We start from the raw sequence: 122779 nt of genomic DNA, 5'->3' as shown, positions 1-122779 counted from the left end.
TCTATAATTTGCTCTGTGAAGAGCCCTAGCTGGTACGCTAGGAAATTGACGATATTTTTTAATAGATCCTACAATTCTCTTACAGTGTATTCATCTGAGAAAAGGTGTGAGGGGGGGGAAGTAATTAGAATTCTCAGTTTATAAACATTTCCTAAAATGTGAATTCAAGAGAGAAATTAGCAGCTATTTTAATTGTCTACTCCATTTCCACATCCTCACACTTGATCTACCTACTCTCTAAATATATTAATTAACATTTTTATAAACACTTTTCCAGTTTACAATACATCTTCACACATCTTGACTCATTTGGTTCCCACAACAAACAGGAAAGATGGCTGAGCGATGCCTCAATTTGTGTAGCTCCACGTAGTTGGCGAGGCCCTTTCTCTTACGTTATTTTCTGTGGTACTGGTACCTCTGGCTCTCATAAGTCCCAAACTCCAGGAAAACTGATGTACTTGCAAGTGGTTCTCTTGCAAGTCCCCAGAGACTAGCTGGACATTTCTCTCTATTCACTGGTGTCAGTCCACACTGTCCCTACCTTGTTCACCAGGTGAACTCCTATTCATACTTCAAAGCCCATTTCAGATAAGCCCTATCATGTCTTTCTCCCCAGAAAGAGGGGCGGGTTGGTGTGGTCCTCAAAAACTATTGTCTTTGCCAGATTTCTCAAGGTGAGCCAACTGGGTGTTGGGATGGAATAGAGGGCTCTGGCCAACTGTTTTGCGGTTTGGGGTACACTTCATCCATCGCCAAAAGAAAGACACCGGCCACTCTCCCAGCCCCCTGGCCATAAGAACCTGCTTCCAGCTTAGCCAGATTTTCTCTCTTTGTTGTATGGAGGGAGAATTGTCAATGTCAGCCTTGGCCTCAGGCCATTTTTATTGGTTTTATGCTACCGGCCCTCAGGCCAATCCAGACCATCATTGGGCCTTTAAGTGGGCCTCAAAGAGACTTACAAATAAACCTCAGACATGTTCTCAAATTGGTCTCAAAGAGACCCTCCCCTGGATCCTCAGATAGACCCTGGATGGACCCTTCAATAGGCCTGGATCAGAGCACAGACCTGCATCAGGAAACCTGGTCCTCTGATCTCGGATTCCCTCAAGGACACCCTCCCCCAAAGAGCCAGAACCTGGCACCCACTCTCCACGCCCCTGTGGAATGTCTGTCCGGGGCCTACAGGATTCTGGGGTGTTTTATTGGGTCCAAAGGCCTGGCTGGGGAGGACTGAGGATACTGGTGGTTTTCAGCTCAATTTCCAGACTCAGAGCAGGTGTGGCACTTGGCCTCCCCCATCTTATCACTGCTTGGGGGATTCTAGTAACCAGTGTCCTCTCCTATAGAATCAGGTCTCAGAGGGCAGAAGAAATGGGGAAAAAACTGTCCCAGTGGTGTTCAGAGAGAGTCTGGGGGCAAGGAGGGAGGTGAAGGGATCAGAAGGGGTAGTCCAGGTCCTTTCTCTGGGGACTGCCTGGGGCTGCAGCACCAACTTTTTACAGAGTATTTACAGGGTCTGGTCGGGACTGTCTGTGTGAAGTCCACTTCCGGGCGCCTGGGTGGCTCAGTTGGTTAAGCAACTGCCTTCAGCTCAGGTCATGATCCTGAGTCCCGGGATCAGAGTCCCGCCTCAGGCTCCCAGCTCCACGGGAGCTGCTTCTCCCTCTCGACCTTCTCGCTCATGCTCTCTCTCACTGTCTCTCTTTCTCTCAATATAAATAAATAAATGTTAAAAAAAAAAAAGAAATCAACTTCCTGTGTCCGCAACACAATCGCATCTATACCTGGAGTTGCTGCTATTGCCTTACGAGAATTCCTCACCTTCCCTCATGCTCCTCCTCCAGGGCTCCCCAGCTCAGAGAAGGGCGCTCCAATGCCCGAGGCTCCTTCCCGTCCCCCAGCAGTCCGAGTGAGGCCAGCTGGACCTCCAGTCCTGAGGCCTCAGCCGTCTCAGTCTGGATGAAAGCCACCATACCTAGCTGACTCCTCCTTTCCTCCCACCAGCCTCCAGAATCAGTTTTCCAGAAACCACCTCTGATCATATCAATCTGCTTTGGAATTTCCAAGGATCCCTCCACACCAGGAGATACAGTGGAAGAAAGCCCCACCTCCTGTGAGTCACAGTCTGGTCCCCAGGGACCTTTCCAGAATCACCTCTTCCACACGCGCGCGCGCGCGCACACACATACACACACATTTCCTCCAGACCAGATTCAGCCCCTCCTCTTCCCACCACCACACCTTTCTCCCACCAGCCCCCTGGCCCTGGGCTACCTTTTCCTCTGGCAGCGGGTCACTCTGCCCTTGCGGGGTTCACAGAGCCATGCTCCTGTGGGGGCCTCCCACCAGCGCTGCCCCTCCCTCCTCAGATCTTGTGTGTCATTTGCCCCTTTTCTACAAAAAAACCCCAACAAATTCCTGCACTGGCTGAGATGCACCGTGAGTGATTCACTGCGGGGTTCCCTATTACTGTTGCTTGCTCACATGAAGTCATTGCTCAGTCACTGGGTATTTGGGGAGCCCCTACCACACTTCTGGTGCTGTCTGGGACCTGGGGCACAGCCATGATCAAGCCCAGGCCTGCACCTTCATGGATGGGACTCAGACCGTCCCTGAAGAGAATTATCCAGTGAATTCTGGCCCTCGTAGTGGTCTTAGCTATTCCAGCTACCTCTCCCAAACTCTGGTGCCCGGGGCCCCAGGAATCAGAAGCAGCCACCCGTTTGTTCGCCTCCACAACCACCCGCCTTTTGGCTGTGCACTGGGTGCTGGGTGCTGAGTGCTGGGTGACAGGCGGCCCGACAGCCCCGCACCAGCAGCTCCCTGCACATCCGCGCTGCTGATGTTTATTTTGCTGAACACCGAGTCCCAACCCCCGTGTTAATTGGTTTTACTCCAGCCTTGTGTGCTCCCATTAAATGAGGAAATGCCACCATAAAATTTAATTTTAAAAGCCAACTTGTTTGTTTATATTGGAAATTCCCGGGCAGCTCCAACAGAGGAAACAGACACATTTTCGTTTCATTAAAGCAACTTGAGTGAAGATAAAAAAGAAGCTGAAAAATTAGATTTAAAAAGAGAGAGCGAGAAGCGTTTAAAGACAATGGAGGAAAATGAGCTGCCGCAGAGGGCTGCAGGGAGCACAGCCCACCTCCACAGACTGCAATCCCGCATGGAGACAGGAGCTGGAGGGGGCATCGGTGGACAGCGGCGGCCAGCGCTACCAGAAGGCTGAGGCATGGACTCTCTCCTCCCTGAAAATCTGTGGCCTGGTATCCTAGAGGAAGTAGGCTAAAGGGACTCAGTCCCCTGCCCCAATCCCAGGGCCAGCGGCATCCTCTTCCTTAGGTACAAACTGCATGATGGGTATGCCAACTGTGTGACCTTGGCTCTACCGCTTACTAGCTGTGTAATAAAGACCAATGACCTCAGTTTTCTCATCTGTAAGATGGGAATAATAATATTACTTAGTGTACAGGGTTAATATGAGGCTAATGTAGGTTAACACCTTGAAAACACAACAGAACCTGGAATACAATAAGTGCTTAATAAATGTTACCTTTTATTATTCTCATCCTGCCGCTACCCTTCTACTCTCCATGCTCCTAACACGTTTCCCTCTGCTGAGTGTACCTGTCTGCCTCCCTCATCTATATATACATCCCCTCACCACTCAATGTTGTCCTTTTAATGATGTCCCTGAGCTAAAGACAGCTAAGAGAGATTGGGGGAAGGTCTGAGTAGAGGCTCAGGGAGACCCCATTCCACAGTCTGATCCCTGTGGCCCAGACTAACTCATTAAAATTTTATTATAACCCAGGGCGCCTGTATGGCTCAGCCGTTAAGCATCTGCCTTCGGCTTAGGTCATGATTCCAGGGTCCTGAGATCGAGCCCCACATCAGGCTCCCTGCTCCATGGGAAGCCTGCTTCTCCCTTTCCCTCTTCCACTGCTTGTGTTCCCTCTCTCGCTGTCTCTCTCTCTATCAAGTAAATAAAATCTTTAAAAAAATTTTTTTTAATTATAATCCTTCTGGGGAAAGCCAGTCTCCCTGCATTCAAATCCCACTCCAATGACCAGCTATGTTCTTGGGCAAGAGCTTTTGGGCCTCAGTCTCTCCAACAATAAAATGGGAACAAAAACCGGATCAGCCACACATTGCCGTGAAGGGTCAACGAAACGAGCTGTGCAGAGTGTCTAGTGAGTAGCTGCTCTTCTCATCCCATCTGGGGGTCTGAGGCTGTGGGGGTGGAGAAGGAGGGGGTGGCTAGTTCCATAATAGGGTGACCTTACCTCCCATTTCTCGGCTGTTGCCACAGGGTCATTAGTAACGGTGCTCCCTTTCATTCTCAAAAGTGTCCCAATCTGGCTGAATCATTATCTGGTCACCCTATTTCCAATCCCCCACCCCAGTGAGGGGCCTCAGAGCTTGCCCTTGGGAACTGGGAAAGGGTTCTGACCCTTGACCTGTCTTCTGCCTGACTACTGAGTCCGCACCCTAAGCCCTAACCTCACATTTGGCTCACACAGTTGGGGAGAAGCCCAGGGAAAGACCTCAGGTTTGGCGAAGGTGCTGGGATTGGAGTCCGTTGGGGTTCCAGGCCTCTGCATGCCAGAGGGCCCTTTCTGCAACCTCTGACCCTGACTTCCTCTTCTCTCCTGGGCGGATGGGGGCGTGGATTAGTAAATGGAGTATTTCACCAGTGGCTGCAAAGCTGAAACCAAATCTGCACAGAGATGTGAAAGGCTTGGAAACCGCGAAGGGCTGCTCCCTGTCCGAGCGCAACCTGCTCCAACCTGCAGAGCAGAACTCCTAGGCTCTGTTCCGGCCGTAAGCCGAGATGGGGACACAGACCTTCACAGAAGGGGTGGTCTGCCCCACACCTCAGCACAGGCAAGCCCCATCACTCACAGCCTAGGTCCTGCAGACCCTGACCCTCGTCCCACAGGCCCCCCATAACTGTCCAGGGCCCCTCAGAGACACCTCCTCCAGGCGGGAGCTGCTGCAGGCCCCCCTGGCTCCATCCTGTGAGAGCTACCCCAGGGTGGACAAGAAGCCAGCAGCCTCGAGGGCTGATTCTCTGAAAAGCCTTGAGAGAACACCTTAGTGGCAACAGAGCGGCATCCATTTCTTCTGGGCAGGTTCCTTCTCCAGGGTTCCCAAAGTGTACACCAAAGCACCCCTAGGACTTGGTGACAGTTCTGAGAGAGCTGGACCAAGTGGGCAGGGTTCCAGATGTACTCATAAGCTTCCTCTCCCTCCCCCTCTCTCTCCTCTCTCTGCCTTCAGCCAGAGCATCTCTATTTTATATGATCCAAGATACCGCTTGCACAAAAGTTTCCACTGTTAGAATATTCTTTTCAAAAACACTGCTCTGTTCCTTCTCTTCCCTCCCCCCACCCTCCCTTCCTCCCTTTTCTCCTCCCTCCTTCCCTTCCTTCCTTCCTGACCCATCTGTCCTAAAACCCTAAGGTTCAGCAGAGCAAGGGAGACACCTGCTTGGGAAGGTGGTACAGAAAGCACCAGAACAGAGTATCGAGCCGGGTAGGGAGGGCTCCATGTGGGAGGCAGCCCGGCACAGGTGTCAAAGTCCCAACCGGGGAGGAGAGCATCTGTCACAAAGGGGCAGCGTGGCCTGGGGGTTTGGAGTACAAATGGGCTGAGGGGGCACATACACACACACACACACACACACACACACAAGCAGCCTGGAGCGGGTGTCAGAGCTGGGTTGGGGTAAGGAGGGTAGCCATGATGGGCCTAGGATGGGAAATCAGAGGCTGACTTGCATGAGGAGGGGTCCATACGTGGGCCAACCCACAGTGAGGGGCTGTCTGAATGGAGGGGAGGGGAGCCCCGCCTGGGAGGTCAGAGCCTGAGGGGTCGGGGATGCAGAGGGAGGAGGGACTGCCCTAACCCTAACCCTTGGGGCTGGCCTCCTTCTCTGCCTGCCCAAACCCTTCTAAAGCCAGGGAAGACCTGGGACCCCTTGCCAAGTCAACCGAAGTGGCCACCCGTTCCCTGAGCACCACTGATGGGCCCGGCAGTGTGCCTGGTGCTGGGGAGAGACCCAGGCTAAAGCTTACCTCCCAGCAGGGAGGCCAGACGTGGAGCCAGCATTCATAAGGGAAGGGGTGGGAGCGTGGAAGAGGATGGCGTGACCTCTCATGGGGGATCAGGAGCTGTCCAGAGAGGAGGTGAGCTGAGAGGCAGTATGGGAAGACGAGTTTGCAGGACGAGGGTGGCAACTACCCTGGACCTGGCTTCTTCCCCTCCCCATCCTCATCTGCCCAGTTCATCCCCACCACAGTGGCCAAGCACCTCACAAAAGGCCTTTCAATCCTGGGACCCCAAGGACTACACCCTAATGACAGGCCCCTCAGGACAGACAGGGCGCTTCATCTGCCTGTCTGTCCAGACCTCACTTGCCCTGGGGCTCTTCCAGATGGGAAGGTCCCAGCTCGGCCTTCCTCTCTGAGGTCCTACATCCCTCATAATTGAGAAGTCCTGCCTGGTGTTCTGCTCAAAACTTTCCTGCGCCCTCTGTTCTGAAGACAAGTGGCTTGCGGAAGGCCCTTTGCCACTACCAGCACAGAAGTGCTGATAATCTGTGCCGCCAAGCCGTGGGGGGGATATCCATTGGGTGGGTGAGCTGGGGTCTGTACCAAAACCCTCCTTCAGGCAGAGGCTCCGTAACCATCTTTATTTCTCCCTTAAAAGCCCTAACATACAACCTTCCCTTGGGGGCCACTCTGCCCTTCCCACACCCCGGTGAGAGCCCCACTCACCGAGGACACCCTAACTCCCCAGATGGCCCTTTTAGTACCGAAATCCTGCAGAGGACCACCCCAGGTGGTCCCTTCCATTTGGGTCTCAAGATTGTCCAGCCAGCCCAGGGAAATAACTGCTTGGACTCCATGCGACCTGATTTTGTAAAGCAGAGGCGGGGAGAGCAAGCTACCCTCCGTTGCCCCATCGGACTTCTGAAGGTCGCAGGGGAGATCCAGGTTAGATACTAGTAAGGACTTCCTCCGGTTCAGCGAGGAGGCACGGCGCCCGGGTGGCCGGCCTCCCCGCGGTCACCTGGAGGGGGCGCCCCAGGCCAGGCCACGCCAGCAGAAAACCCGGCCGGGTGGCGGAGAGCCAGTGGGGTTCGGGCGGGCCCTGGGAGCGCTGGGGGCGGGGCAGCTGGCCAGCGGCTGGAGAAGCCAGGCCACCTGGGGAGCGTGGGGGGGGGCAGTGGGGAGGCAGAACGACACACCCGCGCCCGCCGGGACACGGGAAAGGGAGTGGCATCGCGTTCTGCCTAGTCATCGCCTGCGAGGTCGCGTCATCCCTGATGTCAGGCCTTCGAGGGGCTTCGTTCCAGCTCCGGGCTCCAGGAAAGGACGTCGCGGGGCCCAGAGGTTACACAACCTCCCCAAGGTCGCGCCGGAAGGGCCCGGCACGCCAGGGAATCCGGACCCGGCCCGGTGTGTCCGCGGGCACGGTCCGCAGGTGGTCCGGCTCCGCGCAGTGCTCTTGACCAACCCGCGGCCTTGTCCTAGCGTCCTTCTTCCTGGCTCAAAAATGGTCTTTCATGCTAAGCTGTCCTTGGCGGCTGTATCATTAAAAAAGAGCCTCTTGAAACCACACGTGTTTTGAAATGAACCCGAGAGGGGTGTGAGTGGAGGCGGGTGTACTCCTTCCGTTCCAGCCGCAGAGCGCTGCCCTCCTGCCCGGCCCTGCTCGGACCCCGCGAGCGCGCGGGTGGCACACGAGGGCCTTCCGACAGCTCCGTGAGGCTCTCCTGAAAGCTCGCGAGTCCTTGGGCTCTGAGTGGTTGGAGTTCGGTCCATTATGAGAAATCTCCTTTTGAGCATGGATATATTCAAATCCAGATGTTGTCCCCGTAGAACAAAAAGCTCTCCTAATTCTCTTTATGAAGAAGGAAGTTCTCTTTGAAGGAATAACATCTCTTGAGAAGTGCTTTTTTTTTTTTTTTTTTTTTTCCTCCCAGCCAAGGACCTGCTGCTCTGGAATGTTTTAAAGCCGATTTAATAGCCTCTCTCCATTCCACTTCAGATGCCAGGACGCCAGCGACAAGGTGAATGTCACCCGCTGATGGATTCAATAGATTGGGTATGGCTTCACTAAGAAGAGAATGCTGGGGTTTTTGTTTTTTGTTTTTTGTTTTAATTGGTTTTTTTTTAATGTGTTATTTATTTAGATAGATTTAACTCAAGATATGCATTCTAATGGGACAAGGGACACAAGAAATACAGATTGTCCAAAAGCTCCCAACTGCACACTTTGCTGATTCAAAAATGCTTAAGTAACGACTTTTCAGAAAAGAAAGATGCATTAAATATACATATGGATTGTAAGACAGTCCCAGTTTCAGTAATATTCACTTTTAAGTATACCTTAGAATAGGAGAAATATGGATTACATATTTGTTCACTGTAAGATGTGTATATAGAGCCAAGGAGGATTTTTTTTTTTTTTTAATCAGTAGGGCCCAGTGTTTTTGAGACTCTCTGAGGGCTCAAAGCAGGATCCTCTCCTGACCTGACTTGCACCTGCTCTTGACAATCACGGAGTGGGCTCTCAGTTCTTCTCTGGAGCGGGGCAGGAGGATACTTCGCTCCTTCCTCAGTACCTGGGTCTTCTCTCCAAGGTCAGTGTCCCCAGTTCTTCATGGTCCTTTGTCCTCCTCCACAGCCTGTACTCCAGCCTCTCCCTGTCCCCTCAAAAGCAGGACAACCAGAATTGAACCCAACCCTCTCCAGCGATCACCTCCCTTATCCTCAACCTTATACCTCTACAGATAAAACCTGACATCACATTAGTTCAGGGCAGCCATTTAACGTGGGATTATACTGAACCTTTAGCCGAAACCTTTTCATGAAAAATCTTTGCACTTTACGCCCATCCCTGTTCCATTTTATTTCAGGGGAGTTAGTCCATCCTGTCATCTGTTTTAGATTTCTTTGAACCCTGGTTTGATCACTTAAAATACCAGCTACTGCATCTAGTCTTAGGTCTTCTGCAAAACGAATAAGCATGCCTCTTGTTTATTTACTCCAGCTAGGGACAGACATGTTGCATGGGGTTCTTGACCCAGCCAGCCAGTATCCTGGGACCCGAGTTTCCCCATCAATAACAGACAAGAGTGAAGAGATGAGCTCTGTTACAGAGCTTGTGCACTGTGAGTCAGACACCATGTTAACATCCTGACATTTAATTCCTCACATCAATTCTCTGATGGAGGAATTCTCCTCCTCCTCATTCTGCAGGTGAGGAAAACCAAGACTTGCAGGATTCAAACCCAGTTCTGTCTGGCACCCAATCCGTGCTTTTCGGCACGACTTTAGCCACTGGCCAGCATCAGTATGGCCTAGAATTGGGCCCACTAGGAGTCATCTTCTTGCAAGCTGCTAAATGGCGTTCCTTGGGCACTCCTCAAAGACCCCCAAGTCCTACGCCTGGATCAGAAGCTGTGGAGAGCGGAGGACTTCCAGGGGCTTCGGAAAGAACACCAGATGCCTCAACCATGACAGGTGTGTGTGTGTGCATGCGTGTGCACGTGTGAACAGATGATCAGAGACAAATAATGACCACAGAAAAATGGAAACCTTTCTCTCACCCCATGCCTGATTCTTCTTCAGAGCAAGGCAGATTAAAAACTTCAAGGGCAACAGAAAGGAAGGCGTTAGCCCCCTCCGGGGAGCCGCAGACTTGGCGTCAGAACTTCAGGCTGGTTTCAGTGCAGAAAGAAAGCCCAGGCTTCTTACACGCCTGAGTGTGCAGTCCCAGAGTCAGACCCAGCCCACCCCTGCCTGGGGGCAGATGATGTATGCTCACTCAGAACTCCCAACAGCCCCGTGAAGAAGCTACCATTTTCAGAGATCAGTCTGGGGGGAAGGCAATAAAGTTAATCTAGGGGAGAGAGGCCCTTCCCAGATCCTGCGGGGGGGGGGGGGGGGGTGCTTAGCTTTCCATTTGTAAGGGGTTTGTTTGTTTTTTAAAGACTTATTTATTTGGCAGAAAGAGATCATAAGCAGGGCGAGCAGCAGGGGAGCAGCCGGCAGAAGAAGAGGGAGAAGCAGGCTCCCGGCTGAGCAGGGAGCCCAATATGGGACTGGGATCTTGGGATCATGACCTGAGCCAAAGGCAGAACTTAAACGACTGAGCCACCCAGGCACCCCACATTTGTAAATTTTAAGAGGGCTCCCCAAATTGCAGAAGCTTCAGGCCCCACCAAACCTACCCTTATTTCTGTCCCTATTTTCTAGATGGTGGAAATATGGCACAGAGAGCTCAAGCAAGTTCGCGGGGGAGGCAGGGCCTACAGGTGGTAAAGTCCAGATTTGACTCTTAGCTCCCTCTGGTTCTGAGGGAACTCTTAGCTCCCAAGCATTCTGAGGGGTTCTCCCAGGGGATTCACGTCTTTAAATGCACTACTAGCATCTGCTACTTCTATATTATGATCAATTAATAAATATTCACTAATTTTTAAAAGGGAACCGTTTGAGAAACTTATGAGTGCTTACAATGGGCATTCACAGTTACTCAGTCCTTTTCTCATGGCTGAATACTGCCAGGTGTGCCTATGAAACTGTTTTTGAATAACTTTTATTACAATAACAAATTCATAGTCTATACCCATAATGGATCTATGGGTTAAAGGAAAGAATTATTTTTAAAGATGTATTTATTTCAGAGAGAAAAAGAGAGAGCAGGCAAAGGGGCAGAGGGAGAGAGAGAATGCTCAAGCAGACACCCCACTGAGCACCGAGCCCAACACAGGGCGTGGCTCCATCTCATGACCCTGAGATCATGACCTGAGCCGAAATCAAGAACCAGCTGCCTAACCAACTGAGCTACTAAGGCGCCCGTTTTCTTTTAAAAAAAAAAAAAAAAGATGGTGAACCCCAAATGCCGAGACCAAGAGTATACACTCTACTGACTGAGCCAGCCTGGTGCCCCAGTCAGGATAACTTTTTAGTGAAAATATTCTGCAAATTCCACATATCGACACACTGCTTACATCTGATCATGGCTTTCACACATTATTTGATAAATGCTTGTTTGGTACCATCAGGTATCCACCCAGGATGGCTAATTGGGTCCTTACCTTTACCTATGCCAAAATTATGTTCCAGTAGATTTTTTTTAAACTATATACACGGGGCACCTGGGTGGCTCCATCATTAAGCATCTGTCTTCGGCTCAGGTCATGATCCCAGGGTCCTAGATCGAGCCCCATGGCAGGCTCCCCACTTGGCAGGAAGCCTGCTTCTCCCTCTCCTACTTCCCCTGCTTATGTTCCTTCTCTTGCTGTGTCTCTCTCTGTCAAATAAATAAATAAAATCTTTAAAAATAAATAAATAAATAAACTATATGCATTAAAAAATGAAACCATAGGGGCGCCTGGGTGGCTCAGTCAGTTAAGCATCTGACTTCAGCTCAGGTCATGATCTCTGGATCCTGAGATCAAGCCCATCACGGCTGCCTGCTCAGCAGGGAGTCTGTTTGTCTCTCTCCCTCTGCTCCTCCCCCCCACTCATGTTCTTTCCCTAATAAATAAGTAAAATCTTTAAAAAAAAAAAAAAATGGAGCCATAAGTGTGTCAGGGGGAAAAAAAAATGGGAGAATTTGCGTCATCATCTTAGAGTGGAGAAAGCCTTCCTAAGTATCACAGAAATCCCCCAAACCATAACAGAAAATAATCTGTCCATATACATTAAACTGAAAGATCCCCCCTCATAAAGGAAAAAGAAAAGAAAAAAGAAACTCACATACAAAGTCAATTAACAATCAACTCATAGGAAAAGAAAACAGGTGAAATAAAAAAGAGTTAATTTTCCTACAAATCAGTAAGGGATGAGAGACCACCAACCCAAAAGAAAAACAGGCCAACTGGCCACCAAAGAAAACGCGAATTGGGGGCAACTGGGTGGCACCGTGGTTTAAGCATCTGACTCTTGATTTCGGTTCGCGTCATCTCGGAGTGGCGTGAACCCCTAGTCCAATAGGACTGATGTCCTTATTAAAGAGGAAATTTGGACACAGACACACAGGAGAATGCCTTGTGAACATCGAGGTGGAGATAGGGTGACCCGTTTACAAGCCAAACCACCAGAAGGCATATTTACCTTCGCATCTCTCAGAATGAACCAACCCCGCCCGGAACCTTGACCTTGGACTTCCCAGCCTCCAGAAGTGTGAAATAATACACTTCTGTTGTTTAACCACCCAGTGTACAGGACTTGGTTATGGCAGCCCTTGCAAACCGACAGCCTCAAAAAGACGAATTTATCCTGCTCCGTATTTGCTTGGTTGCCAAGTGCTGGGTGACTAGGGTCTACACTGTAGTATTGCTTGCCAATATAGCTACGATTAGAAAGGCCCAAATGTCTATCAGGCAAAAAGGCCTAAACAAATTATGATGCGTCCTTACAATGAAATATTTTTCGGCCGAATATTTTCAGTAATGAGGCAGCACAACACACAGTGGTAGAGATTATCACAAGGTTTATTAGGAAGTGAGCAAAGCAAGGTGTGAGGGACTTGTTTGAATAGAAATAAGGAGAAACCTAGCAGATTGCACAGTATATATGTAAATATTCCCTTGTAGATGCACAGATTCTGTCTAGAAAGATACACAAGAAACTGCTAACTTGGGTTGATCTCGGTGAACAGGACCCCTTTAAGAACCAAGGAGAGGAGGCTTTGTTTCTACTAGAAACACACCTATACCTTTTGAACTTTTGACGTTGTTTATGTATCACCTGCTCAAAAAAAAAAAAAAAAAATCTTATGTGAACGTCAAAATGGCTCTAGGACTTCAAAAACCCACACTAAAAAGAGAAAATATAGCCATTTTGGCTTTTCATCTTTTGGAAATAACAGCTATTCGTCCCCGAAATGGGTTATTTGAGGAGATCGTATCTCCTCTCTTATCTCTTCTTTTAGAATCAAAGCACAAAATTTGTTTTTAAAATAACTAAATAAGTCACAGAAATGAAGCACAGAATGCAAGAATTCCGAACTCACATGTAGTGAGAGCAAAGTCTATTTTTTTAAATTCACAGCATGTACATTTCAATCTATTATGATAATTTCAGCATACATTCAGTCCTCAAACCAAGCCTGACAAAATGTTTAATTCATTCGTCTATAAATCGTACTCTTCCTCATAAAGTTAATTTAAATTCTGCTAAACAGTGGGCCTTACTTACTAAATAGGAAAGGGTCAAAAGTCACCTGTAAAAATAAGGAATCTTAATGGATAGAAACTTCTTCGTACAATCTCTGGGATCAGACTGATGTAAAATAAAATAAATTTTCTTCAAATATTTTCTTTACCTTGCAAAAAAAGTTGGAATTATTTTTTTTATTGAGAAAGGTTTGCAAGGTTATTTATGGCTGTGAAACCAGTCTGAGTGTTCAAACATGTTGAGAAATGAAACCTAGGCTCACTGTGTATGGTTATACAAGCTGTGAACTACATGACTCCAGGGGGTGCCATTCAGATCATAATCCAAATTGGGCAGTGCACCACCTATGCATCTGTGCCTCTATCCATCCCATGACTACTGAAAATGTTGGGGAGCCGTGGAAGACTTTTGGGGAGGGAGGTGTCAGAGCTGGGGCCACATGGACTATGAAGCCAGACTCTCAAGCACACAGCTTCCTACCTCTCTAGATTGACCTCCCTTTTGGAGTCTCTGGTCTAAGTTTTCTCTGAGCCTCATAACTTGGTGCTGGCCTACAATCACTTCCTTAGACCATACAACTCAAAGCCCTCTGTATTCACTTGGCCAGAAGAAGGGACCCCACCATGCCCCAAATCTTTACTCCTACCCTCATGGAGGCAGAAGTGGTAAGCACAAGGGACAAGGTAGAGGGGGTTGAACTTTAAGTGACATTCAGGACATGCGGACTCCAGGACCAGCTCTGCTACCACCTTTCTGTGTGATGTTAGCAAATCTTTTAAGCCTCTCTGGGCCTCTGTCTCCTTGTTCTGCAATATGAAGAGGATTACTGCCATTCTTGTCTCTGCCTTGTGGGAAAACAGACAAGGGGGGAAAAGACAGGTAGGGATGATTTCACAGGAAATGCATACAAATTCAAGCATTCCAATCATTATCATGAAACATCAAGAATTAGTGGACTGAGAGCCAGAGGGCCTACTGAGCAGCTATAAAATCTCAAACAAGTCTTGTGACTTCTCTGGGCCTTACCATGTGCCAAACAACAGATGGTGAACCAGATCAGCAGTTTGCTAGCCTTTTCACCACTAAGAGTCAGTTCTATTATTTCCAAACATCCCCACAGAGCTCCTATTTTGTAAGATTTTATCCCCGATGCTGTATTTAGGTAATTATTACATACTTAATAAGTATCAAGTCGTTGTTGAGACCAATATAAAGGATATTTTCCGTTGTGAGTGATAGAAGTTAAGGCTTAGAGCTAGGAATAGCTTCAGGCAAGGCTTGATCTGGCAGCTGTTACCAAGGATCTATGTTCTTTCAGTCTCTTGGCTCTGCCTCCTGTGATGGTCACAAGGTGGCTTCCAGGAGCTCCTGGCACTGCTTGCTTTACTCATTTGTGATTGGCAAAAATCAGAGAGCTTGCTTCACAGTTAGCGCAAAGAAAAGACCTAGAATTGAGACTTGTTAACCCTGATTGGCCTGATTTGGGTCAAGTGCCTTTTCCTGACCAATTACTAGAGCCTGGAGGCTGAGCTACTCTGACTTGCAATGGGGTCATTTCTGGCCAGATCAACGGGTCTGGGAAATTCCCAGTACTGTCAGGAGGGAGAATGGGGCAAGGGCGCTGTGGAGACCACCAGCAAGCTTCCTGCCCTGTGTTTATCAGCCAGTGGTATCTCAAACAGCCCATTACCCCTTCTGACCCGCAAGTGAGCTACACACTGATGACCTCTGGGATCTTGTGAGCTGGTGGAGATGACAACCCGGTCTGTGGGCGGGCATGTGAACCACGTGAGCTGACGTCAGCACGGCTAGCAGCAGGCTCCTGACTCTGGGGTTAGATCTGGCCTAGATGCAGCTTCATCCATGTCCAGCTTCCAGTTTTCCACTCCCTCCTGAACCTTCACAGGTGGCTCAGTTGGAAAGGCCCAGGACTGCCATTTTCAGAAGGGACATGTATGAGCTGCACTTGGCAAAGAGGGTACAACGTAGAAGCCTAATGCCAAACACAGCTGGCATCCCTCGAGCTCACTCACATATTAACTCAACATGCATCTATCGACATCGGTGCATGCCAGATCCCGTCCTAGGGAGCCACAGTCATGTGGGGAGCCAGGGGGAGTCCCAGACCATCACAGTTAAGTGTGGGAACATAGTATAGGGGACAGTGGGCATCCAGGGTAGAAGGCATGACTGGCCAGCCCAGCACACTCTGCAGCAAGGCCACCTTGGCCCAGCCCTTACTCTCCAGGCCCTATGGAAGCCCAGGGGCCTGTCTGGCAGCCCCCAGGATATCACCAAGGTTGTGTTCCCTTTTGTGTAGATGAGGGAGCATTCAACCCAAAACTGGGGACCCGACCCCTGTGCACACCCTTAAGGTTTTACAGAATTCTCTTGGGCCCCTTCAGTGCAGTAGCTCTGGGGCAGGAGCCAGAGGACTGACCCTTCTGCCCCACCCCCGCTTCAGCCTCCATGTCTTCCTGGATCTCCAAAACCAGGTGGGGTTCACCCAGCAAGGGGGTACACAGTGGGGCCAAAGGGCAAACCGCGGCTGCACCCACCCCCTTTAACGGACACTTGAGATACGACCATTCCTTTGGGTTAGGCACTGCCCTGATCTAGTCCCTGAGTGAGTCACCAAGCCTTCCAAGCACTTGCGTGGGTCTGAACCTCAGGGCTGCCGCAAATGGGGCCACGGAGGCCAGCGATGGAGAAAGCCCGGCCAGTCCCGTTCTCAGCTGTGCCTGAATTAACTTGCTGTGTGGCCGGGGGCAAGTCCCTTTCCCCATCCATCTCCCCATCTATAAAACAAAGACTCCAGGCTAGTGAAGTCTCTCCGGAGCTTTCCAGCTCTAACCATGCATAATGTGAGCAGAATTCAAGGTTCAGAAGAGAGGAAGCAGGGGTACCTGGGTAGAGGGAGAGTGGGAGTAGGTGGGATCTAGGAAGGGGAGGCAGGAGGGCCATCTGGCCAGGGCCCCAGGGACAAAAAGGCCCCAAGTGTAGACTTGGGACACTGTCTCCAATGGAAATACACTCGGTCACAGTGTACACACACACCCATGGAAATGAACAAAGACATCGGCCCCCTTGCCAAAACACACCGCCTTAAGGCCCATGATGTTTTATATACATACACAGATTTTTTTTTACATCAACTTTTTTTACTTTTGGAGTTGACGTTGGATTTATAGAAGAGCTGGAAAGATATACAGAGTTCCCATACACCCCTCACCCCATTTCAGTTTCTCTGATGTTGTCATCTGTCATCTCACACCACAGTGGCCCATTTGTGAACGCGACAACCACACAACATTGCTACATCTTTGTTGCTGAAGTCCAATCTTTTGTGGACTTAACTGGCTTTTCTATCAACCCTCGCTCTGATCCGGGAACCAACCCAGGGAACCACATTGCTTCCACTTGGCTTGTTTACAGGCGTCCTCTAGGCTGTGACTGTTTCTCTCTTTCCATACTTTTCATTTTTGGTGGTGGGGGGGGCAGATTTATGTATTTATTTGGGGAGAAGGAGGAGAGAATCTCGAGCAGGCTCTTCATTGAGTGCAGAGCCCAACACAGGGCTTGAGCTCACGATCCTGGGATCGTGACCTGAACCAAAATCAAGAATGGCATGCTTCCCAGACTAAACCAGCCACGCGCCCCTCTGTGCTCTTTAGTCTTAAGGAGCCCCTGTCAAGTGTTTTGTAAAATGTCCTTAAGTTGGTGTTCGTCTGAGGCTTTCTCTGGGGTCATGGGTTTGGGGAAGAAGAATCACAGAAGGGATGTGCCCTTCTCATCACGTGATATCAGGCTCGCACAACAGCCACAATGCTCACTCCTGGCAAAGTAACCTTGAGCACTTGGTCAAGGTAGTGACTGCCAGGCTTCTCCACCCTAAGATTACTGTTTTCCCATTTCCTTCTCTATTGTCAGAAGTCCACTGCGAGGTGGGGGGGTGGGGGTGGAAGGGGCGGGGCTCATGAACTCCAGATCCCGGAAGGGAGCATCTACATAGATTACTTGGAATTCTCCAGTAAGGAAGATTTATTTCTTCTTTCCGGGTTAACTATCTATGCAATAAGTTATTTCTACTAGCATGGACTCATGGATATACATTTTATACTTTGGGTTATAATCTAATACTCTGTTATTTCTTTTATTGCTCTAATGGTTGCTGCTGTGGCCACCGGAGCAATTTAGCTCCTGGGTCCTTGGGACACACTCTATCCTTTTGCGTTTTGAGCGCTTTCCAACTCTGGTGTCTCCTGGTGCTCCCAACTCACCTTTTCCTTGACCCTACCCTACAGTCAGCCATTACTCCAAGGAAATGATATATTTTTAAGACCAATCCCCCAATTACTATCTTGTCAGTAGTCCACTGCATTTGAATACATGATGAAAAAAGTTATTTTGTTCAATTACTGTTTCAAACCTACCTCAATTTTTTTGTTTGTTTGGTTTCTTTTTGTAGCTCCACTGTGATGTCTTTTTAAAATATACTAGAAAAATAAAATAAAATAAAATATACTAGGAGACGGGGCGCCTGCCTGGCTCAGTCAGAGGAGCACGTGACTCGATCTCGGGGTTGTGAATTTGAGCCCCAGGTAGAGATTACGTAGGTAAAAAAAAAAAAAAAAATTAAAATAACTTAAAATAAAATATACTAGGAACCTTAAGACATGGGAGGGACCTGCTCTTTTCTCCAATTCTAGAAGTCCTTGATGAATTTAACCTCTGTGGCTACTCTGCTAAGGCTTGAGGTGCAGCCTGCCCACCCTTCCTACAGATGTGATCGATCTAGCTTCGGGGTCTTCCCCATTCTGAGTGGCCCAGTGGAGCTATCAAAGGCCAAGGTGATTCCTGCAACCTTTCTCTCTCCAGGTCCCCCATCCCCCACCAAGTGGGTGACCAGTTCTGGACCTCTGCGGACCTCACCCAGGCTGGCCAGGTGGTAAGAAATTAGGCAAGCTCCAGGAAGGAAGCTGACGAGCCCAGCCTCCAAAGACAGACAAGCGTAGGCTGGGCACCATTCTATCCAGAGTGCTCCTGGGAATTAAGGCCAACATTTGCAAAATCCAGCTGTAAGTGGAGCAGGGGTTCCCCAGAGCAGCCCTGGATTCTGCAGAAGAGTCAGCTTCTCAGGAAAGAGCCGCCTTCAAGAGCCGGAAGAGAGTGAGACTTCAGTTCACTTGGGGAGGGGACAGAGCTGCATGACTCATCACCCGGTCTTGCTGGCTACAAATGGCACAGCACTGGACCTCCCAGAGGAGGTCCCAGGCAGGCAATCACAATCCGGCACGTAGGGACACAGGCCGGGTGCCGTGGGAGCACTAGGGAGGAAGCAGAGTGGCGTTTGAAGAGTCTCGGCGGGCCTCCCAGAGGAGGTGACATCATCAAAAAGATGAATGGAATTGGTCAGGTGGCAGTCCGAGGGAAGGAGGGGAGGGCACTCCCTGCCAAGGAAGAAGCAGATGCAAAGCACTGGCCCAGTGCCTGCAGCCTGGTGAGCAGTCCTTCAAGGTGAGGCGTTATCGCTGCGGCTGACTTACCATCATCACAGTGATTAACCTGGGCTTGTTTCTTAATATTTTTCTTATCTTAAAGTTAGTTCCTGCAATGAATAAATGCCTCATGGCACTGAGCTTTTCCTTACTATAAAAGGGTGGCGCTGAAAATCAGGAGTTCGGTATCCTCAGCGCTCAGCCTGAGTAGCTGAGACCAGCGGGGGTGGGGAGTAGGGCATGGAAAGGGGCCTTGTTCTGCCTCTCTCCTTGGCTGGCGGCCCTCCCCTGGGGGGCATAGGAGGGAACATTCTGGGGTCTTTAAAGTTGAGAGGCAACAAGGCAGGGACCTGGGTAGACAGGGTCAGGCAAGTCCCAAGGAAGAGCTTCCCGGCCTGGCTAGAAATGAACGCTCCCTCCTCCCTAGGTCTTCTGTGGCCTCTTAAAACAGGAAGGTACTGGAGGTGAGTACCTCAGAAGGAGCTCTGCGAATCCCAACTCTACAGGCCCTGGGCAAACGACTTCACCTTTCTGAAACTCTGAGGTTTTTGGGTTTTTTTTTTTTAAGATTTTATTTATTTATTTGACAGACAGAGATCACAAGTAGGCAGAGAGGTAAGTAGAGAGGGGAAAGCAGGCTCCCCGCTGAGCAGAGAGCCCTACGTGGGGCTCGATCCCAGGATCCTGCGATCATAACCTGAGCCGAAGGCAGAAGCCTAAACCACTGAGCCACCCAGGCGCCCTGAAACTCTTGAGTTTTTGTTGCTTCAACTCTACAAGTGCATTAAGATATGTACGAGAATTTCAAAGCACATGCCTAGTAACAGCTACCTATGTAAATAAGTAACAAATCCCAGAAATCACATCCGATAACAGAACAGACAAATAACTAGTGGTATAGTTCTAAAATGGAATATTATTCAATCGTAAAATAAATAACTTATAGGGACACTGACAACAGAAATGTATTTTAAAAAAACATTTCTTTTTTATGTCGGGGAGCCTGGCTGGCTCAGTCGGTGGAATGTGCAACTCTTGATCTTGGGGTTGTGGGTTCAAGCCCCACATTGGGTGCAGAGACTAGTTAAAAATAAATCTTAAAAAAAAAAATTCTGCGTGAAAATAGGGAGTCACATAATTATAGAATGATTCCATCTGCACACAAAAAAGGCAAAACTAAACTAAACAATATGATGTTTAGGGATTTATACCGAAGTGGTAAAACCAAGAGAAAACCAAGGAAATGATTAGCACAATTAAAACAAAATTCAGGAAAATGGTCCTTCAAGGATGAAGGGCGGAAGCTGCAGTGGAGGCATGTGGAGGGTCTCAAAGCTACTGGTATGGGTCTAGTTTTTCAGCTAGCTAGTGGACACATAGATATTTTATTGTTACTACTATTATCCATTAAGCCATACCTGTGGAGCATATACAGTGTCTTTTACCATAAAACTTTATGGCTGTTACACTATACTTACCTTATAGGATGCATGCCTACGATAAGGCAGAGAAAATTAAAGTACTGGTACACAGTCAGCTCTCAGTTTTGAGGGCTTTGGCTCTCTAAGCCTCAGTTTCCCCATCTTCAAAGAGAGCACGTGATACTGCTGAGGCTTCATCCTCTAGCTTGAGGGTTCTGTGTTCCCCTTTTAAACACATACACACACACACACACACACACACTTGAGGGCAGGTGTCAGCCCCAATCTTCTCACCAAAAAGTCTCCCCTCTGCCCCAGGTCACTGGTGGTTTCAAAAATGGCAAAGGTGGCTCCTGGGGCCCTGGCGTGGAAGCCCCTGGTCCTCCTTCCAGTCCTTTCCAGACAGGGCAATTAAGCCTTTTCTGAATTTCTCGAGGGTAAAATGGGCCTAGCAATCTGTCCTCCTCACCTAAGGCCACGGATAAACAGTGGAAAGTGCTGTGCTGCAGTGGGAGGCCATGACTGCCTGACCTGGGACCTAAGAGCACCCTCACGGCGCGGGGCGGGGTGGGGTGCATCCGTGAGCTGCGCGAGAGAATACTGTGTGAACACTCCTGGTGATTGGTGTAAACGGACTTCTTTGCCAAGTTTTTCGCCTCGGCCACTGTGTACTTCCTGATTGCACTTTCCTATCCTGCTAAGTGTCCTCACCACGGCCCCACCTGTGTGTCCCTGTTCCAGTCACGGTGTACCTGTTGAGTGCTCCTGGCTCGGTCTGAAAGGTGCCCGTCTTTGCAACTAAGGACCTACCTCCAACGGTGGGTGGATCGACCTCTGGGTACCTGATTCATTCAGCGCGACCGTGACTGTACCGGACTCAGTCGGGGTACTTGTCAGGCGCTCCTGGGTTTGAACGTGCGCGGCCGACCCGGTCCCCGCGTGGCCGTGTGCACCTGGCTCGGCCCGCGCCTCCCTGACGCCTGCGGGGAGATGCGCTGCGGCCGGACACACTCGGAGGCGCTGCCTCCGCGGCTGCCCGCGCGTCCCTGACCACCCCCCGGATTTGGACAGGCGGTTGGCCGCGCTCGGGCCGCGGGGGCGGGGTCAGGGTGGGGCGGGGCGGCGCGGGGGCGGAGCAGGAAGGGGCGGTGGCCGCTCCGCCCCCTACCGCCCCGGCCGGCTACCGCCTCCCCTGCCCGGCTTCCGCGTCACGGTGCCGGACGCCACCTGCGCGCTCCGTATAAAGGCGCCGCCGGCCTTCCACCCCAGGACTCGGCCCGATGGAGACGCCGCGGGCCGAGGCTGGCGCTCGGCGGGGTGAGGCGCGCGGCGGGGCGAGGGCGCGGGCTCCGGGGAAGGGCGGGCGGCGCGGGGAGGGCTCCGGCTAAGACCGGCCGGAGGGGAGGGACGTGGGGCGGGTCCCTCCGATCTCGCCGGTCCCCAGAACCCCGCCAACTTAGTTTCAAGTTGGGGGAGTCTGAGGGAGGGGCAGGGTACAGAGGGGAGCCGAGAGAGCGCGGGGCTCGGGGCCGGGACAGCCTCCGCGTCACCCGCGGCCAGCCAGAGTTTCCCAGCAACTTTTCTCGCGGGTGGGTCTCCCCGGAAACTTCCCCCTTCCCGGCCCGCGAGCCCGGCCGCAGGTCCTGCGCCTCCTGGGCCTGGGCTCGGAGCGCGGGGCGAGCGGAGGCGATTGCCTCAGCGGGGAAGCCCCCGGCACCCCTCCCCCCTCCCCGAGCGCACTTCCAACCTCGGGTTTCCATCCGTGAGCCCCGCCCAGCAGCTGTGGGGGCGCGGCGACGTCCTGCGAGGCCTCCCAGGACTGCTGGGTCCCCTGGGTTGCCGTGGGGCTGGGGGCGGGGTAGGAGGTGGAGCCAAACTGCCTAAGTTCAAGTCTTTGCGCCACCAGCTAACAGCTGGGTGACCTTAAGTTCTTGAAGTCTGTGGCTCAGTTTCATCCTTTATATAGTGAGAATGATGCCTCCTAGCCAGGACAGCTTTTGAGAGGGTAGGAGAGGTGACACACGCAGATGGCTTTGCCTGGTGCCACCAGTCAGTGTAGCCTCAACCTGTTGGGTGGGTAGGGGCTGGAGAGGGGTGGGAGAGAGTGCCACTCCCATCCCTCTCTAATTCTTACGGTTGTCCTACAGGAGCCGTGACAGGTGCCTTCCACCCGTGTGAACTGTGAGTGGCAGGTGGAGAGAGGTCCACTCAGAAAGCCAGCCCACCATGAGTCTGTGGGAACTGGGTTCCCCCAGACCGGCTCAGGAGCCCAGCACGGAGGAGACATCGGCTGTGGAGCTGCAGATGAAGGTTGATTTCTTCCGGAAGCTTGGCTACTCATCTGCTGAGATCCACAGTGTCCTGCAGAAACTGGGGGTGCAGGCCGACACCAACACAGTGCTGGGCGAGCTGGTCAAACATGGGTCAGCAGCCGAGCGGGAGCGCCAGGCCTCCCCAGACCCTTGCACTCAGCCCCCACTGGTCCCCCGGGGTGGGGGCACCCCCAAGGCTCCCACCCTGGAACCCTCGGCCCCAGAGGAGAACAAGGAGGGCAGTGACCTGAGACCTGTGGTCATCGATGGGAGCAACGTGGCCATGAGGTACATGTCACGTCTGGGGCCAAGGCCAGGGCCTGTGGTGGGGTGTGGTGGCCTTATGTCTCTGCATCTCTGGTAGAGGGGCTTTCAGGAAAGCGTTTGAACTGTTCTCACAGACGGATCGAGAGGAAGGGAAAGCTCTTTACTGAGGCTCTCCCTTAATACTTACGGCTTCTTGGAAGTGGGTTTGTCACGAATGCTTTAGGGATGAGGACAGGGGCTCAAAGATGTGCCCATGGGCACACACCACTGGTAAGTGGTAGAGCGGGGATTCGAACTCAGGTTCCTCTGTCTCTGGTGTTCACCCTGGGCTTTTCGTCTCTCCCTAAAGACCAACACTCAGTCTCAGTTCCTCTCCTGCGACACGAAGCAGTATGGTGTAAGGGATTATAGTTCTCTCGTGTAGGAGTGGGTCACTTAATGTCTTGGAGCTTTCTCTCCTTGTCAGTAAGACCCAGCTAACCCCTACTGAGGTGACATTGTGAGGAGAGGAGGCTCGGAGCCTGCAGACACCCAAGCTCAGTAAGCAGTAGCTGTTACCACTGTTACTTCGGGGTCTGGGGCCTCTGAGGCCTTGTGCCAGACCTGGACTCCTGTGGAAGTAGGCCCAGGTACTGGGACCTTTGTCGCTGTGACCAAGAGTGACCCCCAGGATCTGGCTTACATGGGGGCGAGGGCAGGTCAGTTGTGACTTGGGTCACCTCTGCTACAACCAGGTTTACCTGTGCTAGACTGGGCCTAGCCCCCAGGGCCAGAGCGAGGACTCCACCCCAGCAGTCCTCCCCTCTTCGCCAAGACTCTTACAGGGAATGGGGTCAGGTGAAGCCCGGGCCGGGGCTGAGCCTAGGGAGCCCAGACCTCCCTTCAGTCCAGGCTCCGCCCTCTAGATCGGGGGTGGGTGGGTCGTCGACCGGGAAAAGTTCCGGTGGGCGTGGTCAGAGAGCCCCTCCTCCCTGCCTTCCCACCCCCGCCCCGCCACTGGTCGGGGGTCTGGGGAGGGCTCCTTCCCTGGCTGCCCTGAGGGGTCTCCCTGGAAGGGGTGGGGGGCTGCTTAAGGCTTCAATGCCCTTGGCCCCGCCCACTCCCAACCCAGCTGGTTCAAGTCAGCTGTCAGGCCGGTCCCGGCCCAGCTAAGCGGTTGTGCAGGGGGCCCTGTACCGCCAACTTGGGATCAATCTTCCTGCCTCTGAAATGGGCTGAGCCTCCGTGGGAGGTTGGATAAAGCTGGCTCTCCCGCATGCTAGCGGCAGCTGGTCAGAACCTGTGCTTTGAGAGGGATCCCCTCTCTGTCACCAGCAGCTTGTGGCTGGCCCAGGAGCCTCGAGGGTCTGTGACTTCTTCCCCTGGAGCCTTGGGCAGGCTGCGCTGACCATCTCCCGCCACACACACACCCCCGCCCCCGGGACAGCCATGTGCTCTGTGTGTTTGTATCCTGGCGGGAGGAGGAGGGGCCTGGGCGGGAGGGGGAGCTGGCCGTAGGAGCCTGCCTGGGGAGGCACAGCCGCGGGGGGTTTCTGAGCTGGGGCTGTAGCAGGAGGGGAATTCCAGCCTCAGACTTCCTGTCTCAGCTGCTGCTGGGTTCCTGCCCTGCTGCCCCCTCCCCCCCAAGGGCAGGCAAGCCAGCCCCCAGCATATGCAAATTGTGGGGAAATTCACCTCTGTTTCCTTCTAAGGGAATTTTTTCTCCTCTAGCTGGGCCCAGCCCAGGCAGATCTCTTCACCTGGCTAGTCAGGCCTGGCCCTGCCCTCTGTCCTTGGGTGGGAGCAGCCCAGTCAGAGTGCCCTGCATCCTCCCACAACTTAGCCAGTGTCTAGTTAACTGGACTGGGGGTGCCTGAGCTTCTAGGCAAACAGGACTGCAGTGGAGAGGCAGGATGTCGGCTTTCCTGTGCCAGCAGAGTTTCCTCCACTGCAGCAAGAGGGACTAAAGTTAGCTCTAGCAAGGCACTCCTGTCCTGGCTCGAACTGTGGAACTGCCTCGTGAGTTCAGCTCCTTCCAAGAGCAGGACTCTGACTACCTGCCTGGGGAGTATTTTAGGGGCTAGGACAGCTGTGAGCAGACTTGTCCCCAGCACAGGTTTTTCATGCCCAGAGGCAGTAACTCTCCTGGATTAAATCCCCGAGCTTGCAGATGCTGGCTAGGATGGGGCATGTGCATGCACACATGTGTGTACAGACGTGGGGACGGTGGGTGTGTGTGCGCCGGCTGCTCTCCTGAGTCAGGGAGCCAAACCGGGGATGATCACATTCCCATGGTCGTGGGGAGGCAGCAGAGGCTCAGGGAGTGGCGGGGGGGGGGGGGGGGGTCGGGGGGGGCGGGGGTGTGTGGAATGTGACAGGAGAAGCACTGGGCATTTGAAGAGAAACCAGGGATCTGAGCTATCCTGGAAGGTCCTGGAAGGCCTCTCAGAGGCAGTGCCGTTTCTCGTGGGTCATGAAGAAAGAGCTGAAGTTAGCCAGATGCATCCTTGTCTCCTGTTCCCGGCCTGTTCCTACCTCCTAACACTTTGTTCAGGCTCACATTGGGGAGTTTTTCTTTCCGCTGCACAAACTTCAGGTCTTGCTGTTAGGACTAGGAAGGCAAGCCAGGGGCCCCAGATTTCGGTTCAAGTTCTGCCCCTTCCCACTAGCCGAGGAGCCTTAGATGAGTTCTAGATTCCCAGTTGCCTTCACTGTGGCCATGTAAGGATGACGAAAGCAGGTGTGGGACCCATCTGGCCTCCAGAAGGAGCTTGGTGCCCACTCAGCCCCATCTGCCCCCCTCCCCCAGCCAGGGTTGGTGCTTTGTGCCTGAGAATGAGCACAAGCTCTGGGCTGCATCCCTGTTCCACAGTCCCTGCAACTGGTTGTGCTCCATGGATTGGTTTTCTCATGGGAATGGAGGGGACAGGGGCCTTTGATGATAGGACCCTCCTCAGATGCTTGCTGATGATTCCCTGCTAAGCACTTAGATCAGGGCTGGGCTCCCTGCTCTCAGTAAATGTTAACTTTCATTATAAACAGGCTGGTGGACAGTGGGGAGGCCCCACCACCTGGTGGGCATGAGCACTGCCTTCAGCTGGACTTTGCCTCCCCTACAATTTATGGAGACCTTCAGACTGGGAGCCCGAACCTCTCCCCCAGACAGCCTCCATGCCCCCAGCTACCCTACTCCCATCTCTACCTTCTCTTGGGACTCCAGCTACCAGCCTCCCCCCTCCCCAGCCACCCACAGGATGTGGTTGCCCATGGACTTGCCTCTTTTGTGTAACGTTTATTCTGTTTTATTTGCCAAATATGAGCGTCTGAGGGGCGGGGGCTGTTGGGGAGGGAGCTGTAGCTGGCCTCGTCCAGGGCCCCCAGCCTGGGCTTGGAGGCATTCTACAACAGCCACTGGTTCCCCGGGGGCTCCCACCCCTCAACCCTCCCAGGAAGCCAGCTGGAACCTCCCTTTGCTGGACTGTCTCTGGCCTCAAGCAGACATGAAAGTGATGCCACTGACATGGGCCCTGCAGACTGCCAGGCCCATTTCTCAGCTAGGGAAACTGAGCCAGAGCAAGCCAGCAGCCGATCCAGGCTTGCTTCTGGATCCAGCCCACCTTTGGAGGGGGTGACATTGTCAGACCACAGCATGGGGATGTCCCACCTCCCATCTCTCCTGACAGAGAGTCCCCTGGTGGCTTCCAGATGGCCTTTCTGCCTCTGCTTCTGCCCTTCCAGGAGGGGCTAGGAGAGCACAGAGCAGTCTAGGCATTTGGGGGAATTGGCAGTCTTGGGAGGAAAGGCTCTTTCACTTTCAGACTGAAAGGCTTCCGTGTGCCTTTCCCACTGGGTCAGTGGCTGCCCTATGTGGGACAGTGGATCGTGCCTCCTTCCCCTTCAGCCTCCTCAGACCCAGCCCTGGGGCCTGTGTGAGACTGAACTTTAATCCAGGTTTAATCCGGAGCAATCTGGTTTCTCTCCAGTTAGCCGGGGCTTGTCCCAGCCAACCCCCACCCACAGCACCACCCAGTGGGGCGAGGGAGGACTGGTGACTCAGTGTGCCTGTGTACGTCGGTGTCCCCGTGGTCCCAGCACCCCCGGGTGGGGCAGGAACCAGAAGGCTCCTGGAGCCTTTCCCCCACCCCCAGGTGTGTTGCAAGCAGCCTGACCCTCCCCCACATGGGGAGCGGGTGCCACCAGATTCCTGGGCGGCTCCTCACTGTCGGGAGATGGAACGTCAGGGAAAGTCCCTGGTCAGGCCATCCCGGACGCTGTGGGAACCAGCAGGGAATGCAGGCCTTAGGCCAGAGGGCAGTGGGCTGAGCCTGGCCTCCCTGCCACCCAGGCCAGGCGAGGGGCTGGGGAGCAAGGCCTTCGCGCTTGGGGCTATGGGAGAGTGGGCCAGCCACCCTTGCAGGCTGACCCTGCCCCTCTTCTCCTTCCCAGCCATGGGAACAAGGAAGTGTTCTCCTGCCGGGGCATCCTCCTGGCAGTGAACTGGTTTCTGGAGCGGGGCCACACAGACATCACAGTATTTGTGCCATCCTGGAGGAAGGAGCAGCCTCGGCCCGATGTGCCCATTACAGGTGGGTAGCAACTCTGAGGGGGTGTGAGGGGCAGGGGCTGTCCTGCCCCCCCACCCCACCCCACCCAGCGGGGCTTCTCCCCAGGAGAGACCCTTTGGGTGTGACAGCCGCTTCTAGGCCTCAAGCAGGGACCAGCATTGCTTTCCCCAGCTTCCTCTGCACTCAGCCCCTCCTGCTGGGCACCTGGGGTTCAGAACTCCTGTGCCTGGCCAGCAGGAGCTCCGGGGCCGCAGCAGCCCTGACCTCTGCTGACGCTGTCTTACAGACCAGCACATCCTGCGGGAGCTAGAGAAGAAGAAGATCCTGGTGTTCACCCCGTCGCGGCGCGTGGGTGGCAAGCGCGTGGTGTGCTATGATGACCGCTTCATTGTGAAGCTAGCTTTTGAGTCTGACGGGGTGGTGGTCTCCAACGACACGTACCGGGACCTCCAGAGCGAGCGGCAGGAGTGGAAGCGCTTCATTGAGGAGCGGCTGCTCATGTATTCCTTCGTCAACGACAAGTACGGTCTTGGTCCTTGGGGATCAGGGTCAAGTATGGTCTGGGGTCCCAGGGTGGGGAGGGGAAGCCAGGTGTGTCCTTGGGCGTTGGGGGTGGCTAGGAGGAGCTCTGCCGGGGCCACAGCCTTGCATCCAGGCAGCTTTGGGAGTGAGAGGGACCTGGCACCAGGTAGGAAGCTCAGGCTGGGGATGGGGGCACAGGGCAGGAGGGGGTTAATGTGGAGGGTAGGGCAGAAGCAGCGTGATGGTTTATAGTTAGTGGTTCCTGGCACTCAGCCCCTGATCAGCCAGTGGATGGATGCAGCCTTTGATTCGGATTTTCAGGTTGCTGGCCTCCCATGGCCTTGGAGAGCTGCTCTAATGGCCTTTCCAGCTGGGGCCTCCTCCCCTCCCTTGGGGTAGTCCCACCTGGGGCTGAGGGACGTTATGCAGGATGCTCACCAGTTTAGGAGCTGTTGTCCCTCTTGTTCTTCCTTGTGAGGCTCTCTGTCCAGCACCCCCTCCCCGCTCAGCCCTGGGAAGTTCCCTTCATGCTTCCCACCTCCTCTGCAGGTTCATGCCGCCCGATGACCCTTTGGGCCGTCACGGGCCAAGCCTGGACAACTTCCTACGTAAGAAGCCACTCACAGCAGAGCACAGGAAGCAGCCTTGTCCCTACGGTAAGAGACATGGGCCCAGAGCTCTTCCTCTCAGAGACTACCCAACCCCAAGTTTCCCATGCCACTCCCTTCCCTCTCCTGGCCCTGGTCCTGGAGCCTCCCGCCCCCCAGCTCAGAGCTGTCCTCACTGTCTTGCAGGAAGGAAATGCACCTACGGGATCAAGTGCCGATTCTTCCACCCGGAGCGGCCGAGCCGCCCGCAGCGCTCTGTGGCTGACGAGCTCCGCGCCAACGCCCTCCTCCCACCTGCTAGGGCCCCGGGCAAGGACAAAAGTGGCCAGCGGGCTTCACCCTCATCCCAGCCCAGCTCTGTGCCCACAGAGCATGAGCAGTGTAGCCTGGATGGGAAGAAGCTGGGAGCCCAGGCATCCTCGGGGCCGCACCGAGAGGGTCTGACCCAGCCCTTCGCCCCAGCGGGCAGAATCCTGCCCCCTAGTGGAGGCAGTGGCAGCAGCTTTGGGCCCACAGACCCATTCTCCCAGACACCGGATTCTCTCCCATACACCTCCCAAGAGTGTCTGGACTCGGGCATCGGCTCCCTGGAGAGCCAGATGTCAGAACTGTGGGGGGTTCGCGGAGGAGGCCCCGGTGAGCCCGGCCCTCCTCGGGGCCCTTACGCCGGCTACAGCCCCTACGGGGCCGAGCTCTCAACCCCTCGGGCCTTCTCTGCCTTTGGAGGGGCCATGGGTGCCGGCCACTTCAGTGTCCCTGCCGACTACGCCCCCCCGCCAGCTGCTTTTCCACCTCGAGAGTACTGGTCTGAGCCGTACCAGCTGCCCCCGCCCACCCCAGTCCTGCAGGACCGGCAGGTGCCAGGCCCGGGTGCTGACAGGGGCCCGTGGGGCGGGACCGGCAGCCTGGCCAAGGAGCGAGCCAGTGTGTACACCAAGCTGTGCGGGGTCTTCCCCCCCCACCTGGTAGAGGCTGTGATGGGGCGATTCCCGCAGCTCCTGGACCCCCAGCGGCTGGCTGCCGAGATCCTTTCCTACCAGCCCCGGCACCCCAGCGAGTGAGCCAGCTGTGCTGCGCCAGCCGCCCCCAAGGCTGGACTGTGGGAGGAGTGAAATAGGGAAGGGAACCTGCAAACCAAAGATACCATAGGATTGGTTCTGGCCCACCCGGCGCCTGTAGCCAGCTGCCGTGTGGGGCAGGAGCGATCACCCTGTTGATGCACATTGTATCTGTAGTTTAAGGAGACGCTGCCGTAAAGGCATCAGTCCGTGGCTGAAGCCCAAACCCTCCTTTCTCTCAGAGGGCGGGGAGGGAGGCGGTGGGGAGCAGAGGCCTGGGCTGGGGGCCCTGTGCACGGCCCCCCACCTCCGCCCCGTCCCTGGGATGCCGGCCTCGGCTGGCTAGTTAGGCACCATGTGCCTGCCCTCCAAGGGCCCCTCCTGTACGCCAATGAGGCCTCATCCGTGCTCTCGCGGGGCACCAGGCTTCATGTTAGTAAGCAAGATGCTTCTTAATAACCCACGTTCTGTCCCACTCTGTTCGCCTCTCTCCTTGCCCCCACCCTCTCTTCCCCTCCTCTGTACTCCAAGTCATCTCTCCCTTCCGCAAGAGTGGGAACGCATATATGTATGTGTACAGGTATAACATTAAATTCTTTGTGTCCCTGCCTCCCTGAACACGTCAATAAAGTACAATGTGAGCCCCTTTAGGATATGATGGTCTGGGTTGTGCTTGGGGGTTGAGCGGGCCTTTGCGCAGCGGAAAGTTAGCAGGTGTGCACTCGACCCAAAGTGCTTGGTCCCTTGGGAGCAGGGCCTTCCTAACAGGCCATGGGCCAGGCCACAGGCAGGGGTGGGGGAGGATTGAAGTCCGTCCTGAGGCAGTGGGGTGGCAGGGGGTGGGGGTTGGGACTCAGCTGTTCCCCTTTTCTGCCCTGTGACCAGAGCTGAGGACAGAAAACCATCTGGCTGAGAAGAGGGCTTTCGGGATAGTTTGAGGAGAGGGTGGTGGGGGAGTCCTTAGGTGCCCGGCTCCGGTCCCGCCCTCCCAGACACTACAGTGTTCTAGACACAGAGCTGCAGAGTGAAGCAGGGGGCGTGGAGAGGTGACGCCGGGGTAGCCTCCATGCGGGAGGGTAGGGGTTCTGGTCCCAAACTCAGGAACTGGCTCTGCCACCAGATTCACCTGGGGCAAGTGACTGCCCCTTCCTGGGCCTCAGTTTCCTCATCTATGAAGTGGAGATACTAATGGTAGCTACCTCACAGGATTGTACAGAGGACGTGAGAGCATGCGTTTGGCCACATGACCCAGGGCCTGGCACATAGTAAGTGCTCATCTAAGGGGTCTCTGGTGTCGCTCTCTGTGGGCTATGTTCACCTCACCATCTCAACCTTCTCAGCGGCCCCTAGAAGGAAGGCAGCCAGGAAGGAAAAACACTTTTCTCCAGTGAAAAAATGAGATATAAATGTTAAAGATTTTAAGTGAAAAGCTGGGCTATCAAAAATGGTCCCCAAACAAAACACCATCAGCAGGAGAAAACAGAAAAAATACAGTTAATAACTCTATAGCTGAACATGTCACCTAATCTGTACTTATTGTTTGTGAAGCTTTTATAGTATTTGTATTTTTTCTTTCTTTTTTTTTTTTTTTTAGAAACTGTTTTACCACAGAACATCTGTGCATCATCTTGAGGAAAATGCTGGTGTGGCCATCTCCCCGCATACTGGGCCCCAACTGTGCTCCTCACCCTGAACACTTTTTTTTTTTTTTAAAGATTTATTTATTTATTTATTTTGAGGGAGGGAAAGGGTGATTTGCGGGGAGAGGCAGAGGGAGAAAGAGAATGTCCAGCAGATTCCCTGCTGAGCGTGGAGTCTGATCTGGGGCTCAATCCCACAACCCTGAGATCATGGCCTGAGCTAAAATCAAGAGTCGGATGCTCAGCCAACTGAGCGCCCCCACCCCAGGCACCTCACCCCAGACGTTCTTTAGAGGCCTGCATTTAAAGCAGGAAGCAGACGCAAAGTGGGAATGATCTCAGCAAACATCTCGAAGCCCCCACACATGCTCTTGAAGGCACCCCATGCCCGTTGCTTTCAGCCTCCTTGGGAGGTTTTATCCGCACTGAGAAAAGTCATTGCCTTCCTTATAAAATATATTCTCCAGTCAAGTACTGTATTCCAGATTACAAGGCTATTTGTGGGTCTTTGTTTGATTTTATGGGACAGGAAGCTAAAAGACCAGACTGTCCAGTTCATTATCAGCTATTGGCCTGGCAAAGGAAGGCCACTGGCAACGCCAGGCTGAGTGGTTTGCCTGAGGTCCCAGAGACGAGGGCAGGCTGGAGCAGGCCCTCGAGTTTGGGGCCCCGGCTCCACACACCAGAAGGAAGGACCCCAGGCGCTGCTTTGCAACAACTCTCAGGCCTGAGAAGGAGGGAGGCAGGGGGTGCCCTCAGCCCGCACCTCCCAACCCTGTTAGGTATACAGCCACCACAAAGAATCCCTCCAGCCTGACAGTGAAAGGACCACCCCCCACCCCCGCTCAGCAGTGGGCATCCCAGCAGCCAAACCCACCAACGCCCCCTCTATCTGCACACCATGTGGGACGCGAAGGCCACGAGGCCTCGGGAGCGGCCTGGAAGGAGCAGTAAGGTACCTGCGCCTCTTCCCATCCCACCAGCCGGCTGCCCGAGAATTCGAGGGCTCACATTTGGCCCCTGACCAGAGCTGAGCTCTGGGTCATTTGCTGTTTCTGTGTTTGGGGTGCGGGGGAAGGACCCTCCAGGCAGGTGGGCAGCAGGCGACGGGCCCAGGCTGCGTGCGGCCCCACTGGCTGGCTGATGGGCACCCACAGGGGCGGCCGAGTCCACACGGCAGGTGCCAGCCGAGGCCAGGCTCCGGGGTGGCTCCAGTCAGCCCGGGGCCTTGCGGGCCTGAGCTCACCCCGATGTGCTGCGCAGGCCCTCCAGGACCTGGAGCCACTCCTCTGGGCCTCTTCCTCAACTTGGCTGCCAGGCCCGAAGACTGGATGTATGTGTCCTCCCCAGGACGTGGGGTTCAAGGGTGGAGTTCTCCGGACCAGCTCCTGCCCCACCCACTGAAGCCCCTTCCCTCACAGGGCCTCAACGCTTCCCACCCATCCAACAGACACAGTGAACCCTGCATCGCTCTAGATGGACAAGAAGACTCTTCAGTTTGTGGGGGTCCAGCCCGAGAGGGAAGGGTCCTGGCTGGGGGGCCCTACGCAACTCACTTGCCCTCCTATAGCCCCAGCTTCCTGGCTTGCCTCTCGAAAGAGGTGTGAGGTTCCCCCCAGGGCTCGCGGGAAGGCGAGGGTGGCAGGGTTGGAAGTCATCCCAAGACCCAGCTTCCAGCTGCCGAGGCGCTAAGGGGTTGGGACTCAGATGGCTGTCGCCCTGCCTGCCCTTTCCTCCTCTGCCTTCCTGGTTCCAGGAGCAGAGAAGCTGATGGGGAAACCAGTGAGTATGCAAATTCCCGCATTGTTGGGAAATGATCCCGGGGAGCTCCCAGAGGATGGCTGGCTGCCAGCCCCTCCCCAACTCCACAGGTCCCCCGCCTCATCCTGGGGCTCTCAGCAACAGGGCCCGGACTCTGAGTCTGCTTTCCCGAGTTCAGTTTCAAAGGTGGGTTAACCCTGCAGGGGGTGTAGGGGGACTCCGGAAACCTCGGCCTCCCTGGCAAAGAACAAACTGGCCCCAAATGGATGAAGCTCCCTTCCTTGGATGTCCCCACCCACTCTGTCCCCATCTGACTCCACTAGCCTGAGGAAAACCCAGCGGTCCCTAAACGTCTGGGACATTTCAGCAAGGAGCCCAAGGGCACTCAGGCTGGGGAAGCAGCCCTCCCAGGCCCCACACCCCCAGTGCTGCCAGCACTTCACACATCCCTGGTCTCCCGCAGGACGGCTGGTGTGGGGCAGTGACTGGGAAGAGGCCACCACTGACACCGCCCCCTGCGCAGCCACTTCCTCCCCTACATAGAAGGGCAAGACCCCTGCCCTCAAGGTGAGGCTGGGCAGGTCTCCATCAGGGAAACTGGGATTCAGTGGGACACAAATCCAGGAGTCGAGAGCGGGTGGAGCCGGGACCTCACACCCTGGGCCTCGCTGGTCCCCAAAGGCTCCTGCCCCCAGTAAGGCAGTCCTGGGATCCTAGCACTTGTGCTCCAGGGCTTCTCAAACCTCTGGCTGATTTTTTTCCCCTAGACCATAGCAGAGTGGGTGGAGTAGAGGGTGGTGAGTAAGAGCCTGTTCTGAGGACCTCCTAGTTCATGGGAAGGGTGTGGGAGATTTGGCTGAAAAGAGACAGGAAGTAGAGCCCTACAATTAAGGGAACACAGGCCATCCCAGGCCATGGTATGTAAATCCTTCCAGCTAGTTCCTGGATGGGGAGGTGGCCTCAGGCTGTCATCCTGGGATATGGCCTTTTGAAGGACATCTCAAGGCAGGTACTGGCCATCTTAAATTGCTCACCCATTTAAAAAATGGCTGCGAACTCGGTAGAAGGGAAGGAAGGACCAGGCAACCCACCCCACCCCACCCCACCCTGGGCTGGGCATGTTGCTGGGTCTGGGAAGGGTCCAATGGCTCTGATTCTTGAGGCTCTCCAGATTAGAGCCCCACTATAGACCAGGGGTGCTTGTGGGGCTCTGCCTGCCACCTGCTGGCGCCTCCTGGTATGACTGTCTGTGCGGCTGGAGGTCGCTGAGCAACGGGTCTGAACCAAGTGCCCAGAGACAAGCATCTCCAGTAGGAGCCGAAAACAAGACTCTAAAGAGAATAATATAGAAAGTGCTAAGGGAAAGGTGGGAATTGTTTCTTCTTTGCTGTTTTTTTTTTTTTTTAAACGTAAGCTCTGTGCCCAGTGTGGAGCTTGAACTCACGACCCTGAGATCAAGTCACTCACTCTTTGGACTGCCCTTTACAAAGTCGAAAGCTCCAGAAAATTCCAACTGTTATGGGTAACAAATCGCCCAAGAAAAATCCTCAGGAAGTGGACGAATAAGAAGGAATGGAAAAGGAGAAAAAAACACATGTGTTCACATTTAAAAAGTGATTTGGGCAATAAAGTCACAGGGAAATCTGTGTTTTTACCCTTTGACACGGTGGCTCGGCAATCCCACCACTAAGAATCATATTTGCAAAACATAAGGCACTACGACACTGCCCAAAATGACAAAAGATGAAAAACAGCATTAATGTCATCATCAGCGGACCGGTTAAATAAACTGTGGTGTACACACATAAAGGAATGCCAAAGAGCTGACAGAAATGAGGTTCACAAGCTGCATTCATAGAACGCTTTCTAAGCTGTACAACTAGCTACCATTTTGGTACTAGGCACATGGCTGTGTGCATATCGCTTAATCGTGTACAAAGCTCCTCCGGAAGGGTCCGTGAGGAACCGCCTCTGGGAAGGACAGATTGGTTGCTGAGGGACGGGTGGACTTTTTTTTTTTTTAAAGATTTTATTTATTTGACAGACAGAGATCACAAGTAGGCGGAGAGGCAGGCAGAGAGGGGCAAGCAGGCTCTCTGCTGAGCAGAGAGCCCGATGTGGGGCTCAATCCCAGGACCCTGGGACCACGACCTGAGCCGAAGGCAGAGGCTTTAACCCACTGAGCCACCCAGGCACCCCACAGGTGAACTTTTTTTTTCATTGACCATACTCCTGTACTATTTGAATATATGCCATTTGCATGTATTATTTATTCAAATGAAATCTTTTAACACCTCCTAAGGGTACAGAAATAAGTTATGGGGATGGGGATCTGAGGAGTGTTCTGTCGGCCAGGGGCCTCCAAAGGTTACTCTTGTCCATGGACAGTAAACGCTTAGAGCACACACACCCCCAACACGTAGGTGGTGTTACATCAGGATAACTGCCCGTTCTAAAGAGCAGGATGGCTGAAGTGCAGCAACTGCTTGTGGTTCAACCTAATGTTTATTCCTCAATTATCTCCATGTACTAAAGAATATTTTTACATGTTATTATATACCACATTCAAAGTGACAACTAAAAAAGGCTGAGCCAGAAAATAAACACAAATCGAAGGCCTGAAATGTACCCTTCCAACCGCCCCCCTCCCAGCCATAGGCCATCCTCCATACCCTCCTCCTTGGGGACCCCAACCTCAGCCCATCTTGGCAGTGACAATTTTACTGTGATTTTACTCTACAGAAGTTTTCCAAAGTGAAAACTGTTTCTAATCCTGAAGATTACCACTGAGAAAATTCAGACACAGTAACATTTACATGGACACGGGAGAATCCCAATGCCTTCTCCTTAGTCACCTTCCCAGGCCCCGAGCAGGACAGCAGCCCGGAGAGGTCCACGTGTACACACACACGCTCGCGCTCACACTCCACATGGCCCCGGTGCAGCAGCCCTGGCAGCGGGCTTCACACGGGAATTTTTACATGCAGTCATGCCTCAGGAGTTGGGAGCAAGGATGAGGGGCAGACAAGTCAGAATAAAAGCAAAAACTAGGTCACAGAGTGTTTCAAAACAGCATATTTACTCCTTTCAAAGTTAGGCCATTTAAATACTTGTTTCCATTCCTTTATTCACCACACAGGTTGCAGTATCAACAGTCCTCCTTGTAGGATACTTACAGAGTACTCTCTAGCCCCCAAAGGCTCCATTTCTCAAAGCATTCCGGAGGCCCCCAAGACGCGGACAGCAGCACTGAACTCCTGTGCCCTCGGCCTGCTGACCCCGTCCGACTCCCGGCACTTCCCTCAGGCCCTCCCGCTGGCCCCACAGAACAAGCAGTCCTCTCCTTTGCGGGTTGTCCCTGCTCTCCATCTTCAGCCTGCAGGGTGTGACGCTATTTAGAACATGCGGAGTTTCAACAAAATAAACGATTTCTCAGCCTCGGGAAAAGCAAGCATACTTGAGACTCCCTTGGGAGCTGTGTACAGACACCATCCTCCCAGGAGAAGACATGAAATAGAACTACCACGAGTCTGGATTTTGTTCAGTGTCTTATAACCTCGAACAGGAGCTAAGGGCAACTTCTTCCCGTTGTGGAGATAAGAAGCCTAAGGGCCTAAAGCAAAATACTATTCCAGACCCTGATAATCCGGTGAAGGCCTGCCTAGAAGGAAGTCCCTCTCATGGGTCCTGGCAGCCACTCTGGCAGGGTCACTGGTCAGGTCTGAGTCTTTCAGACAAACTTAGTTAATAACCAAAGCGACAAATATCACAAGCATGGTAGGCATCTCTTGGGGTTTCTGCCCAAATGACTCCAATTTAGAGAACATAAGCACTCCCTCGTGACTTAAATATCTTTAGTCTGTGGCCAGCTTACAGGAAAACTTGGGAGGTCCCCTAATCAATGACTGAAAACTTTACAGAGAAAATAAGTATAAAGCAAGCAGCCTACCTCTAACCATGATCATATACATACATGTGTATTCATATACACAGGTATGTTTTTATATAATATAACTTTTTAAGAGCAATCCCACCAGATCTCAAGCAAATGTCAAAACTATGAGAGAAATATTCTCAGGTTTGCTGTGCGCTCTCCTCTGGGCCACGGAGACCACAGGAAGCCCCACTTTCTCTCACAGGAAAGGAGAGAAACTGACAAAGGAGGATATAGAAATCTTTTGGTCCCCATGGTTTTAAGCTTTATAATTGTTTTTTTTTTCTTTTTTAAAGGATCAATCTAAATATAAGAAACTATTTTCTTAAAAACCTTAACATTGGAGTTCTTGCTACCAAAGACCTCTAATTAGCCACAGAGTCAAAAAAAAAAAAAAAAGTTTATTTGAGAACAAGAGTAAAAGCTTTTGCACATCTGACAAGGTAGACTCGTTCTGCTAATAGATGCCATCCGTATTCAACTCTACCAATATTATCACAATGGAACATACTTGTTCTAACAAAGATATATGGGCCTAAGTCAAGGACTATGACTAGACAGCATCAAAGGAAAGATGGGGCCCCAAATCTTATCTCCTAGACTGATTTGCAACATGGGATTTCAATCAAACACTCCTCATGCAGTGGTTCTCAAACCTGGCTTCTCATCAGAATCCCAGGGACTCTTTGGAAGGAAATCCCAGCCACTAGACTGCACCCCAGTCAGAGTCTCTGGGGGTGGGACCCAGGCACCAGCAGGTCCTTAAGCTTCCCAGGTGACTCCTGTGAGCAGCCGAGGTCAAGCCCCACTCCAGAGGCAGATAACATCTCAATGAACTGGCAAGCTCCCCAGCCTGAGCAGCCCTGTGAGGTAGGGGGTCTGCTGGGCATTGCTGGCTCTCGCAGATCCCATCTCTCACTCTCCTCAAGAATTCCAAACGTTACCGGCTCTGGGGGTAATGCTGAGCCTTTCCATATACCTTAGTGATTTTTAGAGCAATGTTTAATCAGGCAGATACCAGCAAAGAAAGAAAAATGGAAAAAGGAAGAAATTTCCATAAGGCATGATATGAATAAATAAAATAAGTGAAAAAACAATCTCAGGTTTAAAATAAGCATGAGAAGTCAACACCTGTGAAATTTTATTTATATAAAAGAATAAAAATATCTATTTTAAAAGGATTGATTTAAACTTAGGTTTTTCAGCTTTTCCTGTTCCTTGAACATGAAACTGCTTCCAACGCAGAAAGATTTAAGATAGGTAATTATTAAATAAACCCTCTTTACCTTCCCCCTGCAAAAACACAGAGCCAAGTTCCCCATTTTCTTTATGGTAAACCAGATTCTTTTCAGTTAAGAATACTGGCAACGGCATGAAGCAGATGATCAGATATGTTGGCAGGAAGGTATGAGCTGTACAACGGCATTACAAAAAGTCCCAAAGAAAAGAAGATGGTAAAAACAATAGAAAAATAATAAAACACAAACAAAATAAGAAAATGCCCGATATTTACAGCCTCCCTCTGAAACGTGACCTACATTCTACCTTCAGCATAAAACAAAACCAGAGAACATTTCTTGATGGGTATCACAGATGAAGCTGGTGCCAGCCAGTTTGCGGGGACACATTCATTCCAAGAAGGGAGAAATGCAGCGTTAGCAACTTGCTGGAATTATAACCATGTCTTGGCCTTCTTGCAGTTCTGTTACTAAAAATGACACACAGTAAATGATCCAATGTGGTCTTACAGAAATGACTTGTCACCACGTTTCAGAACAAACTATTCAGAGTCACAGGCACTGGGTCTGGGAAAGCAGAGGTGGGTGGCTGTGCACTCAGGTGAGGGATATGTATCTTTGTGAGGTTGGAGGAGGGAAGCAGGGCTCTACAGCCTGGAAGCTTCTGCAGCTTCTGCACTAATGAGTCTTCTAATAGTCCTGGAGAGAGAAAGAGAAGAGTCCCAACTTACTCTCAGAACACTAGTTGGAACCTAAGAAAATAATTCATCAACGGCCCTGCTAGGGGATTGTTCTATAGCCAAAGATTCTAGTCCAAATATAATAGACAATATTTCACATCTGAAACATTAATTCTGCCGTTATTAGGCCCCCTGAGCTCACCAATCCAAAACAAAACAAAACAAAAATAAAAACAACTAGTATTAACAATTCATTCTTTAATCAAAGGGAATTTTTCTTCAGTAAAAATGTGTGACCCCTCTCTCTAATCAAAACAAAACAAAACAAAACAAAAAACACAAAACAAGAACCTAACCAAACAACAACCAAATAAAAAAAAAAAAAAAGCAAAAAAACCTAAGTAACCCTTAAAAGTTGAAGTATATCCAATTGGATACCCCAGCCTTTAAAATGGAGAGTTGTAACCTGAGATTAGAACACTCAGCTCTGAAGAGAACACATTTTTCTAATCATCTACAAAATCACCAGCCTCTCTGAAATGGTCTGGCTGATACTTACAGCTCGTGGTTTTTTGTTTAACTTCAGATCAATCCTGTGATAGAAAAGATAAAACATTTGCATTTTAGTTTACAGAAAGAGGGGCCAGGAATCAGCTACTGCATAGGGCACAAGCTATAACAAAGACTATTTGGTTAAGTAAAACCCACATTCTTCATTAGACTATGTCATATTTAGTTGTTTACCCAGATATTATTAAGCAAGTATTTAAAAACATAAGCAGATACTTTTCGCCACAAGGCAAACTTAGATGACAAAAAGAAATACACAGCAGTTATGAAAGCCATATAATTTAAAAACTATTCAAAACTATGCATTAAAGAGATTGGACTAAGAGGGCATGCTCTATGTTAATGTGTTAGCTTTGTAACTATATCACTGATAATCACTGAGACACATAATGATTAAGAACAGGAAAGAGACTAGGAGTTTGTATTTCTGGACATGAAACACAAAAGAAATTAAACAAATTTCAATTTTTAAATCTTTCCAAAGCAAAATATCAAGATCTTAAACTATTAATCTCCTTATGAAGCAAAGCCAGAAAATCAATTTAAATGTGAATTAAAGTAAAGGTTATCTATTTTTAAAGAAATTAAGATGCATAAAAGTGAAGTTTACTTAATTTTGCTTATGCTTAAGTTATTAAATAAAATGTTACCTCCATCACGTTTTTCTGTTTTTAAAAAAAACTTCCCAGCCTAACCTAATATACATACCTACAATTAAACAGATAAACTATGGGTTAGAAAGGTCTCAAAAAGGCATATTGGTCTCTACACACTAAACAACACAGCACAAATACTAATTCAAATCAAACTTACTCAAAGTCATAATCAAACATGCCAGACGGGCTGAGGGGCAGCATTTGAAAGGAAGAAAGCAATAGAAATTAATATACTAATTGAATAAATTAGTCGATTAGCCACCCTAGCAAGATTCATAGAAACAAAATCAGCTTTAAGAATCTTAAGCCATAAAGTTTCAAACATCAAAGCACCAAAGATTCTGTGGTTGGGAGAGTCCCTTCCCTCACTGGATTTCGTATCAGAAGAACAGACTAAGAAAGGAAAAGTTATTGCATTAGAAAACGAGGTACCTGCAGGCCGTCTATTAGCTGCCAGATTCAGAGTTAGAACTTTTAAAATACGTAATTGTAGTGAAAAATATAAACAGCACATTAGAAGAAATAGAGAAAGAAGGGTTTAGTCATATAATGAAAGGGCGCTTTAAAGATAGTACTAACAATTCAGCACAATACACTTTGACTAACATGAAAGATAAAAACATTATACATTTTTTAAAGAAAACATTCTGCAACTTTTAACCCAAGTCCTAAGTTCTAAGAATGTCCAGGAAACATGGTACTCTTTTTCTAGAGCATTCATCCTAGAAAGCCAAGGGTCGAATGAATAAACTTTGGTGACAGTCTTGTTCCAGAGGACTGCATGGTCCCATCACTTTGCCCCTGAACTGGTGATGGCAGGTAACTGTTTATGTCAGGGCTAGGATTAAGAACACCCAAATCTACAGCCCCCGCCTCCCCCAGGAAGACAAATGAGAGCCGACATCCACAAGCACCTGAGCCTCAGGGATTTGGAAGGAACAGTGTAGGGGAGGAGGCTGTTTAGGGCATCACTGCTAACAGGCCACGGTCTGGGCAGACCTCCAAAGCAAACATTAGCCCTGAGCATGACTCCAGCTCTTTGGCTGGCTCCAATACCTTTCACACTGTAGACAGGTGCTGAAACCATATGCAAGATGCTCTATCTTCCTCCTGGCCCATGTTTGCAAGAGTGAAGCTGGAAGAAAGCGTAACTTCACTATCTCTTAGGCAACCGCCTCACTTAAGTCATTTGTGGAAGAGTACGCAGCGTGCAAACCAGGAACCATCAAAAATTTAACTTTTCAGGGGCGCCTGGGTGGCTCAGTGGGTTAGAGCCTCTGCCTTTGGCTCAGGTCGTGATCCCAGGGTCCTGGGATCGAGCCCCATATCGGGCTCTCTCCTCGGTGGGGAGCCTGCTTCCTCCTCTCTCTCTGCCTGCCTTTCTGCCTACTTGTGATCTCTCTCTGTCAAATAAACAAATAAAATCTTAAAAAAAAAAAAAAATTAACTTTTCAGGACACCTGGCTGGCTCAGCTGAAAGAGCCGGAAGAGACTCCTGATCTCGGGGTCGTGAGTTCAAGCCCCACAATGGGTGTGGGGATTACTTCAAGTAAATAAAACTTCAAAAAGAATTTAATTTTCAGCCTAACCTAAATTTGTTCACAAGTGAGACTGTACCTACTTAATGAAAATGTCACAAACTACCTAGAATTCTAGAGTTCTGTGTATTAGTAAAAACCTCTAAGAGCAGCTATAAGTTATTATTTCTACTTTTTTCTTTAAAGTCACTGGGACTTATTATTCAGATAGCATATAAAATATACGAATTCAGAACACCGTGATCATTTATGAATGCTAAAAATTATTTGACATATGTTCATATTCCTCAAGAGGACAAACCCAAAAGTTACTACTTTTTGCTACGGTACCGTATTCACTTCCACTTTGCTTTACTCACCCCTACACAATGCCTGGCACACAGCAGACTTTCAGACATCTGTTGAAGTAATTCACTATCGACTTTCTGAGAGTATCTGGGGCGTGGCAAGTCGGGAGGAGAAACAAGTAGCGTACTGAATGCAAATGTACACACGTGTGTGAACAAAGTGCTCCACTCTCCACCCTTCCACAAAGACAAGAGTCGGGGACAAGGAGTTTGGACACTTCCTGACTGAAGATGGTAGGAATCAGAGAAACTTCACTGGCCCCTGAGGTGCCACTCTGGTGCACTGAACGTTTTTATATAGAAAGAAGGCAAATCAGCTCGACTCTGCTCCCTTGGAGCACATAGGTGCCTACGGCCAATGGAAAAGACAAGCCAGGTATTACACCAGGGGGATGACAAAAGGATCCTGGCTTTCCAAACAGAAAACACCATTTGTGAAAGCAATAAATAATACCCATCTTTATAAATCCTTCTATTTTTCTGGAAGGAGTTAGCTCTAGGAGCCAGAGGAAAAAAGGGTAGGAAGGAGTAGTGTTCCTATGGAAATCTACTAGAAACCCACAGGAGGAAGTTAAGTTCATGTCTAATTCCCTTTTATCAGTCAGCTGATCATGGCATTAAGAAAAGGGGAAGTATCACCTACAATGAACAGTAGCTACCTATTGAATCACTAATGGAAAAAATGTCCCAGAAACTTTCAAGGAATTGTCCCCCTATTCTAGACACTGTGAAATAGGAAAAGAATCATTACTTTAAAATAGCACTGGAGTAAATTTAATAAAAGCAACATAGAACATGACATTTAAATTACCTTAACAATTTAAAAAAATATTTTAAGAGTCTAGCTCCCTGCTACTGCTTGTGATGAGCTAGCATTAGGCCTACCGCAGTGATCAAATAGCCTATAACCTTACTAATCTTAAGATCTTGCTATTTCTTTACTGCAGTCATGAGATTGGCATAGTGATTTTTGGTTTGCAGGAAAGTATTAAACAGTGATCTTGAGTCACTCTTTGGAGGAAATACTATTTCTGCAGTCTAAAAACCACCGCCACCACTGACAAGAAAAATTCTTTAAAAAACTAGAGAATCTGCTGATGCCTAGGAGGCTTAAACCAGTTCAAGTTCATTCTGTATTACCACCATGTGCCATGACCACGAAGCTAACAATGTGAATGCCTTGGGTGTGTGAAGGAATATCCCACAGGTCTGCAGAGCAACCCAACCCAAAGGTACTGGAGGACAGGGAACCCCGCCACTCCTTGCTTGCATCCTTTCACCTCAGTATGTAAGCTCCCAAGAGGAGCAGGACAAAAGCCAGCCTATGGACACCTGGTTTTCACGCCTGCCAGAAGACAGTTTGAGGTCAGGGAAAGACTGCTCACTCTAGAAGCTATGCATCCCCCTCCCTGAGTACAGCTGTACAATTATGAGTTAATAGGCCCTGGCATTATCATACAAACCCCAGGCAGAGTGTAATGCTAAAATCCTCTCTGGGTGACACCTGACCTCTCTGTCCACTGATGTCATTCCTATCTCATTACGCACTGTAAAATACAAAAACAAAACAAAAACACACACAGTGGACAAACATTATCTAGAAAGGTACTCTCATATCTTATAGACTTTATATTATTCCTCTCTGATATCTGAAATCAGCAATTACAGAGATGTATAAAACAAAGAAATCCTAAGCAATCAAACACTTGTATTTAAAAAGAAAAAAAAGGCCTGTCAGAGATCAGCTCTGTCCACCCACAAGGGAGTAAGTGTAAGCAGGGACCAGGATTAGGAGCAAAAGACTCTCTCCCACTTGGCAGCTTCCCAACATGTACGAGTGCCATATTCAAGTCCTATTCTACAGACATCCCTTTTTCCTCCTCAGATTTAATATGGAATGAAATTCTTTACACCAGAACAGTGAGAAGGCTGTCTTCCTTTACCGACCACCCATTCCTTGCCACCCATTACTTGCCCACCCATTCCTCCACTGGAGAAAACTTCGCCTGTCTCATTTGGACCAAAGCAATTCCTCCCCACCTGCAACAGAAAGATGGCACCAAGCCTGACACGTTTTTACCCTAGTAAAGCCCCTTCCCAGCAATGATCATGGCCGCTCTGGGCAGGGGAGTAGGGGCAGCGGAGTGGGGGAGGTCCCTGCCACTGACCTGTGTCGGTTTTTATTCTTTCGTTTTTTATGGCTGCTGTGATGACTCCCTGAGGAAGTAGAAGAAGCAGCCTTCTGAGGCTTCACTCCCTGCACAGATCCGTCCAGATCCTCAGGGTCCTCCTGGCTGGGCTCATTCTCCTGATTGTGGAAGTCTGGAGAAGTATCACTTTCCGTCCCACTTCCTGGCTCCCCTGGAGGGAATAAACACAAGTCCCAGAAGCATCAGCAGCACTCCTCAGGCAGTCTGTCTGTCAGCCAGGAAACATGTTGTTGAGCACTAACAGATAAAAAAAGTGACGACTTCCCATCTTCCAGGACCATACATTCTAAGTGACAGGAAAATACCTGCTGTCAGAGAAGATATGAGCAGTCAAAGCATCAAAATTACCAGAGTTCCAGAAACTCAAGGAACCTGAAACAGTGTAACCAGAAGCAACCTACCTAAGGACAGCTGGGGGATGGGACCATACAAGCAGGAGTCCCTCCTCTTGGCTGCATAAAGGTCACTTAAACAGCAAATATACTAATGGGATTAATGATTATACAAGAAGCCTGGGTTCCTTCCCCAAACGGTACAGGAATCCTATCAAGGGGGAGCTCAAGAGGACAGGAGCCTCATTATTCTGAGAAGTCTTAAGAAAAGTATTTAAGGGATGGCTGGATGGCTCAGTCCATACTCATCTGCCTTCGGCTCAAGTCATGATCCCAGGATCCTGGCATTTAGCCCTGCACTGGGCTCCCAGCTCGGTGGGGTAACTGCTTCTCCCTCTCCCCCTGCCTGTGCTACTTTTCTGTCAAATAAATGAATAAAAATCTTAAAAAAAAAAAAAAAAGTATTTAAAAAGTGGTAGTAATACTCTTCAGCTGACATACATTCCCAATTTAAAAATTCTTTTTATATATTAAGCAAATTCAAAAACAATTTGCATAAATATGTATTTTTAAGAATAATTACATAGGGGTGCCTGGGTGGCTCAGACGTTAAGCATCTGCCTTCCACTCAGGACATGAGCCCGCATGGGACTCCCTGCTCCATGGGAAGTCTGCTTCTCCCTCTCCCCCTCCCCCTGCTTGTGGTCCCTCTCTCGCTGTCAAATAAATAAATAAAATCTTAAAAAAAAAAAGAAAAAGAAAGAGGGGCGCCTGGGTGGCTCAGTGGGTTAAAGCCTCTGCCTGCGGCTCAGGTCATGATCCCAGGGTCCTGGGATCGAGCCCCGCATCCGGCTCTCTGCTCAGCAGGGAGCCTGCTTCCCTTCCCCTCTCTGCCTACTTGTGATCCCTGTCTGTCAAATAAATAAATAAAATCTTAAAAAAAAAAAAAAAGAAGAATTACATATATTCTAGTAAAGGTATACCTATTTTTTCCTGAAAGGAATTTCCTGAAACCATAACAGATAAGGATGGAAGAATACTTTGACTTGACTCAACTACTCAAGGAGCCCAAATATGTACATGGTTTCTTTTTCTTTTTATTTAATTTTTGTACACTATCAGTTTCTAAAAACTGTCAAAAGCGGTTATATGGACAACAGGACCAGGGACCAGTTTTCTTCTTTTTATATCTTTGTATTATAAAGTGCCGGGAGGGGACTTCAAGTTGAGTCACACATGGGCACAAGAGTAAAAGAAAGAGACAGTCCCCAAAAAGCAGAAGCAAGCAGTGGAACCAGATCTCAGAAATCACAAGACCATATTTTTTAACATGTCACGAGTGCAACAGAAGAGGGAGCTCTACGGCTATGAAGCTAGAAAAAGTATGCTGATGAATCCTGCTCCTAAACCAATTTCATATAAAAATTGGAAAACAAACTTCAAAACTTAGTACCCAAAACTACAGTAACCAAGACTGCGGGTAAGAAGAGACATACAGATCAACAGAATTCGAAGTCCAGATAAAACCTTTACAGTTAGGGTCAAATGGCTTTGAAGGGTGATGAGACAATTCAATGAATCGTATTTTTGATAAATAAGGCTGGGACAAGTGGACATCCTCAAAGAAAAGAATGAAGTCTGGCCCCTAACTCACACCACACACAAAAATTAATTCAAAATGTATCAGAGGCCTAAATATAAGAGCTAAAAACATAAAACTCTTAGAACCCACTTGATTAGGTAAATGGTTTCTTAGGTATGAGCACAGAAGGCAGCCTAACAAGAAAAAATACACAAGTATGTGGAAAAACTGGCACCCCCACACATTGCTGATGGGAATAGAAAATGGTACAGCGGGGCGCCTGGGTGGCTCAGTGGGTTAAAGCCTCTGCCTTCTGCTCAGGTTCATGATCTCAGGGTCCTGGGATCGAGCCCCACATCGGGCTCTCTGCTCAGTGGGGAGCCTGCTTCCTCCTGTCTACTTGTGGTCTCTGTCTGTCAAATAAATAAATAAAAACCTTAAAAAAAAAAAAAAGAAAGAAAATGGTACAGCCACCTGGAAACTGTCTGGCAGTACCTCAAAGCCTAAGAACAGACTTAACAAATGATCCAGCAATTCCACTCCTACGTATATATCCAAGAGGAATGAAAACAGGTTCACACCAAATTTGTCATGAATATTCACAGCAGTATTAAACCTAGTAGCCAAATGACCACTAACTGATGAATACATAAATAAAATGTGGTGTATCCATACAATGGAGTACTATTCAGCATTAAAAAGAAATGTAATAGTAATACATGTTTTGTTTAGGGCTTTTTATTTTTCCTTGGTGTGATTATAGTGGTAAGAGCCTATCGTTTATAGAACTACCGTAACACGCAGCAATCCTATTTGTGGGTATTTATCCAAAGAACTGAAATCAGGATTTTGAAGAGACACCTGCACTCCCATGTCCACTGAAGCATTCATTATTCACATTACCCAAAGTATGAAAACCACCTAAACACCCATCAATGGATGAACGGATAGAGAAAATGTGGTATTTATATATATATAGTGGAATATATTATAAAAGTCTCAAAAAAAAAGAAGGAAATCTTGTCATATGCTACAACACAGATGAACCAGGAGATCACATTGAATGAAATAAACCAGTAGCAGAAGAACAAATACCGCATGATTGTATTTATGTAAGGCAGCTACCACAGCCACACTCAGGGAAGCAGAGAGTAGAATGGTGGCTGCTAAGGGGAAGGAGAAATGAGGAGTAGAAAGTTTCAGTTACACATGAATAGGCTCTAGAGATCTGCTGTACAACACTGTACCGGTAGTTAACAATACTATAGGAGGCACTTAAAAATCTGTGGAAGTTGGGGGAACTTGATGGCTGAGTCGTTAGGGCACACAACTCTTAATCTCAGGTTGTGAGTTCAAGCCCCACATTGAATGTGGAGCCTATTAAAAAACAAAAAAACAAACAAAAAAAAACCTGTGAACTTATTTTTAACTTTTTTTTTTTTAAGATTTTATTTATTTATTTGAGAGACATTACAGAGGGAAAAAGAGAAGGTGACTTGCTGTTGAGCAGAGAGCCCGATGTGGGCCTCAGTCCCAGGACCCTGAGATCATGACCTGAACGGAAGGCAGATGCTTAACGGACTGAGCCATCCAGGCACCCCTGTTTTTACCACAGTCTAAAAAACCTATCATTTGGAGAGACCTAAGAAACATGCATACAAGAAAATGGTAGGATGTCTAGGATTTTCAATGTAACATAGGAGGTGGAAGTGACAGTAGGGTATGGACGGAGCACTGAGCATGCTCTGGGATTTGGGGCAGTGTAACGGGTACACAGGGGTTTGGTTTTTTTTACCTTATTTGTATAGATTCAAAAACTCACTTTAATAAAGAGTTAAAAAGTACTCACTTTTCCCTGTAGTTTATTTCAATATCTATAACAGGCCCTCCCAATATAAGTGGTGATACTCTTTTTGGAAAGTCTAGGGTGTTTTCCAAAAACCAAAAACCAATTCCCTGATTCTCCAGACACCAACAATTTGATTCCGTTCTAATACTTATTACTGGAGTTAGGGCAGACCCACAGGTTAAGGGCTCAGTCCCATAAGCATGCCTCCCTCACTTCAGTCCCAAGTCCCAGGCCTCTCACACTTCTGACCAATGAGCTATATAAATCAGGGGGTACCCTAAACTCCTTCTTCAGGTTTCATAATTTCTCCAATAACCCCAAGAACTCAGGAATATGATTTATTTACTATTAATTGTCTGTTATAAAGGCTACAACTCAGCAACAGCTAAATACATAGGGCAAGGTATGGGGAGGAGCGGGGAGCTGCCATGCCTTCTCTGGGCACACCACCCTCCTAGCACCTCACTTCATTCACCAACTAAAGCTCCACAGTTTAGGGTTTCAGTTCTTTTTTTTTTTAAGATTTTGTTTATTAGAGAGCATGCACGCATGCTCATGGCAGGGCGGGGGCGGCAGAGGGAAGCAGACTGTCCACTCAGCAGGGAAGTTGATGCAGGGGCTCAATCCCAGGACCCTAAGATCATGACCTGAGCCAAAGACAGATGCTTAACCGACTGTGCCCCACAGTTTAGAGGCTTTTAAGGAAGTTTCATTATGCAGTCATGATTAAGTCATTGGCTACTGGTGATTAACTCAGTCACTAGCCCTTCTCCCCTGAGTTTCGGGGTAGGGCTGAGAGTTCTAAACCCCCATCCTTCACACTCTCTAGGGGCCCCCAAGCTCTCAGTCATCTCCATTAGCGTTCAACAATTTCTTCTGTATGCAGTGAATACTAGTCATTCTTATCACTCTGGAGATTCCAAGGGTTTTAGGCGCTGTGTGCCAGAGCAGGGGACAAAGACCTACTATGTATTTCCCACCACACCACAGAAAGTAACTGTGCTGTATTTATGAAAATCACCCTTTGACACAATAATGCCACTTCCGGGACACCAACCTATAGAAATAAAAAGCCCATTACACACAAGCTAGTGTACGAGGAAGTTTCCTGCAACATTGTTTATAGTGGGGAAGTGGAGAGTGTGAATGCACACTGGAGGCACAACCAGACTGCTGGGTATTTTCAGCATTTGAAAAGAATGTGAGGTTGTAACAATAGCTAACAGAGTCCTAACTAGAAGTCTGGCCTGTTCTATACCCTTTACATACATCGTGCCTAAAGCCCTCACAGAAACCTCTGCAACTATGATGACCACTTACAGAGAAGGGAACCGAGGAGGCTGGAGTTTAAGAAACCTGTCCAAGGTCACACAGCTAATAAGGGAAAGAGTCGGGATTCATAGTTAAAGACAGTTTGGCTCCAAAGCCCGCGCTCTTCATCACTACTCTATGCACTTCTATCCAGATGCGTTCAACCTGCAGGGGCATAGGTGAAAAGGCAGATAAAATGTACTGCTGGATCCAGTGTCTTTCTTTTTAAAAAGGAAAATCTCAATAGGTGCAGAAAAGCATCTGCCAAAGTACAGCATCCTTTCTTTTCTTTTCTTTAAGATTTTATTTATTTGACAGACAGAGATCACAAGTAGGCAGAGAGGCAGGCAGAGAGAGAGAGGGGGGGAAGCAGGCTCCCCGCTGAGCAGAGAGCCCGATGCGGGGCTCGATCCCAGGACCCTGAGATCATGACCCGAGCCAAAGGCAGAGGCTTAACCCACTGAGCCACCCAAGTGCCCCCACAGCATCCTTTCTTGATCAAAACTCTTCACAGTGTAGGGACAGAGGGTACATAACTGGCTATCATAAAAGTCATCTATGAAAAACCCACAGCAAATATCATTCTCAATGGGGAAAAACTGAGAGCTTTTCCCCTAAGATCAGGAACACTGCAGGGATGTCCACTATCACCACTGCTATTCTACATAGTACTAGAAGTTCCTACCCTCGGCAATCAGACAACAAAAAGAAATAAAAGGCATCTGAATCGGCAAAGAAGAGGTCAAACTCTCACTCTTTGCAGATGATATGATACTTTACGTGAAAAACCCAAAAGACTCTACCCCAGTACTGCTAGAACTCATACAGGAATTCAGTAAAGTATCAGGATATAAAACAATGCACAGAAATCAGCTGCATTTCTCTACACCAAAAGCAAGACAGAAAAAAGAGAAATTAAGGAGTCGATTCCATTTACGATTGCACCGAAAACCGTAAGATACCTAGGAATAAATCTAATCAAAGAGGCAAAGAATCTGTACTCAGAAAACTATAAAGTATTCATGAAAGAAATTGAGGAAGACATAAAGAAATGGAAAAATGTTCCATGTTCATGGATTGGAAAAACAAATATTGTGAAAATGTTTATGCTACCTAGAGCAATCCACACATTGAATGCAATCCTTATCAAAATACCATCAACTTTTTTCAAAGAAATGGAACAAATAATCCTAAAATTTGTATAGAACCAGAAAAGACCCTGAATAGCTAGAATGTTGAAAAAGAAAACCAAAGTTGGTGGCATCACAATTCCAGACTTCAAGCTCTATTATAAAGCTGTAATCAAGGTAATATACAGTACTGGCACAAAAACAGACACACAGATCAATGGAACAGAACAGAGAGCCCAGAAATGGACCCTCAACTATATGGTCAACTAATCTTTGACAAAGCAGGAAAGAATGTCCAACAGAAAAAAGCGTTTCTTCAACAAATGGTGTTGGGAAAATTGGACAGCCACATGCAGAAGAATGAAACTGGACCATTTCCTTATACCACACACATACAAATAGACTCAAAATGGATGAAAGACCTAAATTTGAGACAGGAATCCATCAAAATCCTTGAGGAGAACACAGGCAGCAACCTCTTCGACCTCCCCCACAGCAACTTCCTAGAAACATCGCCAAAGAAAAGGGAAGCAAGAGCAAAAATGAACTATTGGGACTTCGTCACTATAAAAAGCTTTTGCACAGCAAAGGAAACAGTCAACAGAATCAAGACAACAGACGGAATAGGAGAAGATATTTGCAAATGACATATCAGATAAAGGGCTAGTATCCAAAATCTATAAAGAACTTATCAAACTCAACACCCAAAGAATAATCTAATCAAGAAATGGGCAGACTGGGTGCCTGGGTGGCTCAGTGGGTTAAGCCGCTGCCTTCGGCTCAGGTCATGATCTCAGGGTCCTGGGATCGAGCCCCGCATCGGGCTCTCTGCTCAGCAGGGAGCCTGCTTCCTCCTCTCTCTCTGCCTGCCTCTCTGCCTGCTTGTGATCTCTCTGTCAAATAAATAAATAAAATCTTTAAAAAGAAAAAAAAAAAAAAAAAAAAAAGAAATGGGCAGAGACATAAACAGACGTTTCTGCAAAGAAGACATCCAAATGGCCAACAGACACATGTAAGTGCTCCACATCACTTGGCATCAGGAAAATACAAATCAAAACTTCAATAACACCTCACACTAGTCAGAACAGCTAAAATTAACAAGTCAGGAAACAGCAAATGTTGGTGAGGATGCGGAGAAAGAGGAACCCTCTTACACTGTTGGTGGAAATGCAAGCTGGTACAGCTACTCTGGCAAACAGTATGGAGGTTCCTCAAAAAGTTGAAAATAGAGCTATCCTATGAGCAATCGCACTACTGGGTATTTACCCTAAAGACACAATGTAGTGATCCGAAGGGGCACGTGCACCTCGATATTTATAGCAGCAATGTCCACAATAGCCACACAATTGAAAGAACCTAGATGTCCATCAATAGCTGAATGGAGGGGCGCCTGGGTGGCTCAGTGGGTTAAGCCGCTGCCTTCGGCTCAGGTCATGATCTCAGGGTCCTGGGATCGAGCCCCGCATCAGGCTCTCTGCTCAGCAGGGAGCCTGCTTCCTCCTCTCTCTCTGCCTGCCTCTCTGCCTGCTTGTGATCTCTGTCTGTCAAATAAATAATTAATTAAAAAAAAAATCTTTAAAAAAAAAATAGCTGAATGGATAAAGGAGATGTGGTGTGTATATACACACACGCACGCACACGCGCGCACACACACACACACACACACAGGTATATCATGCAGCCATTACAAGATGAAATCTTGCCATCTGCAACGACATGGATGGAACTAGAGGTTATTATCCTAAGCAAAATTAAGTCAATCAGAGAAAGACAATTATATGATCTCACTGATATGAGGAATCTAACAAGGCAGAGGATCATAGGGGTAAGGAGGGAAAAATGAAACAAGATGAAATCAGAGAGGGAGACAAACCATAAGAGACTCTTAATCTGAGGAAATAAACAGGGTTACTGGAGGGGAGGGGGGTGGAAGGGATGGGGTGTCTGGGTGATGGACATGGGGGAGGGTATGTGCTATGGTGAGTGCTGTGAATTGTGTAAGATGGATAAATCACAGACCTGAACCCCTGAAACAAATAATACATTATATGTTAATAAAAAAATTTTTCTTTAAATAATAAAACCCTTAAAAAAAGTCCTGGAATAAACAAACAAACAAAAAAAACCCAAAAACAAATAAACAAAGAAAAAACCCCTCCAAGTGAAAAAAAAAAACAAAACCCAACTCTGCGTCTGCATGTGTGTGTATGTGTGTGTGTGTGTGTGTGTGTGTGCGTGCGGTGTGTGAATGTGCAGGTGGCTGTGTTAGGATGATATCAAGCTGTTAACGTTGGTTACCTCAGAAAGTTGGGGCTGAAGTAGAACACGAGGTAATTAACCTATTTCATATTCACCTCTAAATAGTCGGACTGAATAAAATCAGAATATAATCCTTTCCTAATTAAAAAAAACCTCTAACAAAATATAAAAAGATGAGTCTAAAATGGAGACATATGATCAGGACAGCCTTCTTCTCCCATAGCCACTCCTGTTTTTATGTAGGTTAAAAAATGTCATCTCTAAAACTGTAAATGGCAGAGGCAATGGTGAGGGAGGGAACAGGCTGATGGGGCATGAGGTCACAAATGCTTTGGATCATAGACAGGGTGACAGAAGGGGCACAGGACTGAGTAGGGGGCTGGGCAAAGGAAGAGAGGATGAACTAAAAAGGTGGGAGACAAGTCAGAAAGGTAAGTTAGATATAGCAACTTCTGCCTAAACTGCAATTCTGTTAAATGACATTAGTGAACCAAACCAACCATTTCCTCATTTCGGACCCGCTGCTATGGGAAGACTGAGTAAATGGATGAGCCGGTCATATTCTGTCAGCACCCATGGGCAAACACATACAAAAGAGTGTAAAATCGAATCAAAGCCCTGTGAATGGAGAATCCACCTGTGTTACTTCTCTGAAGAAAAAACATCCTCGGCAGTAACCGGCGTCCCAAAGGACAGATACGGATATTAAGCACCACGGGAGCCAGAGAAAAAAGAGTGAATTATTCAGGAAAAGCTTCACGGAGGAGGTGGAATTTAAGCTGGACCTTGAAAAATGAGAAGCCAAAATAAGTACAAAATATAGCACAAGTGAAAGCGCAGAGACAAGAAAACACCAGGTACACTTGGGCCAGATGAATCAAACAACATCTCTTAAGCAGACGGCTTGAGAAATGAGAGGTGAAATAGCACCACAGGGTAAGGAAGAGCCATGAGTGTCGGATTAAGGGATCTGACCTACGGAGACGGTGTGAGATGATGTTTGAAAGAGCTGACTGGTCGCTTAACCTTTCAGACCCTGTTTCTCCACCCGTAAAATAGGAACTCTTTCTCTACACTGAAAATCCCTAAGAGACCAGGCACTGGGGTCAACGCTGGAGCTACAGCGATGCTCCCTACTTTCAAGCCCATAATCTGTATCTATCCTTCAAGAAGTAGCTTTGAGGAATAAATGAGATCAATGCAAGTGGCTGCGTAGTATCTAGAACACAGTTAAGTGTTCAAGTCTCAGTATCCTCGAGATCTACAAACATGCAAGTCAAATGCTCAACAGTAAACAATTTGCCATAAAATAGTCGCTAGCAGGACATAAGATAAAGTCATAGAGTATTTCTAAACAGAGAAGCGATATCAAACAAGGAATGTTTTCTGAGTTCTCTATGCAAACCTACGTTTTAGGATTATTGGGCTCAAAGTGGTTTATAAGAGGGGCCACAGCCAGGGAGACCACATTAAACACTGTTAAAGTACAAAGCGTGACCACAAAGAAAGAATTTTTATTTATTTATTTATTTATTTTCTATTCTTATTCATTTATTTATATTATTTATATATTTATTTATTTATTTATTTATTTGAGAGAGAGAGAGTGAAAGAGACAGAACACAAGAAGGGGGAGGGTCAGAGGGAGAAGCAAACTCCCTGCTGAGCAGGGAGCCTGATGCGGGACTCGAATCAGAGACTCTAGGATCATGACCCGAGCTGAAGGCAGACGCTTAATCGACTGAGCCACCCAGGTGCCCCAATAATTGTCTTTTCTTGGCTCATGGAAGTAGGAGAGAAGTGAGAGCAAAAGGGGTGGGTTACAACACCCCAAAGTACAGCAGTGAGTCAGTCAACCCCTATGATGCTGTCACCAGGAAAAGACACGTAAGTTCATTTCTCACTGACATATAAGTGAGCTACTTGGCTTTAGAGTAAAGAATGCCAGATTTTTATTAAGTGTAATACATCTACAAATGAGACACTCTACTTATTTAAACAACAACAACAACAATAAAACACCTACTGAATAGTGCCAAGGCACTAACTTTGATCAGCACAAAAACCTTAAAGGATGAAAGAAATATACCCAACTAGGCTTCATGCAGCCATTTATTTATCCACTGCAATGATTTAAATGCTGAGGAAAGATCTGGTTTGATGAAAAGTTCAGAAGAGTCTGGTAAAACAAACAGTAGAAACTAGGCTGATCCTTTAAAGGAAACTGGATAAAATCTGGCTGCTTGTTTTTCTTTCAGTAATTTGCATACAATTCCCCTTTGGGGATCCTGCTAATCCACTCTATCATGCTAGTTTGGGTACATAAGTCAAAGGAAGCAGAAAGTAATGCAGCTTTTTTTTTTTTTTAAAGATTTTATTTATTTATTTGTCAGAGAGAATGAGCACAGGCAGACAGTGGCAGGCAGAGGCAGAGGGAGAAGCAGGCTCTCCGCTGAGCAAGGAACCTGATATGGGACTCCATCCCAGGATGCTGGGATCATGACCCGAGCCGAAGGCAGCCGCTTAACCCACTGAGCCACCCAGGCATCCCAGTAATGCATCTTTTTAAAAAGTTTTCAGAATGGTTTGAACTCCAAAATCCTTGAGATCTAAGAATGTGTAACTCAGGGCGCCTGGGTGGCTCAGTGGGTTAAGCTGCTGCCTTCGGCTCAGGTCGTGATCTCAGGGTCCTGGGATCGAGTCCCACATCGGGCTCTCTGCTCAGCAGGAAGCCTGCTTCCCTCTCTCGCTCTCTCTGCCTGCCTCTCCGTCTACTTGTGATCTCTCTCTGTCAAATAAATAAATAAAATCTTTAAAAAAAAAAAAAAAAAAAAAGAATGTGTAACTCAAAATTCTACGAGAAAAGAATGTGTACTTCGTCACCATCAAAAATCAAGAACCAGGAGTCATTCCACAAGATTTGTTAATACAGAAATTCTGAGACATTGGAGAGATTCTGTACAAAGGAAAAAGAGCAAAAGATGAAGCAGACCATTCCTCTTCATGGAATTAAAGCTGGTTTGAATCACTTGGGTCCTTCAGGGACCCTCAACTTGGTTTAGATGTCTAAACACCCAGTAGAAGAGAACATAAAGTCTTTGGAAGATGGCACCTTCTTCCTCATCCTCAAATTATTCTATAAACACTTGAGGTTACAATGAGCAGTACACAGTCAAAAATAACCAGGCACACAGGAAAATTAGACTTTATGAGAAATAACCAGTGGCAGCAACAGACAACACAAACTCGTCTTGAAGGACTTCAGAGGTTGAAATTAAACACAGAATATGCAACAATCGGGCTCACTCTGCTTAAAGAAGTGAAATAAAGTTTAAAAATAATTTTTTAAAGATTTTTTTTTAAAGACTTTATTTATTTATTTGACATGGAGAGAGTGAGTGAGAAAAAGAGACAAAGAGTAAGCACAAGCATGGGGAACAACAGGCAGGGGAGAAGCAGGCTCCCCACCAAGCAAGGAGGCCGATGTGGGGCTCGATCCCAGAACCCTGGGATCATGACCTGGGCCGAAGGCAGTTGCTTAACCAACTGAGCCACCCAGGCACCCCCCAAAAATCAAGGAAAGGTTTAACAGCAAATCAGACTCAACTGAAAGATTTGTGAACTGGCAGGCAGCCCAGAGGCAAAGACAAGACATGGAAAGGCTAATAAAAGACATAAAGGATACAAGGAGAAAGTTTAACATACATGTAAGCAGAGAAGGGGAAGAGATGGGACAGAGCTCAGAGCGAATGCAGTATATGAAGAGGTAATAGCTGGGAATTTTCCAGAACTGAAGAAAAATACCAAGGCACCATTTCAAGAGGTCCAATGAAACCCAATCAGATAATTACAAAGAAATTCATACAGAGGGGCTCCTGGGTGGCTCAGTGGGTTAGGCCTCTGCCTTCGGCTCAGGTCATGGTCTCAGGGTCCTGGGATCGAGCCCCACATCAGGCCCTCTGCTCAGCAGGGAGCCTGCTTCCCCCCTCTCTGCCTGCCTCTTTGCCTACTTGTGATCTCTCCCTCTGTCAAATAAATAAAAAATTCATACTTTCATACTTAGACACACTGTAGGTGACTACAAAAAATCAAGATGAATTGGGCGCCTGGGTGGCTCAGTGGGTTAAGCCGCTGCCTTCGGCTCAGGTCATGATCTCGGGGTCCTGGGATCGAGTCCCACATCGGGCTCTCTGCTCAGCAGGGAGCCTGCTTCCCTCTCTCTCTCTCTCTCTCTCTGCCTGCCTCTCTACTTGTGATCTCTCTCTGTCAAATAAATAAATAAAATCTTTAAAAAAAAATCAAGATGAAAATAAACTAAAAAAATAGCAGTAAGGGGGCACCTGGGTTGCTCAGTTGGTTAAGCATCTGACCCTTGATTTTGGCTCAGGTCATGATCTCAGGTTTTTGAGACAGAGCCCCATGTTGGACTCTATGCTCAGCAGGGAGTCTGCTTGAGATTCTCTCTCCCTCTGCGCCCCCCTCCCAAAAGAACAGCAGGAGGAAACAGTAATGACAGGTAGTGAGACAGAACAGACAGAACCCAATAGAATTACTTTAAAGGGGCTCTGACCATTTGAAGTGATACACTCCAGTATTTACGTAATTCTCTATTCTAAAAAGAATTCAAAGCAGTTTACCAAGATTCATATAACAAAATCAACTTAAAATGAGACAAGTAAAACAAAGAGGGACAGAAGACTTAAGCTGGATGCAACACTAAGATTCATTCCCAAAATGCATGCTATACATTTATACTTCCTTGCTAGAAGAGAACCACTAAACATTCGAGCACCTGCACAAAGAAACAGTCCATTACCAGATATTCAGTAAAAACCAACCAGCTGTTCAAGGAAAATAACTATTCCTTTTTTTTTTTAAAGATTTATTTATTTGAGAGAAGAGAGACAGAGTGTGCATGTGTGCGAGTGGGGGGGAGGGGGGGGGAGGGAGAGAATCAGACTCCCAGCTGAGTGGGCTCGATCTCACCACCCCAAGAATAGTGACAGGAGCCGAAATCAAGAGGCAGAGGCTCAACCAACTGAGTCACCCAGAGTCCCCTCAGGGAAAGCAACTATTCCTAAAAATCATAATAATTAGTAATGATAGTAAACATCTGTAACATTCTCTTACAATAAATACAGTAGCACATTTAACAGGACCAAAATATAATTCATCAAATGCGACATGATAGGGAAGACCAAGAAATACCACTCTGACATATGCCAGGGACATGGCTCAAATCAAGGGGAAGATCTCAGGGGAACGGATGGCCTACACCTGTTTCAGAAAACCTTTAATACGTAAGTGCTTATCTCAGCCAAGCTTCTGCACACTGAGGTTTTAAGAGTCATCTCCTCACGAGTATCTAGGTGCAGCCATTCTGTGTGGGTAGTTAAGACCAAAGCCAAATGCTGAACCACCCACCAGGCCAGGAGGAGGATTATGGGCTTTTCGTGAAAACTAAGGAGTCAGACATCATTCTTTTTTTTTTTTTAAGATTTTATTTGACAGAGAGAGAGAGATCACGAGGCAGGCAGAGAGAGAGGGAAGCAGGCTCCCTGCTGAGCAGAGAGCCCGATGCGGGGCTCGATCCCAGGACTCTGAGATCATGACCTGAGCTGAAGGCAGAGGCTTTAACCCACTGAGCCACCCAGGCACCCCGTCAGACATCATTCTATTTCAACTCACACAAGCGAGGTCCAGGGTGTTCCTTAACCAGTCTTATGACTCAGAAAGCAGACAATACTAGCGCTACATTCTACAAGTGGCAATTAACTGAAAAGAAATAAGATTTAACTTATTTAAGCCAGAGTAAAAGAAAAATCAAAAGGACTCGGTATAATTGATTGGTTGGCAGAAAGGAATCAAAGATGCCTTCAGGGATGAATGAGGGAGAATAGAAGTACTATAATAGAAAAACTGAGCAGACAAGTTTTGAAAGAAACAGAACAATTCGGTTTTAGATCAAATGTATGAGCTTGAATATCTGAGCAGAAATGACTAGAAGACATTTTCCAGAATTTTCTAGATATTTAGAAATCTGTACACAGAGATAAAAATCAAAGTCACTGAGTAGTTCTAATTCCCAAACTACCAAAGTGGATTTTCCTCAAATCACTGGCCCAGTGCAAACACAACTGGATCCCACAAGATAGACCACCTGATCATGATCTCAGGGTCCTGGGATCGAGCCCCGCATCTGGCTCTCTGCTTGGTGGGGAGCCTGCTTCTCCCTCTCTCTGCCTGCCTCTCTGTCTACTTGTGATCTCTCTGTCAAGTAAACAAATAAAATCTTAAAAAAAAAAAAAAAAAAAAAAAGAATGATGTCTGACTCCTTAGTGCTCCTGAAAGAAGCACACAGCCAAAATACAAAAAAAGCAGGTTATGTTTCAGAGTGGCCCAGTGCACAGGCAGTGTCCAACACAGATAGCTCCATAGAGTCTGACTCAGAGAAATAACTGTACAATCTATATCCCATCACTAGACATTAGAATAGAATTAGACTATATGGCTTACCTACAGAGAACGATACAATTTCTTTACGAAGTAAATACTATCTACTCTGCGTTTTATATTTAAGAACACATAGGTACATTCTGTTCCCAGGATGAGATTCTCCTAAGAATTATTAAACTGGGGACATGGAGATTTATCATATATGTCTGAACTTTTCCATGATAAAAGGTTTTCTTTTTAAATTAAACAAACAAATGAAACAAAACAAAAAAACTCCCTAACACTTATCAGCAAGGAAGACATATCTTTGTGTCTTTGAGCAGCCAGAGTCAACCTCTCATGACAGATGAGGCAGGAGGGACATGGTTTCCTCCTCAAAAAAAAAAAAAAAAAAAAGAGAGAGAGAGAAAAAAAGACATGATTAAGGAGACTCAAAAGGATTCCTAACTTCTAGGTTGAACAGGAGTTAAATATAAGGGTTATTGTGGCTTAAAAATTAAGTAATAAAAAAGTAAAAAAATAGACTTACTCTTTTCAATGAGCTGATCCTGAACTCCTGCCAACGCACTTACTGCCTAAAAGAAAAAAACCACCCGTTACTAGAAAAATTATCACAGACCTCCACAGAGCACTCAGACAGCTGGGAAAGAGAAAAATCGCAGAAATTTAATTGAGGTGTTCCTCCGAGATGGGCCACAGGAAAGCTCCCCCCACCTCACTTACAGCTGCTGAAGTAACTGAGGATTTACTGAAGAGCCGCTCAGCTTCCTTAAACTTCCGGTTCCTTCGATCGTTTTTGCTATTGGAGTTTCTAAAACACACACAAGAAACTTGTAAGCACCAAGCTGTATCTATGGCTCAAGCTGAGGACAGCCCAGGCCTATGTAAGGAACTCTCTCTCTCATTGTCTCTCTTTTTTAAATTACCAACTTTCAGACGGAAATGCCTCCAACACCATTTGGATTGACCAAAATGACCTTTATGCTGAATGCCTACACAGACACCAACAGTTTCCAATACATGGCAGGGGCTCCACTGTGGGACATTACTTACTTGGTTCCCAGTCACTGTATTTTTAATATGTATTCATTTTGATACTTATTAAAAACAACTAGCAGAGACTAGTGGCATGAAATGTTTGTCACATAAGCTTAACTGAAAAAATTTAAGGAACATGGGGCACCTGGCTGGCTCAGGGGAATATGGGACTGTTGCTCTCCAGGGTTGTGAGTTTGAGCCCCACACTGGGTTTAGAGACAACTTAAAAAAATAAAATCCTTAAAAAAATTTCAAAGGACAAATCAGAGTTCCTTAAGGAAATGTTTGGTATCAGTTCTGGGATAAGAAAAGGCCAAGGTGAGTCTAAGACACCCTGTTGGGACAGAAAGCAACAAAATGCTCAAAGATTAAAGGGTCATGTCAAAAAGGCAAAGGAGGCACCCTCTGTCTACATGTAGGGCAAACCAAGCACTGAAAGGATAATGATGGTCACCAGATGTTTATGATGTACACACTTCTCTGTGTATATTTCAGTAAGTTCAGAGTAAAAAATATGCCTCTACAGTAAAAAAGTGACAGCATTCCATTCCAACACACTGATTTTTTTTTTAATCCACTGGTCTCTAGTGATACTAAAAAGAGAGGGCCAGAGATAGAGAACGAAAGGGAGAGAAGATATGAAGGGAAGATTCTTCCTTCCAAATGCCTGTAGTCCACATATAAGGATCAGAATCAGCAGTATATTAAGTGAGTCAGGTAAAAATCAACAGTGGATATTAAAACCACTGAATAAAAACGTGGAGGAGCAATATATTCACACCGTCTAAAAGTATAGTCTCTGATCACAAAGAGAAAAAAATGAATTTTTACAAGGGAGAAATCATACGCTCAAACATCGTACCAATAATGGGACAATATGACATTATGTGCCTCCCAATCAAAAAGAGGTAAATGAGACACCAGGCATACAAGTCACTTATGTAACATTTTTGCCAAAAATCCTTAAAGGATCTTTCATGAGGCCACAAACAGAAAAATCTGGAATTGAGGCATTTTATAAGATAATGTCATGAACAACTTCGCCACCAAAAAGGGTAGGAGACTCTCCTAAATGAAGAGATGAAAGAGTAGTAACAGCCAAATACAATGCATGAACACCCAATGATCAAAACAAGGCAGCAAAGAATGTTGAGGACAATTTGGGGAAATTGAATAGACTACAGTAGGTGATACCATTAGTATAACACTAATTTTCTATGTGTGATAATTGTGGTTAGGTAAGAAAAATATTCTTAGGAGGTAACTGCTGACATAATTATGGTCAAAGTGTCATGCTCTGCTTAAATGATTGCCCAAAAAAAAAAGGGGGGGGAGAGAAAATATAACTATAAAGGGGTAGTAGGCAGGAACTTTGTGGTGATCAAACACTTCTGTATCTTTTTTTTAATTATTATTTATTTATTTGATAGAGAGAGACACAGCAAGAGGGAACACAAGCGAGGGTAATGGGAGAGGGAGAAGCAGGCTTCCCGCTGAGCAGGGAGCCCAATGTGGGGCTTGATCCCAGGACCCTGGGGCCATGACCTGAGCCCAAGGCAGACGCTTAACAACTGAGCCACCCAGGCACCCCAGCACTTTTGTATCTTGACCGCAGTGGTGCTTACAGGAATCTACACACAGTGGCAGAACTACACATACACATTGTACCAATGTCAGTTTCCTGAGTTTGATATTCTACTACAGTTACATAAGGCCCAACCACTGGGGAAGACTGGGTGACGGGTACATGGGACTCTTAATATTGCTGCAACTTCCAATGTATCTGTAATTATATCCAAATTTAAAAAAAATTTTTTTTAGAAAGGAGGGGGCAGGGGCAGAAAAGAGAGACAAAGAATCTTAAGCAGGCTCCACACCCGGCATAAAGCCCGCCTTGGGGGTCAATCCCACAACCCTGAGATCATGAGCAGAAATCAAGAGATGGACGCTTAACAGACAGAACCCCCACAGGTGCCTCTAAAAATTTTAAGTAGAGCTACAGGTGTGTGTCTGTTTATATACATTAGAGAGAAAGCAAATGTGGCAACATGGTAACAACTGATGAATGCAGGTGAAGGGTATCAAGTGTGCACAATACTATTTCAACCTGAAGTGTCTCCAAATTTGAAAATTTTCGAAAAGCTTAGGCAGTTTTCAAGAATAGTTATTACTAAATAAAATTGTGGTATGGTTGGCACACAGGTGTGGCAAACCTCATAAAGATCAAACTTGTGACTGAGTAAAAAATAATGGAAAACACTCACACAGTGTAATGTCAGGTACTGTCATTTGCTGCACTTTGTTTATGCCTCACACAACCCTGTTCCAGGGGTTCGATGTTCCCCATTTCTCAGATGTTAGGATTTGTCCACAGTTACTCTATGAGGCAGAGGCTGAGCCAGAGTCCAAGCTGAACCCCACACAGCTTTCTACACCACCACTCTACTACTGCCCCCTGCCAGGTTGCTAGCAAGAACACAGTCCAAAAAACAATCAGTAGGGCACAATGCCAACACCACAGGCTTCTGACACTCACTTCTGGTTGGTCAGATACCGATCCCAGCCACGAATAATATTGCCATACATCTGAGTGTCTTCCAGGTAGCTTCCTTCAAAGGCATAGATCTGTCTCTCCAAGTTTGCCAGTGTTTCCTGGGAGATGAAAAGCAAGGAAATGGATAATGCCTTTTAAATGCAAAAGTTAACTCTGACCAAACCAAACTCTGAATATCAGCCTTAGACATTCGAGCTCCACTACACTAAGCCACCCCAGTTGGAAAGACAAGACATGGGGAGAGGAAGGCTATTTTAGTCTAAGACAGTCTAGACCTTAGACCTGTCTTGTTGGAGTCCTTTGAGAACAGAAGGGAAGGTACAGGCCTGTCTCTGAAAAAATTTGCAAAATTCTGCATATACCTCGGAGGGCTCGTGGAAAAACCTGTCAAGAACCTCCCCCCGCCCGCGCTCAGGCAGAACGTGAGCAGTCTCCACTCCCACGCACCAAGGTACTGCTGCTGGGGAGAGGAAAGGGTGAGCAGCCTTCCAGCGCCGACTCGCTCCCCTCCCCTCCCCGAAGGCACTGAGAAGGCCGGCGATGGGCTGTCAGTTGCCATGGAAACCTGGAAGGGCGGCTTCAGGTGACATGGCCCTCCCCGGGGCCCAAGCCTAAACGCGGGGGGGAGGGGGTGACCACCAGGGTGCCTGGAACCCTGGGTGCCTGTCACAGTTCTCAATTCCCTGGACTGAGTCCTTTCCCCTCGTCTGTCACCTTCTAGATGTTCCCCAAAACATCACAGCCATGCCCGTCAAAAACCCCATCCAACGCATCTCCTAGTCCTCAAAAGGACACGCGCCCCTCCATCCTCCAAAGGCCAGACTGGATGACTGGGTCCCCATCCCACACTCGCCCCCTACCCCAACCCCTCAGCCCACTGGCAAGCCCGAACAGGTGGCTTACGGTCCCCCAGACACTCCCGAACCCACCCCTCAAAGACCACAGACCTGCCCGCCCTCACCCACCCCGCAAAAGCCAAGGGCACAACCGCCCCCATTCCCAAAGCTCAGAGAAACTCGCCTTCCTCGAGCTTCCATACAGAAGCCCCCACCCCAGGCGCCATCCCTCCTCCACGCCCCCGCCGGCCCCGGCCCCTTTCCCCTCCCCCGCTCCGTGCCCCGCCCCCCCAGCCCGGGCCCCGGCCCTGGCGCCCGGGCTCCGGAGCTGCGCAGCCGGCAAGCCGTGCGGTCGGCGGGCCGCGGAACGCGCAGCCGGCCTCAGGCCGCCGGGCTCCAGGCCGCCGGGCTCCTGGCCGCCCCGTTGCGCCGGGGGAATAACGGCCTGGCGCGATCGGGCCGAGGCCTGGAGGCAGGGGAGGGCGCGGAGCCCGCACCGAGCGCCCCCGCGCCCGGTCCCTCACCGCCAGCTCCTGCTTCCGCTTCACGAGCTCCGCCAGCTCCCGCCGGGTGTCCGGGATCTGCGGCGGCGCCGCCTTGTTGTGCATCGCCATGTTGGGCTGAGGCGGGCGGCGGCGGCGGCGCCAGGCTGGGGCGGTCCCTGTGCGCCGCCGCCCGCCAGGGGGCGCCCGCGTCGCACTGCGCCTGCGCGCGCGGTTTCCGGAGCCGGGCGCCGCGCCGCGCGCCGCAGCGCTGGGGGCCCTCGGGCTCGCGCGCGCCTCTCCTGGACGGACCGGTGATGCGCCCCGCACTGAGTCCTAGCCGCTCGCGGCTCCTCGGCGGCCGGCTGTGCGTCACAGACACCCCAAATTCACCTTGTCCAAAGCCAGGCTCCTCCCAGGTCACGTTGGTGAATGACTTGACCTCTCCGCCGAATTGCCCGTGTCAGAAACGTGAATATCATCGTCGATCTCCTCTCCCCCATAAAGCCGGGTCCCGAGGACTAGGCTCCGGAAGAGCCCGAAGTCCACTGGCTTTTGTCTGCCACCACCCGCCTCGTCCAGGCCCTCCCTATTTTGGGCTCCATTATTCCCACAGACCCCTTTCCACCCTTAGCTCTATTTGATCCTTATTCACAGTGGAGCCAGGATGATCGGTGTTTGGAAAGCAAATGTGGGGTCACTCCTCTGGTTAAAACCTTTAGATGGCTTCCTATTGCCCTTGAGAGAGACAAGTTTGTGCAGCAGTTAAGGTCACAAACCGAAGCCGGAACTACCTTGTTCAAATCTTATCTCTACCATTGCTACGCTGTGCCATTTTGCACAAGTAACTGAATTTCATTCGTCTCAACTTCCTCATCTGTAAAATGGAGGGAATAACAGTACTTTTTATCCCTACAATTGTCCTGAGGAGTAAATCACTTCGCCTACGGGCTTGGCAAGTAATAAGGATCGTGCAAACATTCGTTTTTATCATTAAGTCCGGCATTGTTAACTTGGTTTTCATTTGGCTCTTGGTTACTTCTCTTTCTGTAATTCCACCATCATGAGCGGGATTTTTTCTTCATATTTAATTTTTTTTTCCACCTTGCTTGAAATCTTTGGGTTTGTACAATCTGTAGATTGGTATCTTCCACTAGCTGAGAAATTTTCAGCTCTTTTTCTTTAGGTACTCCTCTGCCTCATTTTCCTCTCTCCTTCTGGAACTCAAATTGAACATAATCTCTATTTTTTTTACCCACTGTTTCCCATCTTTTTGTCTCTCTGCTGCATTCTAGATAATTTCTCTTGTGTATTGTCCTTGTAACCTGAAATCTTGCTGAACTCCCTTATTAATTCTAGAAGGGTTTTATTGCAGATTCCTTAGGATTTTTTACATAGACAATCATTTCATCTGCAAATAAGGGTTGTTGATTTTGGATCCCCCCTCTCCCCCCGCCTTCCAATCTATATGCTTTTTATTTCTTTTTCTTGCCTTACTGTGCTGGCTAGGACTTGCAGTTCTACATTGAATAAGAATGGTCACAGTAGACATTCTTGACTCCTTCCCCATCTTAGAAGGAACGTATTTAGTCTTTCACCATTAGCTGTAGGATTTTTGTAGATGCTCTTTATTGAGGAAGTTCCCCTCTACTTTTGGTTTACTGATAGGTTTTATCATGAATGTGTATTGAATTTTGTCAAATGCTTTTTTCTATACCAACTGACATGATCATTTTTCCTCTAGCCTCTTGGGATAGTGGATTATATAGATTTCTTCCTGTATGTTAAACGAGTCTTGGATATCTGGAATAAACCTCACTTGGTCATGTTGCCTAATTCTTTTTATATATGCTGGATTCAATTTGCTAATTCCAGAATTTTTGTGACTAAATTTCTGGTATATTGGTCTGTAGGGTTTTTGTTGTTTTCTGTCCCCCCCCCCCCTTTTTTTTGGTACTATCCTATTTGGCTTTGATATCAAAGTAATACTGCCCTTATAAAATGAGTTAAGAAGGTACTGCCCGATATTCTAATTTCTGGCAGAGATGGTATAGAATAGTGCTAATTCTTCTTAAAATTTGGTAGGCTTTTTCAGTGAAACCATCACCTCTGAACCTAAACATTTCTTTTTGGAAGCCTTTTATTTTTAATTATTTTAGAGAGAAATAGAGAGCACTAGGGGCAGAGGGAGAGGGAGAGACAACTTGAAGTGGACTCCAGGCTGAGCACAGAGCCTGACATGGGGCTCCATCTCACGACCCTGAGATCACGACCTGAGCCAAAACCAAGAGTCCAACATTTAACCAACTGTGCCACCCAGGCACCCCTGGAAGCTTTCTCCATTACAAATTCAGCTTCTTGGGCGCCTGGGTGGCTCAGTGGGTTAAGCCGCTGCCTTCGGCTCAGGTCATGATCTCAGGGTCCTGGGATCGAGGCCCGCATCGGGCTCTCTGCTCAGCAGGGAGCCTGCTTCCCTCTCTCTCTCTCTCTCTCTCTGCCTGCCTCTCCGTCTACTTGTGATCTCTGTCTGTCAAATAAATAAATAAATAAATAAATCTTTAAAAAAAAAAAAAAACCAAATTCAGTTTCTTAAATAATTATAGGACTATTCAGATTATCTATTTCATATCAGGTGAATTTTAGTAGCTTATGATTTTTGAGAAATTGGACCATTTGTTAAATTTATGTGCATGGATAATTTCTATCTTCCAGTTCACTAATTCTCCCTGAAGCTTCTGTTCTTTTGCTTGCTGCCATTTCCTGTTCCCTCTATTTTCAAGTTTATCATTTCTTTGAGAATAGTAACCATGAATATTTTATAGTATCTTATAATTCAAGTATCTAGTCTTTGAGAATCAGTTTGTTATTCCTGTTGGTTCTCACCTACAGTAACTTTTCTGGTGTGCTTTAAAAAAATAATTGTATCTTTTCAGGAAAAAAAAATGTAGAAGTAACAGGGGAGATTTAAAAAAAATAAAAAGTCCCTGCCTCCAAAAAGTGATTTCATTCACTTCTATCATACTTCTGGAGGCACCATTAGTACAGGATCATCTTAAGCCAGGTTCAAGGCTTGAATTTTCCTGAGCTCCCAGGCTGCAAATCCCCAGGAGGATCTGATTTCTGATCACCTCGTTTACTCTGCAAACGACAGCCCTTTGGTATGCCAGCTTTTTATTGGAAACATTTAACAGTCTATTCATTGTATGTGGGCTCTGGGTTTTGATTCTGTCCCATTCAACATAGGGTAAGGTCTGATTGGCTAGAATCAAATGTGGTTTGCCATTAGATCAAATGTGGTTTCCAGGCATCTGTGCTCCATTTCTCCCTGAATTCTTGTTTATCTTTGCTTTTGGCCTGATAACATTTTTAATAATTTGTCAGTTCTTGAATGCTTCCAGAAATCTTTTTGCTTGTATTTTATCCAGAAATTTTGGCTTCTTGCAGCAGGATTCACACACAGACAAGATAACTTAGTCCATCATTAAGAGAAATCAGAAGTGTCACTCACTGTTTCCCCTATTGAACTTCCAGCACTTCCAAAACCTCATTAGCTCATCACCTCGGGCATTTTCTAAGTGCTAGCCTCTCTGCCTAGAAATACTGCTTTCTTTCCTGGACCTCACTGACCTCTTCTGGCTAGCTGTTCATTCTTCTCTGACTCCCGAGGCTTTGTTAAATCCTCTCTCTCCATGCTTCCACAATCCCCAATGCTTCTCCTTCCCAGCACTGTCTATAGCTGCTAGTTACATTGCTCTGCAAGGGCCAGACCTTGTACATCTCTCAACTACTTAGGAGGCAGTATATTGCAGTGGGTAAGAGTGTGGCACCTGGAACCAGAGTAGGTTTGAATCCCGGTGTGACCTTAACTTCTTTGTGCCTCGGTTTTTTGCATCTGCAAAACAGAAAAATTCAAGGCTGTGTTAATGCTCATGAAAAATGGTTAGAATTGTGCCCATACATAGAAAGTTCTCCTAAGTACTGGCCAACTTTATTATCAACATCTCACCTCATAGCACTTGTCAGGCACCTGATTATTGAAATGTTTATATACTTTTATGAATCAACATGATGATTTCCAAGCAGCTCTGATTTGGTGAGGTGATTTGCCTGAGCCACTGTCTACCCCTTAATGACCCATCCACCGTGATTTCTTTGAACCCACTATGAATCAAGAAGCCTAGGGGCGCCTGGGTGGCTCTGTGGGTTAAAGCCTCTGCCTTCGGCTCGGGTCATGATCCCAGGGTTGGGCTCTCTGCTCAGCAGGGAGCCTGCTTCCTCCTCTCTCTCTGTCTGACTCTCTGCCTCCTTGTGATTTCTGTCTGTCAAATAAATAAATAAATAAATCTTAAAAAAAAAAAAAAAAAAAGAAAAAAAAAGAAGCCTAATGCACCAGCTGTCTTTTCCCTCAAATCTGTCCACTAAGGACCGCCAGGTTGCTGGGAGGGAATAGTCTAGAGCAAAGACCACTGAACCAGGACTGAGGTGATTTTTCATCCTAGCTCTACGCCTGCCTCAGGAAAATAGCTTCATTTTACAGAACTCCTTCCGCATATCCCACTCCACTCCTGTGGTCCCCTGGACTACTCGGTCTGTAACAATGCCCTCTTCTACCAATGGTTCAAAACCAACCTGTTCTCTAAGACACACCACAAATGCCAACTCTTGCACAGGGTACACTTCTATATGACTGCTCCGTTTCTAACTCACAGTTGTAATTCAGCTGTTAGCACAGTAAACTTATACAATCATTTGTTGGAATAACTCACTTGAACTTTAGAGTAAATATGAACCAATCAACTGTCTTTTTCAATTGTTTCCCACTCGATAAATGAAAACTTTACCCAAAGAGACCAGATGAAGCTTTAAATTCCAAAGCTTTAATTTAAGTCAAGCAGGCTTCTTGCTTGCATAAACATACATACCCAGGAATGTTGTGGGTTCGGAACACCATCACACAAGCAGGCACTGCTCGTTGATGTGTGCGAGTCACACTTGGGCTTTCATTAACATGCTTTCACCTCATTTCTCACATTCACGACTAATTTCCACAAAGGGAAGGATGTTAAAAAACATAACCCACTGTGCACTGTATCAAATAATAATCAACCCAAAGTATGTATTTCAGTTCTAAGCCTTTTGAAACCAAGCTATATTGTATACTGGCACACTCCATACACTAATACAAAAATGATAAAAACAAACAAAACAAATCTCATTATCTGAATTAGTTACTCTTTTACTTATCACCAGAATACAATAAAAGTATTTGAAAGCTACATCACCAGTTGTTCTTAATGAGATCTCCTTTGTCCACGTGCAAATGAGAGAGCTAGGTGACTAGAAAGAGGTTTGATGGGAAAAACCTGAAGATTCCATCCTATACTTCAGCAGTACTGTAGATCACCACAGAGGTTTTGGGAGAGGGCCTCAGAAACAAAGGTCTGCTTTATAGATAGTTTGGTTTTGACAGCAATGTTTTACAGCCAGTGGGAAGAACAGGTAGAGAATAAAGAAGTTGCAAATGGCTAGGAGGAACATGAGTCACCAAGCAAAGAATTCAAGAAGAAAGCTGTAAGATTATGTCAACTTCAAATGAGAAGTCCACTAGTGATATCTGGCTTTGGAGATGGGTAGTATCTTTTCTTTGAGCCTTTTTTTTTTTTTTAAGATTTTATTTATTTATGGGGTGCCTGGGTGGCTCAGTCAGGTGGGCGTCTGCCTTTGGCTCAGGTCATGATCCCAGGGTCTAGGGTTTGAGCCCCACATTTGGCTTCCTGCTCTGGGGGGTGGGGAGAGCTCTCCCTCTGCCCCTTCCCACTTGTGCTCTCTCAAATAAGTAAAATCTTTTTTTTTTTTTAAAGATTTTATTTATTTATTTGACAGAGAGAGATCACAAGTAGACAGAGAGGCAGGCAGAGAGAGAGAGAGGGAAGCAGGCTCCCTGCTGAGCAGAGAGCCCGATGCGGGACTCGATCCCAGGACCCTGAGATCATGACCTGAGCCGAAGGCAGCGGCTTAACCCACTGAGCCACCCAGGCGCCCATCAAATAAGTAAAATCTTAAAAAAAAAAAAGATTTTATTTATTTATGAGAGAGCACAAGCACGTACACAAGCAGGGAGGGGGGGTGAAGGAAAAAGGCCAAGTGGACTCTGTGCTGAGTGAGGACCCTGACCCAGGGCTTGATCCCAGGACCCTGAAATCATGACCTGAACCAAAGTCAGATGACACTTAACTGACTGAGCTGTCCAGGTGTCCTAACCCTCTTTTGTGGGAAAAAAAAAAAAAGGATGTCAGCGTTTTGGAGGAGGGTGGAGGGGGACACCTTCCCAGATGTTTGGCATGAATCTTTTAATGCAAGAAGCTATTCCTCCACTAAAGCAAGTTTACTTCACAATTGGGACCTTTTACTGAAGAATGTGGGCAAGTGGTCACACCTAGTGTGCTGCCCAGCAGGACGGAGTTTGCAGCAAAGCTGGAGGCTGCCTGAAAGCAGTAGTAGGAGCACAAACTGAACAGGAGGCCCTGGAGGCCAAATTAGCACCTGATTCCAACAAGAGAGCCATCAGCTGGGATCCATCAAAGCAAAACCTTTCAGACAGACACAGATGCAATAGGGGCTCTACGGCGATAGGAAAATAGCAGTCACAGTGGCCACTGTGGAGCACACGGGCACGGGGGGATGCTAACTGCTCTCTTGACATTAGAGCTTCCCTATGTCTAACTGACCTCATTAAGTATTCACTTTTTAAGGGGACCTTTTCCTTTTTTTTTTGGCATAAGTGCTAGTCAGCTGCCGCTCCCCACACTAGTCAGCACTTAGTCCTGAGTCCACATGGGTAGGTGAGACCCACCCTTGGTAGGTGGGAGAAAGACCATCTCACAGCATCACAAGTTTCCAAGAGGAGCAAACAGTGGACCGCAGCACTGAGCAGCATCACCCCCTCCCCCCCCTGCCCCCCGCAGGCGACACAGCCGGGACAGGGATGCGCTGGTACAAGCCCCGCTATGTAGAACCTGCCCCAACAGACTAGGAAAACCCCTTCAAGGCCAATTCAGAAACCGTCGCAGCCGCCGCAGGACCAGGACTCACTTGCTGGTGTGTGAGGGTCTGGCTTGCAGAGCTGCTGCTCGCCCCAACTTCACTATTTCCTGGTCTCACCGCAGCACACCCTCTGCAACTACTAGGAATTTACTAGGTAAACTACTGTTTACCTCCAAAGTCCTGATGCAAAGATGACTGTGGCTACACACAGACCAACAAACACAAGGTCCTTCTGCCAAGAAAGAATAACCCTTTGAAATGGGGCTATATTTACAAATTTTATTATTTTTTTATCCCAAAAATACATATAAATGAAAACCTGCTATTCAAATGCAGGGAGGCCTTCGCCTATAATGTAGTATCACATTTACATCACAAAACATTCTCATATGAAAATCAGTATGCAGCTCTTTCACTCACACTTTTATGTATACACACACACCCGCACACACACACACCACACACACAGTGTATGTAAGTAGCTACGACTCTGTTACTTACACATATTCCTCTGTGGAAAATTAGGAAACAGGGCAACTCCCTTGCTTCCCGGCCTTGGGAAAGTAAATACAACCTCTCTGAACATTTTCTAAAAAGATGAAACGTGTCAACTATACAACCTCCTTTACACATATACATACGTTGTTAGAATAAAGCAAGGACCGTGCTACATGAACGACACTGTTTTGCAAAGAAGGAAAGAGAGACCATTTGAATAAAAATGCAAAAGTGAACAGATAAAATGATCAAAATGGTTATGTACATGCTTTATGGAGAAATCGGAATTCTCTCACAGGAAACCAATCCATGACCCATTTCAGCCTATCGTGACGTCAGATCAGCACCCACTGGCAGGAGCCAGGATCTTCCTGCCCAGTCGCAGCTTCAGCACATCCCATAAAGCATCTGTTTAAGTCCAACAGTTAATAATGAGGTCATGTGGTAAGTTCCCACCCCCCAAAAATGAAGTGCAAAATCAACTTCTGTGACTCAAGAGCTCAACCAGGTCAAAGCTTTGGTATATAATGGAGGCTGTTTTGGTGACAACCAAAGCTTAGTAAGATTCTCTGTATCAGGGTTTGCCCCAAAAACAAAAAGACAAAAACAAACCCAATCCACAAAGCTTAACACCTATATAAATAAAGTAACTGTACAACGAGAACAAGCCACAATTCCCCTTGAGCCAAGGGTCTGTAGTTTCCTAGGAAGCAGTTCTGAAAGCACCAAGGACAGCCACGATGCTTCTACTGCAACAGGATGTGTTGGTGAGACTGTTCTGAAAACAAATGCCCACAGGCAAGGGGCTGATGTGCCACAGAAAAAAGTTCAACCAAACAGAAGTCAGTTTTCTTATGCTATAACATAAGGTGGTCAGCAACAGAGCGAAGACTTAAGGCAATAAGAGGCATTAAAAGAGAGCACCGTGGTGCTCTCTGACTCAATCCCAAAACCTTTAAAGAAAGAAAAGGTCTCTGGAGAGTTTGGGCTGCTTCTGAGTTTGCTAGCTGTCAGATACTTCCTCCTCCTCCTCGTCATCCTCATCTTCTTTCCTGTCTACTTCAGAGGTGTCAGAGGACTCGTGAAGCAGGACATACTCTCTGCTGCTGAACCCAAATTTAAGTACATCCTTTTCCTTTAGTTCATAGTATCTCTGTGGCTCAATGCGCTTGTTGTTCAAGAACGTTCCATTGCCTGAGCCAAGGTCAATGATGTAGGGCTTCACCCTTCGGCCAACTGTCCCATCAGCACGGGTATATTCTACAAGCCTAGCAGAGAGAAAAGAGAAACTTATGATCAAAATCCCACCTTGGACCACCTGGCATTTTGCTAACACGGCCTATGTGATGTAAATTACCTGGCTTGAACGCAATTCAAGTCCAAACTCTAGGAAAGCAAGGGGAAGGTATGGCTTGGATCTGGAAATTGGGAGTGTTAAATATACTTAGAAGAAAAGGCAGGAACTGGTTGCTGAGGGAGTAGAGGAGAGAAATTCATGGTAGATCAAAAGCTTAAAGTCAGAATCTAAGACCTCTTGCCATGATTAAGAAAATACATTTTTGCGTTGTTTATATTCAAGATGATGCTTCTTTCACCTTTATTTGAACATATTTTAGCTCCTGTCCCAATGGGAATAAAGCAGTGGATTTTAACTTCAGAGTCAAGGGAGCTAACTTTGAACCAGATCATTTACTAGGCTCTGCTGAGCTTCAATCTTCTCACCGGTCGAATGGGGATATTAACAGCTGACCTATCCTCCTCATAGGAGTGCTGTGATGATCAAACAGTAACAGAGGTCTACACAAATGGTCAAATACAGCTTAGCGGACACACATGCCAGCCACTCTCAGGTACGCTTCCATTTAACTCCCCAAATAGCCCTTTGAGGTAGGGAGAAACTGAGGTACAGAGAGTGGCTTGCTCCAGGCCAAACCCCTGGGATGTGGCAGTGGCAGAATTCAAAATCTGGATCTCTGATACCAAATGTGATGCTTTTAGACACATGTAAGTGACAATCCAAAGGGCGGTTAGATTCATAAACTTAATACGAAGATTAGATCTGTGGAGCATGGGATTCTTCTGCACACACGTGTACACAAACGTTAGTAATCCTGAGACTCTTGGCTTCTGCCCACGCTTCTGGTTCTTCCTGCAAATGCATACTCACCGATACTGAAAGACGGCGTGCTGCTTTGAACAGGAGGGATGATCGATTGGGATGTCCGCTATGCGGCGGTGCCGACCTAAGAGATAGGCGCTCTGCCGATGGATGTACATGACAGGAAGCACCTCGTCATTTTTAAAGGGGTAGAGGCGCCATCGTTTCTTGGGGATACGTGCTTCTGGGGGCTCACTATACTTAATGACGACACCCCGGAAGGTGTTGGTGTCCTCGAGAAGTGCCCCGGAGAGTTCAAAGCTTGGCTTTTCTTTAGTGGGTGCCTCTTTGTCTTTATTGTTGCCCCCAGGTCGGGGAACCGACCCCTGAGACTCATTACCACCAGCGCTAACTTCGTTCTTCTGGCGATTCTCCCGTCTTCGGGCGTTGTAAAACTCCCGTTCTGCGTCCTGAGCCTGTAGATTCTGAACATCTCGGTCCCGTCCCTGAGTCTGCCCACTCCCAGGCCTCTCATTAGAGCTTCTCCTCTGGTGAGAATGGCCCCGGTGTCTGTCACGGTCACTGTTTCTAGCTCGCCTGTGTTCCTGGCCTGATGATTCCCGGTGCTGCCGTTCCTCCCGTCCTCTCCGGGTATGATCCTCACGTTCCTGAAATTCAAACAGATCCAGTAAATGAGAGACAGTCCACACTCTGTCAACAGATGCATTCAAAAAGCCATTTGTGATTTGGTCTTTGGCATTCAGAGCAAAATGTCCCACAGAAATCAGGTTAGCAGTGGTGGCTGTATTCCCTGGCAAGGCTCCACATACTATTTCCATAGTCACCTGACTACAGCTCTAATGCTGCAAGTCCAGGTTCAGAGTCCTAGAAACTAGAGGAGCTATAGGCACCCTCATAGGGAAGCATACACATAAAACAGAACGAATGGAATTAAGTAGTCATGTACAAGATAAACATATAAAGAAAAACAGCTAGTTTTCTCTTACGACAAAAATGAAAATGTAATTAATTTTAAAATATCTCATTTCAACAGTAACAAAAATTGTTCAATACCAAGGAAGATACTTTAGAAGTGTGTAAGACATGTAAGAAGAAACTTGTAAAAATTTATTGATTTTTTTTAAGATCTGAAAAAAATTAATAAACATATCATGGTTTCTTGAAAAACAGTATTGAAAATCAGCTTTGCAAAAACTGCAACACATAACATCTACTAATATACCAATAAGAAAATAAATCTGTAAGACAAACAATTCAAGAGAAAAAAATGGGCAAAGGGTATTAACAGTTTTTCTAAGAAGTATCTAATGAACACACAAATATAGTAAACTTATCCTTACTAATAACCAAAACATCAGAGATCAAGAGGGAGCCCTGCACACTATGAATAAAGCCACCCTACCTAGAAAGGATAAGGAGGATCTGAGCACTGACATCTCACCGCCTCCCCTACTCCCAGGGCTTCTCCCTGTTACACACACAGGGGTCAAGTGCAGGCCTGCTTACTCAGAGCAGGACTCAGTTTTTCTAGACTTCCTAGCTTCCAAAGACAAGCATCAAGAGGGAGCCTCAGACTCACATCCTTCCTACCTTAAGGAACTCACAAGCTTGCCACCACCACCTACCAGAACTAATGTCATTATGCCCTTTATCCCTGATTAAATGAGTCACTAAGAGAAGCCACAGACTCCAGGTCATCACCCCCACCTCCCCCATATCCTAATCGCCATAAGGTTCTATATATCTACTATTCCAATGACCAATTAATCCTCAGTCTTCACTTTAAAGAGGCACAGACTGTGGCGCCTGGGTGGCTCAGTCGGTTAAAGCGCCCGACTCCTGATTTTGGCTCAGGTCATGATCACAGGGTCATAAGATTGAGTCCCATGTCAAGCTCCACGCTCAGTGGGAAGTCTGCTGGAGATTCTCTCTCCTGCTGCCCGCCCCCCAACCCCTGTCACACAGGGTAAATAAAGATGGGTAGACCAGGCAAAATTAGTAAGAACTATGGAAAAGGATAGGACAAATTATACAGCCAGATGACACAAAATAACTAAGATTTCAATTATTGGTTAAGTAGGATAATATATATAATATGGTTCCTTTAAAAAAAAAAAAAAGATTTATTTATTTATTTATTTATTTATTATTTGAGAGAGTGAAAGAGATCACAAGTAGGCAGAGAGGAAGGCAGAGGGGGAAGCAGGCTCCCTGATGAGCAGGGAGCCTGATGTAGGGCTCAATCCCAGGACCCTAAGATCATGACCTGAGCTGAAGGCGGAGGCTTAACCCACTGAGGCACCCAGGCTCCCCAATATGGTTCCTTTTTAAAAATTTTTTAGAAGATTTTATTTATTTGAGAGGGAGAGAGAGAAAGCAAAAGCAGCAGGGAGGGGCAGAGGGAAAAGTAGGCTCCCTGCTGAGCAGAACCCCTAACATGGGGCTGGATCCCATGGGATCCTGACCCAAGCCAAAGGCAGACGCTTAACTGACTGAGCCACCCAGGTGCCTCATGGTTCCTTTTTTTTTAATTGAAAATTTTGCATGGAAAACACACAGAGATACATACTAAAACATAAAGGAAAAAAGGAGAATGTAAGTATAAGAGAGCCGTGAAATATAAATATCAAACTATTAACATGGTTGCCTCTGGGGACTTAGATGATTTTTTTCTTTTTTTGGGAGGGAGGAGGGAGCCTGCAACTTTGGGGATAATGGGAGAAGTAACCAAACACTATATATCCCATACTCTCACTTTTTACTTCATATACTTTTTTATGCCTCTGTTATTATAATGAGCACACAATCAAATTTATTTTTTAAATGGTGGGTCAGGTGTGGAGAAGAGAATGCCTGCAAGCACAAATCATGCTTAAGTCTGAGGCTGTGTGCATTCCTCCTTAGGATTAACCCATGTGAAATTCACTCATTGTCAACTGCCTGTCAAGCCCTTTTGCTTGAGAGCCATTTCCAAGTTTCCAACTGGAAATTAACTTTTCTAATTAACACACAGAAATTAGCTTTTAAAGAGATAATTTAATATCAGAAGAGAAGTTAACATAGATAAACAAATGAAGACACATCAAAACAATAATAAACACAGAAAAGTTCCATTTTAGGCACACCTGGGTGGCTCAGTCGGTTAGGCTTCTGGAGTCAGGCTCTTTGCTCAGCAGAGCCTGCTTCTCCCTCTGCCTGCTGCTCCCCCTGCTTATGCTCGCTATTTCTCTCTCTCTTTCTGACAAATAAATAAATAAATAAAATCTTTAAAAAAAAAAAAAAAAAAAAGCTTCATTCTAAAAGTCCCAGAACTTACTATAAAAGGTTCATTTAGAAACCGCAGGTAGGGAGCTGCCAGTTGTACAGTGGAAAAAAACAAAACCCAAAAAACGAAAGGCCTTGTCCTGGTGGTGTAGCTCCGGGAGCTGCATTCTGAGAGAGCTAAAGCAGCGCCTGATCAATTCACACTGCACACCACCAAGGCTGTCTGGCTTTCTATCTTTAAGATACTAGGAAGTTGGTCCACAGTCTCTCAAAGTAACAGGAAAATCCATTTTTTTAATGTCTATTTGCACACTGTAATATAGTCTCTTTAAAAACACGGAATGCTTGCCTCTCAAGTTTGAGGGAAAAGCAAGGGTGTCCCCTCTCACTACTCTCATTTGACACAGTGCTAGAAGTCCTACTTAGTACAGTAAGACAAGACAAGGAAATACAATGCATAGAGATTATAATGGAAGAAATGAAACTGTCCTTCTGTGAAAATATGATTGTCTATGTAAAAAAAAAAAAAAAATCCCAAGAAATCTATAAAAAAACTTCCTGGACTAAATCAGCTGAGTTCAATGAGGCCACAGGATATAAGAAAAACACAGAAAAATTAAAAAATCAATTATATTTCTATAGATTAGCAATGAACATGTGGACCAAAACTTAAAAATATCATTTATAATCACTCCCCCAAAGAAAAAACTTCATGTAAATCTAATAAACTATACATAGAATGTAAGTGCTAAAAACTAAAAACGCTGAGGAAAAAAATCAAAGATCTAAATAAATGACTTAAACAGTGCTCATGGACTGGAAGATTCGATATGATAAAAAGCAATTCTTCAGGCACCTGTGTGGCTCAATCAGTTAAGTGTCTGCCTTTGATTCAGGTCATGATCCCACAATGAAAGGAGTACCTGGCTGGCTCAGGTGGTAGAACATGGGACTCTAGAGTTCACGCCCCACGATGGGTGTGGAGCCTACATAAAATGAAAAATAAATAAAACGTAAATAAAATTACAATAAGGTATATCATTACACATCTACTAGAATGGCTGAAACAAAAAATAATGTCAACACCAAATGTTGGTGAGGATGCAGAGAAACGGCTTCACGCACAATACAGGTAGGAATCGTAGGATGGTACAGTCACTGTTAAGGAGTGAATAGTGTCCCCCCAAAATTCATATGTCGCAGTCCCAACCACCATCCTCAGAATGTAACGTTTTTGTGGGTTTTTGGTTTTTTTTTTTGCTTTTGTCTTTGCTTTTTATTGAGATAAGGTCTTGAAAGACATGATGAAGTTAAGATGACAGCAAAGCCCTAATCTAGTATGACTGGTGTCCTTATATGAAGAGGGAGAGACACCAAGGGTATGAGCCCACAGAGGAACGGCCATGTGAGGTCACAGACAGGAAGATAGCATTTGCAAGCCAAGGAAAGAAGCCTCAAGAGAAACAAAACCTGCTGACATCTTCATCTGGGACTTTAGCCTCCAGAGTTGTGAGAAAATTAATTTGTTGTTTAAGGTACCTAGTCTGTGGCATTTTGTTATGGAAGCCCTAGCAAACTACTATAGCCACTAGCATACAACCTAAGAACTGTACTCCTGGGCATTTACCTCAGAGAATGAAGATACATTCACACAAAAACCTGTACACAACTGTTACACAGCAACCCTACATATAATAGCCCAAAACTGGAAACAGTTCTTTAGTGGGCAAATGGTTAAATCCATGTCACAGAGTGTCACTCAGCAATAAAAAGAAATGAACTATTACTGACAGATACAACAACCTGAATGAATCTCCAAAGAATTATGCTGAGTAAAAAGAGCCAATCCCTAAAGGATACATGTATGATTCTATTGACATAACGTTCTTTTTTTAAAAAAAAATATTTTATTTATTTACATGACAGAGAGAGAGAGAGATCACAAGTAGACAGAGCAGGAGACAAAGAAAGAGGGGAAAGCAGGCTCCCGCGGAGCAAAGAGCCTGATGCGGAGCTCGATCCCAGGACCCTGAGATCATGAACTGAGCCGAAGGCAGAGGCCCAACGCACTGAGCCACCCAGGCGCCCCTGACATAATGTTCTTGAAATGACAACATTATAGATACAGAGAACAGATTAGAAGTTGCCAGGACTTGAGGGGTAAGGGTGAGAAAGAAGTGGGTGAGACTACACAAGGACAACATGATGGATCCTCGTGATGCTGGAAATGTTCTGTATCTTGACTACAACAGTGTCACCTGTGATACTGTACTGGAATCCTGTAAGACATCCCTAGTGGGAAAAACAGTAAAGAGTATACCTCTGTATTTTTCTTTTTAACCACTGAACGTAAACCAACAATTACCTCAAAAAAAGTTTAACAAAACAAGCAAGGAAAACAAAAACCCTTTCTAGAAAAATCCATTACAGTACACGTAAACACACATGATTACGTGTTTGTCAGGATAGGAAGAGGTTCTAGATTTGGACCTGGTATCAAAACATCTCAATCCACTTACCTGCTTCACTTTGACTGTTGAGTGGTGAGGGCTTCGGCTTCTCTTACTCCGAGGAGACTTGCTTCTTCTCCCTGAGGACTTGTTTTTCTTTTTGGCTGGGGACCTTTTCAGAGCATGGTACACACAGGGTTTTATCTCAATTTCCCTTCCCCCAAATAAATTCACTTCAAGTAACAGGCTTACCTACTAACACAAACAGCACATTTGTGAAGGGCTCTGCTTTTCACATTAACACAGGCGAGCACTTCACTCTCCAGCCCTGACGTCTTCCTTGAGTTCCAGACCCACATACATGGCTGTCTACTAAACCTTCTCACAGAGCATAACTCTTGCTTTCTCCAACCCCTCAAAACCCTTTCCTCCCTCAGTCTCTGCATCTCAGTAACCACCTTCCAGCCTGCTCCTCAAGACAAAAACCTAGAAAACGCCCTTAACTCTTTTTTTCCCTCACCACCAATAGCTCCCCACTCCCTCCCCCCACAACCACATTAATCCATCAGTGAGTCCTGCGGCTCTATCTCCTCCCTCTCCCACCTCACTCCTACGACTCTCCTTGATCACCGGACAATTTCCCCCCTATGTCTAGAACAACCACATTAATTCTGCTTCAGGTTCTTTGAGCGCATTGTTTCCTCAGCGCGATCCTTACGAGGCAGGATTAATTAGCCTTATCATTCCGGTCTCAACTCAAATGGCACCTTTTCAGGGAGCCCTTCTCTCACTTCCCTTGGAACTCCATCATATGCCTGTTTTAACCTCTTCTTTAACCTAATACTTGTTACTAACTGAAACGATTTTCTTTATCTGCTTACTATTTTGTCTCAAGGTGAGAGCGCATCAATTTCCCCAGAGCAAAGACGACTGCTCACCCTTGAGGCCCCTGTACCTAGGACACTCCTTAGCACCCAGTAAAAACTATGTTGAAGGAATGAATCAACGAGTCCAGCAAGAGATCATTTTCCTTCCAAATCTCTAACAGGTAGATCGCCTAAGCTCTCAACGTGGAAAACTTTTGGGGCAGATAACTGGAAAGCCAAAGCCGGCACTCCATTTGCAGGCAGATGGGGAAAATCTTTTATTTCAATTCGATCAGTGCTATCTGCTGGGCCTGTACTCGGCCAAGAACTGGGCGCAGAGATGAAGGGGTGGGATCCTACCCATTAGGCATCAGGCGCTTAACCCAACTGACAGGTACCAGAGTAAACATTCTTCAGCACAAACCCGACAGGCTCACTTCCATCGCTTTAAGATTAAATCCAAGCTGCAGCGCGCGGCATTCAAGGTGTGTTTCTGACGCTAGCCCTGTCTCTTCTCAAGAAGCCAGACCCAAGTCCATCCCGGGCGCCTTCCCACTTACCGGCTACCTCCTCGGGCTCGGTTCCCGCGATGACCAGGGCGGCCCAGGTCGCCGGCTGGCGGGGACGCGCTACCCCCGGAGGAATCTGGGCGGCGGTGGGCGGGAGGCGCGGCTTCCGGGCTGAGGCGCTCCTGCTTCACCTTCACCACCACCGCCGCCGCCACCACGTCCCCGTCGCGGTGCCTCCGCCGGCTCCCCCGCTCCCGCTCGCTCTTTACCTCCTTCATGCTTAGATACGAGCCGAGAGAAGGAAAAACAGATCCGTTGCGCTCCTCTCCCTGAAGGAAATGACGGCCCTGACCCCTGAACTTCCGCTTCCGGGTGCGTGTTCTCCCAGAAACCCTGGCGGCGGAGGTCTAAGCACGTGACAACCGCTCCGCAGCTGGCGGGATTGTAGGGACCCGCTCGGGTGGCGGGAATTTTAAGTGTCAAAAAGAAACCGGGAAACAGCTCCCCTCGAGGCTCTTTGTTGCCGCGTTATTAGTAATTACTAAACACGGAGACAATCTTAATGCCCAGCAGTAGGAAACTGTTTAGCCAACTGACAAGTGGTCTGTCTCCGTTCGTAACGCGGTTTACAAGCTCTGTGACGGAGGGAGGAATCCCTGCTTTGTTCAACGAAAGAAGCGGGATCAATAATGGTGCGCAAACTGTGATTACACTTAGGTTTGGAAATACGAAGTTAAGAGAGGAGGCAGTGGAATCACAGTACTGCCCGTGGGCCAGTCATTAGTATTTCCCTCTCTATTCTCGAACTTTATGTTATGCTGTCATTTCAACATCTAGTTAAAAACAAACACTTTTTAAACATGTTTTACTTTCAAGTCACCTCTATAGCCAGCGGTGGAGTTCGAACTCACTGCCCCAGATTAAAAGTCTGACGCTCCACTGACTGAGCCAGCCTGGCGCCCCAAAACAAATACTTTTTAAAACCTGGACCTCCAGGGGCGCCTTGGTGGCTCAATGGGTTAAAGCCACTGCCTTCCACTCAGGTCATGATCTCAGGGTCCTGGGATGGAGTCCCACATTGGGCTCTTTGCTCAGCCGGGAGCCTGCTTCTCTCTCTCCCTCTCTCTCTCTCTCTGCCTACTTGTGATCTTTCTCTGTCAAATAAATAAATAAAATTTAAAAAAAAAAAAATCTGGAGCTCCAGATGCCCTCCTCTGGGGGATCTTCTCCTGGCCTTCACGGAGGAGTCACGTGACTTCCATTTTGCTGGCGACAAAACTGGGGGTCAGCGGTGACTTGCCATCTCATTCAAATTGCGAACAAGATGCAGCACAAGGACTCCAGCTCCTGTTTTGCCCGTTTCCAAAAGTATCAAGGCGACCGGTGAGCGGGAACCCTGATAACGTAAAGCACAAGGAGAATTTTTCGCCAAGGCTGAGCGGAAACTCACGACTGCTGGCCCCGCCCCACTCCGAAGCCCCGCCCAGGCCACGAGGAAGCGGGAGGAGGTTTCCATGGTGACAGCAAACAAGGCGCACACTTGAGGGGCCTCAGGCGGGCTACTACCCGCGTCGCCGCCATGATCCCCCCTGCGGACTCTCTGCTCAAGTATGACACCCCGGTGCTGGTGAGCCGGAATACAGAAAAGCGGAGCCCCAAAGTAAGGACAGGTCTTATGGGGGCGGGGGAGCCCGGGAGCTCCGATGGGGAAAGATCCCTGCGGTGAGGGTCCGGGGTCCAGAGAGACGTGGGCTGCAGCAACTGGGAGCAAAGGGAATTGGGACGGGGGAAGGAAGATGGGACAGCGGTACAAGGAACCCAGATGGGTGACCCCAGAGGGCAGATTTAGGATGAGGAAGGAAGTCATAGAGGTGGATGGGGCTCAGTCTTTTTCATAGTTATCTGGTCCAGGAACAGATCTGGTAGTGACTGCTCGCTCCATCACTAGAGGGTTGAGCACCCGTGCCGGAAACACTTGTTCCAGGAGATACAGGTCTTGGACTGGGGTGGCACCGGAGACTCTTCATGGCTTCCTTAAGCTGAGACATAACTTTTGAGAAGACAGATGGAGAACGTGATCTGGGAAGAGGGGAAGGGTGTTTAGAAGACCTGGGGCAACTCAGAGGGCTTGGATATGTGGAGTTCAGTGTCTGCCCTAACTTGTCTATTTTTCTCAGGCCCGGCCACTGAAAGTCAGCCCCCAGCAGCCTGGACCCTCCGGTCCAGTCCCACAGCCACCAAAGACCAAGCTCCCCTCAACTTCTGTCCCAGATCCTACAAAGCAGGCAGAAGAAATCTTAAATGCCATCCTACCCCCAAGGTAAAAATTTAGGAGCAATGGCTGGGAGAAAGCCCAGGCTTTGCTATCCCAGAACTTGGGAATGTAGGAAGAAGCACCCTGTCTCTGCCCCTGGCCAGGATTTCCTCCCAGCAATCCAGCACTCCTAAAGCTTGCAGACGGCTGGATCCTGGAAAGGTGGAGGGCAGGGAGACCTCTTCTCTATCGTCCTCTTTTCCTGAGTGCTCAAACCCAGGCTCATGGCTTTAAATACCATCTATATGCTGATGACTCCCAAATGTGTTTTTCCAGCCCTGTTCTTTTCTCTAAACTCCAGACCCATATATTTTACTGCTTCCTCATTAGCTTCATGAAGGTGTCTCCTAGGCGTCTCAAACTCAGCATGTCCAAACTAAATCACGATGTCCCCCTCTCCCAAACTACTCACCCCCAGTCTTCTTTCTCCTAGTGGCTCAGGCCACCCTTCATTCCTTTCGGTCTCTCACATCACACTTCCTATCCTTCATCAAATTCTTTTGGCTCTACCTTCAAATTTATATCCCAAATCCAACCACTTTCCGCCCCCTCTGCTTCCACTGTTTTGTTCCTCATCACTGTCACCTACATTGGCCTCCTATCTGAAAACCTTGCTTCCATTCCTAAGCCAGATCATGCCAGTCTTCTGCCAGGAACTCTTAAATGGTTTCCCATGTCCCTCCGACTAAAATCCCAAGACCTTACAATGACCTGCAAGAGTTAGCATGATCTGGCCCCTCGTATAGCCGTGATCTCGTCTCCCATTATTCTCCTTCTGTTCAGGGGGGTGATGCCACAGAGGCCTCTGCTCACTGTCTCTGGACACTGCTCTGACAGTTGCTGTTCTCACTGCCAAGGATACTCTTCCCCCGATGTCCACCTCGTTCCCTTCCGTCTCTTTACTCGGGTCTTGCTCAAATGTGATTGCCTCAAGGCAAGCCTTCCTTGAGAATCCTTATTTAAAAAAAACCATTTTCCCTTCTTCACCATCCCCCTACCCTGCTTCCTCCTTATCTGACATGCTTTGTTGACCATTTTTATGTAATAAGTTAACAGCACAGTTTCTAAGGCTGTGTTGAAAAGAGACTCATCCGAGATGGAAGTCAAAGAAGGGAGGGGAGATTTTTCAGGTGACTCCCTCCTGTCAATAAATGGAAATCCTCTCCCCACGGTGATTCTTCCCTCAGGCTCCCTTCTTGTGATTCTGGAACCTGGACATGCCTCTGACATAAGGTTTACTGGGGGGCAGGTGGTGGGAGGAGCGAGGAGGGGACCACATAGGCGCCTTCAGGAAGCTCCCCACTGCACACATTTGCCTCTTTCTGGCTGGCACAAGTTTTATGGTGCCCTGTGTGTCCCAGCCCAGAAGTCAGTGGGGAATTCTCACTGGCCTTTCTGTTCCAATCAAGCAACAAGCCCATGAAGCTGCCCTCACTCAGCTCATTAGGAGGGTAAGATCTGGAACATGGGTGATGATTTCACAGAGAGCCACAAGAGGGTAGAGATTGCCCAGCTCCCAGGCAGAGGCCCCGTGGAGGTGGCTTAGTGGGTGTGGCTATCAAGCCCCACACTCCTCAGAGAAGAGAGGGATGGAAGCTTCTGGTGGGTTGGTGACAGAGCTGCCCCTTGTTCCTGCTCAGGCAGAGGACCCAAAAGGCCAGCTCTGTTTGGGTCCCGGGGCCCCTCTAGCTGTGGGTTTGCTCAGCCCGGCTGTGTCTGTGCTGCAGGGAGTGGGTGGAGGACACGCAGCTGTGGATCCAGCAGGTGTCCAGCACCCCCAGCACCAGGATGGATGTGGTGCATCTCCAGGAGCAGCTGGACCTGAAGCTGCAGCAGCGGCAGGCCAGGGAGACCGGCATCTGCCCCGTGCGCAGGGAGCTCTACTCACAGTGCTTCGGTGAGCGGCCTGGCGCGGGCTGCGGTTGCGGGACTACGCGGTCTTCTCCTACCTCCTGCCCTTCCCCATAAGCACAGACCCGAGTTCTGAGTACCCCTGAGCCAAAGCCCACCCCATCCTGGAATTGTCTTCTCTCCCACTCCCTGCCCCCCAACCCCAGGAACTGCTAAAGGCGTCCTCGACCCCCCATCTTCCAGCCAACCTGGACACCTGTTTCCTAACCTCTTAGCAAATGGTTAAAGATCAGAACTTCCATTTTAAATCTTTGTAAAAAAAGATTTTTTTTATATTAAGCATGTTAGTTTTTTAATCAGAAAGATTAATATTCCGTATTTATATCCACCCATCAACATTCAGCCCTTGCCCAAGAAAATATTGCAGGATGATTTGCTACTAACCAACAGTCACCAAAGAGTTAAGTGATAGTGTCAAATGGCTGTCCCCCAGCCCATACTCCCTGGCCTGAGTGGACTCTGACAGCAGGCTCCCCTCAGTCTGAGGGTGACTAGGGTTTGCTGGCCAGGTCAGCATCTGTGGGAGAGATGGGTGGGCAAGCTTGGATACTTACTGTTTGCAGCCCCAAGCCAGTCCAGCCAAAGGGGCACGCAGGAGTTCCCAGCTGCTTTAAAGTAGTCGTCATCCTCAAACTGAAAAGTCAAATTTCTCGGACTAGTACCCTGGGCTTTCTTTCCGAGGGTGGCTAAGAGGGGCTTCTGGCTACAAGCAAACCTGAGGGCTCCTGTCTCCCTCTGCCCCGGGCTCGCCAACTGCCTGTCCTCCCAAGTGCTAAATTCAGAGCGGTGGTTATCTGGCAAGGCTCCTGGGGCCTCTGTCCCCAAGTGGGGAGGACACACGCTATGCTGTCCCCAGTAGGAAGGGTGGTGAGCCATAGACGTGGCACGGTTTCCCTCCTGCCTGCCCTCCTGAACTCATTGTGTGTGCACTTTGGAAGATGAGCTGATCCGAGAGGTGACCATCAACTGTGCGGAGAGGGGGCTGCTGTTGCTTCGAGTCCGGGACGAGATCCGCATGACCATTGCCGCCTACCAGACCTTGTATGAGAGCAGTGTGGCCTTTGGCATGAGGAAGGCGCTGCAGGCTGAACAGGGGAAGTCAGACATGGAGAGGAAAGTGAGTGGGGTTGACCATGAGGTTTCAGCGCTCTGTGAATTCTTCTGTCAATCTCAGGGCCACAGGGTTGCCATTCCAGATGAAATTCTGGCCTCTGAGGGGGCTCCAGCCATCCTGCCAACGAGGACCCTTGGGTTCAGAGCAGCTGGGCAGCCTGGTGCCGGCAGATCCCACTCCTCATGGACGTGCCGTGCCAGTCACAAACCCTCCACTGGGTGGCAGCACAGACCCTGACAATGTCAGCTTGGACAGCTGTGCCCAGGTCCCCTCCACCCAGTCACACGATCCTGACCCTTGGTGGCAGCCCAGGATGACCCAAATTTCTGTCCTCAGATTGCAGAATTGGAAGCAGAAAAGAAAGATTTGGAGAGGCAAGTGAACGAGCAGAAAGCCAAGTGTGAGGCCATCGAGAAGCGGGAGGTTGAGAGGAGACTGGTAGAGGAGAAGAAGCACAATGAGGAGATTCAGTTCCTCAAGCGGACGAACCAGCAGCTGAAGGTGGGCCCCCACCACCCACCCACCCCCCCGCCTCCCAAGGAGTGAAGGAAGCAGCGGTGGGGATGGGGCGGGGTGGGGAGGGGACAGTGAAGATTTATTATGTATCTTTTCCAGCCATCCGGCTCTGGATTCCCACAACACATCAGCCCGACTCTCTGGTGGAGGGTGTTTTCCTCTTGGAAAGAAGTCACCCATCCCCCGGGAGGGGCAGATATGGCAGAAAGTGGAACTTCTCTCCCATGACAGCATGGGCTGGATCTCTTCAGCAGGCTCTCTTGGGAGGGCTTTTCCCACCTACGGCTCCTCTGAGACATGGCCTTTGGGGTGGGCAGGGAAGGCCCTTTGAGAGGGAGAACCATTTCAAATTAGGAACTTTCCCCAAGTGCATGGTCAGGGGAAGGCAACTGGAGGTGTTTTTCCTCCAAGTCCCTTTGCCAGTGGTTTACTTTACCTCAGCCGAGCTGAAGTGGGGCCAGGCCCCTGAAACTCTACGTTCTCTGTGGAATCTGAAGTTTCCCTAAGACTGGGCCCCAGACCAGCATCATCACCTGGGAACTTTTAGAAATACAAACCACTGGGCCCATCCCAGATCTACTGAGTCGGAAACATCGGGGCTGGGGTCCAGCAACCTAACAGCGGAAGTTTGAGGACCGATGTTCTAGACAGCGGACCTGTTTGGTGGTGGTCTCCCATGGCCCTGGCCAGAGGGGCCCCTGGATGCTGTCTCCCTTTCCTCCCTAGTCTTGTGGGAAGTTTACATTCTTGTGATTGGCAGGCTTCTTGGGGTTCCACCAAGGACAGGCACTTAAGATAAAGACGGGCTTGTATGAACTTCTAGTGCGGGACGACAGATCTTCCTGTTGCTGAGTTTAACGAAGAAAAGCTAGAAACTTCACAGCCAGACTTCATGAATCTATTCACTTAGCAGCTTCTGAAGCTGCGTGCCTTATCTGCCGTGTTCCCTTCACCATAAGCCCGAGTTCCTCACTTCCTCCTGCAGTTACCAGCAGCAGGAGCACAGTGGAATACCTTGGCTTCTAACATTTATAAGCAACCTTGTCATCCCCAGGGGGTAGGACTCTTTAGAAGTGAGTTATTTTTATTGGCTCCAAGCTGCACTGCAAATGAAGCAGTGCCTGCAGTCCCCAAGACAAACCTGCTTAAAGAGCAGTCCACACACCATGATAGGAAATTATTTGACTGGCTGCCGGAGGAGCAGAGTAAATAACTCCCAAGCGTGTTAAGCTTTACATACAAGATGGACAGCTCCCTACTTCCTGGTAGCAATTTCCTCTAATTGGGTGTCAGGTTGTCTCGGTGGCTGGAAGATGGCTGTTTCCCAAAACTCTCGGCCCAGCACAGAGCTCCCAGGATCCCAACCCGGAGAGCCAGATGTTTACCTTCGTGTTTCAGGCCCGAAATCTGAGCCGTGAAAAACCACTATTTCAACAACTTTTATTCAATTTCCTTTTCAATGCTTTATATTCTACACGGAGCCATTATTGAATGGAAACCAGGACAGCTCTGGTTTCTCCTCCGGCAGCAAGACTGGATGCCAAGCCCGAAACCAGCTATATCTAGGAAATACGGAATTGGGAATGGAGGGGAAAACACTTGGTGGGGCGGCATCGAATTCTTTTTCCCAGGGACTTTCTCACCTCTCAGCTAAAGGCTGCAAGCTTCAAATATTAATGGAGTTTGTTTTTGTTTTTCAGGCCCAACTGGAAGGCATTATTGCACCAAAGAAGTGATCATTTCCACATGGGTCTCGGCGAGCACTGCTACCCCATCCTAAACGCGTTGTAATAAAAAGAAGCTAGTTTCCTGAGTGAACAGGCCATACCCTCCCCCGAACCCCCACCTACATGTTTGTCAGAAGTCACACTTTGCCCCAGTGGCATGGAACACAGGTCTGGCAGCCAGGCTCCTGGATGGGCTGTAGAAGGCAGTGCAGCCAACGGTCTCTGTACATGGCCAGCCTTGGGATTTGCCAACTCAGAAAGTAGGGCCTTTTGCCATATCCCTTGCAGGTGAAACAACTGCTTTCCCACGACTGCTCCCTCCTCCCAACTACTCCTAGCCAAATGGGCCACCTCCCTGTCCCATCTCTGGTCCGTGATGCATCTTGTACCTGACCTAGGGCTGCTGTGGCCTCGGTCCTTCCCTTGAGGTCCTTCACCATCCCCACCCCAGTGCAGTTGTAGGGACTGCTGCAGGAGCTGTGCGTTTATATGAGGTCATTTTACGCCTGCCCACCACGCCCACCACAGCCTCTTCCCTAGTCTCAGGCTGCCCGGGTGAGGCAGCAATGGCAGAGTCAAAGCCACGGCTTCTGAGCAAGTAAATGTCTGCTGGGAAGAAACACAAGCCACGAGGTCCATGAGCTGCCTGCCCCTCAGCAGCCCTGAGTTGCTTTGTTCATCTTACTCGGCAGGGAATCCCACCGTGACACTACAGCCCTCTGGCTAGCTGTGTTAGTGAACTGGAGAGGCACCCAAACCTCACATGCAGGTCTAATTACTCACGCGGAGGCTGCGGCCCAGAGACTGCATTTTACGACTCCTCCCAAGTTCAACCCAGAGTTCAGAGGCCCAGGGCTGCTGCTGGTTCCACAGGCAGAACAGTACGTGAGCAACACAGATCTCTCATTCAGGGCAGCCCGGAGTGGGCCAGCGCAGCGAGGAGTGACTGCCCTCCTTCCTGCGGATGCAGACTGCACAAGGAACACACTTAGGAGGGCACGAGCATGTCCACTTGGCTGCGCTGCCTCAAGTGGCTCAGTGTTGCCCTCAGGTGCCAGGAGGGACCCTCCGTAGCAGACCTCTGACCCGACATCGTCCCTCTGAAGGCTCCAAGGCTCCCTGGAAGGGCAGTCTGACAAGAAGAGCTGTGTTCCAAGTCAAACTTGCCCTGTGCCCCTCTCCTCTAAGATCAGAAGCCAGCTTTTACCCCTGTCCACGTGTCCTCGGGCATTCTAAGGCGCCACTGCAATCACCTGTGGGCTGCCATTTTCGTGGGCGAGAGCTCTGCTCGCTGAGATGGGCTAGACACGAGAGTCCTTGGCAGTGAAGCACCTATGTCCTCACCACGACTCCGGGACAGCTTGAGTGGCATTTTCCCCTCCTATTTTAAAGCCTGGGCCATGTACACTACATCCTTGAGATTTTGTTTTCACACTTCTGTTTCAAACTAATTGTCGGTATGACAGAAATACCACCTTTTCCATGCTGTAGACCTCATCCCTGTTTCTGTCAGAGACCTGCATGCCACGTTAACGCTCTGGAGGAACTAAGAGGGCTCGTGGAGGTGTCAGAAGTGCCCCTGGACCCCATCACCTAAAGCCTTGGGGTTGCAGGGACTTTCTTTTAACAGCACTGGTGAAGGGTTTCAACTGTCAAACCTCAGAATACATCAGGGCCTTAGAAATGCCAACTGGGCATGAAGAGAAGAATACAGTTTCTAATTGCATATTTTTGTATAATTTAATAAACTTTTAAAATGTTACTGCTTATGTTTTGTTAACATATAAACATTGTTAAATGTTAAATGTAAACATTTTAAAAGTTACTGCTTATGTTTGAATTTTTTGTGTTTGTGTTTCTGTCCGTCTGAGTCATTGGTCTTCTTTTTGTTCCTGTTCCTATTTTTCACGTTGTGTGTTTCATAGTAGCGTACACCAACTTTCCTGGACTGCTGCTGCCGCGCCGCTCGCCTCCGCTATAAACAATGGCAAGAAAGAAAAAAAACAAAATGACCAAAAAAAAAAAAAAAAAAAAAAAAAAAAAAAAAAAAAAACCACCCCAGTCAATCATAGCAAAGTCCCAGAAGAGCCCCTCTGTTTCTCTGTGCTCCCTTCCTATGCTGCTCCCCCAAGTACTAGAAGCAGTGCTAGTAACAAGGAAGGGCTCCCCTCACAGACCCAAGTGCGCTCTTGCACAGTAACTCGTGACCGTGCCATGTTCTAGACGGTCATTTGGTCCAACCATCCACCATGCTGGAATCTTTTCTACCGCACTCCTGACAAGTGGTCCTCTAAGGGTGAACACTTCTAGTAACAAGCTCTTCATTCCCCGGGGGGGGCCACCCCAGCTCTGATGAGCCCAGTAACAGAGCTGGGGGCAGGAATCCGTCTGCCAAAACAGCTCTGCTCACCACAGAAAACCAGCTGACCCTTCTAGAGGGGAGCCCACCTGTCTGAGGACAGTGATCAAGAACTCAAGGACCTTCATCCACTAGGCCAACTCTTAATCCCATTGAACTAATCGCAACTACGTCACTTAGGACTGGGGTTCTGAGAATTCAACTCCAGACCAGCAGTTCTGGAAAGCATGTCTCTTAGGAAATGGATTGTTCCTCTTTACTTCCTGGGTGACATTTAAGACCAAAACCACGTACTTCCTTAGATGTAAGCATTCTGCGAGTCTTATTTGAACGGTCCTCTTCCCTCTGTGCCTTCCTTTTCTTTCCCTTTTTGGTAGGTGCTGGAAACATAACACACAAACATACAGAAAAGAATCAGGAATTTTCTATTCAAAACTCTGTCTGTGAATGCTAACATGAGAATGAGCTTGACTGTGTTGGAGGAAGAAGGCCAGTGTGCATGGAGTGTGGCGGGCACGGTGCAGGGGAAAAGCGGGATGAGGCCGGGAGGGCGCCAAGTCAGGGGGACCCTTCCAGGCCGTACCAGGGTTTGCATTTATGCCACGGAAACACATTTTCATGTAGAAGCTGTGAGTCCAATGGAGTAAAGAACAGATACCTGACCCATCCCGCCTCCCACAAAAAAAATCTGGCTGACTCACCCCTAGACTATAAGGTTACTAATGGTCTCTTTTTACAGGAAGCCTCCTGAATTAATCCCATGAAATGTGCAGAATGAAAAGCGAATAACCCAAGCTGTACAACAAACAGTATACAGAACAGGGTCACCTGCCCATAATGACAAGCACCGTGCGGGGAAGAGCACAATCCCCCAGTGTAGAGATGAAAGTCACACGTCCCACAGTTCTAAGGGTGCACACCGCACCCAAGCGGTTTGATGAATTTAACTTTACCTGTGTCTTCTGCAACCTCTTCAGCTGCTCTTTGTTCTTCAGAATTTGCAAAAACCTTTTCACTTAGTCCCTTGGATATTCTGCAACAGAAAAGCCAAGTAACACAGCTGCCCGATCACGTGCCAACCCGGGGGCAGGGACCACCCTGAAGACTGCAGAAAGCCACCCTCCTTCCCGCGGTTCCCACTGCAGCCCACCGGCAGCAGGTGAAGCCCCACAGTTCCAGCAGCTCCCTGGGCCTTGGGCAGAGGCGGACCTAAGCCACTCATAATTCAGGGAGCTCCCTCTCATAAAAGGACAGACCACTTTTTAAAAAAATGGCACTCCTTTCCACCTCCCATAAAAATACTGCTCCAGTCCTCGTGGCAAGTATCTTAGAAAGGAACGAGCAAACTACAATTTGTGAGAAGACGAGGATACGACCTGACTGCTGAAAACTTCTTAGCTTTGGCTTTGTTTAAAAATTTCTGATATTTAGCAATCTTTTCATCCAGCGCTCTAATAACGGCCTTGGTGTCGTTTCCCACGTGTTCTCCCTGGGACTCCGGGCAAGACTCCTCTTCCTCGTCTTCCAGTTGCTCCTGTTCCTCCTCCTCCTCCTCCTCCTCTCCGGAAAAGCTCTCAAGCTCTTCATCGATATCGGACATCTCCAAAGGGACCAGGTCATCCCCGGAAAACTGAGGCACGACATTGATTTTGCCGAAATTCTGTCGAACCCGTGCCAGAATCTGCTGCATTTCTGAGTCCGTGTCACAGTGACTGTTCTTGTTTTCCTTCTCAGTGACAGGCTCTGAGGCTTCCCCTACAGTTGCGGTAACTTCCTCTTCAGCGTCCTTCTGGCTTGCTTCTGTGGCAACTTCCAAAGATGGGGAGGACGGGAGCTATTCAGGCCAAAAAGGGGGACAGGTGAGGGAGAGAAATGGGATCAGAAAATAAAAACCATTTCCGAACTGACAGCCTGCTCCCGAAGGAGGCAGTCCCCTTCTCGGCACTAAGGGAAAGAACTGAAAACCGCCCACTGGAATCCCGGCGTTCATCTACCGCAGGCCAAGCTCCATTACACCCAGAAGCCGCGACTCGGCTCCAAGGCCTTCAGCTGCGGTTCCAAAGGATGAGCCCACTGTGAGTATCGAACCACTCAGACCATCCGCCATGCCCCGCAGAGCGTCTGCCTCCCTCCACCCTCCCTGAGGAGGGGAAGGACTGGGGCTGTGGAGACAGGCACACCCAAGGCGAGCACACACAAGTGCCCCGGACAGAAAGCAGACTGCTAAGCGGTGGGGCGCAGGAGAAGCCCCCGGAGGAAAGGTGTGATGACCAAGAGAAGGGAAGCTTGTGACGGGAGGCCATGAGGAGGCGAGTTGGGGGACAGGGAAATAAGCCGCCTCTCTGAGGTAACAGCAAAGAAGTGTGTGGCAGGATTTATCCTGGCGCCTCGCCTTTGTAGTATTATTTTATCCTTGCAACGGAGATTCACGAACCTTCAGGGATTTTCCGAAGGCAAGAGTGGTCGCACACCAAGTGCTCAATAAGTCGGGAATCCAGAACATTCAGGAAATTGTACACAAAATTTGTAGGTACATTTTTATACCTGTTCCCAAAGCTAAGTTTTTAGCTTTTAGATTCTGAACGAGTTTCGGCCACTACCAAGAGAAAAAAAAAGAAGAAAATCGCAGACTGGGGGAAATAATGATCTAAAACTCAATGACCAGACACGGAGGAAGCGCTCAAGATAACCCTATGATGTGCACATAGGGTGACAAGAGACCCTGCCACACCTCCTTCCTACCACGACCCCCCCCCACCGCGAGTCCCTTGTGCCTTGTGCCGCTGCGGTCCAGCCCCATGACTTCCTCCCGGCACGTGGATCACAGCAGGCAGACACTGCCTTCGGCCAGTCCCCTCTCCCAACAAGACAGCTACTCCGCTCCTGCCTCACACCATTAAGGTCTCTACCAAAACGCCACTTCCTCAGAGGCCACCCTCGCCCACCACCCCACGTACAAGAACACTCCTCTCCCATGCCCTGACCCTGGTTTTTGTCTTCCTCACAGTAAGCAGTGCTTCCTGACATTTTTCTATTCATCTGTTTACTGTCTGTTTGCCTATAGTATCAGAATGTATTTTTGGTTTTGGCACAAGAGCTCTAAACCCCTTAGTATCCTGAGTAAAAAATGGGTGCCTGCCATTCTTCCTAACAAGCCCCTTTCCACCACCCAGGAGTTTATGCTGATGACATGCTCACGGGGGGGGGGGGGGGGCTCTCTTCAGAATGGGGGCTGGTCACCAAAAGGCCCAAGCACCTGAAGAGAGAGCGAGAGACAGGAGTTCGATCACCGATGGCCAATATAATGGAACGTCCGTGGGAAGCCCTGAAGGGTAAGGTCTGGGGAGCTTCTGGGTCGAATGTACTGATGTGCCAGGAACGCACCAGGCCCAGAAAGGGCACAGGAACTCTATGCCACCCACAACCCAACACCTGGCCCTAGGCATCTCTTCCATTCGGCTGTTCCTGAGCTATATCCTCTATGACAAGCTGGCCATCATAAACCACTTTTCTGAGTTCTAGGCGTCGTTTCAGCAAATCATCAAACCTGAGAAGCTCTGAATTTGTAGCTGGCTGGGCAGAAGCGTGGGCAGCCTGAGAACCCCACCTGCAGCTGGCCTCTGAAGGGGGGGCCATTTTGTGGGACTAAACCCTTAACCTGTAGGTCTGGGCTAACTCTTAGAGCAAGTGTCAGAGCTGAACTGAATTACTAGATATTCAACTGGAGTCAGAGAGCTGCAGAGCTGGTATGGGTATCAGAGTGCCCAGAGATATGGAAGGGCATGAGGCGGGGACCCGTCTGCTTCTGCTGTAACACCGCCAGCGCCCAGCGGAGTACGGAGCACAGAGGACATCCTCCGTACGCTGGTGCTGCCGGAACAACTCAACCAGCCAACGATTCAACAAACCAAGAAGATGGGAGAGGACTGGGTTTTGGCTTTTTTGGCTGTTTTGGGGGCTCAGCTGGGAGAGGGAGAAAAGTTAACATATACTTCAGGTACGTCGATTCTGAAATGCTGGAGAATATATTCAACCGGAAGTTTCTAGCTGATAGTTGAAACTCGGGGAACAGAGTTCAAGTAAGAGGGAACCAGGACGACACGAAACCGAAAGCACCAGCACGGAAGCAAAACTAAAGCCACCTCTTCCAAAGGCTTAGCAGAGCTCTGAAAAAGAGCCTAGAAATAGAAAAGCAAAGGGCCACAGCTGGAGCCTTGCGGCAGTCCACTGCCAGGGGGAAAGAAAGGCAACAGAAGGGAAGCTTCTCAATCCAGCCCAGAAGCCCGAAATCTAAGGCTTCTTTCCCTGGCTACAAACTGTACCACTCTCCTTTCCCACCCGATCACGAGCTTCCTGAGGGCAAGGGCTGTGTTATTTATTCCTACATTCCCTGTGCCAGGAACATGGCTGAGACTAACAGATAAATGTAAAGCCAATCCTGGAAATGCCTCTGCTCCTCATGAATAAGGAAATACACAGGATCGGAAAAGCACTTACAGGCAGAGCCCTCTTTGTTCTAGGCCCTAAAGACTGGTATTCAGACTTGGTCTTCTATCACAAATCTACTTTCTAGTTTCCAAATGCCACCCCCACCCTAAGAAGGTCATAACAACAGCTCTCTGGGATGGGAGACAGTAGAGGGAAATGCCCCAAAGAAAACAGGTGCTTCATAAAGGAAGGCAATCAAAGGCACTATGCCTAGGTCAGTAATCACACTTTCCAGAAGGCAGGCCCACCCTGGTCTCTTACCTGGGAGGCCGCAGGGGGCTCTGCATTAGGCGGCTTGACAAAGAAAGGAATCCGGCCCCTCTGCCAGTCATTGAGAACCATCTTGCCCACAGTCTGCAAGTCCGGCTCTCCACCCTGAAATGTCACAGGAAGACTGCCGGTTAAATTCAAGAACAAATCCATTTCCCAGCGTGGAGGCACTGCAGCCGCCCCAGTTATTCATCACCATCTGCTTGCCAAGTTCTGTACCGTTCACGACAAAAAAAGTCCAGCAGAGCCTGGCTGGCTCAGTCGGTGGAGCATGAGACTCCTGGTCTCAGGCTTGTGAGCTTAAGTCCCATGCTGGGTGTAGATTACTTAAAAGTAAAATCTCTAAAACAAAAAAAAAAACAAAAAATAAAAAACAAAAAAATAAAAGAAGGCCCATTTAAGAATAAAATCTTTAAAACAAAAAACCCCCCAAAACAAAACCAAACCACAAAATAAAAGAAAGCTCATTACCCCCCGCACGCCCCCCCCCCCCGACCTCCCCACCCTGCCATGTGTCCTGGTCTGCATTTGCACAGACCCTCGCTCACCTTCAGTAACTTTCCAGTCCGGAACGCCAGCTTCTCAAGAAAGTCCTCAGCATTCTCCCAAGAATCAATCTTGTAGGTTTTGCTGATGTATTCTGGCTTTGCTCGTTCAAGTACAGCACTGATGTGGTCTTCAGGAGTCTTTATTTTTTCAACTTGAACCTAGATGTTAACAGGAAAATTCCTGCCTTATAGACTTTATATGGAAGCAGTGAAGTTCACATTTGTAACAATATCTGAAAATAGATTTCAACACCGTTGTGCAAGTGGAGCCTGGCAGGGCCAGTCTCCGAGGTGGCCAGCCGCGGTCAGCTGGAAGGTCCCTGCACGCCGGCCACCACCACAGAGCCTAGGACTCGGCGCTGATCCCTGCTCACCACACACTAACTGTGTGGTTCTGCAAGCAGTTTCAAGTTGGACCGTCTCATGCTACTCACTTGCAGAAACGGTGAAAAGCCTGCCAATGCCAGGACACAGAGAGAATTTGATAGTTTAAGGAGAGAGGGGAGGAATGTGCTCAGGATGTATGGCCAGCAGCCCTGGCTAAGGTTAAGTGAAGCCGTTTAAAGGTTTTGGTCATATTCAGAAACAAGTGAGGAAACGCTTGTGTTCCAAAATGACTCAGCCCATAAACCCTCGAAGATGAATGATCACTAAACGTAAACAGGCCCTGCTTCCCTCCAGATCCCGCGTGGAAACTACAAACTCTTTTGTGGGATGACATTGAGCAGATCTGCCCCGGCTCCAGACTCCCCAAGCAGGCTACAGGGGAATGGAGAGGCCGCCCTGCTGAGCGTCGTGTTCCTGAAGTCTGTTCAGACGGCCGGACCCCGAACAGCCTCCCCAGTGAGTGAAACGCAAAGGTATCCAAGGTCCCCCCGCAGCCCCAGACTGCTCCCCACAAAGAGCAAACAAAGAGCCTGTCGGGACTAAAAGTACTCACCACTCCTTTCAGCACAATGTCTGTCTCCGAGTCTTGGGAGGGGTAAACCACACCTGGACAGTCGATAAGGAATATCCGACGCATCAAGGTGATATACTGCCAGACCTGAAGGCAGAAAGCCAGAGACCCCTGGGTCAAACCCTCAGTCTGATCTCACAAAGCTACAAAGGCTCTCCTCTACTTGGGCCACTCATGAGGCACTTCCACAAAGTATCAACTACCGTTTCCACCGGCAAAGAGTCTAAAAAAAGCCGATCATACCGAGTCAACCTTTCCCTAATTTTTCAAAGTACTCTTCGAAGATTAATACTGTCTGACTCCTCTTCCTTTGAGCAGAACTCATGCTGCTCCCCAAACACTCTGTGCTTTAGGGTCTGTCCCCAACTGCCAGAATCTACTGTAACACTGAGTTTTCTTTCATAACCCAGGCACCAATATTCTTGGGTTAGTTTTGTTTGCCAAAGAAAGGCTGGAGTAACAATTTAAAACAGACTTAAAGGGGCGCCTAGGTGGCTCAGTGGGTTAAAGCCTCGCCTTCAGCTCAGGTCATGATCTCAGGGTCCTGGGATCGAGCCCTGCATTAGGCTCTCTGCTCCGCGGGGAGCCTGCTTCCCCCTCTCTCTCTGCCTGCCTCTCTGCCTACTTGTGATCTCTGTCAAATTAATAAATAAAATCTTTAAAAAAGAAAAAATAATAAAACAATAAAACAGACTTAAAATGAATGGCATCTCCCTGATCATACCAAAGGCACACAGTGCAATACAAAGTACTCTCGGTCTTACCCAAATGGGTAGAAACAACTCTGGTACACTCCAAACCATCACATAGAGACTAAACTCTCAATGGTGGCTTTCATTCAAGAGAAGTAGATAGATATCTCCATGACCTAAATAACCACCCTCTGTAAAAATAAAATATAGAGACATAAATAAGGCCCTCTTGAGCCAGACATACCTTTGTTTCACCTGCAATGGGGGCCACATTGCAAACTTTCTTGGAGCGTAATGTGTTTATCACAGAGCTCTTGCCAACATTTGGATAGCCAATGAACCCGACACTGATCTGCTTCTTGTCAGTGTGCAGCTGTTAAAGAGAACACACACCACATATACACGGTCATGAACATCCCCCGGGAAACACAGGTTGTGTTACTTTGCTCGTAAAACAAAGAACACAGGGCAAAAGTGTCACTAGAACTTGATCTAAAGCCTAGACACACACCAACTGTGTCATCTGAGTGGGCTGCGCATACACACACTAATGAATCAATCAGATGTGACTCATTTCCTCAGTTGTCAATGTGCTATTGTTCTTCAAGGTTTTAAGGTTAAAAATATGTAGGTCGAAAATCAAAGGAAGAAAGAACTTGTTATTCATCAGTTTAACACCATCCACAGATAATACCAACTGGCAATCCCAAGACCCATCCCTCCTTTTCTCTGCACAATACATTTTGCATTTTCATTGCCAAAAACAAATGACAGAAGAAAGAAAAAGCAACCGCAGAAGTCAGACCATTGGATGAGAGTCTCAAGGAGACCAGAGCTCAACAAGAAGTCTGCAACCGGCTGAGGGCTTCCGATTAAAGATGCCGGACTGAATGTCCACACTGGCCTCACTCCCTCCGCAGACTCCACTACGAGGACAGCAATGAGAATGAATACATGGGAACCCATGGAACCAGGCATATAAAATCAAAGAATGAACTGGAAATGAGACAATAAAAACAAACAGACAATGTTAGCAAAATACTAGCGGCTAGAAAGTAGTATCTAACTTGGCCCACTACAAAGATGAAAGCTAAGGTAGGAAAACTAAAAACCCAGCAAAAATATTGCCAAAGAATCACAAATGCCCTCAGGAACTGGCAAGACAGCTACAGCTCAGGGGCTCTGAAATCAAGACCAGCAAGAAGTCCACGGAGCAGGGACACCACTCTACCTCTCCCTCCCCCAGCACAGGCACCCAGCTTCTCTGCCCCACTGCCTTTCCAGATATGGATTTTTTTGGAAACCCTGCATGCATCTCTGAAAATATCTTTCACTTTTAGATGGGAACCTAAATGGGAACCTATGTTTAGGGATAACAGCAGCTAAAGGCAAGCATTCCCAGTGTGATTACCTAAAAATCTAAATATCGATGTCCTTCCTCCCGCTGAGTTCCCAAAACCCCGGCAGTCAAGCTTATATATCCCTGAGCTCGAGACTGGAACACTCCTTTACGGAGAAACTCTCAGATCCAGGAGTAAAGACCTACAGACACTGACACCAAGGGTGCCCTCCAACAAAATACTGGGTTTCTGCCTAGTTACCCTACAGTGAAGTCTATTATTCAACAGTCATCCCCCAACCCCCGAACAAATAAAACTTCCATTGGGTTTTTAGTGGCTCACCCTTACATACAAACAAAAAGTAAAAAATAACCAGAAATTTAAACTGTGACTAGTACAAAAGACAGAAGAAACACAAGAAAACTGGAAGGAAATAGAGTCAATGCAGGAAGAAAGGAAAATTTCAAAATACAGTATCATCGCCCTTCTCAGAAACGGATGAAAGTTCATCTGGACACAAGAACAGGGGCGGGCCGGTGCTTAACAGTGAGGGCAAAATAAATGTTACTGAAGAACAGCTAAATGATCAAGTCAGAGAAACTTCCCATGATATATAGCAAGACATCACAAAGGCACCAAAGTAAAGCAAAGAAAATTCAAAAATTAAACCAGGAGATAAAACCAATTTCCTGAACAAGAACAGGTGATGGGGTAGAGGGTGGGCGATCTCTAAGAAATAATACAGGACAACATCAGACAAAGTTCCGTCCAGCGCCTAACTCACTGACACTGACTCACCTAAAACCACTTCACTATGAAACTTTAAAACAGGAATTTTTTTAGGAGATCCCAGCCACAACAGACTGGGCATCAGAACGGCCTCAGATTTCTCTACACCACGCCAGAAGCCACCAGAAGATAACACAGTGGTGCTCTCAGCATTCCGGGGAGAACAGTGTGAAGACAGAATAAAGGTATTTTCAAAACACAAGGTCTCAAAAAAGGTACCCTTCTAAGCTCAGCTTCTTAAGAAGCTTTTAGAAAATATGTTCCATTAAAAGGAAAAAGTAAACCAGGTTAGAAGAAAAACCAAGAAAGAAGATCCCCTGTTGGATCCCTTGATCCCAATGAACAAGGTATCCAACCCAGGAGAGAGCCACAGGAATGCTCAGAAGGACGTCCCAGGAGGACAACTCTGCAGCCAGCCCGGGGGGCAGCCAGTCCCGACTGGAAGGTAGGGTCCCCAACACTCTCGAAGCTCCCACTCTGCCAGCGGATTTGGTGACATTTTAGTGACAAAGGACAAGGAGCTAATTAACACCAGAGAGGACAGAAGGTTCTATTAGAAAGGAATTACAATCACAGCACCATGTGGGTGAGCTGTGACTGATGTTCTAGGTCAAAATAATGTACACGCTGAAGGAAATGATCATCTAGCCAGATGACATATAACAACAGAGCGAGAACAGAGGGAGGGGAGTACGTGTGGGGAGAGGACAGCTGTAAGAAACTTAATACACATTTTCCACAGCACAGACTTAGCAAGTGTCCAAAATGGCAGGTGCTGGGGAGTGGGAGGGCGTGGGGTAGGGGAGATCAGAAATAGAATCAAAAGCAGGTACTAAAAATATGGAAGAAAATAAGGGAAGTAACTAACAGCCACGAGCTGGAAGTGTCTGCTTCCAGGAACCGGGAAGGGTGGGGCAGAGGATGTGTGTCCTTTGTCTGAAGCCAGGTAGAATGAATGAGACACGCCAACACCTAGCTGCACGTACAGAATGTGAAGCTCTGAGAACATCTGCGAGGGCGACCTGGTTGCAGGGCTTCCCAAAGAAAGTGACATCAGACCAGGGATCAGCAGGGGGCCCGGGGGGGGGGGGGGGGCTCAAAAACTGCACAGGCCTGAGGGCAGAGGAGGCACTGCAGGCCTTGCAAAGCAGGATGGGGAACACAGGGGTGTGGGGGAGGGGCCGTTCTCAAGCAGAGGACGGACCATCAGGAGCCAGGGATACTGCAGGAAGGGAAGCAATGTTTGTAAAAGGTAGGGACTATGGCTGAGCTGGAAGACACTTTCCACAATCCCTTATAACCCCAAGGCTCTAGGAGTTTTTACGTCTCTCAGACACACACTTATTATTACCAAGATGGTGGAACTGAGGTGTGTAACCTAACACAACTGTCAAGAGAAAGTCTCCCACGGACCCACAGCTACACACTCCAGGAGAGGCAGGTCAGGTCCCAGTACCTTTCCAAACTGCCGGAGAAGCTGAATAAAGGCTCCTTTGCCAAAGGGGTTGGTAAGACTTGCGTGGAAGGCAAGGGTCGGGTAATCCTGGGAGAGGACAGCCACCCAACGTTTCTAAAAGGCGAAGACAAGACACTTGTTTATTCATAAGCCAAGAAAACTCAAAGCTTAAGTTACACGCTGTTTTTTACATACAGAGCTAAGGAAAACCTTAGCTAAAATTCTTAGAATATATATATATACATATATATATATATTTTTTTAATATTTTATTTACTTATTTGACAGAGATCACAAGTAGGCAGAGAGGCAGGCAGAGAGAGAGGAGGAAGCAGGCTCCCCACTGAGCAGAGAGCCCGATGCGGGGCTCGATCCCAGGACCCTGGGATCATGACCTGAGCTGAAGGCAGAGGCTTTAACCCACTGAGCCACCCAGGCGCCCCTAAAATATATATTTTTTAAAGAATGACAAGTAATGCTTTTTCTTTTGTCTCACAAACATGGAACAATTACAAAAACGCCTTCATCGAGACTGAACGCAACTAATGTAATAGAATGAGGAAGAGGCCAGCAGCTGCAGCAGCTTCTCCTCCCGAAGGAGCCATATCGCCCATCCTGTGGGTCCCGCAGCCGTCCCTTCGCCAACCATCAGCGGGTAAAACATTAACTCTGCCCACGGTCGGTGAAGCACATTTTCGTTTTGCTTCCAGTGAGAAAGCTTCCACGACTACTAGGTCAAAAAGTCCAGAACTTTAAGGTCTCAGATCTCATTTGAAGTGAAACATCTTTATTGACAGAGAGCTTGGCCTCCATCTGCAAGTCTGTTCCGGATAAGCAGCTGTACTTACTGTCGCCCAGGTTGGAACAAGGTCACATTTGTTAAGAACAAAAATTAGGTGTTTCCAGGGTTTTTCCTTCTTCAAGTAAGTCTCAATGTGAGGGGAACGGGTACCCATCGGATCTCTAGCATCAAGAACTTGAACTACAACATCTGAAGAATCTATCACCTGCGATTCAAAGAGGCGAAAAGGATTTGTTTTAGTACAGATGAGAAGTGGGAGACGGAGGACATTTAAAGGAACCTGGGAAAAATACAACAGTGAGAACTTCAAAACACGGGTAGGTTGTGGCCAATCTCAGTGCCCAGTGATTGGAACTTTTTCCATCCTGTGAGTAGGAGAAACTTGTCGAATTTCAAAGAGGAAAACTAATTTAGATGTAACCCATACTACTTCACAACTACTGTTCATTACTGAATGAAGTCACTTACTTCTTAAACTTCTACAAGTTTCTACTGTCACAGGTTTTGTGTATTCTACAAAAAACTAGAACATTTAGTTTACCTTCAGGGTATACTTTCCTGTTAGGTTACTGTCGGACTATGAGATTGTGCTGGAAAGCTTTTAGTGACCAAGAATTATCTCGAGGGCGCCTGGGTGGCTCAGTTGGTTAAAGCCTCTGCCCTCAGCTCAGGTCATGGTCCCAGGGTCCTGGGATCGAGGCCCGAATCGGGCTCTCTGCTCAGCAGGGAGCCTGCTTCCTCCTCTCTCTCTGACTGCCTCTCTGCCTACTTGTGATCTCTCTCTCTGTCAAATAAATAAATAAAATCTTTAAAAAAAAAAAAAAAAAAAAGAATTATCTCGAGTACTTGGACATCAAACTTAGCCAGCTGAACCAGGACTCGGGACACACGAAGGCTCCTCCACGAACCAGTGGGGTGAGCTGGGTAAGGTACTCAACCTTTCTAGACAGGTGTTCTCATCTATAAATGACAAGGCTAAGTAACTTAACCCCCCCCCCACGCAACTCTAACCATGTATGATAAATCCACGGTCTATGGAACGTAGCTTTTATTATTTTTTTAAAAAAGCACAGTTATCCAGAACAATGGTAGCATGTGCTTAGCCACATCTGTCCTGGTTCTGGAGGGGAATAAGGATGGAATGAACAGCAGTTTGTGCTTTATTTGTGAGAGCTTCCATATATCAAAATCAGTTTTCTCAAAAAAGATAATGAAAGCCAAAGGAAGCTTGCAACAAGAAGGAACTGAAAGTCTTACCTTGTAGAGCTCACCCCATATTCTTTTGGACTGTCCCTTCTTATAGATCTCTTCTTGGGCTTCACTTCTAAATAAGAAAACACTCCAAGTGAGCAAGTGAACCCTACAAAAAGGATGTTTAGGGAGGAGATGACGATGCCCCACAGGAAAAGGGCATCAAAACTACTTGGAGATGGGGCAAAAGCAAATTTCACTGAAAAAGCCAAATGCCCATCAGTGGAGGGATGGGTTAAAAATGTGTGGTATACACAACAGACTGTGACTCAGCAACAAAGACGAACACAGGACTGACACGGGCCACAACCTGGATGGCTCCAGCGACATTCTGGTCACGAAAGGACAGAGACTGCAGGACTGCATGGAGGACCGAGTACCTCTCAGCAGAGCAGTCAAACTGCTAAGAGACAGACCGCAGAAGGGCAGCGGCCAAGCGCTAGGAGGTTACTGTCTACGGGGTGAAGACTCTCGGTTCAGGACGACATGGAATAGTTCTGGAAGCAGACACGGAGCTGTGACGGCTCATACCCACATGGATGTGCCCAGTGCCACTGCAGTGCAGGCTTCCAAGGGACTGAACTGGTATAGCCTTTGTGCAGTTCACCACAGTGAAAGACTTAACTTAAAAACAGTGACTCAAGCGGCACCTGGGTGGCTCAGTGGGTTAAAGCCTCTGCCTTCGGCTCAGGTCATGTTCCCAGGGTCCTGGGATCGAGCCCCACATCCGGCTCTCTGCTCAGCGGGGAGCCTGCTTCCCCCTCTCTCTCTACCTGCCTCTCTGCCTACTTGTGATCTCTGTCAAATTAATAAATAAAATCTTTAAAAAAAAAAATTAAAAAAAAAAAAAAAACGATTCAAGAAACAGCAGGTGTTGGGAAGGACGTGGAGAAAGGAGAACCCTCATGTACCGCTGGTAGGAATGCAAACCAGGACAGAAGGTCCTCAAAAGTTAAAAATAGGAATGCTGTGAAATGTCTAAGACTGACGAATCACAGACCTGAGCCCCTGGCACAAATAATACATTATATGCTAATAAAAATAATAATAAAAAAGTTAAAAATAGGACTACCACGTGATCCAGTAATTACACTCCTGGGTATCACCCAAAGAACACAAAAGCACCAACTTTTTTTTTTTTAAAGATTTATTTATTTATTTGACAGACAGAGATCACAAGTAGGCAGAGAGGCAGGCAGAGAGAGAGAGAGGAGGAAGCAGGCTCCCTGCGGAGCAAAGAGCCTGATGCGGGGCTCGATTCCAGGACCCCAGGATCATGACCTGAGTCGAAGGCAGAGGCTTTAACCCCACTGAGCCACCCAGGCGCCCCTAAATGCACCAATTTTGGAAAGATATAGGCAACTCTATGTTTACAGCAGCATTACTGACAGTAGCCAATAGCCAGGTGGATGCCCAAGCAGCCATCAATGGATGAATGGATAAAGAAGTTGCGATATACACACACGACAGAACATCACTGAGCCACCAGTGCAACATTTGCAACAGCATGGTTGGAGCTAGAGTAAAATGCCACATGAGATCAGTCATTCAGAGAAAGACAAATAACACAGGATACCACTCATGTGTGGATTTTAAGAAACAAAACAAATGAGCAAAGGAAGAAAAGAGATGTTCTACAGCGGGACTGTCGATTAAGTACTGACATGGAAATCTATTGTTAATAATTTAAAAAAAGTTTTTTCTAAATATTTATCTAAAATAAAATGTAAGGGCGCCTGGGTGGCTCAGTCATTAAGCGTATACCTTCAGCTCAGATCACCATCCTAGGGTCCTGGGACTGAGTCCCGCACTGGACTCCCTGCTCTGTGGGGAGTCTGCTTCTCCCTCTACCTGGCCCCCCGGGCTCATGATCTCCATCTCTCTCTCTCTCACATTCTCGCCCTCTCTCTCTCAAATAAACAAAATTTTTAAAAAACTAAAATAAAATATTTTAAAAATATAAAGGGCAAGTTAAAATACAGTCTTAAGGGGCATCTGGGTGGCTCAGGGCCTCTGCCTTAGGCTTGGGTCATGATCCCGGGGTCCTGGGATCGAGCCCCGCATCGGGCTCTCTGCTCTGCGGGGAGCCTGCTTCCTCCTCTCTCTCTGCCTGCCTCTGCCTACTTGTGATCTCTGTCAAATAAATAAATTTTTTTTAAAAATCTTAAAATACAGTCTTAAGATATTTATAAATGAACATGGAATGTAAAAAAGATCTAGAATAATATATGTAACAGTGACTGATACTTGACCTTCTTTTGGGTATGAACCCCTATGAGAATATGACAAAGCTATTGATCCTTTTCCTCCCTCTCCCCAAAACAAATATAAGACCAACAAAACAGCGGCACCTTTATGCATGTACATACACTTTACATGTTCTCTTCACAGGGTCACAGGAAACTCAAAGGCCATCCGTGAATCCCCATGGTCTAGAGTCTCTGTTTAAGGAAGCCTTGACATTCACAATTTTAACAAGTTAATAACATGGTCGCTGAGATTATGAGCTCTTGGTTTCTTTGTGCTGCATTTCTAATTTAACCCTATATTCTAAATTGTCTATCCTAGACTTCACTGCTGTTATAACGAAGAAAAAAGTTTATCTTTATTTTGGGAATGAAAGAAGAGACCTAGAAAAAAACAGCCACCTCAAATTATTTTCAGTCTGGCCCCAGCTTCACAAACTTTTCTAGTCAAAGGGAAGAACACTCTCTGTCTAGGAGTTAAAGCACCAGGGCACCTGGGTGGCTCAGTCAAGTGAGCTCAGATCATGATGCCAGGGTCCTGGGATCAACCCCTGTGTTGGGCTCCCTGCTCAGCAGGGAGGCCGGCTTCCTCTTCTCTCCCTGCCAGGCCCCTCCTTTGTATGCTCTGTCAAATAAATAAAATCTTAAAAAAAAAAAAAAAAAAAAAGGAGTTAAAGCACTGAGCTTTAACTCAGCATTATGTAGGTAAAATAAAGGTAAAGACAATGTTTTGTTGCAGAAGAGCAAATGAGAGCGGTATGAACGTTCAAACTGTACCTGACACCAGTGTCTTCAGTGACCAAGTCACGATCCTTGCCCTGGTCGTAGCTCTCAGTGGACATTGCTGCATTTTCTAGAAGAGACTGCATATCACTAGCAAGTAAGTTTGGTCGCTTCCTCTGTGACTTCGGGCCAAATGTAGTTTCAAAGCTTTCAGTATCAAGAATGTGCACCTTTGAGTTCTAAAGAGAAAAGAAAATTATTCAAAAGGTAAGGAAGGCACTGAGCAAAAGCAAAAGTTAAAAACCAACCCGGGAAAGGTTTTCTTGTTTTATCTTTCCAAAGCTCAACCCACACCAAAAACTACAACATGGATGCAGCCTGGTTTTAAATCAGCCTGAAATCGCAAAAGCACTTGTTCCTCCATTCTGAAATTCTAGAAGACTCCTTGGACTAATACAAAGTAATATAAATAGTCAAAGCAAGTATGAACAGTTGTGTAAGACTTGCCAAAAACTCTGCTTTATTTCATTTATCATAAACTGCAGTCAAATGTAATTAAGGCTACAATGATGAACATTAACTTATCTTTTCTGACTTTTTTTTTTTTTGAGCTTTCAGACAAATGCATAAAATTCGCCAAACTCACAGATTTTGTCAAGGACAATCATACTCAAATTTGTGTGTTTTTTTAAACCAACTGTAAATGCCAACTTTTTCTTGGAAGTTAATTTCTTTCATGGCTAAAAGGAACTGCTTGTTTTGTAAGATGCATTTTAGTTTCAGATAACATTTTCCCTAATTTAGGTAACGTTTTTATTAAATGCACATGGAAAGTCTTCAGATGAAAAACATCTAGCAAGAGTCCAAAATAATAGTTCAGATGTGATAAAAGGAACCTGATACTAACTAGAACTTGCTGTGTCTGTAAAGGAGTTACGGGCATAGGAATTTTTGAAGCAGGATAAAAGTCAAAGTTTGAGTTAGGATCTATCACGTAACAGAATGTTAACAGCCAGCAGAGAATACCCTAAAAAAAAAAAAAAAAAAAAAAAAAGGCCTCTGCCCCTCAGTACAAAGCTCCTCTGTAAGCACCAGTTACTAAATGTGGATGACGAAGCCTCCCCTGTGGCTTCTGACCTTGATCCTACACCCTCCAATTCCCAGATCCTTAAGCTATGGTTACTTTTTCTTTTTAAATTTTTTAAAAAAGATCTTATTTATTTATTTGTCAGAGAGAGAGAAAGAGCGAGTGAGCACAATCAGGGAGAGAATCAGGAAGAGAGAGAGGCAGGCTCCCCGCTGAGCTGGGAGCCCAATATGGAACTCGATCCCAGGACCCTGGGATCATGACCTGAGCCGAAGGCAGACGCTTAACCACTGAGCCACCAAGGCATCCCACTACAGTCACCTTTTCAGATTCTCTGACCCATCTCTTAGTTCAGTTTTACCTGCTACCCTCCCACAAGGGAACATCCCCAAACAGAAGGTTGGGTTTCACATTGGAACTAGATACTAATGTCGCCGTGAAAACTGTGATCACAGTTATCCTTGGAAATCTCACAAGTCACCTATAGAGCACACAGAGCACAGCAGACACAAGGATGTGTGCGTGGAAAGCTATACACTGACAAGCACCACGCAGTTAGAGGCAGTAGGGCAATAAAGGACGCAAATCAAATCAGTTACAGTATTTTTGCTGTATTGCTACAGAATCAGTGACGGTAATGTGCACGGGGCTAAAAGTTAAAGCGTATCTGATTAGCCTGCACTGTGTGGCCATCTGAGAATTAAGTTTTATAACCAGTAGTAGATACCGCACTAAAATAAACAGGGAAGGTTTTTCAAGGCCAAAGCACAAAGCTCCTCCCTTACCCTGAGTACCTAGCTGCACCAAAACCCCAGCTGAGCGCTGCAGCTGTGGACCCCACGGCCTCCGGACCAGCGACTGACGTCTGAATTTTAGAAGCACTGAACGACCGGGATGGGCAACAAAGCAGTAAATCCATAATAGAAAACCTCTCAGTTCTTCTCATAAACAGGATTCAATAGTTTGTTAAAAGATGGCTTTAGGGAGAACAGACAAAAGAGAACAAGGGAAATGAGCAACTTGTCTGTGGTTCGTGAATTACACTCATGTGTTTCCCTGAAAGAAAACAGTCATTCCTCTAATAGGCGCCATTCTTCTCGTCTGTCATAAAACAAAGCATAATTGACAAAACCCGAGGCAATAACCAGGCCTTGGTTTTTATTTTGTTCTGCGAGTAAACAATTTTCTTTGAACTGTTTAATCCATGTATGCATGTCAATGTTTCCTTCCCCTCCTTACATTAGAACCGAGGCTTATACACTGGCTACATTTCTGGGAACTATTATTCAATACGAGTAGAAATGTGCAAACATTAGGCCATTTCTTTGGTTCTGTGTGAAACTCATTCCACTTCAAGCTGGATTCAGTCCTTACTGTCCTTCAACTCCACCGATCATTAAGAACCAATCTGACCAGCACCCTTTCCTTCGCTGGAAAGACTTCCAAGGGTCTCACAGAAGCTGAAAGTACACAGCACCAAAGGCCTCCCTCCTACCAACCCAATCCCCACCCTACATGTCCCTGAAGTCTGCTGGAGTCACCACTTAAACTAGTTTGCCTAACCAAAAACAACCGTACAACTAGTGTTAGTAATAGCCACAGTCTATTTAGCTATCGGGCAGTGTGCTATGTGCTCATTATATGCCAAATGCCTCATCTGCATCGGATCACCCAAGGAGGCGGGTTTTCCTGACTCTACAACCACGGAAGTGAAGGCTCACGGAGAAACCGATGAAGGCTCTAGGTCAGAGGAGAGCAAAGACTAAATCAGGCCTGACTCCCAAGGCCCTAATCCACAAGGTACCACACCTTCCTGACACGATGTGGTTCCTACTAAGGCGAGACCCCGAGAGAGGGGAAAGCTTATCAGGACTGCATCAAAGCCACTCTTCTCTACGGAAGAACAAAAGACAAAGATGGCACAAAGGGACTGGCATCAACTGTGCCTAAGAAATTCCATTGCCAGGGATATCCTCCAACTTACATGAGGCTGGATCCGATCATGGAGAAGAGACATGGGCAACTTGCTTTGCTTCATGACAACTTTGTATGGGTCCTTCAGAACTGTGCCCATTTCCTCTTGAAATTTTTGTAATGATGACTGTTTAATCACACGTGTGTTTCCTGTTTTACAGAAGAATGTTGCTTTTTAATGAAGAACTCCTTTTTGCTTCTGTATCCTTCTTCCCAATGGCATAGGGAAAAGCAAAACTCCGAATTACCCTGGCTTCACCCAAACACCTGCTACGCCCATCCCATGTATCCGTTTTCAAACTTAAAAGAGGGGGGAAAAAATAAAAACAAAAAAACTGCCTCTCCTGCACTCATAGACTATGAACTAATCCACCAACCCAGACACACAAAGGGTTTCAAGAGTTTTCCAAGCCCAATTTCCTGACTGGATGAAACCGAAAAATCAACATCACTGAATGGAACAGAGATTTGACAAATGTCCGACACTTCCTGCTACATCTGGCAAAGAAATCCGGAGCCAACCAGAGCTGATCTATCAGTCTACGGAGAGAATCCTGAAGCCCAGAACCCAGGTTGCAGCTGCTGCTTTTTACGGTTATAAGGGTTTGAAAGGACTATTAAATTAGCCAATAAATCCACGCAAAGGAAACCAAATAAAGCACGTAACACTAGCTGGAGAACAATTTGTAACAATTTGTAAGCGAGGGGGCCAGAAACACATAGGCAACGGAACAGCACGCTGGAGCACAAATGCAGATCCCAAGGTGGTGAGGGCTACGATGCCTGCGCCGATGACACAGGGCTCACGGCCTGCTGTGCACGGCCCTGAGCACCGCACACGGGCTCGCCCACGTAATCCCCACAGCAGTGTTCCAAGATGCAGACTGTTTTTATCCTCATTTTACAGACAGGAAACCAGTGAACAGAGAGATGTAGTAACTTGCCCCCAGTCACAGAAATGGCAGAACTAGGATTCACATTCAGATAGTCTGAACCTAGACCTAGTCACCATATACAGCCACCATGCTAAACATCTCTCTAAAAAGTTTTGACACTTTCCTGAGTTGCAGCTTCCTAGAGGGTATCCTGTCAACAGATGTAAGACGCACTGAAAGGTAGCTGCCATCTGCCACCAACCACAGAGGTCAAGCACTGGGCCAATGATGGGGTCTGACCATCTGACTGGCCCATGCACCTCGCAGGGATTAAGGGAAAGCCCAGACTGAGGTGTGGGTGGAGTTTCCCAGAAAGAAGCCCTGATCCCATTCTGTTATTCTTGGGAAAGACCAAAAAGAGATCCTTCCACTGTCAGTCCAAATCCCCATTAAGAAATGTTTCAAAGGAATGGCCAGTGAATGCACTTACACTTCGAGTTAAAGCTACCAACCTATCTGCAAGGCCACTCTCCAACAGCCACGCTCTCCAGGCCACCAGAAAGGCAGAGATGAGAGTTCTCTGGTCTGGGAAGGCTGGGCACTAACATGTAAAGGATGGGTTCATCTGTTTTAGAGGGTTCACTTATAATCAACAATGATGAGCGCTCTACAAAAACAACCTGTTTATGGGATCCACCACTACTACTACTTTTCTCAGTACTCTTCCCACCACGGGCACTTCTCAGCCCTTTTTCATATAATCCTTGACAGTTTGACTCACCTCCAAACTTCTGCCCTTTAGACACCTTTTAAGCTTACCTTTTCCCATACAGCACATGTTCAATAGAGCACAAGTGACAGAGGCCAATACTCACCAAACCACTTAATATTTGGTTCCACTCTCGCCACCGTGCCAGAAGCCACCGTGGACTGATACTGCAGAGGCTTAATCACTTTGCCACGACTGTTCCTAAATTGAGGAAGTAACAGATTCTGGTTGATGACAGAAGAAAGGCAAGAGCAAAGCTTGGTTTCCAGAACACCCTTTCCATCAAAAGGAACTTTTTTCTTTTTTTGGTTTTAAATGATCATGAAACACAGATTTCAGTAAACAAGAAGTACTTCTACATTTGAAACAGATTGTTCAAAAGTCATTTAACCTCTTGCAACAGAGCACGTAATGATTTCTGCTGGATGAATAACAAATAATGATGTTTAAAAATCTGTTTATTGTTTATTTGTCTTTAAAAAAAACCACATACTTGAGTTTTTTGGGTAATTATTTGAAGACTGGTTTAAATGAATTTTAAGTAGAGGGTGATTTATGCTGGAACTCAAAATTCTAAAACAAACAGAAGAGTAGGTGACTAAGGCAGATTAAGTTCATTGACGTTTGTGTTTTAGACACATCTTTCAGAACGGATGAAGAATCTAATTACCAAACAAATTAAGACCAGCTAGCAAAATGCCAGGCTCAGCAAGTCCCCATGGTAGAGGCTGCCTCAGCAGAACTTACAGTTGTGATGAGTTTCCAAGTGCCACAATGTTGTGATCTAAATTTTTGCATTAAAAAAACAAGTTTTCTGGCTGCTCTCATTAACTATAGTCCTATATGCTTTGTTAAAGAAAACCAGATTTCTACTTGAGGGATATTTAACTAGAGATTTAATGCGCTATCCATGGGGGCTGAGGCCGTTGAGGAATGAAACCTCCTTTGGTCGTACAGTGTTGTGACACAATCACTATTTCACCACCCGCTACCCACGTCTTGAACCGAAAATTCACCATTTATCTTAACAGCACCCCCATAAGACGATATTTGAAAATATGCTATTTCTATCTGGGGGAAGAGAGGGTGGGGATTAGGTCTGAGCTAGGAATCCAGGACACGAAGGAGAGGAGAGGATGGCAGTGTGGAATACTCACCTGCGCTCCTTTTGCCGGTACATATTCAGGCGCCGGATTGTGGCCCGGTCCCTCATGTTTTGGCCTCCTGCTCCCTGCACTCGATCTAGGAAAGACAGAAGTAGACCGCAAACTATTTGATCACCAAGTTTAAGTATGGTCGCTGCCTCAAACACACCAACTAATTCACTCAAAGTAGGCACGCTGCCACTTTGCTGCAAAATGTCTACTCTCTCCCTATATCATTCCAACAGAATTCTTATCACTGGATGCTACCTGGTCTGACAAAGCTGACCTAATCTTTGATCCTCGGTATGACTGTGTTTGGTAAGAGTTAATCATTTTGAGTATTAACTGTGGCACTGTGGGACCCACATTTACAGCCATCACCTCACGTAATCCATGGAATAATCCTATAAAGAGAGATACATTATCCTCATTCTGCAGGCTAAGAAACTGAGGCACAGGCGCCAGGCACCCTGCCCACGATCACACAGCTACCTAATGGCAGAGCGAGAATTAGAACAAAAACATCCGATCGCCATCTATGCTCTAACTGTGGGTCTCAGCTGAGCCGGCTATATGCAGGGCACCACCGAGACCATGATTTTGATACTTAAGTGTTCCGTATGTACCAGTTTCTTAATTTCCTAATGTTTTAGTTTAATCAACAGCTAAGTAGAGATTTTTGCCTTACATCTTGGAGATAAAGAGAAGGACAAATAAGCATGCTGATACTAGCCTAGCTTTTCCTTTTGGGGATACCTTCAAGTCACCTGTCTACCCCTGAAGTGATACAGTAGAAAACAGGCTGAAATCCCAGCACTGGTGCTTCTACTGCTCACCAAGTGTGCCAACTGTGATGAGCCACTTCCCAATTTTGGCCCCACCTCTTCACCTATATCATAACTTCTCAGGGCCCTTTTCGGTCTAACAGTCTAAGATTCCAGTCTACACCAATTGAATAATTTATCAGCAATCCAGAGAAAACATTCCATGGGATTTGTTCAAGTCCTCAAAAACTTTAAACCATATTTTAAAACAAAGTTCCAGTAACTAAACCCAATAGAAAGGACTCCCCCAAAGACTATCTTGTTCATCCTGCAGGTGGGAACTCAGCAAAACTCATAAACATCTCTAAAAACCTCTTTATTGAAATGTTCGTTATCTATCTGTAGGGTTTTCTGTGCCCTTTACCAGGTGGGATGACTCCAAGAGCCGAACGTAGGATCCCTTTCTCATTTAAATAGTCCAAGCAAGAGTGGCAGGCAAGTGTGGTCAAGTGTGAAACGCCAGCTGGGTCGACCTACTTGTAATCTGATTTTACCTAATTTACTGCTAACAATTCCCTGAGCTGGAAAACTGTAATCATACAAGACTGAAATACGCTGCGGGAGGGGCTGACATACACAGGAACACGAGAGGAGGTCAAGATCACTGTCCCTTCCAACGCAGAGCTTCCCAGTCTCCGCACCTCACAACTGGAGACGCCCCAAGGATGCCAGGCCTAAGTGTTCGCTTTTCCCGACGTTAGACAGGGTGCCTGGCACCTGGCCCTGAGAAGCGTTCAAGACGTCAGCACTCCTCAGGGCCTCCGAATTAAAAAACCACCTTCTCCCTTCTAGTCCCCAGTAGCCGCTCGGCTCGAGGCCACTCCAAGCAACGCCGCCCGGGTGTCCCTCCTTCCCCTTCGACCTCCTCCGAGCCCTCCGCACCAAGCTTCCTCCAAGCTCCACCCTCCGCGAGCCCCGCCGCCTGTACCAGGGTTTGTGCTGGCCTTGGAGGGGTTGATGGTGCTCCGTCCTTTGTACTTGGGCTTCACCATCTTGCCGACGGGACCGGAACCGGGGCGCTAGGCCAGGTCTTGGACGAGTACACCAGCTCCTAACTTCCAAGGCCCTGCCGTAAACGACCCTCGAGAACCGCGCTTGACCACGTGGGCGCGGGCGACGTCACTTCCGCTCGCTCGCCCGTTGCTTCCCCTGCGCGACTTCCTGCGAACGCGCTGCGCGCGCCGCCGCTCTCCTGACTCCGCCCCCGTCCCGTGGCTTAGCCGTCACCCTGCGTGAAGCCCCCGCCCCTTTCGCTGCCTAGCAACCGCCAAGCTGCTCCTCCCCAGCCGCTGCCTCCGTGCCCGGCACGCGCTGCCCCGAGCTCCTAGTGGGTCCACCCCCGACTTCCCAGGTCAATAGCACAAGCTTAAGTTCACTTATCTCCTGAGGTTGTCCTGTAACCCTTCCAAAAGGGGCTGACCATATAGAAGCCAAATATCAGTCATACCTCGTCACCCTTCTTAAAACTCCAGTCGCGCATCATCATACTTAGAGAGAGAGAGAAACTCAAAACTCCTAGCCATCCCTACAGAATTCTGCAGGATCTGGCCCCTGCCTATTTATCCGACCTCATTTGGACCTCCCTCCCTCTGATTATTCTGACATTTACACTGAATCTGTCCCCCTGAGTCACTCTTCCTTGAACCTTTCATAGCAAGTTCCTTGTGGTCATTCTGTTCACCACTGGGATGTCACCTACTGGTAGGTGAAAAATACAGGATACAAACAAAGAAAAATACAGGATACCCAGTTAAATTTGAATTTCAGATAAATAATAATGTTTAGTGTAAGTACGTCCCATGCATTATTTGGGACATAATTTTACTTTAAAAAAAAGTAATAGTGTATCTGAAATTCACAATTACCTGGGCATCCAGGATTTTATCTGGCAGTCCTTTCTACTGGGAGAAGACTTTCCTGTCTGACCTTTCCAAATCAGCCATCTTCTGCCCTTCAGCAGTTATTCTGTTTTATTTATTTCATGGCATTTATCACTAGCTGAAATTATGTTATTTACAGGTTTATCTGAGCTTCCCCAAAAATAGAATGTAAGTTTCTTGAGAGCAGAGACCTTGTAAGTTTGTTCACTACTGTAACTTCAATACTTAGACTAGGACTTTACGTACAGTAAAGACTTCATAAATATTCACAGAATGAAGGAATGAATAGATGGTGTTTTTAGCTCAGCCTGTTGTAACAAAATACCGTGGACCGAGTGCCTTAAACAACAAACATTCATTTGTCACAGTTCTGGAGGCTGGGAAGTCCAAAGTCAGAGTGCCCGCAAGGTGGCATTCCTAGAACTCTCCCCCCAGCTTGCACACAGCTGTCCTCTCGCTGTGTCCTTAGAGTGGAGTGAGGAGGACTCTGGTCTCTTTTCCTCTTCTTATAAGGGCACTAATCCCATCACAGGGGCTCCACCCTCAGGACCTCATTTAAACGTAATTACTTCCCACAAGCCAACAACACCCTCTTGTTGGGAATTAGAGCTTCAGTGGATGAATTTTAGGAGAATACAAACATTTAGTCAGCAGCAGACGGGAATGCTTCTTGCCCTGAAGGTAAAACCCAGCAGTTGCAACTTCTACAGCCAAAATACGGAAAATCTCTAGATGCCTCCCTCTGTTTTTCGCCCTTCAAGTTGTCAGAAAGTGCCCATCACTGTGCCTTGCGGATAGGCCAGAAAAGAGGTGGTTAGGCAGGAGGAAGGTGGATTCCCACCGGTGGTGTAGCTCGGTCCCTAAAAACAAACAACGTGGTATAAAGAAGGTACTCTGTGGGGTGGGGGTGGAGGGATGATCGAGTCTTTATTTTCTGAGTCTGAAACAAACCAAAACAACAAACCAAAAAACATTCTTTGGAGAGCAAAGGCAGGTTACGTCCTGGACGGCAGTGGGAAAGACCTTCTCTTCCTTGAGATTCCCTTTTACTGCCCCAAGGACAAGTATCATGAGATTAAACACAACTTTGCTGCAAAGGCCCTGACCCAGACGTGGTGTCCCAAGGGAGTGTTTGAGAGACAGTCAGAAACAACCTCATTGCCCAGTGAGGATCCAGAGATGTCCCCCTCTTCCTCACAGTGTCCCTTTGCCCCCCCAAACATGGGTGTAATAGTCCACTCCGGGAGAAAAGACTAGGATAATGTGTTTCTGATGCCTCAGTTTGGTTCGAACCAGAATAAACACGAATGGCAAAAATCAGCCCATGAGCTCATTCAGGCTTTGATCAGAGACATAATTTCATTATGAAATTTTGAATCAGGCTGTTGTGAAGTCTTGCCAAGGAGTTTCATTTTCCCAGATGATATGGTGGGTTGTTTCTCTCCTGTTCTCATACTCAGCTGCGTTTATCGTACGAACTTCCCATCTATTTTTATAATCTGACCCATCAATCCTTTTACAAGTATTTGCCGATCCCAACAACCAACCTCAGTTCAACTGGCCAATCATACGTTTGATCTATGAAGGTCAGGCCAAAGTTGTTGGTTTGGTTTGCCTGCCCTGCTCATGTAATTGTAATACATTGACCATTTTTCACCCTCCTTCATCCCATCATAGTCATCAGAGGAGACAAGATGCACCTCCAGGCCTGTGATTCCTCAACTTTTAAACAGATGTATTTATTTAACTACCCTGAAAGGTTACAGTAGGGTCATTTGAATTATGGTATATGAAAGCATTACAGACATGCTACACATCATGCATATGGGCTGTCTGATCTTTTCCTCCAGACCTATGGTTAGATCTTCCTTTCCTGGCTCTGGAGCCTCCAGATCCCTGGAAACTTGCTCCCAGGAACCACAGGTTGATCTGAATGAGAAGATCACAACAGGAACCGGCTAGAGATGCCACCTTTCTGATATAGCCTCATGCCAAGTTCTGATAGGAAACACGGGGCAGCCGTGTTCACAGGAACTGGAGAATCTTCCTTGACCTCACTTCTTCTTTGTTCTGTAAAAACATTTTCTTTAGGATCTAATGGGCAAGTAACAACAGCAGCTTCCTCAGTAGCATTTTTCAAAGTGTGGTCTAAAGACCACCAGCAACAGAACCACATGGGAGAGCTGATTACAAATGCAGACTCCTGGGTTTTGCCCCAGAGCTACCAAAATCAAACTCACTGGACCTGGAAAGGGGGCGGGATGGGGTAGGATATGCATGTTAATGAGCTCCTCAGGTAATTCTGGTACGCAACTGATCTGAAAAGCAATTGCTTTCCCCAAAGTCACCCTGAGGCTTTCTGACAGTTGACCAGCAGGCAACCCTAGGAGCACAACACCCTCCTTCCCCACCTGCCTTAAATCCTTTTTTCTTGCAAAGCCAGGGTGAGGAAGGCTGCAGCAGTGTCTAATGCACTCTGAAAATATATGTCTTGGCTCTGCCCCAAATGCCTTGATATTTATGCTGTAGCCCGAGGGTCGTTATCCTTTGGCAACGCTCCATTGTAAGGCCATTAGCTCTTAATTAATGCCAGCTTGTTGGTTTATCCTTCCCAGTTGAACTGAGAGGAAGCTTCTCTATTCAGTCCCCTGTGTCTGTCCTCTGGCAAGTCCCTGATGAATTGCCCCCACCGGCTGCGGCCAAGGCTTGGGCCCCTGGCTGGCTGCTGCTCAGTGTGAAACAGTTTTTGGGCCCTGCATCCCCCTGCCCCCCCAACCCCAGCAGAGGCTCTGGGACTCTGGAAGAACAGAGAAGTCCTCGGAAGATATGGTTCAGAGTTTCGTTGTTTTGTATCATCTGTACAAAACAAAAAGAGTCCTCGGTCTATTACCTCAATGATTCATAAGGGAATACAAGAAAAAGAAGGTGTGTTAACTTTGAGTTTTGTAGGCTAGGTTGCCCACCATTTTCCGTCTAGGATGCCTGGGAAGTTTGGGGACAAGAGTCCAGCTAACTGGTAGGCCGAGGGGCTCACCTCTGGGAACCTCAGGAAGCTTCTCCACATGAGCGATGTATCTGGTCACCACTTCTAAGTGGGAGAAACATGGTCTGTATTGGTCTTGGCGTGCATCGTCTTGCTGGGCAAGGAGCTCTTCAAAAAGATCACTAGATTAAGCCTCAGAAAAATAACTAGCAGCATTTTGGTCCTTCCTATCGCTGAATCCCTGTGGCCCTCAGCAGATTCCGCTTATGAAAATCTGAGAAGCAATTTTATGAGAGGCTATTAATGGCTTCTAATTTTCGGCCTAGTTTAGATAACTCGAGATTGCTGGCCGCGTCCCGAAAAATGGATCCAGAACACACACTGATGTGGGAATTTAAAGTGTAATTCCAAATCGTAGGTAATTGTTTAAGCTCCGAAGAGACTGAAGGGTCCATATTAAGTCATCTCCCCAGGATCAGTGTGTTTCCTATTACACTCGATATCTATCTGTCCAATGATCCTTTTGATTTTTAAGCCATGAGACTAAATCTGTGTGTAATTCTTTACCCCCTCTTCTCCTGCCTACCTCCCCCCTTTTCCTTAGGAAAACACTTCTAAAAATGTTAACCAGGTCCCTTGGATTGTTTCCAGAAGAATAATGTCAGGTTAAAGAATCTGAAAAGTCAACTCCTGAAGCCAGTGTGTCAGAGGGCCTCTGTCTGTCAGAAGGTCATTCTTGCCCTAGAGGGGGCTTCTGCCCAGCAAGACACTAAGGTTTTCCATGGCCTCCTGCAACCCTCTTGCCCCCTTGTCTGGTCTAGTCTAGACTGGAAACAAAATCTGCCGCCCGAAGTAGAGATGAAGGCTGAGGTGTTGAAGAAAGTTAGGATGAATAACTTTTCAAGCAGCAGAGGAAGAACAGATCAAAATCTTGATTTATGTAATTTTATAGAGGCTTGATTAGAAAATGACAAGTCTGCCACTCCCCCACCTTGGTAGGGTGGAGGGGGGAGCAATCCTTCTGACTCAATGTAAAACCAGGTTGGAGGAAAATTCCAAATGCTTTAAAGTTCCCTTTGAGAGACTTTGGAGTTGATCATTTTGCTTCCTAACAGAGCGGAGAAAATCCCCCAGATTGCCTGGACATGATGTGCCCAGGACCCGGAGACTCAGGTTTCTGCTGCGTACCCCTCATCCCGGCCCACCCCACGGGTGTACCAGGCATAAACCAAGGAGTAGGCAAACCACAGCCTGCCCACCAAATCCTGCCAGCTGCTTTTTTTCTATGACCCACAAGCTAGGAATAATCTTTACATTTTTAAATAGTTGAAAGAATCAAAATAAGAATATTGTTTTCTTGGGTCAACTGGGTGCCTCACTTGGTTAAGCATCTGACCCTTGATAATCCGCTCAGGTCTCCACCTCAGGGTTATGAGTTCAAGCCCCATGATGGGCTCCACGTTGGGTGTGGCGCCTACTTAAAAAAATAAAGTTTTGTGACACGTGAAGATGACATGAAATGCAAGTTTCAGTGTTCATAAAGTTTTATGGGAACATGGCGCCACCATTGGTGTACATGTGATCTACACCTGCTTTTTTGCACGGCAAGGACAGAGACGAGTAGTTCTTGGCTCTTTGTAGGAAAAGCTTGCCCATATCCCCTGTTAGGGGTCTAGTGTATGCTCTGTGCATCGAGCAGCAATGTACCTGACTCTAGCGGGCTGTCAGTTGCTACTGCCCTCTGAGAATGAACCCTGTCTATCCCCATGTGAAGGTACATTTAGGTTTGTTTGTTTTTTCTTGACCAGGGGATTCAAACAAGGGGGTTGTCTGCACCCCCGAATACATGTGATACTAGTGGATTAGCAGAGGGCTCTCTACAGAGGTTTATATTTCCTGGGGAGGAGGCAGAGGGAGCCTTGTGTAGGGGAAAGTTGGGTCTGGGTGGAGCAGCACGGGTGTCTCAGTCCCCTGGCAGATCCCTGGGTTTTTTTTCCTGGACCCCAAAGAGAGTGAAGCTTCAACCAGAAATCCCAAGGGTTTTTTTTTTTTTTTTTGCCCAGGGTCTTTATGGGACCACCTTTGGTGACCTTGAGGCCAAGTATAACACAGGTAGAGAAGAGACTCTCAGTTTGGCCCAAAGTGGCTCTGGTATCTGGGAATCTTCAGGAGCTGCTCTCAGCACGAGCGCCTGTAGGAACAGAGTGTTGTAAGGCAGTCCCCGTCCCTGTGGCCTGACGCTGGCCCCCAGGGTGGCAGCCATGCTAAAGCATTCTTGAACATCTTCACGAGCAATGGACCCTTGTGAGGGGCTGAAGGAGAGAGGCGGAGCCTGGCAGGACGGCTGTGAGGCCCCTCTGGCATTAGTGGTGAGCTCATGGGATCCGTCCCCTGGATCCCATTAACAAGTGGGATCTGAACAGGCTGGGAATCATGGCATGAGGAAGAGTATGTGCAAAAAATGTGAGTTTTCACCCCGCAGGGTGGTCGTCCAGCCAGACTTCCTGTGTTCTGGTCCTGGCTCCACCATTCACCAGTTGCATGCCCTTGGTCACATACCTTCACCAGTTTATGTCTCGGTGTCCTCATCGGCAAAATGGGCATGATCACAGAATTCACCTGGCAGGGCTGGGCTGAGGATTAAGTGAGGCGATGCAAGTAAAAGGCAGAGAGTAGTGTCAGAGCTGTTTAAACGTTTGCTATGATTATTACTAGTATGCTTCCGAAAGCACACACACCTTGCTGGGACGTGGGTAAGAGCAGGGACTGCAGCAAGGAATCGCACAGTCCCTCCTCTCAGGACCTGGCATGTGGCTGGAGGCATCGATGTGGGTGTGTTTCATACAGAGAGGGGAGGAGATAGCCGCAAGGGGAACATCTTTGCACAATTCTTCGGTCCAGGTATGAGATATAAGTAGAAGATCCACAGATAAGAGCAGGGGGAAAGCACATTTTAGGGGAAGGGAACAGCACAGACCAAAAAACTCTGAAAGTTCATTTGTACAGCCCCAATGAGTAGTTCTCAGTAGATCAGTAGACAGGAGCGGGAATGGAGTGACTGGTGATGACTGGCAAGCTGGGTTGTCCCCACTGGTGGTGGCCAAATGACCAAAAGATCAAGGTCAGGTTTCTTTTGGTTCAGGGTCCTCAGGAACTTTGCTTTTGGCCTCACTTATTCTCCCAGAAGGAAAAAATAGTCACGATCAATAAGTATGCTCTCCAGGGATAAGAGGACAACAAACCCACTTAAGGGGGACCTTCCCATCCATTCACTTTTTAATTTTTTCATTCATTCAACAAACATCTAGGCCAAATGCAATTGGTGGAAAACGCAGGGGAAATACGGGCTGGGAAGAACATCAAAAGGAAAGGTGGGAAGGGCTCCAGAAAAGCTCTCTGGAGAGTGGAAATGACCACTCGGCCGACACGAAGAGCAATCAGGAGGACCAGAAAGTTGAACAGGTTGTTTGGTTTGCGTTTTCTTTTTTCTTTCTTTCTTCCTTTTTGTTTTTAAAGAGGGAACTAGGCAAAGGGTAAGCCATGGGAATGTGAAGATGAGAATGTGCTTGTGAGAAATCGAGCCGTAATGTCTGGGGACATTCGGTTGGTTTGGTGGCAGGAAAAGAATTATAAATATGTGTGGTAGGAAAATACCTCGTACAATAAAGTACCTTGTGAGAGCAAGTGAGAGGGCAGGAGAGAATTCAAACATAGTCTTACGGCGGTCCAGCGGTCCTGCCCCTGGGAGACAAACCAAGTATAGATTCGAGGTTTTTGTCGCCAGGTTCCCAGCCCCCGGGGCGGATCCCAGGAGGGCTGGACGGGATGGGTTCTCTGTATCTCGCTGGCACAGGCTGCTGCTGCTGGGCCATCATTAGGCTTTTGTGTCCCAGGCACTGCTCCCCACCCTCCACTAGGAGCCCAGCACTTGAGGTGGCCCCAGCAGTCCCTAACGCCACTCAGTGCCCAGAGGGAGGTGGCCCTGGCTTCAGTCCAGTCCCAGAGTGCGGCTCACTTTGGGCTTTGCTCTGTCACGGACGGGCTCCCCTGTCCCACAGCGCCTTGGATCCAGGGAGCCCCAGAGCAACCCAGTGCCATTAAGGGTGTGGTTTCCTCATGCCCCTGGTGGTCAAGAGCACAGAAGCCAGCCACTGGCTCAGCTCAGGAACCATTATCCAAATGCAAAGCTCTCAGAGATAAATAAAAGCAGTGATAGAGATGTTCAGATTAAAATGCCAGGTTCTGAGGCACCTGGGTGGCTCAGTGGGTTAAGCCTCTGCCTTCAGCTCAGGTCATGATCTCAGGGTCCTGGGATCGAGCCTCGAAACCGGCTCTCTGCTCAGCAGGGAACCTGCTTCCTCCTCTCTCTCTGCCTGCTGCTCTGCCTACTTGTGATTTCTGTCAAATAAATAAATAAAATCTTTAAAAATAAAATAAAACAAAATGCCAGGTTCTGCTATCGTGAGCCGGCTCTTCACGTGGCCTTCACACCTAGGCCCTCCTGCATCCATCCTCCAGCATGAGACGGTAGAGTTCAACGGCCCGAGTGTCCATCCTTGTGTGCCCCCAGGACAGGCACAGGGCCCGCAGACCCAGAGCTCACGGATCCACCCACCTCACCGCCTGAGCCTTTTTCCATTTCCATGTTGGTGTCTTGCTGCAGTTCCCAATCCTTGACAGGACACTTCTCATGGTCCCTGGGATTGTAACATCCTTATTGTGACCACCTTTGCCAAGTGAGCTTTCCAGGGCTGGCCTGGGAAAGCACTTTTCTTTGTTCCTGGAGCTGTCAGCTTGTTTGACAGGCTTGGATCTGGTCTGGCTGTTCCAGCATCACTTAACCCCCTCCGCTGCCCCCAATCCCTGATTCCGCCCCCCCCCCAATCCTGTTCCCCTGCCCTGAAGGCTGCCGGCTTATTCCTTTTGGAGATGAACTCATTGTTGACTTTAACTCACTTCGATGTTTCCCAGGGAAGCATGCTGGCGGGAAGCCCACCCCAGCTCCTTGAAGAAGACAGCCGGGCTAGTGCCAAGACTGGGTGCCAGGGGCCTCGGAACTGCCAAAATGCCTCCCATTTTATGGATAGGCCTGGCTCGACCTGAACACATTCCAAGTATTTAATCAGCAGCCCATGGTACATATTGGG

At 47.8% G+C, this 122779-nt stretch overlaps 5 protein-coding genes and 2 long non-coding RNA genes across 16 annotated transcripts; 4 read left to right on the top strand and 3 right to left on the bottom strand.

The window, feature by feature from the left end:
* Window positions 1-7215: 7215 nt before the first annotated feature.
* On the top strand, window positions 7216-20927 carry LOC125098310 (uncharacterized). Of its 5 annotated transcripts, XR_007126793.1 has the most exons (5): window positions 7216-8124; window positions 8498-8662; window positions 9073-9193; window positions 9282-9545; window positions 18087-20927. It is a non-coding gene; the product is annotated as an uncharacterized LOC125098310 (long non-coding RNA). The 5 variants fall into 5 exon arrangements; XR_007126795.1 differs by lacking the exon at window positions 9073-9193 and having other exon boundaries at window positions 7229-8089; window positions 8501-8662; XR_007126794.1 differs by lacking the exon at window positions 9073-9193 and having other exon boundaries at window positions 7229-8124; window positions 8501-8662.
* A 363-nt stretch (window positions 20928-21290) lies between these two features.
* On the top strand, window positions 21291-30091 carry ZC3H12A (zinc finger CCCH-type containing 12A). Its single transcript, XM_047727518.1, has 6 exons — window positions 21291-21444; window positions 22275-22727; window positions 27132-27271; window positions 27537-27771; window positions 28322-28428; window positions 28567-30091. Exons 2-6 carry the CDS (start codon window positions 22354-22356, stop codon window positions 29439-29441), a joined length of 1731 nt encoding a protein of 576 aa, XP_047583474.1. The 5' UTR covers window positions 21291-21444; window positions 22275-22353; the 3' UTR covers window positions 29442-30091.
* Window positions 30092-35894: 5803 nt separating this feature from the next.
* MEAF6 (MYST/Esa1 associated factor 6) lies at window positions 35895-64041 on the bottom strand. 4 transcript variants are annotated; one of them, XR_007126416.1, is made up of 9 exons: window positions 63884-64041; window positions 62506-62621; window positions 59655-59742; window positions 59461-59506; window positions 43971-44163; window positions 40075-40104; window positions 39912-39969; window positions 39251-39284; window positions 35895-38710 (listed from the first exon to the last, which is right to left on the bottom strand). XR_007126416.1 is itself a non-coding variant. In XM_047723978.1 (8 exons), exons 1-8 carry the CDS (start codon window positions 63971-63973, stop codon window positions 38702-38704), a joined length of 606 nt encoding a protein of 201 aa, XP_047579934.1. In that variant the 5' UTR covers window positions 63974-64041; the 3' UTR covers window positions 35895-38701. The 4 variants fall into 4 exon arrangements, 2 of the variants coding, with proteins under 2 accessions (XP_047579934.1, XP_047579936.1); XR_007126417.1 differs by lacking the exon at window positions 40075-40104; XM_047723978.1 differs by lacking the exon at window positions 39912-39969.
* LOC125096862 (uncharacterized) lies at window positions 52857-78279 on the top strand. Its single transcript, XR_007126418.1, has 3 exons — window positions 52857-52906; window positions 60558-60677; window positions 78056-78279. It is a non-coding gene; the product is annotated as an uncharacterized LOC125096862 (long non-coding RNA).
* Window positions 71151-80942, bottom strand: SNIP1 (Smad nuclear interacting protein 1). The gene is made up of 4 exons (XM_047723976.1): window positions 80643-80942; window positions 79286-79388; window positions 73551-74149; window positions 71151-72651 (listed from the first exon to the last, which is right to left on the bottom strand). Exons 1-4 carry the CDS (start codon window positions 80867-80869, stop codon window positions 72387-72389), a joined length of 1194 nt encoding a protein of 397 aa, XP_047579932.1. The 5' UTR covers window positions 80870-80942; the 3' UTR covers window positions 71151-72386.
* A 1169-nt stretch (window positions 80943-82111) lies between these two features.
* Window positions 82112-89915, top strand: DNALI1 (dynein axonemal light intermediate chain 1). The gene is made up of 6 exons (XM_047723977.1): window positions 82112-82251; window positions 82769-82911; window positions 84633-84802; window positions 85755-85933; window positions 86267-86431; window positions 88147-89915. The coding sequence occupies exons 1-6, from the start codon at window positions 82171-82173 to the stop codon at window positions 88180-88182; spliced, it is 774 nt and encodes a 257-aa protein (XP_047579933.1). The 5' UTR covers window positions 82112-82170; the 3' UTR covers window positions 88183-89915.
* GNL2 (G protein nucleolar 2) lies at window positions 89900-113893 on the bottom strand. 3 transcript variants are annotated; one of them, XM_047723974.1, is made up of 17 exons: window positions 113698-113893; window positions 111958-112042; window positions 110907-111001; window positions 109167-109306; window positions 106150-106334; window positions 103133-103199; window positions 101922-102080; window positions 101074-101187; window positions 97733-97861; window positions 96779-96883; window positions 95839-95997; window positions 95282-95395; window positions 91909-92366; window positions 91486-91565; window positions 90827-90912; window positions 90007-90148; window positions 89900-89943 (listed from the first exon to the last, which is right to left on the bottom strand). In XM_047723974.1, exons 1-17 carry the CDS (start codon window positions 113759-113761, stop codon window positions 89933-89935), a joined length of 2193 nt encoding a protein of 730 aa, XP_047579930.1. In that variant the 5' UTR covers window positions 113762-113893; the 3' UTR covers window positions 89900-89932. The 3 variants fall into 3 exon arrangements, with proteins under 3 accessions (XP_047579930.1, XP_047579929.1, XP_047579931.1); XM_047723973.1 differs by having other exon boundaries at window positions 89900-90148; XM_047723975.1 differs by lacking the exons at window positions 109167-109306; window positions 113698-113893 and having other exon boundaries at window positions 89900-90148; window positions 111958-111985.
* Window positions 113894-122779: the final 8886 nt, after the last annotated feature.

Source organism: Lutra lutra, chromosome 4 (genome assembly GCF_902655055.1).
Source record: "Lutra lutra chromosome 4, mLutLut1.2, whole genome shotgun sequence".
Classification (NCBI taxonomy): Eukaryota; Metazoa; Chordata; class Mammalia; order Carnivora; family Mustelidae; genus Lutra; species Lutra lutra.
The sequence above is the reverse complement of the archived record's forward strand: the minus strand, read 5'-3'. Positions and strand labels throughout refer to the sequence as shown.

Coding starts and splice junctions, on each gene's coding strand:
- ZC3H12A (XM_047727518.1), top strand. CDS start 22,354: ATGAGTCTGTGGGAACTGGGTTCCCCCAGACCGGCTCAGGAGCCCAGC. Junction 22,728..27,131: donor GGGAGCAACGTGGCCATGAG/GTACATGTCACG, acceptor TCTCCTTCCCAG/CCATGGGAACAAGGAAGTGT. Junction 27,272..27,536: donor GCCCGATGTGCCCATTACAG/GTGGGTAGCAAC, acceptor GCTGTCTTACAG/ACCAGCACATCCTGCGGGAG.
- MEAF6 (XM_047723978.1), bottom strand. CDS start 63,973: ATGGCGATGCACAACAAGGCGGCGCCGCCGCAGATCCCGGACACCCGG. Junction 59,743..62,505: donor CGGTATCTGACCAACCAGAA/GTGAGTGTCAGA, acceptor TGTGTGTTTTAG/AAACTCCAATAGCAAAAACG. Junction 59,507..59,654: donor CCTCAGTTACTTCAGCAGCT/GTAAGTGAGGTG, acceptor TTTTTCTTTTAG/GCAGTAAGTGCGTTGGCAGG.
- SNIP1 (XM_047723976.1), bottom strand. CDS start 80,869: ATGAAGGAGGTAAAGAGCGAGCGGGAGCGGGGGAGCCGGCGGAGGCAC. Junction 74,150..79,285: donor CAACAGTCAAAGTGAAGCAG/GTAAGTGGATTG, acceptor TTTGAATTTCAG/GAACGTGAGGATCATACCCG. Junction 72,652..73,550: donor CACGCCGTCTTTCAGTATCG/GTGAGTATGCAT, acceptor TCTCTCTGCTAG/GCTTGTAGAATATACCCGTG.
- DNALI1 (XM_047723977.1), top strand. CDS start 82,171: ATGATCCCCCCTGCGGACTCTCTGCTCAAGTATGACACCCCGGTGCTG. Junction 82,252..82,768: donor CAGAAAAGCGGAGCCCCAAA/GTAAGGACAGGT, acceptor TATTTTTCTCAG/GCCCGGCCACTGAAAGTCAG. Junction 86,432..88,146: donor GGACGAACCAGCAGCTGAAG/GTGGGCCCCCAC, acceptor TTTGTTTTTCAG/GCCCAACTGGAAGGCATTAT.
- GNL2 (XM_047723973.1), bottom strand. CDS start 113,761: ATGGTGAAGCCCAAGTACAAAGGACGGAGCACCATCAACCCCTCCAAG. Junction 95,998..96,778: donor ACATTGTGCTGAAAGGAGTG/GTGAGTACTTTT, acceptor GTTAACATCTAG/GTTCAAGTTGAAAAAATAAA. Junction 90,913..91,485: donor AGAGGTTGCAGAAGACACAG/GTAAAGTTAAAT, acceptor TTATGTTTCCAG/CACCTACCAAAAAGGGAAAG.